General features: G+C 42.6%; 2 protein-coding genes across 3 annotated transcripts in view; both read left to right on the top strand.

Annotated features, from left to right (window-relative positions):
* The window catches only part of LOC143036870 (uncharacterized), a 16,418-nt gene extending 8,129 nt beyond the window's left edge, over positions 1 to 8,289 (top strand). Inside the window, exons 2-5 of one of the 2 annotated variants that reach the window (XM_076204773.1) lie at positions 1 to 2,444; positions 2,671 to 2,856; positions 3,057 to 3,261; positions 7,411 to 8,289. The exon at positions 1 to 2,444 is cut by the window's left edge and continues 2,421 nt beyond it. In XM_076204773.1, coding sequence (XP_076060888.1) covers positions 1 to 2,444; positions 2,671 to 2,856; positions 3,057 to 3,261; positions 7,411 to 7,778 — 3,203 coding nt within the window. In that variant the 3' untranslated portion in view covers positions 7,779 to 8,289. Of the gene's footprint in view, positions 2,445 to 2,670; positions 2,869 to 3,056; positions 3,262 to 7,410 lie in introns of both variants that reach the window. The other variant, XM_076204771.1, reaches the window with a different exon arrangement.
* Positions 8,290 to 29,429: 21,140 nt separating this feature from the next.
* Positions 29,430 to 77,201, top strand: LOC143036869 (uncharacterized). The gene is made up of 30 exons (XM_076204770.1): positions 29,430 to 29,451; positions 38,993 to 39,160; positions 39,757 to 39,923; positions 42,845 to 42,916; positions 43,001 to 43,153; positions 43,654 to 43,796; positions 47,521 to 47,672; positions 47,819 to 48,016; positions 49,459 to 49,579; positions 50,212 to 50,308; positions 53,521 to 54,816; positions 54,948 to 55,072; positions 55,229 to 55,462; positions 58,056 to 58,187; positions 58,310 to 58,481; positions 58,583 to 58,677; positions 58,868 to 59,121; positions 59,234 to 59,402; positions 59,506 to 59,673; positions 60,049 to 60,210; positions 61,986 to 62,154; positions 62,690 to 62,885; positions 63,299 to 63,464; positions 63,576 to 63,691; positions 64,064 to 64,232; positions 64,664 to 64,795; positions 70,923 to 71,086; positions 71,204 to 71,268; positions 73,593 to 73,702; positions 74,937 to 77,201. The coding sequence occupies exons 2-30, from the start codon at positions 39,039 to 39,041 to the stop codon at positions 75,126 to 75,128; spliced, it is 5,511 nt and encodes a 1,836-aa protein (XP_076060885.1). The 5' UTR covers positions 29,430 to 29,451; positions 38,993 to 39,038; the 3' UTR covers positions 75,129 to 77,201.
* Positions 77,202 to 144,179: the final 66,978 nt, after the last annotated feature.

Genomic DNA, 144,179 nt, shown 5'->3' with positions numbered 1-144,179 from the left:
AGCCTGAAAAGAATATAGATAAAAGAATGAAGAAAAAGAGTCGCGGCCATAAAGCAAAAGATGAATTTGAGAAGAAAAGGAAGAATTTGAAGAGAAGGAAAAGAGCTTCGTCAACCTCCTCTTCCTCCTCATCTTCATCTTCCTCTTCCTCATCCTCCTCATCTTCCTCATCCTCCTCTTCATCATCATCATCATCATCTTCATCAACTTCAAGTGCTGAAGAGGAATTTGACACAAAAAAGAGGAAGTATAGTGATGATGATGATGTTGCAGAAGAAGAACTGCTTGGAAAGAAGAGGCGTCTTGAAGAGGAACTGAGGATGGAGGAGGAAATAGAAAGAAGAACCACTCTGCTACAGCAAGAAAAGGAGGCTTATGAGAAAAAGAAACAGAGTAGAGCTAACAAAGAGGGATCTGAAAGTAAGAGTTCAAGTCAATCTAGATCTGGAAAGGATAAGAGTCCTAGTAGTCAAAGTTCACACAACAACGACAAGGAAAAGACAAAGTCATTAACAAGAGATGCAGAGGTGTTAGAGAACTCCCCTCGGGAGTCCTCCTCCAAGAAGAACAAAAGAGAGAAGTCGTGGTCACCAAAATCATCTAAGAGGAGCCAACATTACAGTGGTAGCAATGAGAGAGAAGAACAAGGGAGGGAAAAGCCCGTGGTTGGTTCAAGGTACTGGGGAGATGATAGGGAAGAAGAGCCTCAAAAATCCAAGAAGGGCAGCCATCACAAGACAAGTGATACTTACTGGAATAAGTATGCAGATAAATTAGGAATTCACATTGAGGATTCACATGATCGAGATGGATCCAGGAAGGACAGAAACTCGAGACCTGACAGAGAGCGTAGGCATGACTCAGGGGAAAGTCAGAAAAGCAAGGCCAATGGTGATGATAGGAGAAGAAGATCAAGGTCAAGGTCAAGAGAGGAAGCACCAAAGAACCAGGCTAATGCTTCCCAACAAGGAAATGATAATGAGCCCAAAGCAGAGTTGATCAAAAAGCCTGTAGTGGATCCCTTGACTTCAAAGACAGGTGGAGCATATATTCCCCCTGCAAAACTGAAAATGATGCAAGCAGAGATTACAGACAAATCAAGTTCAGTGTTCCAGAGGTTAGCATGGGAAGCATTAAAGAAGTCCATAAATGGTCTTGTGAACAAAGTAAACGTTTCCAACATTGCCATCATTGTGCGAGAACTTTTTAAGGAAAATATTGTGAGAGGCAGAGGTCTGCTTTGTCGTGCTCTTATTCAAGCTCAAGCTTTTTCGCCGACGTTTACTCATGTGTATGCTGCAATAGTCGCTATTATGAATTCAAAGTTTCCCCAGATAGGAGAGTTACTCTTAAAGAGGCTAGTAATACAGTTCAGAAGAGGTGTGAGACGGAACGATAAGGGCATTTGCCTTTCGTCATGTAGATTTATTGCTCATTTGGTGAACCAACAGGTTGCACATGAAGTTGTAGCTCTGGAGATATTAACCCTTCTACTGGAAAAGGCTCGTGACATTTCAGATGATTCAGAAACAGGAGAGAAATCGAGGAGTGATGCCTTGGAACTTGCCATAGGCTTCCTTAAAGAGTGTGGTATGAAACTGAGTGAGGTGGCACCTAAAGGGATGCTCATCATATTTGAAACTTTACGTCATGTCTCGCAGGAAGGTAAACTTGATCAGCGGGTGAAATATATGAGTGATGGTATTTTTGCCATTTGGAAAGATGGATTTAAGGATTTTGAATCTGTTCCGGAAGAACTTGATTTGGTCGAAGAAGAAGATCAATTTACTCACATTGTAGAGCTGGATGGCAAGCTGGAGGGCCAAGAGATTCTTAATGTTTTCAAACATGATCCAAATTATGAGGAAAATGAAGAAAAATTTAAGAAGATCAAAAGTAGCATTGTCGGAGAAACCAGTGATGAAGAGGATAGTGAAGGCAGTTCAGAAAGTGGGTCTGAAAGTGGTGAGGAAGAAGAGGAAGAAGGAGAACTGGCAGAACAGCAGCAGATTATTGACAAGACTGAAACTAACTTGGTGGCATTCCGAAGAACTGTATACCTAACCATCCAGTCTTCACTTGATGTTGATGAAATGGCCCATAAACTCCTGAAAGCTGAAATTAAACCTGGCTGGGAGACTGAATTGTGTCATATGATTCTAGACTGTTGTGCAATGCAGAGGACATACAACAAAATGTATGGGCTTCTTGCTCAACGTTTTTGTATGATTAATCGAGTTTACCAGGAGCCCTTTGAGCAAATATTCAGAGATGCATATGATACATGTCATCGCTTCGAGTCAAACAAGTTGCGTAATGTGGCTTGCCTCTTTGCACACTTGTTCCTTACTGATTCCATTTCATGGGAAGCTTTAAGTCACATACATCTCAATTTAGATGAAACTACCAGTTCCTCAAGGGTCTTCATCAAGATTCTGTTTCAGGTAAGCTCAAGAACTATCTATCTGTATACCAAGGGCTTCTTTCCCCTTTTAAGGGAGGAAGTCAAGTCAAGGCACACACATGTTCCCACTCATTCCACCACCACCACCCTTATTTCCCTCTCATCATATCTCCCCTATCATGTTGAAATAAGCTCTTTAAGTTGATAATTAATTTTATGCCTTGGGTCATTATAATTTCATTGATGTGATATTTTGTGTATGACAGGAACTTGCACAGTTTATGAGCCTTCCGAAACTTAATGAAAGATTTCGTGATCCAACCATGGCCCAAGCATTTGAGGGCCTTCTACCAAGAGATTATCCAACAAACACCAGATTTGCCATCAACTTTTTTACTTCGTGCGGTCTTGGTGGTCTCACTGATGACTTGAGAGAATTCTTGCGAACACAGGTAAGAGAACAGGTATTGTATCTAATGAGGTGATGTGTATAAAACATGAGGCAGTGGAAAACTGCCTTATGTTTCTCTGTTTGTTTTGGATATTGAATGAATATATATGATTATATTTTGGTATATAAGTCTAGTTTAATAGAATGACAAAATTTCATGTTAGGTACTTTTGGAGTAATTCAAACTAATTTCATCATCAGCCGAAACCTACGGCTGTAGTAGCACCAGTTCAGCAGAAGAATGAGGGTGAGGACAGTAGCAGTAGTTCTAGCAGCTCCAGTAGTACAGATAGTAATTCCAGCAGCTCGGATAGCAGTTCTGACAGCAGCAGTAGTAGCAGCTCTGACAGTTCCAGCTCTGATTCTTCAGATTCAGAGAGTGATTCTTCAGATTCATCAGATGAAGGTACAGTGGTAAAACTGTTGTGCCATTTTTTAAGTAACTTTCAGAATACTGTAATGATACATAATCTACTAAATATAACCCACTGTTAATGTAGGTATAGTTGTCTCAGATGAAAAACTGTTATAAGTGGAAATTTGATTTGTGGTATGAAGACATGAATAGTTGGGATGGCAGATACATATCCACATATATATATATATATACATACATACATACATATACCAAGGCTTTTTCCCCCTTATAAGGGAGGTAGCCAAAAAGGAAAAGGCATAAAATCATTCCCACCTATTCCATCCCTGAATACACTACACACCCCTCCACCCTCCCTCTTATCTTAGCACCTCCTGGATAACGGGTCATCCCTGCACCTTGTCCACTGCCCTGGGTCAGAAGCAGTGTTGCAAGACATAGCACATCCACAGCAAGGCTGCTTCATTGAATCGGCGACCCCCCCCCCCTCTCCATCCCCCCATGAATAAAAGGAGAAGACGGAGAGAAATCCCTTTCGGCTGCGTCAAATTTTGCTCACACATACTACCTCACCCCCATTCCACCTCATGCATCACAACATCATCCATATACAACCATTCTCCATTCACCCCTGTCTTCTGTCCTCTCCTGTCCTTCCTCAACAGACATTCCCCTCTTCCCCAAAGCCCCCTTCACCCCATCCATCCACCTCATTCTAGGACATCCCCTTATGTTCACTCCCTCCACATCTGCCTTCCATACCTCTTTTACTAGTCTTTCACTCATTCTTTCCATGTGTCCAAACCATCCTAATACTCTTTCATCAACCCTATCTCCCAACTCCCTTTCCACCCCTGTTCTCCTCCTCACCTCCTCATTTCTCACTCTATCTAGCCTAGTAACCCCCATCATACTTCTCAGACACCTCATCTCAAACACATTCAAACTCCTCTCTTATGTTCCATGTTTCTGCCCCATACAGTGCTGTTGGCACAATCACTCCTTCATACAGTCTCCTCTTAGCATCCATTCCCAAATGTCTATTCCTCATTACACTCTTCAATCCACCAAGGCATTTACTTGCTTCTCTCAATCTACATTCTACCTCCACCTTCACTCCACCTTTTCCTGCCACATTTGCACCCAAGTATCTAAAACTATCCACTTCCTCCAGTCGCTCTCCCTTAATGCTCACTTCCAGTCTACTGCCACTTTCACCCCTTGTACATCTCATCACCTTACTTTTACCCACATTTATCTTTAGCTTTCTTCTATCTCATACTCTCCCAAACTCTGTCACCAACTTCCTCAGTCCCTCCTCCAATCCTGCCACAAGCGCAGTATCGTCAGCAAACAACAGCTGGCTTACCTCCCACGTTTCTCCATTTTCTTTAACCATCTCCAATCCCTGACCCACTACCCTTGCATTTACCTCTCGCACTACCCCATCCATGTATAAGTTGAACAGCCAGGGCGACATAATGCATCCTTGACGAAGTCCCACCTTTACCTCGAACCACTCACTCTCTCCATTTCTAATCCTGACACAAGCTCTACTACTCTCATTAAAACTCGACAGCTCCTAGAAGCTTTCCTCCTATCCCATATATCTGCATAACCTCCCACAGTGCCTTTCTGTCTACCCTATCATAAGCCTTTTCCAGATCCATAAAAACCCAAAAAACCTCCTTCCCCTTTCCTATAGCTTTCTCACATATTTGTCTTACCACAAAGATCTGATCTACACAACCTCCACCCGTCCTAAATCCACACTGTTCCTCACCAATTACTCCCGCTGTTCCTCTTCTAATCCTCTCAATCAAGATCCTCCCATAAGCCTTCCCAACTACACTTAACAAGCTAATCCCTCTGAAACTACTACATTCACACTTGTCCCCTTTTCCCTTGTAAAGTGGAACTATACAGGCACTCCTCCAGTCCTCCGGCACTCTACCCTCTCTCCAACAAACATTAAATAACCTCACCAACCAGTCCACCATCACTGTACCTCCTTTTTTTAGACATTCTGCATGGCATCCATCCAGACCAGGTGCCTTACCTGCTTTCATCATCTTAACAACTGCCTTCACTTCATCCTTCCTTATTTCTCCTCCATTTTCCTCACTCATCACTCATTTTCTTAGCATTTCCCACTGCAACAATCTTTCCCTCCCTATCCTCCTTCACATTTAGCAACTCCCTAAAATATTCTGCCCATCTTCCCCTTACTGCCTTCTCTTCCATTATCATTTCTCCATCTGCACCTTTTACCTTTTCTTCTCTATTTGATTCACCTCCTCTTCCTCTCTTAATTTCTTTCCAAAACATCTTTTTATTACTTTCAAAATTTTCTGTCATACTCTTACCCCATTTCACATCTGCTCCCCTCTTTGCCTCCTTTACCTTTTGCTTTACTTCTCTTTTCTTTTCTTTGTACCTCTCATATGACTCCCTCGTCCTATTTTGTAACCAATTTGTGAAAGCTCGCTTCTTCTCTTCTACAACCTTCTTTGTTTCCTCATCCCACCATTCACTACCCTTCCTTCTATTTCCTCCTGTCCTTCTTGTTCCACACACCATCCTTGCACACTTTGTGACTCCCTCCTTGAACCATCCCCATTCCTCCTCCACACCTAGCTCTACTCTATCCTTAACTCCCTCCCACTCCTCCTTCAGCTTCTTCTTGTACTCCTCCTTTTCCTTTTCATTTAAAGAGTTCACTGTAAGCACCTCCCTACCTTTTGTCCCTTTCCTCTTTCTCCATCTATCCTCCACTCTCAACTTACCTTCCACCAAAAAATGATCTGATATTCCCCCACCCTCTCCCCTTAGCACATGTACATCCTTAACTCTTCCTATCATAGTCCTATTTACCACTACATAATCCATCAACGCTCTATCTACCACCCTTCTATCCACCACCCTCTCCCATGTGTACTTATGCTTGACTTTCTTCCGAAACACTGTATTTGCTATCAACTCTCTTTCTAGACACATTTCCACCATCAACTCTCCACTACTATTCTTCCCTGGAACTCCACATTTCCCAACCACTCCATCAATTGGATCCTTTACTACCCTAGCATTAACCACTTCACTACGGGACTTAAATCTCGCGGGCAGTAGCCAATGCCAGCCGTACGATGTGTCGTAATAATACTCGCATCATAAAATATAGTCACGGCTTATATCGATCGTTCTCTCTTTCACCCGTGAATTTTGAAAACCACAGAGAATGGGATTAAGAGCGGATTAGGGAGATAAATATAATCAAGACGCCGATATGGCAGCGTCGCGAATCCACTTGCTCCTCATGACGCCTACGTGTGCGGCACCGTATGGAAGGGGTTAAGGTTTCCCAGTACTATTACTTTGACATTTCTCCCTAAATCCTCTATGCACTCATTTAAATCTATCCAAAAGGCCCTTTCTTCTACACTCTTCTCACTGCCAGGCCCATATGCACTTACAAAGACCCACATCTCCTTTCCCAGTTTCACCTTCATCCACATTATCCTTGAGGAAACTTCCCTCCACTCCACTACACGTCTACCTATCTCTTCACTTACTAGAATAGCCACCCCTTCCCTCCCTCGCCCTCTCTTCACTCCTGATAACCTCCCACTTACACTCCCAAACTTACACTCACCCTTCCCTTTCAACTTAGTTTCACTCAAAGCCAACACATCCATCTTTCTTCTCACAAACATACTACCTATCTCTTCCCTTTTACTCTCATCTGTACCACATCCACGCACATTAAAAGACCCAAACCTTAGGGTGCTGGTCGGAAAACTCCCAGACCCTCTTATGCCTTTACTTTTTCGTTTAGGAATGTCCCCTGTGGGGCTACAAGGAGAAGGATGCCTAGTCCCACTCCCCATCCCTTTCTTCAAGCCTCTTACGATCCAAGTGGAAATACTTGGTGGCAGTATTCTTTTCCCCCACCACAGGGAATGTATATATGTATGTATATATATATATATACATACATACATACATACATACATATACCAAGGCTACATACTATACATAAATACATACACACATACACACATACCAGAGGGCCTTTTCCTCCTTGGAATGGAGGAGGCCAAGTCTCATATATCCACCCCACATTCATCTAATTAGTAAGTATTGATATTATGTAAAGTAAATTTTCTTTTTGAAAATGAATAGATACTAAAAAAGGAAAGAAGAAGAAGAAGCAGAAACACACAAGTTCATCTCGTGAGAAAGAGAGGGAAAAAGGAGGAAGAAGCCATCATGTTGACGATGGACACAGGAGTAGAAGAAGGCGTGATCAATCAGAAGAGAATGAAAGGTCCTCCGGACTTAATGCAGGAGGAAGAGATTCCAGATACAGAGGTCATCATGAGGAGAGGAGGAGGGAAACCAAAGGGGAACAAAATGGGGATAGTAGTTATCGCAGCAGTGATGGAAGAGACAAGTGTGATGATCGAAATGAGAAAAGTAGTAGGCATGGGCGACATTCACGACATTCGGAACACAAAGTTCATAGCAGAGAAAGAGACCACAGACATTAAAGTATTACAATTAAACTGTAGGTAAGTGCTGAAAGGTCAGAATGTATTATTTAGTGACATTCCTCCCTTTGGGATAGTTTGGTATATGCCCAGAAAGTGGAAAGTACGTTATTGACAGTTGTCATAAATGAATTAATTGTTTATAGAAATCTAAGCCAAGTGCAAGACAAGGGGCTTATGATCCACCATGAGTTAGTAGCCATAAAAGATACAACATGAAATGAGGTAAGAGGTTATATTTAATTTCTGTCAACTGTTTGTGTCAGTTTAGATTTTTTCCCATTCGTATTATGATTATCAGGAATTACATTGCAGGGAAAAGTATACTTTCATGAATATATAAATTCATAGTCCAGATAATTGTTTTGTATTCAGTGTTTTGAGTGGTGACGGAAGCATTGTATTTAGTTTGGTAATGTATGGCCTAAAATTTAATCTTCTATCATTCTCCCTTTTCTTCATTTGTGATTACTATTAAACTGTACTTGTGAATAAAAGGCTTTTCAATGTATTTTTGTGTTTTTTGTTTTGTTTTAACTACTATTGTGAATGGCAGTTTCTTGTCTGGCACACTAGTAACTACCAGGGGCTATGGAGAGATTAGCTCACAAATAACTCCTTAACCCCCAACACGACACACAAATGCACAAGAACCAATTAATCAATCCTTGCCCTAGGTCTCATGCAAGAGACCCACAGTCTACAAGTAACTGACAAGAGCCACTGGATTGGCCCATAAATTACTAAAGGAAAGGGAGTAACACAGTTTGGCAGTAGCCTTCATGACTGAGCACCCTTACATGGATTTTCTCAGCTCACTCCACGTGGGGAAGGGCTTGCAAAGGTGCCATAAACATACATACATATACCAAGGGCTTTTTCCCCCTTACAAGGGAGGCAGCCAAAGTCAAAGGCATAACTCCACTCCCATCCATTTCATCTCGACATTCCCACACTACTATTCACCACCCCTCCCTACCTCTTTTCTTGGCTCTCCCTGGATGACTGGTCATCCCTACATCTTGCCCACTGCTCTGGGTCAGAAGCAATGTAGCACGACATAAGCAAGGCTGCTTCATTTAATTGGCAACCCTCATCTCCATCCCCTCATGCAGAAAAAGAGAAGACAATGAGAAATCCCTTCAGGCTGTGGCAAAATATCGTTCACACATATTCCTTCACATCCCCCACCCACTCCCTTCCATGCATCACAGCATCATCCATACACAACCGTTCTCCACTCATGCCCAAAACATAGCCTTCCTAAATCTAATCTATTTGAGGAGCCACCCCATAGTACTTAATGTCACCCATAATATCTATATATCGAGGGTCCACCCATTCTACTCCCATCCAATTAATCTATTTGTTTCCCTCTCATCTACATTTATATTTATCCCCTTTTCCTTTGTAAAGCTGCCCTCTCCACAGAGGGTAATAACCACCACCATTGCCATTATAACAGACCCAAGCACCACGATCAATAATTACAACCCTTATCTCATTAAGAGATATTGCACTCCCAAGCCTATCCCGTCATGCGAACCATCAACTTGATTGATACTAAGATGAAAATTACCTTGACTTGGACTATTTAAGATTCTTGGTCCTGAAATCTACTAACATTGAATCAAGAACAAAGAAATGCCCCATGAACGTATATAATGAATCAAAAGACAAATTGGGAACTCCTCATGAAATATGGCCACAAGATGAAACTGTAGCAAGAGTTCAATGTGACACAATCATAGATTTAACAACTCTGGCAGGCATTTCATCTCAATCATAGAAAATGTAGTACCAGTGTGGAAATAGTCCACATGCTACCTCCATGATACTACACTGGACAAATACTGGAAAGGATAGTAAGATGATCAAAAGTAATTAGAGTATACCAGGTTAAGAAAATTGCAAATGGTATAAAAATCATTACTACACATATCAAAGGCTATTTCCCTCTTACAGGTGAGGTAGTCAAAGGCATAAATCCACTCCCACCCATTCCATCCCCACATCATGTCTATACAAAAAAAGAATGAGTACTACCACATTAATATTGACCATCAATCAATCACAACTTCCAACCTATCTAATCATGAGTTGCTTAAGGTACAAAGTAGATACTCTCCATATCCATCCCACTGCTTTGACTGCCAGTGCTCTGTACACACAAGACAATGATGTCACTACCTAGAAGGTACCTCTGCACATGGTACCCCTTGCTCAAATCCAGCCAAATATATAAACTTCAACCAAAATCACCCTTTATCATCCTCAAACTGCCCAGTATACCAATGAAGTCCTATGTCTCAGACTCTGAATGCATTAATTTCAGGGAAGCTCAAAGGTGAGTATGAACCAGGATGATCAAAAGTCATATAAGTGGAAACACTACAGCTCATTAGATGAATCCTTGCCTAGTAGTTCCACCCATGCCAGGAGAGATCATGCACATGATACAAGAGCCCCCTACACAAACTCCTACATCATTCTCATCCTGTCACTGGAATCGACAGTGCAACCCCTCACCCCCAACCTTAAATACAAGAACCTCCTGTACAATCCCCAACCCCCTACAATCCGCTAAAACCTTCTCTCACATACCTGTTCATCACTGCCCCTCACTCACCCCAACACCAACCTTTCCAACCTGAAGGAGTTGTCACACTGGCCTTCCACAGGCTTCACAATAAAGAACAAAATTATAATGTAATGCATCATGTTGAAATACAAAACATGTCAAAAAGAAATAATCACTAGTTTCTTAATACCATGCTCGTAGTATTAGGAATAAATTTCAAGAAATACAGGCATATGTCAAAAGTGAAAATCTCGATATGATAGGAATAACCAAGACATAGTTAAATGGTAAATAGTTTGAAGCTGAATTTAATATTGCGGGATTTAAACACTTTCATCAGGATAGAAACCACAGGAAAGGTGGGGGTGTTCTGTTATGCACTAAAAGCAATGTCCAGCCTGTGTTTTAGGGAAAGTAAAAGAGGATGCATATGATAGATTGTGGGTAGAATTAACCCAAACAAGTGGACAAAAATGAATGTAGGTGTAATATATAGGCCAAAAATATTATCATTAGCAGACAACAAAGTGTTGTTTCAAGATCTGTTTGGTTTTTGCAACCGGGACTTATTGATAATAATGGGTGATTTCAATTTTACTGACATTGATTGGATGACCCTTGAGCATAGCCATATAGGTAGTCACCTGGTATTTTCTCGGTGACAATTACTTAGTTCAGCACGTAAAAGAACCAACAAGACATGGAAACTTACTCGATCTATTGATCACTAGCCGTGAAAACATGATAGCCGATGTGGAGGTTGGTGAAACTATTGCAAATAGCGACCACAGCTTAGATTCAAACTGCTAAAAAAAATTAGAATAGATACATGTGTATCTAAAATATCTGATTTTAGTGGAGCTCAGTTCATAGGACTACGTCAGGAGCTTCAGCATACAGATTGGGAGGCAATTTTAAGCGAGGACCTGTAGATCAGATTTGGGAAATGTTTCAAAATATGTTTATTAAGATGATTCATACTTACATCCCGTTTAAGAACAGATACCCCTCAAATCAGGCTCACCCAAAATGGCTTGACAAAGAAACTGAAAAAAGTATCGCTAAAAAGAGACCGGCCTATAAGAAATACAAGTGCTTGGGTGCAGCTAACGACTATCAAAGTTATGTAATAATACAGATTTAAAAAAGACAAGAAACGAAAATGACAATATGAAATGAATATCGCTGAGAAATCCAAAGAGCATCCCAAAGAATTCTAGTTACATTAGAGATAAAAAGGTTTTTAGGAATCACATTGGCCCACTATTATGCTGATGATCAACTTGAGTATTCAAATGAAGGAATGTGTAATATTATAAGCAACTATTTTAGCTCAGTATTCAGAAACGAAACACCTCAAAGTGAACTCCAAACAAACCTGTGAAAAATCTAGGGTAAACTTACAACAGTAAATATAACAAAAGAAAAAATTAAAAGGTGTATAGAGAAACTCAAAATTAATAAAACACCAGGGTCTGATCGTTGGCATCCAAGAATCTTAAAGGAAATGAAAAATGAGATTGTTCTTCCATTAGAAATTATTTTTAAAAAATCCATCATATCCAAAGATGTCCCAAGAGAATGGAAGCTAACGTCACTCCCATATTCAAAAAAAGGTGACAAAAAGAAACCAAATAACTACAGGCCTATAAGCTTGACTTAAGTCATAGGAAAAATGATGGAAACTATCATCAGAGATGCTATCGAACATCATTTAGAAAGTAACTGTTTGATAAATGATATTCAGATGGAAATGTTCTTGTGTGACTAATTTACTCAAATTCTACAACACAGCCATCTCGAGTTATGACAAAAGAAACAATATAGATTTAATATATTTAGACTTTGTAAAAGCTTTTGATACTATCCCCACGAAAGACTACTTACTAAATTAGCTTCACATGAGTAAGTGGCAGCCTATTAAGTTGGACTAAAAATTGGTTGAATGATCAAAAACAGTTGTTTTAAATGGCAAAACTTCTAGATGAAAAAATGTTACAAGTGGAGTTCCTCAGGGTTCTGATCTTGGGCCACTTCTATTCATAGTATATATAAATGATATAGACCACGGACTAAAATCTATTATCTCCAGATTTACTGATACAAAATTGTGCAGGATGGCAAATTATCACTTCAATCAATTAGATATTCAAGATTTAGATAAATTACAGCAATGGTCTGAAAAATGGCTAATGAAATTTAACACAAATGCAATGTTATGCACATAGGTAAAAATAACAGTAAGTACAATTACAAGTTATTTGGAAATTCGTTAACAAAAGTGGATAGTGAGAAGGATCTAGGGGTAATTATCAGTAATGATCTCAAATCATGTAAGCAGTGTATTTCAGCCTCTGAGAAAGCAAATAAGATTCTAGCACTGATTGCATGATCTTTTGACTTCAAAAGCTCATTTCTCATTAACAAGTTATATAAATCGTTAGTTCGTCCACATTTGGAATATGCTGTTTCTGTATGGTCACTGAATCTCATTAAAGACATTAGCAGATTAGAAAAAGTACAAAGGAGAGCCACAAAACTGATTCTAAATATAAAAAATAAATCATACAAAAATCGACTAAAACATATGAATCTGTTTTCCCAAAAAAAGCATAAACTCAGAGGTGACTTGATACAGGTATTTAAGATTCTAAAGGGAAAAAGACGAGAAAAGAACAGAGTCAGAAAAAGATAAATTCTATTGGAGAGTAGTGGATATGAAATGGTTCATAGCAGAGAAAAACGGAAAGGAAACAGAAAACATGATAGAAGTAGCAGAAAATTAAGTGTTTTACACAAATATAGATGGCTTAACAGGTTTGAACAAACTGAATGATTACCTGAAGGAAAAAGAACCAGACATAATGGGAATTGTAGAGACTAAATTGAAAGGTCTACTACCACCCAACAGTGTAGGACATGGTGCATATAATTATTGGATTAGAAACAGAGGTAAAACAAGGGGGTGGAGTTATGTTCCTGACTAAGAAGGATATAAATGTGAGCAATGTCACATATGGAAAGAATAGAGTAGAGATGATTATGATGGAAGTGGAGGACAGGGATGGGAAGAGCAGGAAGTTTGTAGCAAATTATGTGCCCCCTTATATGGCTTTGTGGGAAGAGAGAGAAAATATGTTAGAAGACACAAGGATAACACTAAAGATAATGGAAGATGGAGGAAGAATAGTTATAATGGGTGACTTTAATTGTAAAGAAATCTGCTGGGAAGAGATGACAGTGAAGGTTGGAGATGACCTATGGGGAAATGTACTACTTGACATGATTATAGAACATAGAATGACGCAATGGATACAAGAGAATACTAGGTATAGAAATGAGGAAGAACCATCAAGACTGGACCTAATAATCACATCAGAACCTGAAATAGTGGACAAGATTGAATATAAGACACTAATAAGTAAAAGTGACCACATATTGGTTGAACTGGAACTAAATGAGGAATAATACATGGAAAAAATGATCAATATAGAAAGGGAAGATTGATGTATGAAAAAACAAATTTGATAAAATAAGAGAATTCTTTAAAAAAGCAGAATGGGAAAGGATACATAGAGGAAACAACAGTAGAAGAGAAATGGAATATTTTGACAAAAATTTATAAAGGAGTGGAAAAGTATGTTCCAAGACAAAAACAAGAAAAAGGATATGTAAAATGTTGGTACAACAAAAGATGTAGGGAGTTAAAAGACAAAAGGGATAAAGCTTGGATAAAATGGAAAAAAGACAAAAGACCTGAACAATGGAAAATATATACTAGTTATAGAAATGAATATGTACAAGTGTGCAGAGAAGGAAAGAGAAAATATGAAAAAGATGTCATAGAAAAATGTGAAGATCAACCAAAACTATTTCACATATTTGTAAACAAACTGAAAAACAAACAAGAATTAGGGAAAGTACATGGAGGAGTTGAATACACAGAGGAAATGGAAATGGCAGAAATTATGAACAAGCATTTTAAATCGGTGTTTACAAGGGAGAACATACAACCTAGAGATATCGAGTGGGAGGAGAAAGTCCCCCCTATGAAAGAGAGAAGTATCAAGGAATGAAATAATGAATCACTTGGGTAATCTCATACATACATATACCAAGACTTTTTCCCCCTTACAAGGGAGGTAGTCAAAAAGGAAAAGGCATAAAATCATTCCCACCCATTCCATCCCTGAATACACTCCACACCCCTCCACCCTCCCTCTCATCTTAGCACCTCCTAGATGATGGGTCATCCCTGCACCTTGTCCACTGCCCAGGGTCAGAAGCAGTGTCGCAAGACACAGCACATCCACAGCAAGGCCGCTTCAATAAATCGGTGACCCCCCCTCTCCATCCCCCCATGCATAAAAGGAGAAGACGGGGAGAAATCCCTTCGGGCTGCGTCAAAATTTGCTCACACATACTACCTCACCCCCCCCATCCCCCCGCCCGTTCCACCTCATGCATCACAACATCATCCATATACAACCATTCTCCATTCACCCGTCTTCTGTCCTCTCCCGTCCTTCCTCAACAGACATTCCCCTCTTCCCCAAAGCCCCCTTCACCCCATCCATCCACCTCATCGTAGGACGTCCCCTCATGCTCACTCCCTCCACATCTGCCTTCCATACCTCTTTTACTAGTCTTTCTTCACTCATTCTTTCCATGTGTCCAAACCATCCTAATACTCTTTCATCAACCCTATCTCCCAACCCCCTTTCCACCCCTGTTCTCCTCACCACCTCCTCATTTCTCACTCTATCCAGCCTAGTAACCCCCATCATACTTCTCAGACACCTCATCTCAAACACATTCAAACTCCTTCTCTCTTCCTCTCTTATGTTCCATGTTTCTGCCCCATACAGTGCTGTTGGCACAATCACTCCTTCATATAGTCTCCTCTTAGCATCCATTCCCAAATGTCTATTCCTCATTACACTTTTTAATCCACCAAGGTATTTACTCTCTCTCAATCTACATTCTACCTCCACCTTCACTCCACCTTTTCCTGCCACATTTGCACCCAAGTATCTAAAACTATCCACTTCCTCCAGTGGCTATCCCTTAATGCTCACTTCCAGACTACTGCCACTTTCACCCCTTGTACATCTCATCACCTTACTTTTACCCACATTTATCTTCAGCTTTCTTCTATCACACACTCTCCCAAACTCTGTCACCAACTTCCTCAATCCCTCACTCACTCTTTCCATTTCTAATCCTGACACAAGCTCTACTACTCTCATAAAAACTCTTGAGAGCTCCTAGAAGCTTTCCTCCTATCCCGTATATCTGCAAAACCTCCCACAGTGCCTTTCTGTCTACCCTGTCATAAGCCTTTTCCAGGTCCATAAAGGCCCAAAAAACATCCTTCCCCTTTCCTATAGGTTTCTCACATATCTGTCTTACAACAAAAATCTGATCTACGCAACCTCTACCCGTCAGAAAATCACATGGACCAAATGAAATGGCAAACTGGATTTTGAGAGAATGCAGGAATGAACTAACAAACAAAATACATAGTCTAATAAGCAGTTCATTGAAAGAAGGAAAAGTTCCAGAAGATTGGAAAAGAGCAAATATAGTGCCAATATATAAAGGGGGAAACAAGGAAGACCCTACTAACTATAGACTGGTCTCTCTTACAAGTATGATAGCTAAAATTTGTGAAAGAATTATCAAAATTAGATGGGTAAGGCATTTGGAAAAAAAACAACGTACTAAATCCAAGGCAATTTGGATTTAGACAAGGACGATCATGCGTCACAAATATAATGTGTTTCTATTCCAGGCTAATAGATGTAATACAAGAAAGAGATGGATGGGCTGATTGTGCATTTCTAGACCTGAAAAAAAGCTTTTGATAGGGTGCCACATAAGAAATTGCTAAAGAAATTAAAAACTGCAGGAGGAAAACGGGCAAACTGCTGAAGTGGATGGAAGACTTCTTGCATGAAAGAAAGATGAGAGTGGTGATAAGAGACAAACACTAATTGGGATGAAGTGATTAGTGGAGTTCCACAAGGAATAGTTCTGGCCCCAATAATGTTTGCTATATATATTAATGATATGGATAAAGGAATTGAAAGTTGTATGAGCTTCTTTGTGGATGATGCAAAATTGTTGAAAAAAGTAAACACTATAGAAAATAGTTGCTACAGAGTGATCTCAATAAAGTATGGGAATGGAGTAGGAAGTGGGAGATGGAATTCAATATTAAGAAGTGTAGTATAATGGAATTTGGAAAAGCAAAAAAAGAATAGTGGGATCATATAAATTGGGAGAGAAAGAAATTAAGAAAGTAGAAAATGAGAAGGACCTGGGAGTCATTATTATGAATAATATGTCCCCTGAGAAACATAAAAAAAAAAATTGGAGAAACTTATAATTTAATATGAACAATCAAAGTGGTATTTACATACCTGGATGAAGAAATGGTGAAGAAAATACTAGTCACTTTGATAAGACCAAGATTGGAGTATGCAGTGATGACGTGGTCACCAAGTACAAAAAATGTATAACAAAACTTGAAAGTATACAAAGAGCAATTCATAAATTGACCCCAACACTCTCAGAACTATCATATGAAGAGAGACTAGCAAAACTTGAGCTACAGACATTAGAGCAAAGAAGAGAGAGAGATTTGATAACTATTTACAGAATCATGAAAGTCACAGAAACTATTGATAGAGAGGATCTAATAAAATGGGACAGTAGAAATACAAGAGGACACGGATAGTATATAAAGAAAAACAGCTATAGAAGAGATCTGAAAAAGAACAGCTTTTCCCACAGGGTAATAGATGTTTGGAACAAGTAAGATGAGAATGTTGTGTGTGCAAAAAGATACACAAATTTAAAAACCGTCTAGATAAAACGAGATATGAAGACGGAACACCACAAGCATAGCTCACCATCCCGTAAAACACAACAAGGTAAATACACCTTTCCATTGTATCACAAATTGCCCCACAATCACTCACCATCCTCCATTCATGGATCATCTAAATCACCCAGCTTAGATTTGTATCCCTCTGCTGGGTGCATCCCCATTTATGCATCCCCAGTAATGTTGAACCCAAAAAGGTGGCTTGAAAAGTGACCTCCTTGATTTCGATGCCTCCATGCCAATGCTAGTAAGCTGGGTCCACATTGTGCCTCATGCAGATCTCCATGTAACAAGTGATACTGAATACTGAGCTGTGTGTCCATATGTCCTCATTAAGTGGACATGAGGAAAGAATGCCAGTCTTACAGATGTAATTCTTATCTATATCATTGGATAGCTCCTGTCATTCTGAGTATTTTGAACCCCATTAATAAGTATCACAAATTAATAATAACATCAGTGCCAATTTTTAGATATTTTTATTTATATAATTTTGTTTTATGGGGGGCTTATAGTGGAGAATAGTGTTGCCAGTGCTGGTTGCAGGGAAAGCATCAAAATATGTTGTTTGCAGGTGGCCTTAATCTATTGTACTGGTATATTTTGATTAAAGAAAAATTGGTAAATGTAAAATTGTTTGCCAGTCTCACAGGTGCAATTCTTATCAAAATCATTGGATAGCTCTTATCATTCTGAGTATTTTGAACCTCATAAATAAGTACTGCAAGTTAATAGTAACAGTAGTAGTGATTTTTTTTATTTTCATCATCATCATTATCATCATCATCATTATCATTATTATTATTTTTCAGGGGATGTGGTTGAGAATAGCACAACTGCACCTAACCTAAAAAGTCTCATTAGTAAATCCCCAGAAGTGCACACCTAAGCAATATATCAATAGAGAATTTTTTTTTTGTAAATTGTAATACATGAACGTAATATACAAAAACGTGACAGGAATCAGTAACAAAAAATAGTTGCTAAAGGTGATACACTTGTGACAACTTGGACATTTATGAGCTTTGAGATGTTATGTTTGTTTTTATTGTGGAAGATGAACTAATGGAAGTCTAATAAATTGGTCTAACCTAACCTAACCTCCAATGGGTTATGCATTTAGCATCCTTAGAGGTCATCAGACTAGTTGTGGGTAATCTAAGCTTGTGCATTTTTGGGTTAAAAGCATGAAACTTGGTATGCTTATAGAGTAACCCTAGGTGAACATTTTTGGTTATGGAGACAAACTGTCTGAGGCCCCTGGTGGCCACAGCAGGAACTAACATCTTACATGTGGCAGACATCACAGAAATTAACTAGTCTTAAATATTTTATTTTTTTAAGTTAGGAATTTGAAACTTAGCAAGTTTCTAAAATATTCAATAAGAACTATCTCTTGATAACACAAAAATTTAATCAGAGTCCCCTAGTGACCAAAACTGATGAGACTGCTGACCTCTGGACCACCAATCATCTAATGTCTTAATGCTGCAGGATTGTTTATCAAGTCTATAGCCCCACCTTCTTTGATCAGAGCATTTTCTTGTTCATGTGCCAGATCTAGTGCCATTGCAGAGAACCTGTGACCTGTTTTCTGGACTACAAATGCACCTTCAGAGAACTCCAGAAACACAGCATGATGAGACTGCTGCAGACCTGACATGTCATGGATGTGAATTGGCAACCACCTGGCATAGTTGCTGTGATCTGTAGAATGCTCAAGGTGTCAATCTAACTAGTGACTCAATATACTGTTTGAAGTCACCCTCCCAAAGTGATTGTACATACTGAAGAATATCCATTTCCAACTCCAGCACTTAAGTTCTAAACTGGAACTCTGGATGCTCTGCACGTGTCTTCTTGACCCGACTTACTCATGGAAGTCAAGAGTATCTTTGTCAGAAGAAATGCTTTGCTTATAATTTTCATAGGCTTGGCACTGTAGGAGGTTGAGAGTAGCTGGAGTGACAGTGTGGGCATAACATGTCCTAGTCAGGTGTGCTGCTTTGAGATGTGAGTCAGCAACACCATCAGTTGCAACACCAGCAGTTGATATGACTGTGGTCCATCCACTGTCTGTCAGCAGGTCTCCTAGGATCTTGAAGAAGGTCATCTCAAGTGTGCATTGCACCCAGCATCAGCACAATCTTGCTTCACTGTGACTGTCTGGAAATGCCCACTGAATCATTTTGCCAAGGGCAAAGAGAGGTTGGTCCATCGCCAACACGGGATGATTATTTGGATTTCTAATCCTGCAGCATCCAACATAGAGCTGACTGTGAGGAAAGCGGCGTTGTAGACTGTGCAGTCCAACTAATTCCAACGAATCCTTGATCTTTGTTGATAGACACTGCAAAACTAACTTAGGGGTCGAGGTTCCTTAGGAGTCGGGTTCCTTAGGAGCTGGGTTTTCTTAGGAGACGGGGTTCATTAGGAGCCGGGTTTTTTTAGGAGCCGGATTTTCTTAGGAGCCGGGTTTTCTTAGGAGCCGGGGTTCCTTAGGAGCCGGGGTTTTCATGGGAGCCGGGGTTCCTAAGGAGCCGGGTTTTCTTAGGAGACGAGTTTTCTTAGGAGACGGGGTTCATTAGGAGCCGGGTTTTCTTAGGAGCCGGGGTTCCTTAGGAGCCGGGTTTTCATAGGAGCCGGGGTTCCTTAGGAGCCGGGGTTCTTAAGGATCCTCTTGCAAAGTTATATTATGTGCATTCATGATTCCTATTCAGTTAATTCAGTATTGTCAAAATTATTGCTAAAATATCGTTTTTGAGCCGTTAGCATCACTCTGATTCCAAAATGGTATAACATGTCCACGTAGGTGCATTGTCTGCAGAGGTAAAAAAAAGGTGGAAGCACATACAGACGTACACTAGGTTTTATTAATAAGTAGAAGATAAATAGTCGGCCCGCCCACCTAAGCCAACCATTTTCCCGCCTTCCTCCTGATAAAAAAAAAGAAAGAAAAAAATCTCTTGACCACCGGAAAAAAAAAAAAAAAATATGTCGGCCCGCCCACTAAAACCGACACTTTTCCCGCCCTCCGCGGGATAAAAAGATGATAAAAAATAATAAAATAACTAAATTAAAATAAATTTGCATTGGTCGACCCGCCCACCAAAGCCGACCACTTTTCCTGCCCTCCGCCGGAAAAAAAAAAAAAAACTAATAATAATAATAATAATAAAAAATATAGGAGCGAATTAATTTCAATCGGTCGGCCTGCCCACCATAGCCGACCACGTTTCCCGCCCTCCGCTGAAAAATACAAAACAAAACAAAAAACGGTGGAACGAATTTGCTTCGGTCGGCCCGCCCTCCACCGCGCGTAGTTCCTCGAGGAGCTGTGCGGACTTGTTCTATGCCGAAGGAGGCTCTCCGCCTTCCTCCAGGACCAGAAAGGCTCGGTCGCCTTAGTATGCCCTGTATTTCGTCCGTAGCTCCAGAGAGTCTTTTATCAATTGTATTCCATTGCCGTTCTTCTAAATTTCTCTCTTATGTTATATATTATTCTCGTTGTCCGCTCTCCTCTGCGACTGAGTCTGGCCGAGCACGCCCAGTAGATTCCCCTTGTCGCAGAAGTCCCCCAAATGGTCTCGAGGTTCTCCGGGAAGATGACAGACCCACGACTGACAAACAGACGTCTCGGATGAAGGATGTCTGGGTATATTGCTTGCGTGTATGTATGTATGTATGTATGTACGTACGCATGTATGTATATACGTACGCATGTCTTTATATACGTATTTATGTATGAAGGCATACACATAAATATAACTATGGATATGTGTACAAATACACGTGCATATATGAATGTATGTAGTAAGTCCTTGGGTGTATCGTTTTCGCCATCTGCGTGTACTTATTTCCTTCCCCACAGGTGTAGTTAATGAATGGAATAAACATCCTGCAGAGGCAGTGCAGTGTAGTTCAGCAAGATGCTGTAATGACTATTTGTTTATTATTTAACTATCCCTATGCATTTATTTTATTATTGTTTATATTATAATTTTTATTTCTTTTTAGTTATTGATCATTATTATAATTTTCCGCATCCGACCTAGTTATGGACCAAAAGGTCTTCTGTCGGCATGCTCCGCCTTTGTAATCCTTTGTATGTATGCATGCATGTATTTATGTATGTGTACATGTATGTTCGTATGTATGTAGGCATACATATGCATATGTATGCATATATGTGAATACGTATACATGCATATACAAATATATGCATATACACTTGTATGCATGCATATATGTGTGTATGTACGTATAAGTGTAAGCATATATTTGTACATGCATATATGGGTGTAAGCATGTATGAATTTATGCAAATATGAATGTATACTGTATAGGCATTCGCAAGTGTATGTTTACAAGTATGACTATATACATACGTATTATTGTATACACGCGTGTATACTGTATAGGCATTCGCATGTGTATGTATACAAGTATAACTATGTACATACGTATTATTGTATGCACGCATGTATATTGTATAGGCATTCGCATGTGTATGTATACAAGTATGTAACTATGTCCATATATATTATTGTATGCACGCATGTACACATGGATGCATATATGAATGTATGTATACACACACATGCATATATATATATATATATATATATATATATATATATATACATGTATGTACGCAGTTTGAATGTATGTAGCCATACACATGTCTGTGTATCCATATACAGTATGTAAATACGAATATATGAATGCATATATACACGCATGTATGTATGCAAGATCTAAGAATATAAGGTCTAACCACTTCCGACCGAATTTCGAGGGAGTTGGCGCAGCGAGCCCGTGAACGTCACCTGGCTGTTCAAAGTGGGGTTAGCGGGTCCTATAGCTGTCAGTTGAAGTTGGTCCGTCGTACGAAAATGACGTCGCCTTCGCTCGCACCGCTCCAATCAATTAGTTATATTCTGACAAATATTATATAAAATATATATATAAATATATATAAAATATTATAGTTCCTGTCTATATATATGAATATATATGATATATAATATATATATAATATATAAAATATTATAGTTCCTGTCTTCCTTGGCGTTTCACAGTTTTCTTCAGTGTATCACAAAGAGAAAATGGACGCATCCAAACTACGTCAGAAGCTGCGCAGAACTGATACAGCGGTTAGACCTGTTTACTTAGACCTTGTATGTATGTATGCATATATACACGCATGTATGTATGTATGCATGAATGTCTGTATAAATTTAAGAAAATAAAATGGATGCGGAAAGATACAACTGCGGGTTACAACGAGCACATCTCTTCTCCCGCAAAATACAACTATAGGTAAATACATACATGCCTGCATGCCTTCATATATATATATATATATATATATATATATATATATATATATATATATATATATATATATATATATATATGCAGTTATGTATGTATGTAGCTATGCACGTCTATGCATCCATATATGTAAATATGAATATATGCATGCATATATGCACGCATGTATATATATATATATATATATATATATATATATATATATAAATGCATATATGTATGTATGTATTTATGTATGTATATATGCATGAGTGTATATATGTATTAATGTGGGTATGTGAGTCTGGGTATGTATATATGGATGTATGTATGCATGCATGTATATATGTATGTATAATCCAGTATGCATGTATGTATTTATGCATGCATGTATGTGTGCATGCATGTATACATGCATTTATTCGTATAGGTTATACTATTGATAATAATGATAATAATTTTTGTTAAATTGGTTAACTGCTAACGTTCTCACGATCTGTGTAGCTGATCGCTCAAAATTGCGGAAGACTTTTTTTTTTCTTGTTGTTCAATTCGAACAGAAGTTTCCAGTATTTATATGGGTATCAATATCTGCAGATTTCGAGTTTTAATACCTTTCCTAGACGTCCTCGTTAACATTAACAACACTAAAGTTAAAACCTCCGTATTGACAAGGCAACTACAACGGGACTGTTAAGAACGACAGGGGCGAGTGTAGCAGCTAGTGCTGGGCAAATACCGCTAATCTCAGTACCGGAATTACCGGTAAACAACAATGCCGTTACCGGAATTACCGGTATTTTACCGGTAAAAGACTCGTGAGGTAGTAGTCGCCTTTATGACTTAAATCTTTAAACAAATTTCATCCTACTATGGTGTGTAGTCACAACCCCATTGCATATTCTGTATATTGAAATAAAGTAAAATTTTCGATAGCCAGTTCTATTTTGTTTACGATATTGTGTTTATGGAGATATCTGGCAACTCCTCCCACCAATCGGAAGCAAGCTATGATTCTCAACAGTAAACACATGATTTTGAATTTTATAGTTATCAGTGCGTTATCAAAGTTAGAGGTAGAAGCATGCCGCCTATCTACAGTATCCAGCCTCCCAGTTTAACTGTCTCTCCTGAAAAATCAATGTTTTTGTCCTTTAATAAGCTATATGTCTGGTTCTATTTTACATATTATTTTGATTGTTATGTCATTGTAAAGGGAAAAAGTCATACTTTAATTGGTGCTACTTTAGTATGCTATCTACCGCGCAAGTGAGTGAAAGGAGGGTGTCTGAGGGTGGGTGTGGTGTATAAACTTTTGTCCGCCTCTGCATGCATGGGTCTATGTTTGGAGGGTGCATGTGGGAGTGGGAGTTTTGTTAATACACACACATACACATATAAAGCTTTGACTAAATTGTAATAAATGTTTTCTTAAAAACTAACCTAAACTGACTAATTTGTAATAGATGTTTTCCTAAAAACTGCTTTTAATGTTCCCTTGTTTTAATACTTATTTCATACAAATTAGCCCAGCACGTGATCCAAAGACCAAGGTGAATACTCAAGGATATATTAGATTTCATTGTTAGCATATTTTTTTTATTTATTTCCTCAATTATCTTTTCATACAAATTAGTTCATATTCTTATTTAGAAACAGAAGCATATTGGCATTTTCATCACTAGCATATATATATATATATATATATATATATATATATATATATACATATATATATATACATATATGAGTCTTCATTTGGCGACACGCGGAATTTTTCGATGAAACTTTCACAATTAATATAATTTCGTATGCTGATCACAGAAATAACATTAATTATATTGAGAAATTGACAAAAATGCAAAAAAAAAAAAAAAAAAAACCGGTTTTAATGGTAAAATAATTACCCAGACCTTAGCGGTACATACTTGCTTAATGGTAAAAGTTTAACCAGTAAAATTAGCGGTACAGTGGGCCGTCAGTATTGTCACTCAGTACCATCAAGCCGAGACGTGCTTACCGCTCTCTGAGTGTTATGGTATAGCTTATCGGTTAACGGAGCCTTAACGGTAGCAGAATTTTTGCTGGTAAGCTACCGTCAAGGTTGTTACCGATAAAACCCGTAACTATCGGTAGCTGCCCACCACTACCGTCAGTACCGTCACTCAGTACCACCAAGCCGAGACGTGCTTACCGCTCTCCGAGTGTTATGGTATAGCTTATCGGTTAACGGAACATTAACGGTAGCAGAATTTTTGCCGGTAAGCTACCGTTAAGGTTGTTACCGATAAAACCGGTAACTTTACCGGTAGCTGCCCACCACTAGTAGCAGCAATTACGAAAAAAGTGTTGTTGCTGCTTTTGCCAAACGAGCCATTACATACTGAAGCACCTGGCAAGACACTCACGATGAATTTGAACGCACCAGGCAACTCTTAACCAACAATGGGTTTCCTGGTGCAATTATTATTATAGAGCATGGTACTCGCCGTACAGTGGAGATTCCTTGAAGATTCGTCAAAACAAAACGACAATCTTGAAATTGTCGACGTTTTTTGCAAGATGTTTCACAATGAACATAGCAAAGAGGGGGAGAAGGGTATTCGTAGAAGAATTAATAACGTAGTTATCCACAGCACACAATATTAAAGTAAACTTAGACTGCTTTTACAAATAAAACCGCGTCACTCATTTGAGGAACAACGTGGCTAATATCAGAGAACATAGTTAAAACAACAATGTAGTGCAGGGGTTCTCATTAGGGGTGAAATTCATCCCCAGGGGGGAATTTTGGGATTTCTGGGGGTGATTTGTGACCACAGTCAGCTTACGGGGTGAGGAAAGCAATTATAGGTTTTGGCCTATCTGGCCTGTCACCTGGGCTGGATTTATACTAATTTGGGAAAAATATATACTAATTTGGAAAAAATAAAAGGGTTCTTAGTAATATTTGCATATTATTTAGAATGCACATTTTGAAACAGACAGTCTTGGAAAGGAGGGGGGGAATGACAAGCGCATTGAAAGGGGTGAATGGGCCAAGTAAGGCTGAGAACCCCTGATGTAGTGCATAAACACATACATCAGATGGGAAAGTGTGCATCCCTTTAAAATACTTACATTATTCAGCAGAACTTCTCTAGAAAAATAGACTCTATCGCCATTTTTGAATATACCGCAGAAGCAATTATTGCCTCCCTCAAAAAAAAAAAAAAAAATCAATAGTAACAGATCGGTCACATCAGTGACGGGCGCCATAGTCGGTGAGGTCACTAATCTTGAGAACACATAAACTCGGATTATTAGAAGATGTACTACTCCCACCCAGCTGAAGAAGAGGTTAGAGATCTCGAAATTTGCAGATACTGGTACCCATATGAATATTGGAAATTTCTGTTCCAATTGAACAGTGAGAAAAAAAGTCCCGTAATTTTGAGCGATCAGCCACACAGAACGTCACAGATGGCTGTGATGAGAATTTCATTTGCCACAAAAGACCAACCAAGCTGTATATTGGAGAGTTGTCTGATTTCGGATCATCTTTAGCTCTTTTGTTTTGCCTTGGCGGCCTACAAAAGGACTTATTGAGTCGCAATACGTCTAAGAGAAGATCCAACGTTGATGAGACTGGCATGTCGTTCCCGTTGCTTTGTGCCAGTCTTGAACAACATAATGGTTGGGATATCATGATTCTTGCCAATTTACAAAAATGCGACACCAATTTCACAAAATTTCAAAATCACTTTAGACACACCATTCTGGGCAGCATGTGATGCAAGCAAAATTATCCGATTATCAGCCTCTTTATGGCTGTAGCAAAGATCTTGGACCTAAGTCGAGGTGAACTTATTTCGTGCTCCTGCAAACAGTTTGAGATGAAAACACTGTTCTCCACGACTCTACTTGTGACGCACAGTGGTCTACGATTCAGTTCTTCTCCATAGGCTGGTTGCCGCCACATCTTCAGAAGAAAGGTGGTCAATTCTTTCTTCAATTGTCTACTACGAAGAGTTTTCTTGAAGTGGTGGTCAATATGACAAACTAAACAATAAAATGTACAAAACATAAATCTCCATTTTTTATTTACAGATTATGTACAACTTTTACTTGGTGAATTACTGGGGTTGCGTTCTGAATATCCATCATACAAACATGCAAGAGATGCCAAACTTCAATCCACTAATAAAGTCCCTGAACCAGTCTGTTCCAAGTATAAAATAAAAAAAAACAAGAGAAATCTGACATCACCCAGAAACAAAGGTCCAGGTTTAATCGTCCAACACAGTGTTTTTTTTTCATATACCAAGGACAAATAGTACTCCAAATATAATTCCAAGATTCTGAACCAGTCATTGGTGAAGGGTATTTAAATCTTGTGTAATGTCCATCTGGCACAGACCATTTTTTTCCCTAATTTGGTCACTGGCACACACTGAAAGGGGCAGGCAATTTCTTTTGCCCAGTCGTTGCCAACACCAAGGTAAAACGAATACTACAAGGTACGTTAGCGGGGGTGGGGGGTTGAGGGAGAGCCAGAAAACCTCTCCACCGCGCAGGTAGATGATGACGTCAACGTAAATATCGAGACCAGGGTTTCACGGGTCGAGAGTTGTCAGTCACTCAGACACCAGTGTGTGGAGCGAAGCTCCATCTTCTGATTAAGGGAGTAGCTAAGGCAGACAAATAACATATAAAAATGCCAACAGTTTGTATAGTGCAGAAGCGCAATGTCGTTAGACTGAAAGGTGATAAAAATATACATTTCTTTTCACTACCCAAAGATAAAGAACTTAGAAAGAAATGGATTGAATTATGTGTCACACACAATACTCGGTCATCTGGGTATGCATGCAGACGTCATTTTGAAAGTAACTATTTATTAGCAACATTTCCTGAAATTTTCATTCAGTTGCAAATAAACAGACTAAAGAATCCGGTTTAAATATAACTGAGCTTGGTGGAGATAAAGGTCTACATATAAAATCTACGCAAATCCAAAATGTAATATAATAAAAACCATATGATGCTTTTGTGTGTCATTACTACTGGGTTCATATTCAGCTAGTTGGTGTGTATCAACAGTATAATATCTTCCTCATCTAGGCTACCTGATCAACATATAAATTGACATGTCATCCTATCTAATAACTCGTCATATTAATATAACCCACCTAATGTGAAAGTATGGAAAACATTTTTATAAATTTTCTGGCGGTCATAGCTCAGATACTGATAATTTGAGGATAAGAAAGTGATACTGAGTAAGTTCAGTATTATGTGAACATCATTGTGTAATTTCAAAGTTTACCATACATACAGATGGTTTTCTTTAAAATTTACATTTTCTTCCACCTCTCACTCTCTCCCCCTCTGAATTTCTTATGACGTCACGGTGGAGGGGCGCGGAGGGAGGGGTGCTCAACGTACCTTATAGTATTCGTTTTACCTTGGCCAACACCACCCCACTAAATTACGATAGGCAAGATACCTGTACAGCCTGAAAGAAATAAAAGTATCAAGTCATGATTATTCATTTTGCTGTAAATCCATAAAAATATGAATTTTTACATAGTCTATTGTATTCGCACACACCGAATGGTCCCCAGTGCAGATCTTAATCTTTTTTCAACCACATTAACTTTTTACTTTTAATTCCATGTCATCACGAACGAGACTGACAATGCACTCGTCGGAGACATATACGGAAATTGATACGAAGTGAAGCCAAGGGCTCGAACCTCAGCTCATACGTATCAATGTAACAGTGACTGTTACTTTGATATGTCTGAGCGATACGAAGTGAAGCCATGTGATCACGAACGAGACTGACAATGCGCTCGTCGGAGACATACGGAAACTGATACGAAGTGAAGCCAAGGGCTCGAACCTCAGCTCAGACGTATCAAAATAACAGTGACTGTTACTTTGATACGTCTGAGCTGAGGTTTGAGCCCTTGGCTTCACTTCGTATCAGTTTCCGTATAAGTCTCCGACGAGCGCATTGTCAGTCTCGTTCGTGATGACATGGAATTAAAAATAAAAAGTTAATGTGGTTGAAAAAAAAATCCTTTGTATTGTTGTATTGTTGTTTTTCATACACAAAAGAATAAATATAATTTTGTAAAATATTAATAGTAATTTATTTCAAAACACGACTGCTACCACAATTTCAGCAATATTATTCAAATTAAAAGACCTGAACTTATATGCAAGCGACTCAAGAATGGACAGTATGGATGTAACTAAAGTACTGCAATGCTACTTGCACATGTATAGGCCTACTCATTTGAGCGGAGGTTGGTCATTTCCAATCGACCCCTCATCATTGATAAATCTATACATTGTCAATTCAAGAGCATATGGATTCAGGCTGAGCACTGGAAATCCTGGGTGGTAGGTGATGCACTGGGATCCATTTGGCTCAAGGCTTTCCTTATTTTCTTGGATTGCGCCATCAATAGCTATATCTCTCTTGATGGCGTAATCGGATAAGTCACTAATACTTGTGACGTGCTAGTGCAGGCTCAAGTTCTTGGCTGTACCACGTTTCAATTTCTACATGTTGGGGTCCTGGAGTCTCTCGATGTTGATGGCTTAGAATTAAAGTGCATTGTGGTTGATAAAAATGTATATCTGTTCACTGGGGCCCAATCAGTGTTGTACATGTATGTATGTATATCCATTTATGTTGTTTGTGTCTATTTTACAATTGTAAATGAATTAATTTTAACGAGGAGTTTAATTATCCTGCTTGAACTCTGTCACTCGTGCGAGCTGAGCACGGTCTTACTTTTTTTGCCTGGTCCATAAGTGAGTCGTGACAGTAGGGCTGGGGCATCAGCGGAATGCGGCATTACTTGATGTGTGGGCAGGAAGCCCATCAGGTGAGAGAACAACAACCTAGGCTTATAACTGCAGGAAATGCCAACTAGATTATTTTGACTTAAAAGTCAAGGTGCGATTATTGCCCGTTTCTCTTATTTCTTATTCAGTTTTTATTTATATCAAAGGACGTATCTCAACATGAATTTTAATCTGTTTGCATATTATTGTAGTATAGCTTCTTAATAACTTGTATGATGTTTATTAAATAAAAACGAAAGTTAATGTTTATAAAATCGCTTTCCGATAGTCATTTGTTTGTAATCATCTGGGAACCCAATGTATATATCTAAAGGTTTGAAAGTGCTCAGACAGACCCGCCGAAGTTTAAAAGGTGTACGTGTTGAAAGGCAGTGTTACTTGCCGTAAATAGGCAAGAAGTAACCAGTTAGATTGTTTATATTACATGTGATAAGTTCGTTAATAATCAAGAAGAAAGAGCCTTTGTAAGCGTCTTGTAGCGATGTATATGAAGACTTCTCAGGTAAAATTACATATACAAAAGATCGGATGATCTTGCGGAACTGATGTAGATACTGATATGCATCAGTATTCAGTACAATATTTTCATTCTATTTTTAAAATTTCATAATGTAAAACCAGTGCTTCATGGTGGTGACATTGATAAGTTGACAAGAATTTTTGTTTGTTAGAAATTTCAGTAGGGTTTTAATATTTTGTTGTTCTTGTTTATATTTACCATTGGCATTGACAAGCATTGGGATAAACAAGATTATGAAGATATTAAATTTGATTACGAAGCAACTCTCAATGTCACCAGAAAAATGATCAAGGAGGATCTGGATATAGAGGCCCAACGGCCTGCGTCCAGTAACATCAATCATAAGTGAACATAAGTAAGGGTTGTTATGTACCCGTTGAGGGTAATTAGACGCTGTACTTGGTATGGTGTCCTCTGTTAGTTGAGAACACCGCATCTTCTCTTAATGTGTTGCGCCGAACTTAGGTGGAGGTATTGATTCAGAACTGATAATAGTACAGGTCCGGGTGTTCCTTCCATTCCTTCCCCAGGCAAGATTTAAAACTGTTCACTGTTGGGGCACTGACTGTTTCCTGACCCAAACTGTTCCATGTCTGTGTTGCTCTAGCAGCAAAGAATGACTTTCTGGCTCCTGTCATACTTAACTATATCTTGGTGGTTCAGGATCTTGAATGTTTGTATGATGTCGGCCCTCTGTTGGCAGTACTACAATGTCGGCAGCTTTAGGGTTTCCAGTCTTTCAGGGTAAGACGTGTGATAGTCCTTGCACCATTCTGGTTGCCTTCTTCTGGACCTGCTCCAGAGCATCTCTCTTCAGTTTTGGGCTCCACATCACTGAAGCATACTCCATTTATGGCCTCACCAGATTCTTGTAGAGGAGGCAGAAGGTTTCCTTGTCCAGAGAAGCAAAGGTATGTCTTGCTGCTCCTAGGACCTTGTTTGCCTTATTGACCTGGGCATGCACATGACTTGAGAAAGACAACTTGCAGTCAATAATTACTCCAAGGTCTTTCTCCTCATCTGCTTCCTCCAGCATATGCTGTGTGCTATCCAGCATTGTCATAGTGCATCAGCATGTGGGCTTGTTGTTGCCAAAGTCCATCCCTTTGTATTTCTTTGGGTGGAACAACATCTGCATCCTAAATGCCCAGACCTGCAGCTGATCTGCATGTCCAGTTCCTGTATGACCTCGAAGATCTTAGTGTCATCTGCAAACATGAAGATCAGTTTGTTGAGGAGTTGTGGGATATTGTATACAAACTTGGAGAATAGGAGGGGGCCCAGAACCAATTCTTGTGGGACACCGCTGCTCGCCTCTGACCATTCTGAGTACTCCCCCTCCACCGTCACTCGTTACCTCCTACCTGTGAGGAAGCTCCTCATCCAGATAACATTATCCCTAATCCCAAGGGACTGGATCTGGGAAAGCAGTTGCTCATGTGGTACGGTATCAAATGCCTTAGCATAGTCCAGGAACAGGACATCGACAGGCAGGTTATGACTCACTGCTTCTGTCCATATGTTGAGAGCCTCCAATAGGTTGGTTACTGTCAACCTCTCTCCTATGAATCCTTGCTGCTGGTTGCACAACAGATAGTCGGATCTGAGATGCTCCAGTATGTCCTCTGAGATTATCTTTTCCATGATCTTGCAGAAGATGGAAGTCAGCAATACAGGTCTGTAGTTGGCTGACAATGACTTGTTATACATACCTATACCAAAGGCTTTTTCCCCCTTACACGGGGGGTAGCCCAAAAGAAAAAGGCATAGAAATCACTCCCACCCATTTCATTTCCCATATATTCCACTTCCCTCCACCCTCCTCCCTCCCTCCTATCTTGGCGCCTCCTGGATGATGAATCATCCCTGCATCCTGTCCACTGCCCTGGGTCAGAATCAGTGTTGCAAGACGCAGCACATCCACAGCAAGGCTGCTTCATAAATTCGGTGACCCCCCTCTCCGTCCCCTCATGCAGGAAAGGCGAAGATGGGGAGAAATCCCTTCGGGCTGCATCAAATTTTTTCTCTTGCATACTTTCTCACCCCCCATTCCCCACCCACTCCCCCTTATGCATCACTGCCTCATCTATACACAACCCTTCTCCATTCACCCCTATCTTCTGTCCTCTCCCGTCCTTCCTCTACAGACATTTCTCTCTTTTGTAAAGCCCCTTTCACCCCATCCATCCATCTCATCCTAGGACGCCCCCTCATATTCACTCCTTCCACCTCCGCCTTCCACACTTCTTTTACTAATCTTTCCTTGTTCATTCTTTCCATGTGTCCCAACCATCCTAATACTCTTTCATCAACCCTATTTCCCAGCTCCCTTTCCACCCCTGTTCTCCTCCTCACCTCCTCATTTCTCACTCTATCTAGCCTAGCAACCCCTATCATACTTCGCAGACATTTCATCTCAAAGACATTCAAACTCCTTCTCTTCCTCTCTCATGTTCCATGTTTCTGCCCCGTACATTGCTGTTGGCACAATCACTCCTTCATATAACCTCCTCTTAGCATCCATTCCCTTGTTACCTTTCTTAGATATCAGGATGACTGTAGCTGTTTTCTATTGTTGTGGGACTTCTGCATTTTCCCCTTCCTGGATGGATGTTAGTATCTCTTCATAGTGTATTAGGAGCTTGGAGAGGTATGAGCAGTTCTGTCTGAAGCCGTGTTGTCCTTCATTGAAAAGATTGTTGGCCTCGAGGAAGTTCACCATCTGTTTCTTGACCACTCTCACATATCTTGAAATGAGAGGGTAGTACCACAGGTCTGTATTTATTAGGCTGTCCCCTGCTTCCTCCTTTGTATTTTGGAGTAATTATGCCTGTTTTGTGTACTGTACTGGTAGCCAGTGACTTGGTCCATAGCTCCTTCAGAGGCCTCATGAGTTCCATTTTGCACCTTTTTAGTAGTTGTGGGTGGAAACTGTCTGGCCAGCTGCTGTGCCTGGTGCCATGTTATCTATTGCTGTTAATATGTCTTGTTCATTGATAGTGAAGGTCAATTTTTGTCTTGTGTTTGGTGCCTCTTCAAAGAAATTCTGTAGATTTGTCACCACCTTTTCTTGCTTTGGCTTGTTAAAGATGCTTTCATATAGGCTTTTCAAGATTTCTGCCATTTTTGGGGGGATTCTCCTGTTAAAGTGCCTTCCTCATCAGTAAGAGGACCTACTGCTGATATGGTTTTCAGTTTTTTGTTAGCATATGAGAAGAAATACCTGGGGCAATGTTTTGATGGTCTCTATGGCCTGCCTTTCCTATCTTTTATGTTGTTCCTTGTGTGATATTTAGTTTTTCTTCTATTCAGTTTCAATGTTCTATCTCTGGTCAGTTGTTGTTGTCGTTCCCTAGACTGTCTGTCCGAGCAGTCCCATCTCCCCAAGGAATGCCATAGCCGAAACTGGGTTTTCCCACATCCTTTATAGAGCTTATGTTGTGTTGTTTGCGTGCATGATTGCGTATAATGCAGTCTTCCATTATGTGTTGTATGGTATGGGGTGAAGTGTTACATCCTGGGCAGCTGTTCACAACGCGGTCATCCAGCCTCTTCTGGTAGCTTAGAAGTGCTGGGTGGTGACCGCACCACAGTCTGGCCAAGTGGACTCTGTCCTTTCGTGGGAGAGAGGATTCAGAAGGGTGGATATCAGGGGGTCTGGCATGCAGCAGTGTGTTGTCTTTCAGTGTGTTAATGGAGCGGTGAGTGATATGATTATGAATATGTTTCCGGAGGCTGGTATTTGGTGGTTGTGGAGGAAGAGAAGAGAGTATCTGTGCGTGATAAAGGTCTTTGGGTGTTGTTTTAATGTTTATTGGTGTGTGTGGGTGTTCTGCTATGTAGTGTAGCGGGTGTAATGTGTTTGTGGTGGCTGCGGCAAGTGTTTGTGTGCCTCTCATGTCGAGGTGGTCCTTGACTTTGAGGACTTTTGTTTCATGGTGTAAATGGTCTGTAGGTGTTGTATTTGTGCAGCCTGTAATTGTTTTTAGGGCTTTGTTTTGTATGATTTGAAGGGTGTTGTGGTGTGCCTCACTGAGATTAGGAGCCCATGCAGGACTCGCATAATTCAACACTGAGCGTATGCATTGTTTGTATATTGTTATATTAGTTTCTTTGTTTTGTCCAAATGTTGTTCCAGTGATTGACTTAAGTGCGTTAAGTCTGGGTGTGCATTTGTTTTTTATGTTTGTGATGTGTTGTTTGAAAGACATGGATGTATCGTATGTTACACCAAGAATTTTCAGTGTGTTTGTGTGTGGTATTAGAGTGTTGTTGATGTAGAGATGAGGTATGTATTTGTGTTCTTTTGTCCAGTTGGTGAGAAGTGTTGCTGTAGATTTGGTTGGAGCTATTTTGAGTCTGTGATGAACCATGTGTTGAGTGTGTCAAGGTATAGCTGGATTATTTCTGCAGCTTTGTCTGTGTTACGATGTGTGCTTGTGATTGTTATGTCGTCTGCGTAGGAAGAGATTTGTATTTCTGAGGTGTCTGGCGTGGGTAAGTCATGCATGTATAGATTAAATAGTGTGGGGGATAGAACCGAGCCCTGTGGTACTCCGTTCTTAATGTTTCTGATGTGCGATGATTGGCCATTATATGACACGTAAGCATTCCCACCTGCCAGATAATTGGCCAGCCATCTTTTGGTGTTATTGTGCATGTCTGTGTTATATATTTTATTTGTTAGGTTGTGGCGGGGGATAGCATCAAAAGCTTTACTAATGTCTAATGTTATAAGAAGTGTTCTTTGGTGGGGCCTATCTGAATTGATGCCATCTAAAATTCTTTGTGTGAGGTTTGTCAGAAGAGTGTTTGTGGAGTGTAGTGGCCTAAAACCGTGTTGTGAGTCAGCAAGGGGAATATGTGGTGTGACAAGTTTAAGTATTAGGCGTTCAATGACTTTAGAGGGGGTGCAGAGAAGTGTGATTGGACGGTGCGATGTTGGGATTGTTCGGTTTTGGAATGGTGATTTTTTTACCTTGCTTCCAGATGTTGTTTATAGTGTTGTGTGAATAGCTGTAGTTTGCAATGTTTGTGAGTGCGTGTATACCTTGTGGTCCAATGTGTTGTAGGTGGATGTTGCTTATGTTATCAGGGCCACAGGCAGATGAGTGCTTGAGACTATGTATTATGAGTTTTGTCTGACTGTCTATGAAGGGTATATAGTCTGAGTCTGTGGGAAAGTCTTTCTTACGTCGAATGGTGCGTCGGTCGTCAGGGTGAGAAGTGAGATGGCTTGTCTGTGCAAAATGACGTATGAGTGCGTTTGCTTGTTGTCTGTTTGAGGGTAGATTATCTGTTGTTGTGATTATTGCTGCGTGAGAGCGTGTAGTGTTACTGTTGGATAGTGTAATGCTGTTGAGTGTTTTGTACAATTTGCTGGTGTTTGTTTTGTGATCAAGTGCATTGATAAAGTTTTGCCAATTTTGTGTTTTTTGTTCATGTATTTTATTGGCAATCACAGTGTTTAGTGTTTGTATTTGGTCTGCTATGTTTTGAGGGATAGGTGTGGGGGTACCGTGTTTAAGTGTGTCACGTTGTCTGATGAGGCTTTGGATTTCTGGTGTGAAGTTGGGGTTGTGTGATTTTCTGTTGCCTCTAGGGATGTATCTCTTGTCTGCATTTTGTATGATTGTATTAAAAGTGTGCACAGCATTGTTTATGTTTGTGATTGGTGTACTGTTAAGTGTTTCAAAATGTTGTTCTGTCTCTTTAGTAAAAGCTTCCCAGTTAGCTCTCTTGTAATTGGTGTAAGTGTGTCTGTGGCCGACTGGGGTGCATCTTGTTTTGGTGGTGATGATGATTGGAAGGTGGTCAGAGCCAAGGGTTCCGACCACTCTCCATGATGTTGTTGGGGTTAGGCAGGGGGAGCAAAAGGTGATATCAGGAGAGGAGGGAGTGTAGAGGGCTTGGTATGGGATATGTGTATGATTATGTATGTTGTTCATGATAGTCAATGAGTCAAACTGAGTCTGTATATCAAGCCCTCTGTCTGTGTCAGGGTTGTCGACATACCAGGCAGACGACTTGGCGTTGAAGTCTCCACCCATGATCAGGTTGGGGATTGAGGCTAGTTGGCTAAAATGAGGCCTGAAGGTGTCTGGAACTGTGGGGGATGATTGGGGGGGAATGTACATGTTAACTATTGTCAGTGTTGATTTGTTGCCTGTGCGGATTTGAATGGATTGGATTTCTGTTGTGTTATCTGTGGTAGGGAGGAGAATTTTGGTTGTGGCACTTGTGTCCACAAAACAGATGGAGTGGTGGATCAGGGTGATGAGTCCACCGCCATAGCCGTCAGTCCGGTCTTGTCTGATGGTGGTGTAATTATGAAATGATGGTGTTTTGTGTGAGTGTCTTAGTTTTGTTTCTTGTAAAATCGCAATGTGTATGTTGTGTTGTTTAAGAAAGTGTTCAAGTTCATGTTTTTTCGTGTTAATACCGTCAATGTTGTGTTGTAATATGTTGATGTTGTGTGTTTTGTATGTGTTGTATGTTGCCGTTTGGGGTTGAGGTTGGGGTGGTAGTGGGGAAGGTGTAGGATCTGGGTCAGAGGGGGGGAAAGGAGAGATTGGGGACAAAGGAAGGGGAGTACTAATCGGGGGTAAGGGCAGAGGGAAATTGGGAGTGGGTGAGGGTGCTGGCTGTGGTTGGGGAGGTGGGAGTGGAGTTACTGGAGGGCAGGTAGAACATGTCCAAGTGTTTGTGTATTGGTTTGTGTCAGCAAGTGTTGTACAAGTGAGGTGGGCCCAGTTTTTGCACATATTGCACTGAACTGAGCCCTTTGTCTGTCTGCTCGAAGTAATGGGTTTAGAGCATGTTGGGCATGTGTATTTTGTGGTGGGCCCAGGATTGCTCTCTACATCTCCAGCTAAAAGTAGAAGAAGAGGGGTGATCGCCGGAAAATCACCCCTTGGTGCAGAAAAAACGTAATATTGCATGTTGGGAAAAAGGATTGTGGTACTCCCCAAGGTAGGCGTAGCTCCTCTTGGGGATTGGTGCCACCTGCGTAGAGCCGGTGGCCGGGGGTAGTTGCTGCCGTTTGGCCCCCAACTCTTGGGGTTGGGGGGTGGTCCCACGACGTAGATGCTGCAGCTCCAGGACTCTCTGGTCAGTTGTAGATGGTGCCTTTTCCTCATCAAGATCTTTCGGTCCTGAGGCATTGTGCTTCTTTTGTGTTTGGCCTTTTTCTTTGGTATGTGTTTGCTGCAGATATTTTGGCATTGGGTGATGTTGGTTTTCAGGATTTCATTTACATCCTCTTGATTGTGCAGCAGATTTTGCCAGTCAATTTCCTGCAGTTCATATTTTATTTGGTTCCAGTCATCATCTTTACTGTAGAAGTTAAGGTCACCAAGGGTATCTTGTAGAATATTTTGCCTGGGAGTGTTGTTGTTCACTGCCTGGCTGTTTGTTTGCTCTTACAGTGATGATGTGATCTGATTATGGTGTTGCTCATTTCCTGTGAATGTATTAGACTGAAGCTTTTGGTAATGGTGAGATCCATGATGTTGCCTCTGGTTGGATTTCTTATGCACTGTGTTAGATAGTAGGTTTCTAATAGTCTTAAAGAAAATTAATGCATGCTGTTTCTCAGCCATATTACCTCCTTTTGTTTTCATGGTAGCCCAGTCTATGAATGGGAAGTTTAAATCTCCTATCAGTATGATTTCTGTGGTTGGTGTGGGAAGATTTTTTAGAATGGCTTCCAATTTTGTTAATATTTCTTGGAATTGATCCTGGGTGGTGTTTGGAGACCTGTATACTACTATGAGTACTAAATTTTGTGGTCTCGGTAAAAGCCCTATGGTAGTACTTCAGTTGTTCCGTTTGAGAAACACAGTATTTCCTCTGTTGTTGCTGCTGCTTTTTCCTTGATATATATTGCTACCCCACCATGGCTTTTGCTTATTCTGCCCCTTCTAAATATAGTATATTCTTTTATGTTCACTTCTGCATTCAGGTGATCACTGTTTAGATGGGTTTCTCTCAGAGCAAGGAAAAGTAGATCATTCTTATGGGTCATTTCTAGCATTGAAATCTTTGATTACTTGTAGGATAGAGGCCTCTGATGTTTGCACAAGTGAAGGTTGTTAGTGGTAGAGGCACTTGTATCCCCAGTCTCTTGCCTCCAGTCTTTCCATTCTGTCCATTAATAGGTCTTGTTTTCTGTTACTTCTGGTTCATATCTGTTATTCTCTGGATGAATGTTTCTAAAAAAAAACCCACCTGGTTTGAGTGTTGTACATTTTTTTTTTCTTTTTTACAGTAGGCCATTGTTTGATAAATTGTTGTTGGGTTGCTGTGTTGTCCTGTATTTGTGGGTTTCTGTATTGCTGGGTAATTAGATTTGTCCCATTGTTTGGGTTGTGCATGTTGGGGGCAGTTCGCTTGTTTCCTTCCTCCTTTGTACCATTCCCTTGATGTGTGGGAACCTGCAACTCTCATTGAAGCATGAACAAGCACTGGGCATTGGGAAAGATGGGAATGTCTGTTGAGGAAGGACAGAAGAAGACGTGGGTAAATGGAGAATGGTTGTGTATGGATGATGCTGTGATGCATGAAATGGAGTGGATAGGGGGTGAGGGAGTATATGTGAAAAATAAATTGACGCAGCCTGAAGGGATTTCTCCCTGTCTTCCCTATTTCTGCATGAGAGGACAGAGAAGGGGGTTGCCGATTAAATGAAGCAGGCTTGTTGTGGATGTACTGTGTTTTGTGACACTGCTTCTGACCCAGGGCAGTGGGTGAGATGCAGGGATGATTCGTCATTAAGGTCTCTTAAATAGTTGTTAAATGCTTGATACCTTCATTCCTAAGTGTTTTATTCAGTTGTGTGGCCCTTTGGTTGAGTTGTTAAAAGTCAGATGCATTTTGATCAGTCCCCTCAGTACTATGTACTAGAATTTTGTTCTAGTTACAATTTAGCAATTGTATCCATATCTGCATCATGATGGAAAAGTTTAAGGAATATTTTCATGTATGGTACAAGAACGTTCATTTGAAGTATGTTTTTTAGTATGTTTTTTATTTTTTAACAGATGTGAACCTGTAACAGCAGCCTGTACACACTTAGAAGAGTCTAACATGGAGTGTGACCAATCCATATTAGCAAAACCTGGGATGGGGCCGTGTAATGATACTGAATGGGGGGAAGTTCTTGAGATGTCACCTCAGGCTACATCTACAGCAGTTATCAAGAAAACTAGGTTGGTTTTAATATTCTACAATATTCCATGCCATATCTTCTAATAGGTGAATGAGACCCAATAGTGTCATGTTTTAACCAGTTGTTATTTGTACAGTGATTGCCTAATATTAGTGAGTGGTACAAAAAAGTTGGGTAAATTTGAACAAGAATTAAAAGCAACACTCTCGAAGTAGCATTATACACCATCTATCTGAAGCAGTCGTTTATAACAAACTAGCTCGCCTTTCATCCCCCCCCCACACACACCCACCCATCAACTTTATATTGCTTCTTAGCACTTAGTTATCTCCCTTACTGCCCTATCCACATATACAATGGAAAACTGTGGCAACATCACACCATCCTGATTGAGTCTTACATAATTTGTGAGCTAAATTCATAGCCTGTGACACAAAATGAGCATTATACAGTAATTGAGTTGATTGGAGATGTCAGAAACCACTTATATGCACGTGTAGTCTGTTCACATTTCATTGAATTTCAGATTGTATGAATTTCATTTTTTTCGGAGAACACTTTAATTTGTGTAGTGAACTGTTTGTATATGGAGACTCCCTCCCATGATATACATGCACTTGTTTGTATATATTTCAGGCAGGACTTGGTTGATGATATTGTCAGAAATGGAAATGAAGTAGCTCGTGCCCTAACAGACGAAGAAAGTAAAAGAACAGAAGGCACGAGGCCAAAACCTACAAAGTCGAGCAAAAGTTACCATGATCTCTCCTCTGTACCATCTCTTAATATTGAAAACATGAAAGGTTGGTAGAATCCCCATACAATGGGGGTGGCTTGGTTGAAAATAATGTGATTTTTATTTATTAATTTTTATTTAAAGATTGGTGTTAAGTCAGGGTTGTGTGGTGTCATGTGCATGAACAAGGTGGTCAGGGTAGTTATCACGAGTGCTAGGCAGTAGAGGTTTTGAGGTGGTGGTTGAGGGTGGAGGACCATGGGAAGTGAATTTGTTATTTGCTTGTGGCTGATTAAAGCCTGCAGCAGTTATAAGTCAAGTTTGGGAGGATTTGTGAGGAAATAGTGAATGTGGGCAGAGATAAGGTGATGGGATGTACAAAGGATGATGATCACAGGTTGGATGTGAATGTGAAGGAAATGCTGCAGGAAATGGAGAGTTGGAGTTGCATGTGTCCGAATTGAGGAGTGGATATGGAGGGGAATTGTAGAGAAAAGAAAACTAGTTAAATGCACATGGATGTATGGATGAGAGTAAAGGGAAAGAGATCACCAATATATTTCCGAGAAGATAGATTTGTTAGTACTAAGTAAAATGAAACTGAAAGAAAAGTTACTTGGAGTTTGGGAGAGCAGGACTTCAGGATGGATGAGGGAGTGGCACTGTTGATAAGTGAAGAGATAGGTAAGTGCAAGGTAGAATGGAGATAAGTGTCTTCAAGGATAATATAGCTGAATGTGAAATTAGGATGGGAAATGTGGGCTTTTGTGTGTACATAGGCTCTGGTAGGGAGAAAAGTGAAGGGGAGAGGGTACTGAGTAAAGTGAAGGGGAGTGTTTTGGATTGATTTAAATGTGTGTAAAATGTTTAGGGAGAAATGTAAAAGTAGTAGTGTTAGGGGATCTCAACGCTATAGTAGGAGATGAGCCGATAGATGGAGTAATAGGGAGTTACAGGGTGGATGGAGTGAGAAACGAGGAGTTGACAAGAGTGGGGGTGGAAAGGGAGTTGGGAGATAGGGTTGATGAAAGAGAATTGGGATGGTTTAGACACATGGAAAGAATGAGTGAAGAAAGGCTAGTAAAAGAGGTGTAGAAGGCAGAGGTGGAGGGAGTGAACATGAGGGGGTGACCAAGGATGAGATGGATGGATGGGGTAAAAGGGGCATTGAGAAGGAGGGTGTCTGTTGAGGAAGGAAGGAAGGGAGAAAACAGAATATAGGAGTGAGTGGAGAATGGTTGTGTATGGATGATGCTATGATGCATGAAAAGGAGTGGGTGGGGGATGGGGCGATGAGGGAGTATGTGTGAATGATATTTTGATGTAACCTGAAGGGATTTCTCCCCATCTCTTTCTGCATGAGGGGATGGAAGAGGGGGTTGCTGATTAAATGAAGTGGCCTTGCTGTGGATGTGCTGTGTCTAGTTACATTGCTTGTGACCCAGGGCAATGGGTTAGATGCAGGTATTACATCATCTGGGAGGAGTCTAGAAAAGAGAGAGGGAGGGGTGGTGGATGGGAGTGGAGTATGTGGAGATGAAATGGGTGGGAGTGGATATATGCTTTTGATCACTTCCCTTGTAAGGGGGAAAAAGCCGTTGGTATATGTGTATGTACTAGGTGGCAGCTAGGAACTATAGTGGAGAGATTTGAGAGATGAGTAATGAAAGGGAATAATAGATATCTCTATACCAAAGGCTTTTTCTCCCTTATAAGGGAGGTAGCTAAGTCAAAAGGCACATATACTCTGTGCTGCTCCCTTTCCCTTGCCCCTCCCTTGCATCACAATATCATCCTTACACAGCCAATCTCCACTCCCCTCCTGCCTATTCTTCCCTCATTTTTCAACAGACAATCCCCTCTTGCTCAATACCCCTTTCACCCCATCCATTCATATCCTCCTCAGTCATCCCTTCAAGTTCACTCCATCCACCTATGCCTTCCACACCTCTTTTACTCTTCCTTCATACATTCTTTCTGTGTCCATACCATCTCAATACTCTTCATCAGCCCTGTCTGGCATCTCCTTTTTCACCCCCACTCTCCTAATCTCCTTGTTTCTCCCAGGGCAGTGGACAAGGTGCAGGGATGACCCGTCATCCAGGAGTTGCTAAGATGAGAGGGAGGGTGGAGGGGTGTGGAGTGTATTCAGGGATGGAATGGGTGGGAATGATGTTATGCCTTTTCCTTTTTGGCTACCTCCCTTGTAAGGGGGAAAAAGCCTTGGTCTATGTATGTATGTACCACATTTCTCAGACATTTCATCTCAAACATGTTTAAACTTCTCCCAGCCTCTTTTAAATTCCAAGTCTACCTCATACAGAGCCATTGGCACATTACCCCTTCATATAATCTCCTCTTTACATTCATTCCCAGATGCATATTTTTCTTGACACTTTAATCCCACAAGGCATTTAATTGCTTCTCTCAGTCTACAACTTACCTCCACTTCTACTCCTCCCTTTCCTGCCCCATGTGACCTCAAATACCTAAAGCTATTCACTTTGTCCAGCTTCTCTCCTTTAAGACTTACTTCCAGCTGTCATTCTCTCCCCCTTGTACATCTCGGCACCTTGCGTTCACCCACATTTACCTTTAACTTTCTCCTATCACATACCTGCCCCTACTCCTTCACTAAGTCCCCCCCCCCCTTAATCCCTTAAATAATAGCAGACTCAGTATTACTTGGGCCAAAGTGGTGGATGGAAGGGTAGTCAAGAGGGTATTAATGGACTAGTACTGTGGACAAGCACCACCATACAAACCCAGTAGAGAAAATGCTTCAGACTTGCAAATCACACAAACCTAACTTTGATGAGGTTGTTGTCTAGTACTAGTACTGAAAATATCAACAGAGAATTGATTCAGTATCGGACACCATCTGCTAGAGATGGTACACACCAGAGAGATGACACAGAAAAGCAAACACAATGAGCAATACAAAATTTATTCTGGTATATGTCACTTGAAAATTATTTTTCTTTTCAGGACTTTCATCAAGTTTCATTCTTGTTGATTCAGATGGAAAGATACCTTCAATCAAAATTTCATCACACAGTGGTATGTTGGACCCAAGTTATTGTGAAAGAATGTGTATCATGACAGTATTGCAAGATGTTAAGCATGCTGGAAAATTTCTTTCAGAATCTGAAAGTGGGTGTGAGACTGATATGGAAGTAGAGGCTCCTCCCTCGATGCTTGCCCCAGAGGACCTTGCTACTTCGGAGTTTTCAGATTATGAATGCTCAAGTGATAATGGAGGATGGGGCAAGGCAGGGACCAGTGAAGAAGAACAAGGTATGTAAGTTAGGGGTAAAGCCATTTTGGACTCCTGTCATCTGAACTTTCTGTTCCAAGATGTGCTGTTTGCTCTTTTGTGTGAATCCTTTTTATGACACTTAAGTACTTTGTATTTACCTAGTTGTATTTTACGGGATGAGAGCTATGCTCATAGTGACCGCTTTTGTATCTCTCCACATCCAGTTTGTTCTTAAAATCTTGTATAGTTTTGGTACTTGCATCATCTACAAGTCTTCCTCAGTATACATTAATATGAGTCTTGAAAACCCAATTGTATAGTGATCAAACGCATAGCAAGTTTATTGAAAGAATAGGGGAGAAAGTTGCCAGAAACTAGGTATATCAGAGCACTTAATACTTGTATTTTGCTCTGAGAAAAATTGAATGGACAAAATGTGTTTGCATGTTGTAGGTTATTGTGACATTTTGAAGTTTTGTATGCATGTTCTTGTGACAGCATAATAGTGTGTTACATATAACATTCATTTTTCTTTAAGGGGGCCTACCTTCTTGCCTTCTTGAGCCAAAACATACAGAGCTGACTGGCTGTACAAGTACACAAGAGTATGTATGGGGTAATTTAACAAACCCAATGGAGAATACTTGGGAACATCAATCTGAAATTGTGGATGACAAAAAGGTAAGGTTCCTTTTCCTCCAGTTTTCAGTTTCAGATGTGCAATTCAAACAAACTCATCCATTCTTGGTGGACCCTAACCAGAGTATTGCCCCTCCACTGAAATAATGACTGCTTAAGTTACATGCAGTCAGTGAGCCGTATTCATAAAAATGAAGGATATCCTTGCAAGTATAAGGTAGAAGTATAAGGTAATGCTCTCAAGCAAAAGGTAGAAGTATAAGCATATCCTTCTTTCCATATTCATAATGATTACCTTATACTTGGGAGGATATCCTCCAAGCAGAAGTAAAAGAATGACTCGTGTTTCGGGAGCGCCGGGTTACATAGTTACATGTTTGAACGTGTCGTAACTCGTAAGATTTCTGATGTGATGTTCCTGTTTCCCGTACACGAGTTTACTATTGCGTTGGTGGTTGCTGAGTGGAGGTGTGTGGTGATTGCTCTCCTACATTATTTCAGGTAACATTATAAGCATGGCAAAATTACTAAATACAATATAAATAAGAAAAAAAAAAACTTTATCCATTCATTCGCATGAGCAATTATGCTATCAACTACTGCATTCACAGTCCGTGATACCGTAGCTTCATTCTATGGACAGATGACAAGGCGCCTCCCCGAGTTTCTTCATTGGTGCCTAAAAATCTGTCCGCAAGCCACTGTACATTTTGTTCTTCAAAACGGAATAACATCTTAAAATCACGATCAGGTGTAGGTAAACGGGGCATGTAATGTTTAACATGCCTCACATCCACAAAATCTGCCATCGTGCTGAGAGTTGGACAAAACAACCTTTCACTTCTAACTGTAGTCTGCTACTGACCAGACTCAGCCTTCTTGAAGCATATGCTCTTTATTTGAAGTAAAGGGTCTTGTTTATGTATAACCATTTACTTTTATGCGATTATAAGGTTATGCTTTTGCTCGACAAGTTGTTGTTGTTGTTGTTGTCGTTCCCTAGACTGTCTGTCCGAGCAGTCCCGTCTCCCCAAGGAATGCCATAGCCGAAACTGGGTTTTCCCACAAATCCTTTATAGAGCGTATGTTGTGTTGTTTGCGTGCATGATTGTGTATAATGCAGTCTTCCATTATGTGTTGTATGGTATGGGGTGAAGTGTTACATCCTGGGCCAAATGGCAGCAACCACCCCTGGCCACCAGCTCTACGCAGGTGGCACCGATCCCCAAGAGGAGCTACGCCTACCTTGGGGAGTACCACAATCCTTTTTCCCAACTTGCTCGACAAGTAAAAGGTTTTGCTTGAATTTTTTATGAATACCAGTAGAAGGATTTCCTTTATATTTTGCAAGTATAAGCATATCCTTTTCTTTATGAATATGGCCCAGTATGTGGGGGACTTCATGGCACCAATACCAGTCATATAATTTTTATTTATTAAGCTATTTTATTAAGTTTTATTATATTTATATTTTTATTTTAGTTACTATAGTTTTATCTTGTTCAGTTCATTTGTTATCAGATAATTTTTTGGTGGAAAGCAAGTTGAGAGTGGAGGATAGGTGGAGAAAGTGGAAAAGGACAGAAGGTAGGGAGGTGCTTAAGGTACATACATATACCAAAGGCTTTTTCCTCCTTACAAGGGAGGTAGCCAAACAACAAAGACATTAAAACCACTCCCACCCATTTCATCCCCAACATATTCCACTCCCCTCCACCCTCCTCCCTCTCTCTTATCTTGGCATCTCCTGGATGATGGGTCATCTCTGCATCTTGCCCACTGTTCTGGGTCAGAAGCAGTGTTGCAAGAGCACATCCACAGCAAGGCTGCTTCATTAGATTGGTGCTACAGGGAGAAGGATGCTTAGTCCTATCCCTGTCCTGTTTTTGTTGCCTTTTATGACTTGAGTGGGAAAGCTTGGTGGCAGTATTCTTTTCCCCCACCACAGGGTTTGGTGAAATGGGAAATGAATATTCAGAGCAGTGCTACAGGCCAGCAACAAGAGGGGGGGGGGACAGGATAACGGTGGGACAGTAGCAGTATAATAAAGTATCGTCATTTCTCTATGAATAGAGATTTCCTCTACCACAGATGAAATGATGTGTGGCTCTGGTTCATAGGGGTGCCCCATGTAGACCCTACAGTATCAGCTGTATGCTACTTAGTAGCTTTCAACTCCACAATAACATTCAGCCAGTACCCCAGACAGGGAAAAAGGAGGCAAAAAGGAAAGCAAATGTAAAATGTGGGATGATTATGACAAAATAATGAAAGTAATAAAAAGATGTTTTGGAAGGAAATCAAGATAGGAATGGGAGGTGAATCAAGTAGAGAAGAAAAGGTAAAAGGTGTAGATGGAGAGAAGATAATGGAAAAGGTGGTGGGAAGAGGAAGAAGGACAGATTTTAGGGATTGCCAAGTGTAGTTATGTGTGAATGATATTTTGCTGTGGATGTGCTGTGTCTTGCTGCATTACTTCTGACTTGGGTCAGTGGGTGAGATGCAGGAGCTAAGAAAAGAGGTAGGAAGGAATGATGAATGGGAGTGGATTTATGACATTTGACCTTGGCTACCTCCCTTGTAAGGGGGGAAAAGCCTTTGTTGTATATATGTATATACGGTATTAAGTTATTTTTCATTTGGAGTATTGGTTGGTTTGGACACACGGAAAGAATGGGTGAAGAAAGATTAGTAAAAGGTGTGTGGAAGGCAGAGGTGGATGGAGTGAATTTGAGGGGATGATTGAGAATGAGATGGATGGATGGATGGATGGGGAGGGGTTTAAGCGGGAGGGGAATGTCTGTTGGGCAAGGGAGGAAGAAGGCAGGAGATAGGGGTGAGTGGAGAATGGCTGTGTATAGATGATACTGTGATCCAAGGAAGGGGGATGAGAGTAGGGAGTGGTTGTGTGTGGATGATATTTTGGCACAGCTTGAAGGGATTTCTCCCGGTTTTCTCAATTTTTTGCATTAGGGGACAGAGGTGGGATGGATGTTAATTGAATGAAGTGGCTTTGCTGTGGATGTTCCGTGTCTTGCTACATTGCTTCTGACCCAGGGTAGTGGGCGGGATACAGAGATGACTCGTCGTCCACAAGGAACTAAGATGAGAGGGATGAAAGGGTGAGGAGTGGGAGTGAGTACCTTTTGACTTGACTACCTCCTTGTAAGGGGGAAAAACCCTTGTTATATAGATTTTTTTTATTATATTCATGCAAACATTTGTTTATAATACTTTAGAGAGAGTTCTCAACTTGGAGACTGTGCTACTTTTTAACATGTATCCTCCCTCTTCTCTGTCCTTCTTAAGTCTCCCTTTGACCACCCCTAGTGCCTTGTCTCTTTATTTTGCCCATTATCCTGTGGTAGGAAAAAAAGTAGTGCCAGTATTGCCTTGCATGTCGTAAAAGGCACCTAAATGGGGCAGCGAGGGTGGTGGGACATGGCATTTCATGTTATTGTCCCATGAAGAGTTGAGGTAAAGGGTGGTCTGGGAGGACTGTAGAAACCATACATACATGCATGTGTAGCCCCAACTTTGCCTCAAACCATTCACTTTCTTCACATTGAACCCTTATTCATGCTCAAGTAGTCATAAAATCTATATACCAAGGGGTTTGATTCTCATGTATGGGAGGTAGCTAAGTCAAAAGGCACATACCCACTCCCATCCACCATCCTCTCCTCCATCTCATTTTAGGTCTTCATGGATGAAGGGCCTTTCCTGTCTCCTACCCAAATTTACTAATACAAATTTGATGTTGTAGGTGGATTTCCAGCCAGAACAGATATCGGCGCAATTTCCTATTTTTCAAAAAGGTTTAACTGTATCAGATTTACAAAGTAACTGTCACAGATCTCTTAATGGATTTGATGAATCGGTTGAAGAACGTGAAGGAAGATTTTCTATTGGTTCTCAGTAAGTACCCAACCATACTTGTTTAGTTGAATGTTGTTTGGAATTGTTGCATTATTTTGTTATCCTCTCTCTGCCAAGACTAACTTGGGATTGTTGTTGATTTATTTATGAATATGTATATTTTAATTTACTTTTTCTTTTCTTAGGGAGGATGATTTTGAAGGAAATGGCATGTTGGAGGGAGAATCATTTAGAGCAGTTTCAACTGGCTTTTTTGACAAAGAAGAGAAAGAGTGGGAGAAGAAGGGCAATAAAAATAAAGATTTTACTCATTCAATTATTGATAACACCTGGGATCTGTCCAACTGTTCTGGGATTATGGAGAAGAGCAATATTACTGTGAGGTGATTTTTTAAAATTTATTTATTTATTTTTTTTTTTTTTTTCAGTTAAGAAATTTGTTACATACATGCATATACCAAATGCTTTTTCCCCCTTACATGGGGGGTAACCAAAATGTAAAAGGCATAGAAACCACTCTCACCCATTCCATTCCCCACATATTCCACTCCCCTCCACCTTCCTCCCTCCCTCTTATCTTGGCACCTCGTATTAATCTTTATAATTGTTTTCTGAACCCAAAGTACTGGTGATGTCCTTTATGGGAAAGATGCCCCCCCAAATCCCATTTATCATTTGAATATTGCAGTACTTCAGTCAGTCAGCACCCAAGTATCTAAAAACTATCCACTTCCTCCAGTCTCTCTCCCTTAATACTCAATTCCAGTCTGCTGCCACTTTCCCCCCTTGTATATATCATCACCTTAATTTTACTCACATTGATCTCCAATTTTTTTCTTTCGCACACCTTCCCAAACTGTCACTAACTTCCTCAGTCCCTCCTCTGATCCTGGTAGAAGCAGTGTCATCAGCAAACAACAACTGGCTAATCTCCCACTTTTCTCCATTTTCTTTAACCATCTCCAATCCCTGACTCATTACCCTTGCATTAACTTCTTGTGCCACCCCATCCATGTATAAATTGAACAGCCAAGCCAACATAACACATCCCTGATGAAGTCTACCTTTACCTCAAACCACTCGCTCTCTCCATTTATGATTCTGCTACTCTTGTTAAAATTCTTGACTGCTCTTAAAAACTTTCCTCCTATCCCATATATCTGCAGTACCTCTCAAATTGCCTTCCTGTCTACCCTGTTATAAGTCTTTTCCAAATCCATAAAAGCCCAATAACATCCTTACCTTTTTGTAAAGCTTTCTCACATATATCTTACCACAAAAATCTGATCCATACAACCCCTACCTGTCCTAAACCCACACTCTTCCTCACCAATTACTCCTTCTGTTCCTCTCCTAATCCTTTCAATCAAGACCCTCCCATAAGCCTTCCCAATTACACTTAACAAACTGATCCCTCCAAAACTACTACACTCACACTTGTCCCCCTTTTCCCTTGTAAAGTGGAACTATACAGGCACTCTTACAGTCCTCCAGCACTCTACCCTCTCTCAAACAAATATTAAATAATCTCACCAGCTAGTCCACCATGACTGTACCTCCTTTTTTTAGACATTCTGCATGACACCCCCCATCCAAGCCAGGTGCCTTACATGCTCTCATCATCTTAACAACTGCCTGCACCTCATTTTTCCTTTTCTCCTCCATTTTCCTCACTCATTACTGTCATTTTCTTAGCACTTACCACTGCAACTTCCTTTCTCTGGTAATGGGTAACATATTTAATTTATTTGATACAATGTAATGTAGTCGAGGGATGATGTTCACCTGTTGTAGAAACTGGTCTGAATTTGAACATCAATTTCAGGCCTTCATGGATTAGTCCTGAGAAGGGTCTAATCAAACCTGGAACCAAAGTCCCATTTGAAGAATTTATGAAGTTGCGCAGTGAACCTTTTGGCAGCCTTGACAATAAAAGCGAAGAAAGGGTGAGTAATGATGGTTTGGGCATGTAGAAAGATTGAGGGAAGAAAAATGAGGAAGAATAGTGTGGAAAGCAGAAGAGGTAGTGACCATGAGGGGAAGGCTGGAAATTGAATGGATGGATGGGTTGAAGGGGGCCCTGGGTAAGAGGGAAATGTCTTTTGACCAGGGAAAGGAGAGGGCAAGAGAGAGGTGTGAGTGAAGAGTGGTTATGAATGGATGGAAAATTTATGCAGCCTTAAGGGATTTCTTTTGGCCTGCACAATACATTTTCAAGTGGATGAGAGAGGAGAGTTGCCATGCAGTGAAGCAGACATAACCCAACTGTTTGGGTCCTGCACTGGAGGTGCTGTGTCTTGCTGCATTGCCTCTCACCAGAGCAGTGGGCAGAGACAGAGATGGCCCTTCATCTACAAGGAGCTAAGAGAAATGGGTGTGGGATGGATCAAGTAGTGGGCATGCCTTGGCTAAGCCGCCACCTCACAAGGGAGAAAGGGCATTTTGGCATATGTATATACATACAAGGGCTGCATCCCAGCTTGAAGCAAGTAGCCATGTAGCCTGATCTTTTACTTTGAATTGATATTTGTGATATTGTATGCCTAGTTTGTTTTTCCACCTTTCCTTTTTATTTCAGCCTCACTTTGGCTTTCCAGCTGACTCCCCTCCCAACATCCAGGCTCCCAAACCCCTGATTGAGCTGTCATACACAGTGTCACCTCCATTGCCTCAAGGTATTTGGTTGTTGCAATTTTTAGATTATGTAAAGGCAATGTAGTTATCTTACAGTTGACGTGGTTTTTGTTAGGAATATGAACCAAGTACAATGGGACATGTTTATCTATAATGAATAATAGGTTTAGATAGTCTTGGAAATATTTTATTAATTTTTTGTATTGTACCCCATCTGGGGTATTGGATGCATGTTAGTATGCAGTAAAATTTTGTTCAGTAGCATGCAACTGATAGTTTAAGTTCTATATGGGGCACCCTCTACAGACCAGAGCCACATAACATTTTGTCTGTCCCAGAGGAAATGTCTACTTTATTGTACTGCAACTTTAACTTTATTATGCTGTCCCCCCCTCTCCTCTTCAATACAAGTCAAATTCTTGTGCACAGCATCAGTGCCTGAGGTACAATGACTGATGCATCACAATACTCATGTTATAAAATATAAAGTCACTGCTGTATTACTCATTACCTTTCACTGAGTAATAATAAACACAGAAAACATGACCAATCTTGTTCACAGAATTCTGGGGTTACTCAGCTACAACTACAAAATAAATATAATCAAGACACTGACACCTGCATCCTTGTATACCCAATTGTGCCTACGTAGGCATCATCATATGGAAGAAGTTAATACTGTTCTGTACCACTTCTCTGAATATATACAGTTTCCATTTTTGTCTCTGTCCCCCGTGGTTGGGAGAAGAAAGAATACTGCCACTTATTTGGATCGTAAAAGGTGGCTATAACAGGATGGATTGATAGAACTAGGCAAACACATTCAAACTCCTCTCTTCCTCTCTTATGTTCCAATTTTCTGCACCATACAGTGCTGTCGGCACAATCACTCTTAGTATCCGTTCCCAAATGTCCATTTCCCATTACACCTTTTAATCTCCCACTTCTCAATTTACATTCAGGTTCCACCTCCACTCCTCTCTTTCCATCGTAATACTCACTTCCAATTTGCTCCCATCCTCTCCCCTTGTACATCTTGTCACCTTACTTTTACCCACATTTATCTTCAAAATCATTTTTTCACACTCCTTCCAGACTCTGTCACTAACTTCCTTAATCCCTCCTCTAATCCTGCCACAAGTGCAGTGTCATCAGCAAACAACAACTGGTTTATCTCCCATTTTTCTCCATTCACTTTAACTATCTCCAATACCTTGCCCATTACCCTTACATTTACCTCTCGCACCACCCCATCCGTGTACACATTGAACAGCCATGGCGACATGGCACAGCCCTGACACAGTCCCACCTTTCCCTCAAACCATTCGCTTTCTCCATTTCAAATTCTAAAACAGGCTGTACTACTCTCGTAAAACCTCTTGACTGCTCTTAACAGCAAATGGTTCAAGGTGAAGGTGGGGTTGCATCAGGGATGTCATGTCGCCATGGCTGTTCAATGTGTACATGGATGGGGTGGTGCAGTATGTACATGTGAGGGTAATGTGCAGGGGACTGAAGAGGGAAGTGAGCCAGTTGTTGTTTGCTGATGACACTGTGCTTGTGGCAGGGTCGGGGATTAACCTCTTCACTCTGGGGCACATCGCACATCTGGCAGCATTAGCTGCCCGACGTGCGATATTGCGTCATAATAATCGCATTATAAAAAATAGTCAGTGCTCAATCGTTCGTTCTCTTTCACCCGTGAATTTTGATAACCATAGAAAATATGATGAAGCCAGTTTAGAGAGAATGGAGGTTACGTAGGTACAACTACAATAAATATAATCAAGACACCGACGTCGGCATCATCGCGTACCCACTTGCTCCTCATGACGCCTACGTAGGCATCACCGTATGGAAGTGGTTAAGGGAGTTATAGTGATGGAGTTTGGGAAGGTATGTAATAGGAAAAAGTAGAAGGTAAATGTGGGTAAAAGTAAGGTGATGAGATGCACAAGGGGAGAAGATGGCAGAGTTGGAAGTAAATCTTAAAGGAGAGGCTGGAGGAAGTGGATAGCTTTAGGTATTTGGAGTCGCATGTGCCAGGAAAGGAATGGAGGTGGAGATAAATTGTAGACTGAGAGAAGCAAGTAAGTGCCTTGGGGGATTGCAAAAAGTCATGAGAAATGGGCATCTGAGAATGATGCATAGAGGAGAATATATGAAGGGATGATTGTACTTGTGGCACTGTATGGGGCAGATGGTTGAAATGTAAGAGGCAGAGAGGAAAAGTAACGTGTTTGAAATGAAATGTCTGGGAAGTATGGTTGGGATTACAAGGTTGGATAGAGTGAGATATGAGGAGGTGAAGAGGGGAACTGGGGTGGAAAATGAGATTACAGATAAAGGCTGATGAAAAAGTATTGTGATGATTTGGACACGTGGAAAGAGGGAGTGAAGAAAGATTGGTAAGAGGTGTAGAAGGCATAGGTGGATGGAGTGAACTTGAGGGGACTACTGAGGATAAAATGAATGGATGGGGTGAGAGGAATTGAGCAAGAGGGGAATGTCTGTTGAGGAAGGGATAAGACAGGAGATAGGGGTGAATGGAGTGGCTGTGTATAGATGATCCTGTGATGCAAGGAAGGGAGGAGGATGGGTATGGGGTGGTAGGGAGTGGTTATGTATGAATGGTATTTTGACACAGCCCAACAAGATTTCTCCCCATCTTCTATTTTTCTGCATGAAGGGATAGAGAAGGGGGGTCGCAGATTAAGTTAAGTGGTCTTGCTGTGGATATACAGTGTCTTGCTCCATTGCATCTGACAAAGGGCAATGGGTAGGACAAGGAATGACCCATCATCCATGAGGAGCTAAGATGAGAGGGAGGAAAGGGTGGTAGTTGGGAGTGGGTATATCTCTTTTGACTTAGTTACCTCCCTTGTAATGGAGAAAAAGCCCTTGAAGTATATAGATAAAATTTTGTATTAAACCATCTTTGGCTGTCAGGGCCCTTATTGTGTAGGTGCTATTTCTTACTGCATTGGTTTTCATCCAGGCAGTAGGCAGGGATGGACCTTCATCCATAGAAAACTAAGATAAAATGGAGGACGTGGATTTTGGATGGGTATGGGATGGGTGAAGGGTGGGTGCATGCCATAGCTGTGTATTTCTCATATAGACAGCTATGGTATTTCTACTTTTCAGACAGTCTAGGGAATGACAACAACAAGCTAAGGGGAAAAAAGCCCTTCTATATATAGATAGGTAAATACATTAAATGTGTGTAATTTATAATTCTTTCCATTTACAGTTAATTTGGAGGAGTCTGATTCAAAGGATGAGAAATCATTGTATACTTCAGACTGCACAAATTCAACAGAGTCCAGCAGTAGAAATTTGGGTGAATCAACTTTTAAGAACTCTAAGTTGAGTAATCCGAAATCATCTCCATCTTCTGGTGAGGGAGCAGTGACTACCTCCACAGTGTCTTGTAAATCAAATGAGAGTTTTTATCGTGATGTGAATGGAAGACAGAAAGAACAAGGCATAATGTCGGCAAAGGACTTTCCCGGACAACCAGCTGGAGAAACTGTGAAAGTGCAGAAAACTAAGGAGTTGGAAAAGATTTTGAAAGAAATTAAGGGGGATATAAGTGCTGAAAACTGGCTCCCAATTTGGCATATGGCATTCCAGTGTAACAACCCAAAGCTAATGGTTGAGAAAATTTCTCAACTCTTAAAACAAACATCAGTGCAGGAAAGTACTTTTGATGTAACAGACATGGATATGAGCACTGCTTTTAAAGAAATGCATTCACAGAGACTAGCACTACAGTCTGAGTCGCAGGCCAGAGATGATGAAAGTGGTTTTGTCAAGCCACACGAGATTGTGAAATCACGGCCCGTGAACCTGAGGGATGGTAGTTCTCAGTCCATGGAAAATGTTAGAAATCCTGATATGATGAGAATTGCAGAGAATCCTTCAAAAAAAAGGTTGCATCTTTACAAGACTGAGTCGTTACCTCTTGCTAAAGGAGATATTGGTAATAAAGAATGCAATTCTAGAAACCTCTGCATGCCTGCAGGAGCACAGAAAGGAACCTTCTTATTACTTCCTGGTATTGAGAATTCCAGTCAATCTGGGTTTGAATCTTCATTGTTTTTGCCAAGACAACAAATTGTTTTGCAAATGGATCAGGAGCCTAAGCAAAAAGTAGAAGAAATGATGAAGAATTTGCAGGTTTCCCAGTTGAACTCTCAAATGCAAAAAGAAGCAACAGCAATGAATGCAAGGTCACAGCCGTCCATGGGGCTCTCACATGTAGACAAGACTTCCTCTGATGCTGCAGCCTTCTCAGATTACAATTCTTCTCAAGATCTGGCTAAAGGTTTGAGAGTAGCAAATGGAACAAAACTTGGAGGGCTTGGTAGAACAGAAAGAGAGGAGTTGGATGGTTCTGCATACAACAGCCGATCCATTAGTGTGCCATTGGGTCTACAGGACTTGGGGACTGAAAGTCAGTTGCACTCCATGGGTTACCTCCAGTCCCACATACGGCAACACTCTTTGGAAGATGTTGCTGGGCGTAACCCCCTAGCTCACACAGGTAGGGAAGGTGATAGCTTATTTAGATTGTGTGTGTAAATAAATCGTTGAATTAATTCTTATTGCCTGATTTGTTGCTTTTTTTTTTTATCTCGTTTCCATTTATTTACTTTTTATTGTTATTCTTCACAGGATTGCTTATTCCATCAGAAATCCAATTCCCCACATCCTGTTTGTTAAACTTTGCTTCCTCAGCTGGCTTCACTTTCTGCAATCCAATGCGTCACTGGCTCAAGCTGTCTCTGACAGTCACAAGGGTTAGTTTTTTCCCTTTTTTTTTTTTTTTTTTTTTTTTTTTTTTTTTTTTTTCCTATGGGAGAGAGAGAGAGAGAGAGATGTTCTTTGTAATTCAAAGTTTGAAAGTATTATTCATGAGAAATAACACAACAACACTGACCATTCTTTTGCCATAGGAAACCATCAATGGACAACCATGTAGTTCTTTGGTCTCCTTCAAGCCATCACAATGCATTGAACCTCAACAAACCTGTGATGTGAGTTTCATGGTGTGCAGCCCTGTAACTGGGAATTATGTAGCACACGTAGAGGTGTCCATCTTCAACATAGGGGACTTGGCAAAGGACCCCAGCTGTAAGCCACTCTTGAGGAAGATGATGAAGGTGTCAGCAGATGTGGAAATCCCAAAAGTAAGTTCCACATCTACAGCTTGTCAATCACAAAACTCGTGTATAATCTCCTCTATTCCTCACAAGTTTTCTTGCAGAGCTGTCTTGAATGAATGTCTGTACTCAATTACCCTTCCTTTAAGAAAACTATAATGTTCCTTTCCTGTCTTATCTGTGTCTTGTTATCTTCAAGGATTTCCTCAGCCCTACATGTAAAGTTTGCTTTGTCAATATTGTGTCTACCTTGTTTGTATGACTCATCGGTTTCACATTTCCTACTGTTATGTGGAGTTCAAGGACTTCATTTCTTATCACTTTCACTGCTTTATTATATTTTAATCCACTCCCCTCACTTTCTCATCTGTTAAAAGACATTATGGAACAGGCAAGAAGAGTATCCCATCAGGCTGCAACATTACTTCATTCACTCTGTTTCTCTGCATTTACTTGTATCTTATTCACTATCTGCCTGCTTGACAGACATCCCTCTTGCATCCTATGCTCCTCCCTTGCTTCCCCATCCATATACACACTGAACAACCATTGTGACATTACACAACCCTAGCACAGACCCACTTTCACCTTAAACCATTCACTCTATTCTCAACACTGATATGGGCTCTGCTAATGATGCTAAAACTTTTGACTCCCCTCAACTCAACAGATATCCCACATCCTAAACATCTTCAACACGTTCCTCACCACCTTGAAATTTTACTACATTTTCCATGTACATACATCCATACATATACCAAGGCTTTTTCCCCCTTACAAGGGAGGTAGCCAAAAAGGAAAAGGCATAACATCATTCCCACCCATTCCATCCCTGAATACACTCCACACCCCTCCACCCTCCCTCTTATCTTAGCACCTCCTGGATGACGGGTCATCCCTGCACCTTGTCCATTGCCCTGGGTCAGAAGCAGTGTCGCAAGACACAGCACATCCACAGCAAGGCTGCTTCATTAAATCGGCGACCCCCCTCTCCGTCCCCCTATGCATAAAAGGAGAAGACAGGGAGAAATCCCTTCAGGCTGCATCAAATTTTGCTCACACATACTACCTCACCCCCATCCCCTGCCCATTCCACCTCATGCATCACATCATCATCCATATACAACCATTCTCCATTCACCCGTCTTCTGTCCTCTCCAATCCTTCCTCAACAGACATTCCCCTCTTCCCCAAAGCCCCCTTCACCCCATCCATCCACCTCATCCTAGGACGTCCCCTCATGTTCACTCCCTCCACATCTGCCTTCCATACCTCTTTTACTAGTCTTTCTTTACTCATTCTTTCCATGTGTCCAAACCATCCTAATATTCTTTCATCAACCCTATCTCCCAACTCCCTTTCCACCCCTGTTCTCCTCCTCACCTCCTCATTTCTCATTCTATCCAGCCTAGTAACCCCCATCATACTTCTCAGACACCTCATCTCAAACACATTCAAACTCTTTCTCTCTTCCTCTCTTATGTTCCATGTTTCTGCCCCATACAGTGCTGTTGGCACAATCACTCCTTCATACACTCTCCTTAGCACCCATTCCCTAATGTCTATTCCTCATTACACTTTTTAATCCACCAAGGCATTTACTCGCTTCTCTCAATCTACATTCTACCTCCACCTTCACTCCACCTTTCCTGCCACATTTGCACCCAAGTATCTAAAACTATCCACTTCCTCCAGTCGCTCTCCCTTAATGCTCACTTCCAGTCTGCTGCCACTTTCACCCCTTGTACATCTCATCACCTTACTTTTACCCACATTTATCTTTAGCTTTCTTCTATCACATACTCTCCCAAACTCTGTCACCAACTTCCTCAATCCCTCTGAAACTACTACATTCACACTTGTCCCCTTTTCCCTTGTAAAGTGGAACTATACAGGCACTCCTCCAGTCCCCCGGCACTCTACCCTCTCTCCAGCAAACATTAAATAACCTCACCAGCCAGTCCACCATCACTGTACCTCCTTTTTTTAGACATTCTGCATGGCATCCATCCAGACCAGGTGCCTTACCTGCTTTCATCATCTTAACAACTGCCTTCACTTCATCCTTCCTTATTTCTCCTCCATTTTCCTCACTCATCACGGTCATTTTCTTAGCATTTCCCACTGCAACTATTTTGTCTATGATAGAGGAAAACTCTGTTCATAGAGAAATGATGACACTTTTATAGTACGACTGTCCCTCCATTATGTTCTCCCCCAACCCCTTGCTGCTGTCCTGTACCGTTTCTCTGAGTATTCATTTTCTGCCACCAAATATTTCCACTTGGATCTTAAGAGGCAAGAAGAAAGGGATGGGGATTCAGACTAGGCATCCTTCTCCTTGTAGCCCCACAGGGGACATTCCTAAAAGAAAAAGTAAAGGCATTTTCCATGTAGCCATCAAAATAATTTAAATGAAGATGTTTGAAATTGGCAGTGCATATTTGTGTGATGGGGTTCATCCTATTAGGATTGCATCTTTTATTGGCTATTGAGTCCCCAGTAGGCAAATTCTTTGGGGGTGGGGAAAAATCCCCCATTATTTGTGTACCTTTTGGATGTGTGGTATATGTATAGTGGTGTTTTGAAAGGCTGGAGAAACCGTGTGTTGATTTTCCAGGTTGAAGTGTCCACCGCAAGTGGTGGCACTCTGGATTTTGGTATTTTGGCCGAGGGATGCAGTACCACCAGAGAGGTGACTTTGATCAACAAGTCAAATGTCCCCATTCCAGTTTTTCTTAAAATAAATCAGGTAAAGTTGCTCTTGGTCAAGTTTCACTTGAAGAAGAAAAATGAAAATATCTTGATCTCTTTCGGTTTTTGTCTGGATACTTTATTTTGGATATGCTAGTATGGCTGATATTTTGTATTTAGGGACCAGTGAAGGAACCCCTTTTCTACTGGGAGAATGAGGCAAACACAAAGTTGAAGATCTCCACTCCAGAAGCAGCTTTCTGTGAACTGCAGCCAATTGGTCATACAACCGGGTCTTCTCCCTTCACAGCAAAAGTTACTCTTAAAGCTCCAAGTTTGGCAGAAATGAAAGGTTTAGTATGGTATTTGAAACCTGAAGCATGAATGGAACCATTTCATTAATAAGTTTGTTGATGATGCAAGTGTTTGTTAACTAAATTGATTTTGTTGCAGTGAAAGAAGATGTCATCAGTATAAAAGGTGTATTACAAGTGTGTGTAGATTCACCCAGAGGAACCCAAGTTATGATTGCTTCTGTACCCATGCAGGTGAGACAAATGAATTTCTGGCATATTATTTACTGAAGAAATTAGTTTGTACCCTGAGGTGTGTAAATTTACTCGTGGCAAACCAAATTATAATGATATTGATGCCCATGCAGGAAACATGAATGAGATGTATTATTTTCTAAAGAAATTGGTTTGTGCCCTGATGGTATTAGCATGGCTTGTTCAACAGGCTGAGGTGGCAGTTGTGAGGCTGAGTTCCTTGAAAACAGAAGAACCACTTGAACTTGAAGCAAATCTTGGGGAATCCTCTGTGGCAGAGATTCCTCTTGTCAATGCTTCAAGCATACCTTTGGTCGTGTCGCTTGATGTCTGCCACCAGGAGAAAGGCTTCCATGTAGTGCCAAACCTCATGAAAATAAAGGCTCGTACTCGGGTTACATTTAGCCTTATTTTCAAGCCTCAAACCTTGGGGAGGTTGGAAAGGTGGGAAAAATCTTTGTATGTGTGTGTGAAGAAATTAGTAATGCACCGTTTGATATTGACATTTTCAGTTTCATAATAAACCTGGGTGTTTCCTTCCCATTTCAAATTCTAGTAAAGTGACAGTGTGTGTTGAGCCGAAGGGAATAGAATATGAAATTAAGATTGCTGGAGTCTGCCGAGAAGGGAGTCGTGCTGAAGTCGTTCAGCAGAATAGTATCCACTTTGGGTCTGAGAAGCATAGAACTGTGTCAAAATGCATGAGTAATCCAACTGCACTGGAGGTAAGTCTTGTAATTGCATTTAGTTCAGAAAACTTGTATTTGTGCATAAAGTATAGTTGACTTTGAACCTGTTGACTCGGTTGTACCATGCGTGGCATTTCAGCAGAGAAAAGAGGAGGATGAACCTGCACTGGAAAGCAACAAGGCCAGCTTTGTGTGGGGAACTGTTTCTTTGAACAGCACTTCAACCCAGAAGTGTATTTTGAAGAATGTGCGAAGTACATTGTATCTGACCCTACACGTTGAAATCCGGGGAGACCAATGTTTTCAGGTGAGTACTGGGATATTGACTGCATTGCCACATATTTTACTCAGTGGAACAAGGCAGGAAAATGACAATGATGGAATAGAAGAATGATGGGGCCATAGTATGAGATACAATGAGCATTTAAAGCAAAGAAAACTGGTAAAGTATCTGGGTTCATTGGTTGTCCCATGGAGTGTAGAGATGAAGGAACAGTTATATTGGATTGGCTAAAGAGTTCTGAGTCTGACACAGGAGACTTCATTTTCATAATGGCCTACTATGCATCTGTGTATGTATTTATGTATATATGCGTGTGTCAGAAATTTTTGTATACTTTGAGATGTCAAGTTTGGACATGTTCATGTAGATGGATAGAAACAAGTTTGTTGTATTTTTCAGATTGTCAATGACAAAGGCAAGAATGTTCGTGAATTACAAGATGTTCTGAAGCCTTTTGAAGAAATATCAATAAAGGTTGCTTACACACCTACCTCTGTTAGTCCTCACAAAGGCATCATTGTTTGTAAACCACAAGGGTTTTCAAAGCGGATTGTCTTCCAGGTAAGACCTGATTTAGTTTTGATTGGCAATAAGTGCAAATGATTGTGTAGTTTGGACAATTCAGTTGGGTCATTCAGAAGGTTTCCAGGGATCAGGCCATAGTGGCAAGGTTGGGCCATTGTTCATTCAGTGTACATACATACATATACCAACAGCCTTTTCCACCTTAGAAGGGAGGTAGCCAAATTCAAAGGCATAAATCCACTCACTCCCATTCATTTCATCCCCACATACTCCGCATCCGACTTAGATATGGACCAAAAGGTCTTCTGATGGCATGCTTTGCCTTTGTAATCTTTTGTTACTTCATTTCCATTCACCACCCCTCCCTCCCTGTTTCCTTGGCTCCTTCTGGATGATGGGTCATCCCTGCATCATGCCCATTGCCCTAGGTCAGAAGCAGTGTAGCAAGACACACCACATCCACAGCAAGGCTGCTTCATTTAATTGGTGACCCCCCTCTCCTTCCCTTCATGCAGAAAGAAGACTGGGAGAAATCCCTTTGGGCTCTGTCAAAATGTTCATGTATACTCCCTCACCCCCCCACTCCCCACACACTTCCTTCCATGCATCACAGCATCATCCATACACAACCATTCTCCACTCACACCTATTTTCTGTCATTTCCCTTCCTTCCACAACAGACATTTCCCTCTTTCTCAATGCCCTTTTTACCCCATCCATCCATCTCGTCCTTGGTGGCCCCCTCATGTTCACTCCTTCCACTTCTGCCTTCCAGACCTCTATTACTAATCTTTCTTCACTCATTCTTTCCATGTGTTGAAACTATCCCAATACTTTTTCATCATCCCTATCTCCCAACTCCCTTTCTACCCCTGCTCTCCTCCTCACCTCCTTGTTTCTCACTCTATCCAGCCTAGTAATCCCTACCATGGTTTTGAGGCATTTTATCTCAAACACGTTTAAACTTTTTCTCTGATATGTTCCATGTTTCTGCCCCATACAGTGCTGTGGGCAGTCACTCCTTCATACAATCTCCTCATAGCATCCATTCCCAGATGTCTATTTCTCATTACACTTTTCAATCCCCCAAGGCATTTACTTGCTTCTCTCAATCTTCATTCTACCTCCACCCCTCCCTTTCCTGCCACATTTGCACCCAAGTATGTACACCTATCCACTTCCTCCAGTTTCACTTTGCCCCTCTCCTAATCCACTTGATCAAAACCCTCTCATAAGCCTTCCTTCCCAACTACACTCATCAAACTGATCCCTCTAGAGTCTAAAGCTACTACACTCACACTTGTCCCCTTTTCCTTTGTAAAGTAGAACTATACAGGCACTCCTCCAGTGTTCTAGCACTCTACTATCTTTCTATCTTTAAGACAGTAAGAATGGCAAAAAAGAGTAGAACAGGCCGGTCTGTAGTGGTATGGTCATGTTATAAGAATGAATGATAATAGATACCCTTAGAAGATGCATAAACCCTGGTTTTCAGGAGGGAGAGGAAGGGGATGAAGGAAGTCAAAAGAGGTTGTGGTCAAGATGTTTGACAAGTGAGTGTTGGAGATGACTAGGGTGAGGAGCTTTTCAAAGAGGGAGGGGTGCACAGTGGATGAAGTGGCATTATTGCTAGGAAAGGGATGAGGTGCCACCTTTGTATTGTTTAAGGGGGAAGGTGTGAAAGATGTGTGTGTGGTGAAAGTGAAGTGGGGGTGAAGATATTCCTGTCCCATGCCTAGCCACCTTGCTTTTTGAGTAACTATTGACTGGAAGAAAAATAAGTCTTCCGTCTCTTACTATTTTTGTTCTAGATTCCAGTAGCTGGATATGGAGGAAGCAGTAGTTTGGCTTTCCCAGATGTGAACTGGGAGGGGAACTTCACGATCCCAAACCTGATTGTCACTGAACCTGCACTGCTCAATACCTTCATTCACAACAAAGGAAGCAGGGCAGCTTTTGTAAAGCTTCAACTCTTTAAAGGTAATTTTTTTTTTTATTTATTTATTTATTTATTATTATTATTTTTTTTTATGCATTTCCTGTCTTTCCCTCCCTTCTTCCCCCTATCTGTCCCATTTAGTCCCCTTTTACGACATGCATAAGGACTTCTTTTCCCCTCTACCACAGGGGTCAAACAGTTTTTATTATTGCATGGAGTGGATGAGCTGGGGAGGGTTGCCATGTAATGAAACAGTGGGGGTAAACCAGCTTTGGCTTCTGGGCCGATCTGTGTTTCTGACTTAGGCAGTGGGATATGGCCCTTCATCAACAAGGAGTTAAGATTAAAGAGAAAACAAATTGTTGTTGGGTGGGTAAAGGGTGGGAGCATGCCTCAGCTAGCCACCTCTCGTATAAAGGGGGAAAGGCCTTTTGGTATTTTCATGTACGTGTATAGTTAAGAAAATCAACATGTATGTATGTATGTAAGAAATTTATTGGATTGGAAGTCAGTTTCTCGATCTTCATAATATTTACAACCTGGAATTGAGATGTTGTTTATTAACACGTTTTCCAGACCAACACTGCAAGGAACCCTTACCACTTGAACAAGCCAGTGTGCAGCCCATGGAATTGGTGGTCGGTGCTATGGACAAGAGGGCTTTGGTGATTGTAATTGCAACTAACGTATTCAACTATAAAGCTACTCCTGGATGTATTGGGTATTTACAAGTTACGTCCGGAGATGAGATATTACGGAAGGGTTTTAGAAGGTACCTTTTCCTTTTTCTTTCTTTGTTCCTGGTTCATTCTTAATTTGAGAACTAGATTGATGTAGTTACAAACAGAAGAGGTCTGTATACAAGTACCAATGCTCTTTTCCACCTTGGTAAAGGTGGAAGGTCAAGTTACTGTATGCATATACTCATGGGAGGAAAATACCAGTACACTTAGAGGAATCTCCCAGGCTGCTTCATTTAGAGGAATCTCCCAGGCTGCTTCATTTAGAGGAATCTCCCAGGCTGCTTCATTTAGGAAGATTATACAATATATATGGGAGAAATGTGACAGCATTCTTAGGGGTGGTACATACATAAAATCAAACGTGCATAGATATGGTAACCACCGAGAACGTTTGCTTCACTTTTGAGGTTGCACCTCTTCATGATGTCCCATGGTCTTTCAGGCAGCAGTCAAAGAAGGCAGTGGCACCAAAAGGAGTCAGTGACCCAAGCTTGCTCAGCATTGACTGGGATGTTCATTACAGTGGCGAAGAATTGGTACTGGAAGACTTGATCTCTCCACATGTAGAGGACAGGAAGGTTTTCTACAAGGGAATAACAAGGAAAAAGGTTAAAAGTGCCCTTTAGTATTATGAAATTGTAATAAGTGATTTTATTCATAAGATAGAACTTGTAAATTATTTTTATAGTTATTTTTTTGTCTGGTTCTTTACACAATAGATTGGTATACATGCTAAAGAAAAGAGTGGGCTTGATAACTCCAGCACAGTGTTTGTACAACTTGCTGCTGAAGATACTGTGGTGTCTGATGTTGGTGGCATGAGCATCTGTGACAGGTAGGTGCTGGGTGAAGTGGAAAGGTCTCAAAAAGATCTTCAGATGGACCATACTTGTTGTGGGATAGGTGGGGGTGTGCCTTGGCTGGCTGCCTCCCTTATAAGGGGAAAGAATAATTTTGGTATATAGGTAAATATTCATTATTTCTGAAACATGGAAGTCAGTCCTATGATAAATGATTTTCTATTATAAAAGATGAGAGGGAGGGGTGGTGAATGGGTGGGAGTGGAATTATGCATTTTGACTTTGGCTACCTCCCTTGTAAGGGGGAAAAAGCCCTTGGAATATGTATGTATATGTTTTTTAGTTGAATCTAATGAAGATGAACCTTTCAAGTTGTTTTCTTTGATGTAGGGTGATTTTATTTTCAGAAATATAGTTCACTCCCCTCCAGAGAAACAACAGTCTTCTGCAGACAAGAGTGATACATCAGAGAGCTCTTGGAGTGTGGAGCCCTCTAGTCTTGTCATAGATTCAAATGACAAAAACAGCCATGCTGTCCTCATGATCAATCACACAACCCAACCCCAAGCACTGGAGGTATGTCTTTCTCTTCTCTCTTGTATGAAAGCTGATTTGATTTGATTTTTTTCTGTTCTTGTAGCACCAATGACAGGCATGCACCCACCTATCCACCTATCCCTCTCACTCAAACTCACCATGTCAGTTGTGGCATGTTGCTGGGTTTTTTAGGTTGATGTTAAGTCACCTCCCTGCCTGGTCAGGGCTGTGTATCCCACACTCATCCAAACCCTTTTGTTTTCTCTTTTGTGGATGAAGGGCCATCCATGCCTGGGTCAGAAACAATGCAGCAAGAAGCAAGACCCAGCACAACAACACAACAGATCCTGACAGCTGACCCACACCTCTTCATTACATGGCACTCCTTCCCTCCTCACTCATTCACAAATAATTAGAAAAGACAAGGAGAAATGTCTTCAGGCCTAACAGTCATCTTTGATTTGTTTCAGGTTGTTTCTAAAACTTCTTGGTTAAATGTCATACCTCGGGAACTGATTCTTCCAAGCATGGGCTCTGCCAGCCTGAAGATATCTCTCAACCAGATAAATGTTAAGACATCACAGACTACAGCCACTGTCCAGGTGAGGTGTAATGAAATTGTGTAACCACTGTGTATTTAACTAGTTGTATTATACGGGAAGGAGAGCTATGCTTATTGTGACCCATCTTTGTATCTCCCAGCATCTAGTTTGTTCTTAAATTCTTGTATGGTGTCTGCACATACTATTGTTTTGTCTAATTTGTTCCAGATAACTACCACTATGTGGAAAAACTGTTTTTTTTTTTTAATCTCTTCTATAACTATCCTTTTTTAGTTTCTTTTCATGTCCTCTTGTTTTTCTTTTATCCCACTTTAATAAGTCTTCTCTGTCAAGGACTTCCATGCCTTTCATGATTCTGTAAATGGCCAATAGATCTCCTCTTTCTCTTCTTTGTTCCAGGGTTGGTAATTCCAGTTTAGACAATCTTTGTTTGTATGTGAATTTTGAAAGTGTTGGGGCCATCTTTGTTATTGCCCTTTGGATTCTTTCTAATTTCTTTATATTCTTTTTTGTACTGGGCGTCCATAGTGTTGCAGCATACTCCAGCCTTGGTTTTATCAGTGCGACTAATATATTTTTTTTTTTTTACCAGTACTTCATCCAAGTAATAAAAAAACACCTTTATTGATCTTAGTAAATTGTAGGTTTCTCTGACTATTTTATTTATATGCTTTTCTGGGGACATGTCTTTGGTGATAATTACTCCTAGGACCTTTTCGGAGCTAACTTTTTTTACTCCCTTTGTACCAATTTTATATTGTCTTGATATTCTTTTTTGCTTTTCCAAACTCTATTATACTACATTTCTTGATTTCGAAGTTTACTTCCCACTTTTGGCTCCATTCCCAGACTTTGTCCAGGTCTCTAGCAATTCAGTCTTTTTCTGTACTTACTTTTAGTAATTTTGCATTGTCTGCAAAGAAGTTCATATAACATTCTACAACTTCATCCATGTCCTTTGTATATATAGCAAACACTATTGGAGCTAATACTGGTATTGGAGATGGTTAAGGAAAATGGAGAAAAGTGGGAGGTGAGCCAGCTGTTGTTTGCGGATGACACTGCGCTTGTGGCAGGATCGGAGGAGGGATTGAGGTAGTTGGTGACAGAGTTTGGGAGAGTGTGTGATAGAAGAAAGCTGAAGATAAATGTGGGTAAAAGTAAGGTGATAAGATGTTCAAGGGGTGAAAGTGGCAGTAGACTGGAAGTGAGCATTAAGGGAGAGCGACTGGAGGAAGTGGATAGTTTTAGATACTCGGGTGCAAATGTGGCAGGAAAAGGCAGAGTGGAGGTGGAGGTAGAATGTAGATTGAGAGAAGCGAGTAAATGCCTTGGTGGATTAAAAAGTGTAATGAGGAATAGACATTTGGGAATGGATGCTAAGAGGAGACTGTATGAAGGAGTGATTGTGCCAACAGCACTGTATGGGGCAGAAACATGGAACATAAGAGAGGAGTTTGAATGTGTTTGAGATGAGGTGCCTGAGAAGTATGATGGGGGTTACTAGGCTAGATAGTGAGAAATGAGGAGGTGAGGAGGAGAACAGGGGTGGAAAGGGAGTTGGGAGATAGGGTTGATGAAAGAGTATTAGGATGGTTTGGACACATGGAAAGAATGAGTAAAGAAAGACTAGTAAATGAAGTATGGAAGGCAGATGTGGAGGGAGTGAACATGAGGGGATGACCTAGTATGAGGTGGATGGATGGGGTGAAGGGGGCTTTGGGGAAGAGGGGAATGTCTGTTGAGGAAGGACGGGAGAGGACAGAAGACGGGTGAATGGAGAATGGTTGTATATGGATGATGATGTGATGCATGAGGTGGAATGGGTGGGGAGATGGTTGGTGAGGTAGTATGTGTGAGCAAAATTTGATACAGCCTGAAAGGATTTCTCCCCGTTTCTCCATTTATGCATGAAGGGACGGAGAGGGGGGGTCGCCGATTTAATGAAACGGCCTTGCTGTGGATGTGCTGTGTCTTGCGACACTGCTTCTGACCCAGGGCAATGGACAAGGTGCAGGGATGACCCGTCATCCAGGAGGTGCTAAGATGAGAGGGAGGGTGGAGGGGTGTGGAGTGTATTCAGGGATGGAATGGGTGGGAATGATGTTATGCCTTTTCCTTTTTGGCTACCTCCCTTGTAAGGGGGAAAAATGCCTTGGTATATGTATGTATGTAATACTGAACCTTGTGGGACTCCTCTTATCATTTCTTCCCAGGTTGAGTTTTTATCTCTGAGTACCACCCTCATTTTTCTCCCATGCAAGAAATCTTCCATCCATTTGAATAATTTTCCTTGTACATCTGTTGTTTCGAGTTCTTAATAGCTTTTTGTGTGGTACTTTATCAAATGCCTTTTGTAAGTCCAGGAAAGCACAAGCTACTCATCCATCCCTTTCTTGCATTATATCTATTAATCTTGAATAAAAACAAATCAAGTTTGTGGCAAATGATCTTCCTTGTCTAGAACCAAATTGTTTTGGATTCAGTATATTGTTCTCTTCCAGATGTTTATTCCATCTATTTTTGATAACTTTTTTTACATATTTTAGCTATTGTGCTTGTAAGGGAGACTGGTCTATAGTTTGTTAGGTCCTACTTATCTCCCCCTTTATATATTGGCACAGTATTGGTATTTTTCCAGGCTCGCAGTACCTTTCCTTCTTTGAGAGAGCAATCTATTATCTTGCATATTTTGTCCGTTAGGTCATATATACATTCTTTTAGTATCCAGTTTGCAATTCCATCTGGTCTGTGTGATTTTCTGATATCAAGATTTATTTGATCCCTTGTTTCTTTCTGTGTCACAATTATTTCTTTCATTGGGGGGATTTTTCTCTTTCCTTCATCCCAATTGTGCATATTTTCATTTGTGAATACAGATCTGAAATGCCTGTGTGGAAAAGTGAGTGTGTGTGTGTGTGTGTATTTACTTGTATTATACGGGAAGGGAGCTATGCTCGTGGTGACCCGTCTTTGTCTCTTTCAGCATCAAGTTTTTTCTTAAAATCTTGAATAGTGTTTGCACACACTGTTTCTTTGTCTGATTTGTTCCAGGTATCTATCACTCTGTGTGGGAAGCTTTTTTTTTCAGATCTCTTCTGTAATTATGAGTTTCTTTTCATGTCCTCTTGTTTTTCCATTGTCCCATTTCAATAAATCATTCTTATCTAAGATTTCCATTCCTTTCATAATTCTATAGATAGTAGGTCTCCTCTTTCCCTTCTTTGTTCCAGAGTTGGTAATTCTAATTTGGACAGTCTTTGTTCATATGTCATTTTGGAAAGAGTTGGTGCCAGTTTTGTTGTTGCTCTTTGTATTCTTTCTAATTTTTTATATTATTTTTGGTACTGGGTGTCCATAGTGTTGCTGCATGCTCGAGGAGACAAATGCCACTTTTATTGACCTCTAAATTGTAGGTTTCTCCGACTATTTTATTGTGTTTGTCCAGTGTCATGTCTTTGCTGATCATCACTCCAAGGTCTTTTTCTGAGTTTATTTTTTTTACCTGGTGAGGAACAGTGTGGGTTTAGGACAGGTAGAGGTTGTGTAGATCAGATTTTTGTGGTAAGACAGATATGTGAGAAAGCTATAGGAAAGGGGAAGGATGTTTTCTGGGCCTTTATGGATCTGGAAAAGGCTTACGACAGGGTAGACAGAAAGGCACTGTGGGAGGTTATGCGGATATACGGGATTGGAGGAAAGCTTCTGGGAGCTGTCAAGAGTTTTTATGAGAGTAGTAGAGCTTGTCAGGATTAGAAATGGAGAGAGTGAGTGGTTTGAGGTAAAGGTGGGACTTCGTCAGGGATGCGTTATGTCACCCTGGCTGTTCAACTTATACATGGATGGGGTGGTGCGAGAGGTGAATGCAAGGGTAGTGGGTCAGGGATTGGAGATGGTTAAGGAAAATGGAGAAAAGTGGGAGGTGAGCCAGCTGTTGTTTGCAGACGACACTGCGCTTGTGGCAGGATCGGAGGAGGGATTGAGGAAGCTGGTGACAGATTTTGGGAGAGTGTGTGATAGAAGAAAGCTGAAGATAGATGTGGGTAAAAGTAAGGTGATGAGATGTACAAGGGGTGAAAGTGGCAGTAATCTGGAAATGAGCATTAAGGGAGAGCAACTGGAGGAAGTGGATAGTTTTAGATATTTGGGTGCAAATGTGGCAGGAAAGGGTGGAGTGAAGGTGGAGGTAGAATGTAGATTGAGAGAAGTGAGTAAATGCCTTGGTGGTTTAAAAAGTGTAATGAGGAATAGGAATCTGGGAATGGATGCTAAGAGGAGACTGTATGAAGGAGTGGTTGTGCCAACAGCACTGTATGGAGCAGAAACATGGAACATGAGAGAGGAAGAGAGAAGGAACTTGAATGTGTTTGAGATGAAGTGTCTGAGAAGTATGATGGGGGTTACTAGGCTAGATAGAGTGAGAAATGAGGAAGTGAGGAGGAGAACAGGGGTGGAAAGGGAGCGGGGAGATAGGGTGGATGAAAGAGTATTAGGATGGTTTGGACACATGGAAAGAATGAGTGAAGAAAGACTAGTAAAGGAGGTATGGAAGGCTGATGTGGAGGGAGTGAACATGAGGGGACGTCCTAGGATGAGATGGATGGATGGGGTGAAGGGGGCTTTGGGGAAGAGGGGAATGTCGGTTGAGGAAGGACGGGAGAGGACAGAAGACAGGGGTGAATGGAGAATGGTTGTATATGGAAAATGTTGTGATGCATGAGGTGGATTGGACGGGGGAATGGGGGTGAGGTAGTGTGTTTGAGCAAAAATTTTGACGCAGCCCGAAGGGATTTCTCCCCGTCCTCTCCTTTATATGGGGGGACGGAGAGGGGGGGGGATCGCCGATTTAATGAAGCGGCCTTACTGTGGATGTGCTGTGTCCTGCGTCACTGCTTCTGACCCAGGGCAGTGGACAGGGTGCAGGGATGACCCGTCATCTAGGAGGTGCGAAGATGAGAGGGAGGGTGGAGGGGTGTGGAGTGTTTTCGGGGATGAAATGGGTGGGAATGTTTTTGTGCCTTGTCCTTTTTGGCTACCTCCCTGGTAAGGGGGGAAAAAGCCATGGTATATGTATGTATGTATGTACCTCCTCTTCATCAATTTTATAATCTCTCGATATTCTGTTTTTATTTTTCCAAATTCCATTATACTACATTTCTTGATATTGAATTTCACTTCCCACTTTTGAGTCCATTTCCAGATTTGTTGTAATAAGTTGCAATCCTCCTCTGTTCTTACTTTCTTAAGTATTTTTGTGTCATCTGCAAAGAAATTCATGTAACACTCTACTCCTTCATCCATGTCATTTATGTATATGGCAAACATGATTGGGGCCAGTACTGATCCATGAGGGACACCACTTATCATTTCTTCCCAATTTGAGATTTTATCTCTAATTACTACTCTCATTTTCCTCCCAGTCAGGAAGTCTTTCATCCATTCCAATAATTTTCCTCTGATGCCACCTATTGACTATTTTCCTAATTAGTTTCTTGTGTGGTACCTTTTCAAATGCTTTTTGTAGGTCCAGATAGGCACAGTCTGCCCAACTGTCTCACTCTTGTATTATATCTATTAATCTAGAGTAGAAGCAAATCAAGTTTGTTGTACATGATCTTCCTTGTCTGAATCCAAATTGATTTGGATTTAGTATAGTTTTTTTTTTTTCCCCATCTATTTTTGATGACCTTTTCACAAATTTTTGCTACTGTGCTTGTCAGGGAGACTGGTCTATAATTTGATGGATCTTCCTTGTTTCCTCCCTTATAAATTGGTACAATGTTTGCATTCTTCCAGTCCTGTGGCACCTTTCCTTCTTGAAGTGAGAATTTTATTATATTGTATATTTTATCTGTTAATTCCTCCATGCATTCTTTCAGTATCCAATTTGCAAATCCGTCTGGACCATGTGATTTTCCGACATCAATGGTTTTGATTTGGTTGCTGATTTCCTTGTTACAATTATTTCTTTCATCGTGTGTGTGCATGTAAAAGTGAGTGTGTGTGTGTGTAAATATGCTTTTTTTCCAGCTAATTGTAGCATACAGGAAAAAAGCCATGCTCATTGGGTCCTCTTTTTTTGTGAGTGATAGTAATTAACGTGGAATGTTGGAGTATAAGGGTTTTTTAAGAAAAGAGGCAGATTTGAAATGGTTTCCTTTGTCAGATATGTTCAGAAAATGGTGATCGAAGCTTTCAAGTTCATCTGAGGCTTGTACCCATTTCAAGCAAAACGAACAATAAAGAGAATCCTGTTGCACCAAAAGCTTTTTTAAGCCGTGAATCAAAAAGGAATGTAAGCAAAATTACAGACCACAACCAGGATAAAAGGTACAAGTTTTACTTTTTGCTGTTTGATTGAATGCTGGTCAAGTTAATGACTTAATATATTAGAGGCTTCTCTTAAGACAAAATGAAAAATATTGATTGGAATCCCCTTTCTTGTAGCAGAGTCATGAGGCAAAGTAATGAAGCTGAAAATTCTAACAAAATTTTATCATCCAAACTGAGGTAAGTTATAATATTTTCTGTGGTTATTAATATTCAGAGTAAAAGAATGACTTTATAACATGACTATTGCGGTGTATCATTGTACATCAGGCAGCTGATGCTGCCTGAGAGAATTTGACTTATATTGAAGAGGTTAAAATGATGAGAGCAGGCAAGGCAGCTGGGTTAGATGGGTGTTGTGTGGAGTGTATTAAAAAAAGGGAGGTACAGTGATGATGACTGGCTGTTGAGGTTGTTTAATGTTTGTCTAAAAGAGGGTAGTGCTGGAGGACAGGAGTGCCTGTATAGGACCACTTTACAAGGGAAAAGGGGACAAATATGAGTGTAGTAGTTTCAGAGGGATCAGATTGATGAGTGTAGTTGGGAAGGCTTCTGGGAGGGTTTTGATTGAGAGGATTAGGAGAGCAACAGTAATTGGTGAGGAACAGTGTGGATTTAGGGTAAGGGTTGCATGGATCAGATTTTTTGTGGTAAGACAGATATGTGAGAAAGCTTTAGCAAAGGGTGAGGATGTTTTTTTTGGGGCCTTTATGGATTTGGAAAAGGCTTATGACAGGGTAGACAGGAAGGCATTGTGGTAGGTTTTGCAAATGTATGGGATGGGAGAAAAGTTTTTAACAGCAGCCAAGAGTTTTTATGAGAGTAGTAGAGCCTGTGTTAGAATTGGAAATGGAGAGAGTTGTATGTGGTAAAGCTGGGACTTAACCAGAGATGTCATGTCACCATGACTGTTCAGTATGTACATAGGGGATTGGAGATGGTTAAAGAGAATGAAAATAAATAAGAGATAAGCCAGTTGTTTGCTGACAACACTGAGCTTGTAGCAGGATCAACGTAGGGATTAAGGAAGTTAGTGACAGACTTTGGGAGGGTGTGTGAAAGGAGGAAGTTAAAGGTAAATGTGGGTAAGAGTAAGGTGATGAGATGTACAAGGGGAAAGGATGGCAGCAAATTGGAAGTGAGTATTAAGGGAGAGAGACTGAGGAAGGGGATAGCTGTAGATACTTGGGGGCACATGTGGGAAAGGGAGGAGTGGAGATGGAGGTAGAATATTGATTGAGAGAAGCAAGTAAATGCCTTGTGGGATTAAAAAATGTAATGAGATAGACTTTTGGGAATGGACACTAAGAGGAGATTGTATGAAGGGGTGATTGTACTGACAGCACTGTATGGGGCAGATACATGGAACAAAAGAGAGGAATTTAAATGTGTATGAGATGAAGTGTTTGAGAAGTACGGTAGGGGTTACTAGGTTGGATAGTGAGAAATGACGAAAATGAGGAGGACAGTGGTGGTGGAAAAGGAGTTGGGAGAAGGGTTGATGGAAGAGTTTTGGAAAGAATATGTGAAGAAAAATTAGTAAAAGAAATGTGGAAAGCAGAGGTGGATGGAGTAAACAGGAGGGTGCAACCGAGGATGAGATGGATGGATGGGGTAAAAGAGGTATTGAGTGAGAGGGGAATGTCTGTTGAGGAAAGAAGTGAAAAGACAGATAGAGGTGAGTGGAGAATGGTTGTATATGGATGATGCTGTGATGCATGGAAGGGAGTGGGTGGGGGATGGGGGCTTAGGGAGTGGTGTGTGAATGATGATATGATGCAGCCCAAAGACACCTCTCCTGTCTTCCCTTTTTCTGCATGAGGGGATGGAGGGGGTTCGCTGATTAAATGAAGCAGCCTTACTGTGGATGTGGTGTGTCTTGCCGCATTGCTTCTGACCCAGGGCAATGGGTGAGAGGTGGAGCCCAGAAAAGAGGGAGGGATGGTGAATACGAGTGGAGTGGATGGGGATGAAATGGGTGGGAGTGGAATTATGCCATTTGACTTTGGCTACCTCCCTGGTATGGGGGAAAAAGCACTTGGTATATGTATGCATTTTTTGGCTAAATACTTGTCACAGCTATCATGTCACAAAAACATCCTTGTACCAATTGTTCTCACTAAAACTCCTAGTGTAACTTCTCCAATCACTCGTTCTGTTTGTTTTATAGTGTAAATGAAAATAATTTATTGAGAACTTACACAATACAGATGCATCATTATTTCTTTGACTTAATTTTCATCCTTCTGTATAAGAGTAACGGGAATGCTATTTCCTCAGTAATGTGTAAAAAAAAAATTGAATTGGAAATGTATTCAAGAATAGATTAAGCTGAATTATATATTGTATTTCATGTCAAGGGTGTTGGGTATGTTGAAGAGGTACATAAGGGGAAAATTCTTAGAACCATGGCTTTAGTTACTTGCGAGGTTGCTATTATTTAAATTGTAAGTAATATTAGTTTGTAAAGACTTCCTGTAGCTCATTTGCTCTTAATCTTACTGGTCCAGCAAAGTTGAAGTGGCCTCCACCAGTCTTGCTTTCCCTGCTACTAGAGTGATGAAGGACAACCACATGAAGATCACCTTGCATAACCGAGGTTCCACAGACCACCAGGTTAGTAGTGATGCTTTGTTGAAATGCTATCTCAGAAGTGGAAGAAGGATTTTATTAGTAAAAAATGAGCCCCATTACAAGGGGGAAAGAACTTTTTGATGTGTGTATGTACAGTACAAAAATGAATAGTGAGAAATGTCATGGAGGAGAGAATGTGGGTGGTAAGAAAACTGTCATACGGGATAGAATAGAACACTGGGGTGATTTGGGGATGTGGAAAGAATGATCGAGCAAAGTAAGAACACCAGTCATCCCCATCCATAAAGTTGCCTAACCTTTTTTTAAAACCTACAGTTTCAGTGCTTACTACATGGTTACTAAGTCTATTCCATTTGTTGACTGCTATTGGTAAACCCATTATTACCTTTTTCCTCCTTAAATCTACATTTGTCCAATTTAAATCCATTGCTGCAAATCCTGTCGTGTTGTCTTAACATGACCTTGTTTGCATCACCCTTGTTAAAGCATTTGATCCACTTGAACACCTCTATTAGATCACCCTGCACTCTGCGTCTTTCCAGAGAGTGCAAGTGTGCCTAAGCCTGTCCTTGTAAAGTAAGTTTCTGAGCCCATGCATCATTTTGGTCATTCTCCTCTGTACTGATTTTAGTTAACTGATATCCATTCTATAGGATGTAGACCAAAACTGTACTGCATAATCTTATAATTATTTCAGCACATTTAGCAGTGTGTGTGCAAAGTTGCAGTAGATGGAGTGAGCTTTAGAAGATAGGGTGAAAGGGGGCTTTGGATGCATGTAGAATATCTATTGAGCTGGAAAGAGAGAATACAAAAGATAGGAAAGATTGGAAGGAGATTGTGAATGTATGAAGGGATGTCCTTTGTCAACTCGAAAATAAGTTATGAAGTAATACAAAGAAGTGGGGTTGCCACATAGTGAAGTGGTGGGGATAATCCAGCTTTATCTCTCAGGTTCTGCTGAAGAAGAGCTGTGTCTTGCTGCTTTGATTTTGACCCAAGCAGTATGAATGGTGACAGGGTAATCCTTTGTCCTGAGGATGCTGAGGTGGGAGGGGAAGACAAATGGTTTGATTTGTTTATGATGTGCACGTGTGCTTTGACTAAACCCCTTTATAATGAGAAAAGGGCCAGTGGTATATGTATCCCCTCCCTTCCACCCATCCATTCTTTCTCCTTCTCCCCTCATATATATTGAGTCAGCAATATATTAGGTTAAACAATACAGTGCATTAAGATATTTTTTTTTTCCCAGGTGACAGCACGAGTAAGCAGTGCACCATTCTTCATACGCCACCCTCAGTTCCAAATTAAGGGTGGACATTTCGTCAGTATTCCTGTGTACTTCAAGCCCCAGAAACAGGGAAAATACACTGCCAAGCTGCATTTTGTTGTGGTTGAAGACCATAAGCAGATGAATGTTATGCTCTTGGGGGAAGCTGTATAATACTACATATGATTCCTTTCATGCTGTGATACTAGGCTGCTATTAGATTTAGCACTCAGCCAGAGAGGGGCTTGGATGCCAACACCCAGGCATCAGTTAAGGGGGTACGCGACACCTGGAGGTCATTTTCTAAAATATTTAGAGTAAAGAGCTGAAACTTCTCAGGTAAATAGGTATCCATATTGCCTACATTTTAGGTGAAGCAGAATGATGTATGTACACATGTACACATGTACGTATACCAGTAGCGACATTTAAAAGTGCACAGCACCATAATACGTGGACCAATTTGTTTTATATTTTGGCTATGATTAGTCAGTAGGCACACCTAGGGCCGGTCATTGAGTAATTGAACAATTTCCTTTATACTTTTGCATACAGGCATTTCAATTTTAATGTCTGGCAAAAATCGTGAAAAATACAATTTTTTTGCTCGTTTCCATTATTACTCCAAACTCTTTCATCCTATTCAAAATATTCGAACGATCGGCCCTAGCAGTTACTAAAAGTAATATTCCCTGTAAGTTTCATCTAAATCTGATGTATATTAGATTTTTTATGATTAAAAAAAAGTAGAAAAATATCGAACGGAGATATGGCAACTTGAAATATGAATATATCTGTAACTTGCTTATAGTTTCACCAATTTGACTGATTTTTTCATGGCTTAATTCTTATTATATAATAAGTAAGTACAGTAAAAATTATCAACATATTTTAATTATAAGTACTTTAAATACTGAAAAACTAAAGTATAAGTATGTCACAGTAGTGACGACGCACAGACGACAACATCATATAATTTGCTTTTTTGCACCTTTGGCAGTTTCTTCATATGAAACCTCTCTGCTGGGGGTCTTCAGGGTATCTAAATCATTGGAAAGAGGTTTATTTTCCAGTAGTGGGCGCCTTCTCTTTCCTCATCAGATTCCCCTCGCCAATCTATGTTGGTAGGGCACCCCCTCCAGCATCATATGATGTCCCTTCTTCTTTCTTCTTCCTGTATAGCCTTGATCTTTTTCCTCTTGCTTTCTTCTTTGGATTTAATCTTCCTCTTTGAATTGTTTAGTCTAATGTTGTCCTTTACCTCTGTCACCGTCACAGAGGTGCAGGTGAGGGCGGTGGTGGAGTGAGAGGTGGTGAGATCTTTAGTCGTCTTTGACTGCTTGCCATCTTTAACTGCTGTTTTTTGTCATTGTGATGTTCTTTTGTTCTTTTTGCTACCCATGATGACTGTACTAAAGAGTAATATGTACTAGCTAAAGTAATAGATTGCAATGACAGCTCATGAGACATGCGTACTTCCCTTTTCAGAGCTAGCCGGGAACTAACGCTTAGTTTCGCACAAAGTTGGCGAAATATTCTCCCTCCACCTTCCTCCCTTCCCCTCCACAATCGTATTGGCCGTTGATACACTGGGCGAGTGTAAATTCAATCAAATTTCAACGTTATTCGCTGCGCCTGAAGGTCCTAAGTGGCACGCCTCCCTCTAGTGTGGGTTGCACCTTTAAATCTGTTCCTTTAAACCTCACCCAGGACCTTTAAATTGCGCGCGGCTGGAAAATTATTTGTCGGGATTTATTTCTAAGTGGTATACGAACATTTTGAACACAGTTTTGAAAAATGCCATCTCTTGACCAAATTCACCCCCCCAGGTGTCGCGTACCCCCTTAATTGAAGGTTGGAGTTGAACTGAACAAGTGGGAATGATGTTGAAATGGATTTATGATTATATCATTCTCATGGTCAATATTTTTTAGTCTTTTAATAGTAAGTCCTTTTCCAGTCAATAAAGAAAAATAAATAGCCAATGGTGGTGTTCAAATGCCTCCCTGTTGCTGGGTGCCTTGTTTTGCACACAAAACAATTGTGCAATGCAAATGTACTTTTAATTACGTAAGCTTTTATATAAACTTTTTACAAAGCACAATATAGTTGCTTGGGTTACTATAGTGAATTGGGGTTTTCAAGAGTGACCTAATTTTTTAATAATTGAAAGGGTCTCTTTGATTAGTGAAAGATGTATATTTTCTAGCAAATATTTGAAGTGCCATAATAAAAAAAAATCGCCTCTGGTATGAATATCATTTGCCCTCCAGTAGAAAGATTAGTCGGGAATAAACTCGACCATGATCAGTGTTTTCTTTATCCACCCTCCTCATTGTTATAATGGCTTGGGAGAGTCCTAAATTATTATTAATGCAGTCTTGTGACAATTTTGTACATGCATAAAACCTTATGAAGGGGGTGGCTCAGCCAAGGCATACATCCACCCTTCATTCATCCCACACCTATACAACACCTTTTATTTTAGGTCCTACCCACTGCTCAGGTCAGAGGCAATGCAGCAAAAAACAGTACCTACACAACATTTTTGAATAATAAACATACTTCAAATATCTTTACCTTTACTCTCGTCAGTACCACACCCATGCACGGATATGGATGGATTCAAACTTGGTGTTGTAGATACACTGTATACGTCACCATACCCATGATGACCATTACCACACCACCACACCCGACTCCTTGGCGCCAGTCCTTCCGTTCAATTGCTGAATAGACAGTCTAACAGCTCAGCACTTTCACGTCCGTCCCACCACCACTGGCATGCTACGGACATACAAACACACACACATAGTGGATACCACCAGACATAACACACGGAAATATTACATATTAACGAGCCACCCACCTGGATATATAATTAGTAATTATTGTACAAGAGACCAGTAGGTAATAAATGCAGTTGCCCCACCCATTTGAGACAACGGACTTTCATGAAATTATTGTGAACACCACGACCAAAGGCAACTCGAGAAGTGATGACCTTATCACTTCCGGAGATTAAAACTGGATCGCACCAGCCGACCAGGTCGGTTTTTGAGAGACGTGCCCTGGTGTAACAGTGTAGTAGAAACTCAACAAAAAAGGTGTGATGTAGTCTGGAACTAAAGTTTTGAGAGATGGTCAGAAACTAGGTGAAGTGCTTAGAAGATAAAGTGTACGTGGTGACTTAGAAACTAAATGGTATTTTCTTGTGTATAAAGGAAATTGTGATGAAGTGCAACTTTTAATAAAGAAAAGGAAAAGGTGTGCTTTAGAGTTTATCTTGCCGCACTAAATCCTGCCTAATGTAGCCCAAATCAATAAAGGCTACATTAATGGCGGCAGCGGTGCTCCCACGTCTGAATAGAAACAACCGTCCTCAGCCATACGACCAAGGTTACGCAACCACCCCAACTGACGAGTGGTAGTTTCATTTCATCTCCGAAGCCATTCAAGCCACGCCTACCACTCCGAAAGAACAGATCACGATCAAGGAAGAAGAAATTGTTTTACCTTCGACTTCTCATATCTTCAATCAAGCTCCCAGAAGAAAGGAATCAAGCCACTTGATTCCATTCAGCGCAACGCAAGACCACCCGTACCCGCGGCTCAGGAGACCAAGGTCACTCACTACGAAGACCTCGTCAACCAGACGAAACTTCTATCCACCCCCCTCCACCAACCACTCCCTTCGAGACGACGGTCCCAAGTCCCCTCCGCCTACCGTCCTCACCCGAGAACGACGCAGGCTGACCTCAGCAACTTCTACATTTACACACCACGACTTTAGTCAAGATGCAGTGGACCCAGGCCTACCATTGAGAAGCACGAACCTTGTCTACACTGTACACTATATGGGCATCGTCATCACCGACTCCAACTTCCTACTCACTTCCAGGAAAAAAGACAGGTAACGAACCTTTTCTCCACCCCTCACAATACTTGATAATATTAATAATCCTTATCTACCCCTTAAACCCCCCCCCCCTGATACTCGCCTTTCTATCCCTTTTCCATGCGAACATCATACAACTAGAATTCATACATCTAGATGTTCCAACCACAAGCAGCCTTACCTGGAGGAGACCGACCCGCCTAAACCACCTCCACCCAGACCAGGAGATTCACATCAGTTACGCACAGACCCGCGTAACAACCACCTCGCCCCCAGTCAACACTCCGGCTTACCCACCTCAACCAACCAACCTACCTTACCGATCGCCGCCCTCGGCAGATACAATTGCCACATCAGCAAGATCGTTCCCTGCCAGACATCGGCACACCAGCCGATAAAGCTCACGGCACCGAGGTAACCATTATACCTTCAGATGCCCACGTGCCCAACGCACGTAAACCTTACCCTCACCAGCAACCAACCTTTTATATAATCCAATCGTACCTTTTCAAAACATTCAAATTTCTTTTTTAACTTAAATACATCCACTAGTGAATTAATAACCTATATAACCACCACATACCATCATACTTAAGTTTTTTTAACGTCACTAATATAAACACTCACTTATAATAGCATACTATAAGTTAAAAAAATTCTCTCCTCTTTATTAATTACACATTAATTAATATTTTCCTATTCAACCCATACATACACATATATATTAATTACACATTAATATCTTACTATTAAATTTATACATTGTTTACTATATATATATATATACTATTTTTTTTTATTATAACCTCATCACAAAATAACCAGTAGCTCTTATAAATATATATTTAAACATTTAATATATTTTTTGCCTATCTTTAAATCAACATATATTTGTCTACACAATAACTTTTACTAGATTCAACTATTACCCAGTTTTACGTACATATTATCATGTTCATATGCATTTTCTCAGTTATCCATTTATATTTAATATAACATATATCTTTACCAATGTAACCTATTTGTTATAATTATACCATTGTATAGCCATTGACACCCTATACCCCCCCCTCTTATCTAACCATAACATACTACCCCTTAGATAATGTATACCAAATATTTCTAATTTAACTATTTCAACTTAGACCTCCTATCTCACCTAACTACTTTCTATACCTGTTAAGTCGTACATGCATCTCTAGTTAGACACTAACATGGCTGCAGGTACGAGAGCCAAGGTCAGAAATTTACTTCAAGGATTTCTTTCCGCATCTAAAGAAGATAAACCCTCTCAAGACTCAGACCATGCCACGACTAAGGCAGATTCTCAAATACTTCCTGAGGAATACTATGACCACATACCCCTTCACCATGACCACTCACGGGAAGACCCTTTTAACCCGATCCAACTACAACACTTGCCCAACCCCCTCCCCCACTCCACACCAAAACTTCAAGTTACCCATCAACTAGAACCTCAACAATGACCCCCCCACACCTCACCGCAACCCCAAATTCCCCCTCAACTAGATCCTCAACAACAACCCCCCCACACTCCATCACAACCCCAAATTCCCCCTCACCTAGACCCTCAACAGCGATCCCCCCACACCTCACCGCAACCCAAAATTCCTCCTTATGTGAACCCCCAGCAACAATCCCTGAACCCCACAACCCATGCATACGAAAACTTAGCCTTCCCTTCTCCCAACTTCCCGTCAAGTCAACCTGCCTTCACCTCACATCCCTACCCACCACCTAACCTTGCCCCAACCCCATCGCAACATCCTCAACCACAACTCCAACCTACAGTAATCAATAATTACCAAACCATTACCCCTCTAACCGAAATCCCAACCTTCTCTCAAGCTAGCGGACTCTCCATCACTGACTTCCTAACGGCATGTGACCTTTTCTTTTATAAAAATCCAAATTACTCTGATATGATAAATCTATGCCGCCAGAAAATAGAAGCATCAGATGAGCACCGATCTACCGCTCGGATGCTAGACAATCTGATAGCCACAGGGATCACATATAGCGATTATAAGCAACATCTGTTAAATGTCTTTCAGAGCAAACAAGCAAACAACATAAACTTTCTCCTCACATTTCTAAATAATACTAGAACTCAAAAACAGAATAACATAAAGGATAATGTGGCTAACGCAATTAAGGAAATTAGGGAAAATCTAGAAAATAACAGCCCTTGGATCCATACAACCACTACAGGAAAAAAGGCATTGACATTAGAAAAGTTTTACACTTTCATGGAGATAGGCCTTTATCTTTCCCAACTCCCACCAAAGTGTCAAAGAGAAGCCACAAAAAGGGATTTAAACACTAGAAACCCATTAGCTTACACATACATATTAGACATAACCAACGCTTGCAACATCTCCCTCTCTGACCAGTACCATTTTGCTAGACTAAATAACCTTCAGTCACACCAGCCCCCTAGCTCCAATACAGCGCAACCATCTAACTGGTGTTCCTACCATCTTTCAACAAGTCACAACACCAGAGACTGCATACAGAAACAACAAATGCAAGCACAACACCGCGCTACCCCTTGCTCAGTTCATGGAACTACTTCCTACACGGATTCTCAGTGTAGAGCGCAACAATACCAACACCCACAGGTACAACACCGCGATACCCCTTGCTCAATTCATGGTACTACCTCCCACACAGATTCCCAATGTAGAGCTCAACAGCAAATCAAACAACTTCCACCCACCCCCAGACCCCCCAACATGTCAAAACCAACACGGCCAGGCAAATACTGCAACCTACACAAAACCACAACTCACTCCGAGGAATGTTCCCAACAAAAATCACAACCACAACCTCATCAGAGAACAAACAAACAAGTTACCGCACCTCGACAAACACCCTCCTCCCACACAACACATACAACTCAACACCGATTGGGGGAACGTGCACCAGCCTCACGCACCAGACCACCATAGGAACGTCCGACACACCACACAACTATATCACCCTAAAGGTGAAATTAGATCAAATTACTGTTGACATGATGGTTGATACAGGAACAAACCTGAACCTCATCCCCAGAGCTCTCTACGAAGCACTAAATGACCCACCCCAAATCCAGTATTCAAATACGGAAGGTCTATTGATAGAAGGATCTACCATATCACTTCACGATATGATTGATTTAAACATAGAGGTAAACAATTCCCAAGTAGGTTTCACATCCTTCCACTTAGCTGATGAATGGAGTCTCGACCAACAAGGTATAATAGGTTTAAAGTCCCTACGAGACTGGAAGTCCATCATCAACTTAGATACCAACAAAATCTCCTTCCGAGATGAAAGTAATGAGTCAACACTTCCTGAAACACCCGACCCAGACACGCAACCTCTTTCATATCTATCTAGCTTAAATAAACCCTTTCCAACTAAGAGCTACTCATTCCGTCCACCACCTTATGTCACCTCAAAAGCACTGATGTCTAACACAGTCATCATACCCCCTAGACATTCAATAACAGTTCCACTATACATACCCGGAGCAATAGAACATCAGGATGTCATAATTGACCCAGATACGTCAAGAATAAATAACATAACCTTGGAGTCCTCCTGGGATATAGTATCAGAAAATAAACGCACCCTAGCTATGTTAACAAATCTCTCCGATCAACATCGCAAAATCAGGAAGAACACAAACATTTGTTCAGTCCATCTCCATAATTCCCCAATCCAGGAACCACTCCCACAACACATCAACACTGTAAGACCACCACAAACCCTCACCCCTATCCACCCCAACCAAATCACATCAGCAAACGGAGAGATGAGTGACAAGCTACTGACCCTCCTACAAAGGAATAGATCGGCTATCGCCTTAGAAGGCGAACCCTTAGGCAAATGTGATATAATCAAACATCACATCCAAATTCCCCCCAACACCCCCCCGTCATACACCCCCGCTTACCGCATACCCCACAGTAGGAAAACACAAGTCAACAACAGTGTGCACGAGATGTTACACCAAGGCGTAATTTCTCACTCCCAAAGTCCGTGGAACAGTCCCCTCTTCCTAGTCCCAAAGAAAGACGGAACTTTACGCCCTGTTGTTGACTTTAGGAAAATAAATCACCTAACTCAATCTGACCCACACCCACTCCCTGCCATGCAGGATGTCTTACAAGCCATAGGGAACGGGAATTCTGTTTTTTCAACAATTGACCTTAAATCAGCCTTCTGGCAGGTGGAACTAACAGAGGAATCAAAACCCGTAACTGCATTCTCCACTGATAAGGGACATTTCCACTTTGAGCATATGCCCTTTGGCCTTAAGAATGCCCCCTCAACCCAACAAAGGTTGATGACCCGCATTTTCAGCGACATGATAGGAGTCTCATTATTCGTCTACTTAGACGACCTCATCATCTATAGTCCCACACAAACTGACCACCTTCACACACTAGAGATTGTCCTAAAAAGACTCAAAAACACAGGATTGAAAATCCAACTAGGAAAGTGTAAATTCCTACAGACGGAACTCACCTTCCTAGGCCATAAGGTAGATAGCCAAGGCATCCATACCACCACAGATAAGATAGATACCATAAACAATTTCCCAACCCCCAGAAACGCAGATGAAACTAGAAGTTTCGTAGGACTAGCATCATATTACAGACACTTCATTAGAAATTTTGCAGAAATTGCATCCCATCTAACCAAATTCACAAGGAAAGGCGAAATATTTAAGTGGTCTGAAGCGGAACAGCAAAGTTTTGACACCCTTAAACATGCTCTTACCACAGCCCCTGTCCTAGCCTTCCCTGACATGAAGAAAGAATTCTTTCTTTACACCGACGCCTCCTCTAAAGGAATAGGTGCAGTCCTACAACAGAACGATGAAAATGGCAAAGAGCACCCCATAGCCTACGCAAGTAGAGTACTAAATAAGCCAGGAAGTAACTATTCAACTACACACAAAGAAGGCCTGGCACTGATATGGGGTTTGAAGCATTTCAAATACCTCATATTAGGGTACAGGATCACAATCTATACTGACCACCAACCCCTAGTCTACCTCTTTAATTCTAAAGACTTACATGACAGAATTGCTAGGTGGAAAACCACCTTACTGGACTACGATCCCAAGATCATATATCTAGCTGGAAAAGCTAACACAGTAGCTGACTCATTAAGCAGACAAACTCACATCTCAACACAAACAACATGCATTCCTATGCAAGAAATTAGAGATGAAACTGACAAAGACCCAACATGGTCTCCAATAAAACAACATCTCCTTTCAAGGACCCCCTTACAGTCCCGACCACCTGTCCCTATAGAGGAACTCAAACTGGTCGACGGAATCATAAGGAGAACCATTGCCGACAAGGAAATAACTGTCATTCCCAGAGCCCTAGTCCCCAAGGTCCTACACATATTGCACGACAGTGCAATGGGAGGCCACTCAGGCAGAGATAAGACACTGAACACTGCTAGGCACTCCTTTTACTGGGTCAACATGAAAAAAGATATAACCACACACATAGACTCATGTGTAACTTGCAACCAATTCAGAGGACCTGACCCAAAACAACTCAATATCAAAGACATACCACTCCCTGCTGAGCCATGGGAAACACTTGGCATTGACCTACTAAAAATGCCAACGAGCCATCAAGGTTCCAATTATGTACTCACGGCAGTCGACTATCTGTCAAAGTACACTATACTAGTTCCACTCCAAGACAAAACAGCAGAGACGGTAGCCAAAGCCTTAGTGAACAATATATTCTGCAGATACAACATTCCCAAAAGAATGTTATCTGACAATGGTTCAGAATTCAAGAACCAGGCAATGCGCGAAATAGCACATTTATATAACATAAATCAAACCTTCGCCACTGCCTACCATCCACAAGGGAATGGACTTGTGGAACGAACAAACAGAAAAATGCTTGAAATCCTCAGACCTTTGGTCAACGATCTTACGGACAGTTGGGAAGATTGGCTACCACAGGTACAAGCCAGTATCAACAGCACAGTCAACTCCGCAACAAAGATGTCCCCCCATGAGATCATTTTTGGCCAAAGAATGCGCCTTCCCTACCAAATCTTCAACCAACCACCGCCCCCCTTATACAATCTAGATAATCTCACCCAATGCCTAAAAAGAGGAATGCAAACCATTTATAAGCAAGTCAGAGAAAACCTCAAAGTAGCCCAAGAAAGAACAAAAACAAAACAACACAAACGTTCATCTCCACTTGACATAACACTTGGAGACACAGTCATGGTCAAAGACTCAAATAGAACTAACAAACTCAAACCCAAGTTCTTAGACCACTTCACAGTCACAAACTCACTCCCTAACAATGTTTTCCTACTAACAGATCCTTCCGATCACACAACCGTAACCATACACGGAGAGAAATTGAGAAAAGTTAAACTCAACCTCGACCCAACCCCACCTCCCACCTACAACCCACCTACCGCACTCACACATAACTCACCCAAGCGCAAGTCCCATCCCATGACTGCGTCGACGCAACTAAACATGCACTCTAGCTCTCGCCCCTGAAGATGCAGGATGTCATGCATCCCTCAGTGGAGGTTAAAATGGCCAATTTACAATAAGAAATCCTTTCCGCATATCTATCAAAACTTCTCCACTTCCTTCCGACCAATATAACCTTAGCAAGAGTCAGATAGACATATCCTCATTCACTAAAACATAACCTTCATCCACAGAATGCCTACAATACTCCTACTTCACCTCGTCCACCTCTCCCTCTCCACCCCCATATTGATACCAGGAGCAATCGTCAACAACCACGGCACCACCGCATGCGTAGAGGATTCCATAATGGTAAAACTAAGGATTTCACCTAAACTGTTGATAAGACCCCTCATAAAAATCCAAAAAACCCTATTACAAATAAAGCAACAAATCTCCACCCAAATACCCAACACCACACACCAAAACCATGAAATCTCTATGACACTATACCACAACGTCAACGCCCTACACGAAAAAATGAACACAATTAAATACACAATATACCATCTTCCCAAACCAGAAAACGAAGACCCAAAGAACAGTAGAGTCAAACGTGGCCTGTTCGATTTCATGGGCATCATGTCTAAATCCCTATTCGGGACTGCAACTGAACAGGACGTACAAACAATCCACCCACACATAGGAAAGATAACAAAAGTACTATACCAACAAGGTAAACTCATAAACCTAAACTCTAAAAACATCGATCTCCTCAGCAACTCAATCAATTCGGTCATTGACAAGATCAATCACCTCACAACATTCACAAATTCCCAGTTATCTAAGATTGCCAATTACCAAACAGCCCTCTTCTTCCTTCACCACCTAAATGAACTAGACAAACAACTAGACAGGTTCCAGAGTCACAGTAATCTTATCCAGAGAGATATCTGGAACGCCCACACAGGTATAGTCAACTCTCAAATGATAACCCCAAACCAACTTAGTCAAACAGTACGACAAGCTCAAAATACATTGAATCTCGCCCCCTTCTTCCTCCAGAATGAAATACAACACTACTACCCCATCCTAGCATCAACTATCTTTCAAGAATTTATTCTTATCAACATACCTATGGACCCGATCAAGAGATTCTCCCTTTGGGAAATTTATCCCTTCCCCTACCCTTATCAAAACCGCACAATGACCCTCAACCTACCAACCTCCACCATCCTAAAATCGACAGACGGCCAATGGATTTCACTGACCTCACCGGAAACCATGGCAACTTGCAAGATAGCACGACCCAACTTCCATATCTGTCCAGCTTACCCCTTCCATTTCCAATTAACCAAATCCCAACCTTGCCTCTCAGAACTCACAACACCCAAAGTCAATTTTTCCGAGACGTGTGACTTTCGCTTTTCAGACAACACTCAAATACACCACACCCACGTAGGACATAAACACTTCATATTTCTTCCCCACCCCACATTAGTGTCAGTGATATGCCTACACAAACCACCCTCCCATCATAGGATCAACGGCCCTATCACTCTACCAGACACCTGCCACATCTACATGATGGACTCAATGTTACTCCCCAACAAACTACACTACCAAGGCACTCTCAACATGACCCACGATCTAGGTCCCATAACCCAACTAACACTCCCACCCCTCCCCAAAATCCCCGATACCATCCTCCCAAGTAAGATAGACATGGTACGCCTCCTCAATAAATCAACTACTCTTGACATGGATTCCTTAGACCTACACTACAAAATACTACCCTATGCCTCCACTGCCCTCTCAATCTTAATCATCCTCTTTATATTAGTGATACTAACGAAATTCTTTTGCATGAAATAAGACCTTCAAACAGTTTTAACCCTCCCTTTCCCAAATTATTGTAAACCTAGATTAAGTTGGATCTTGTGTCTCATCCAATATCTTGAATACCATAATAACTCGTGATAAGAATCTTACAGAAAATATATATTGTGAAATACCACATGAACTCTAGCACAATATTTGAAAAAGTGAACCCCGACGGTGATATGTGAAGGGTAGTATAAACTTTCATGTGATAGTTGAAAATATATGAAATGTTGGTGAGACACAACTTTACTTCCTATTCAGAGACACAACATCGCATACCCATCCTTCTAGTTCAAAGTGCCCTCTTGGCTCCTCACAATCACCTCAACATCACCCCCCCCCTTCTCCACATATATCCACCCAAGATTTTGTGTCTCTGACTATATAACTATATAACCATATATATGTATCAATATTTTGTTAACTATGTAACATTAGGTGCCGGGAGCCACCTAACCCCAGGGGGAGGGCGATATGTATACGTCACCATACCCATGATGACCATTACCACACCACCACACCCGACTCCTTGGCGCCAGTCCTTCCGTTCAATTGCTGAATAGACAGTCTAATAACTCAGCACTTTCACGTCCGTCCCACCACCACTGGCACGCTACGGACATACAAACACACACACATAGTGGATACCACCAGACATAACACACGGAAATATTACATATTAACAAGCCACTCCCCTTGATATATAATTAGTAATTATTGTACAAGAGACCAGTAGGTAATAAATGCAGTTGCCCCACCCATTTGAGACAACGGACTTTCATGAAATTATTGTGAACACCACGACCAAAGGCAACTCGAGAAGTGATGACCTTATCACTTCCGGAGATTAAAACTGGATCGCACCAGCCGACCAGGTCGGTTTTTGAGAGACGTGCCCTGGTGTAACAGTGTAGTAGAAACTCAACAAAAAAGGTGTGATGTAGTCTGGAACTAAAGTTTTGAGAGATGGTCAGAAACTAGGTGAAGTGCTTAGAAGATAAAGTGTACGTGGTGACTTAGAAACTAAATGGTATTTTCTTGTGTATAAAGGAAATTGTGATGAAGTGCAACTTTTAATAAAGAAAAGGAAAAGGTGTGCTTTAGAGTTTATCTTGCCGCACTAAATCTTGCCTAATGTAGCCCAAATCAATAAAGGCTACTGTATCCTCAACTGGTGTTAAGTAAATACATAACACAGAACTTAAGGTGGCGATACCAAACTCGTTGTAACTTCTTTTCCTTTATTAAAAAGGTTTATTGGTTCACAATTTCTTCAATGGTTTTACACAATGTCAATCACTTCCTGGTTCTATACCACAATGCACTATTTAATCTCTCTGTACGTATCATCGGACCGACTGGTCCGCTCTCTGGTGCATCTACTTTTTGTTCAACGGAAGTGCTGACACAGCAAAAATAGGAGGCGCCAGCAAACGTATTTATATGGGTTTTACTGGGAATGTTTGGTTTTCCGCAAATAAACTATCATGCTCTTAATTACTAGTTATATGTTGTTTACAGTATAATATTTCCAGGGGGGAAGGGTTCCTTATTATTTGGTTGTGTGTTTTGTGAGTTAGAGGTTGACTGCACTTATGAGTGTGTTCGTGTGTGTGTGTATCGGTTGCTTGTGGTGGTGTTGGTGACACATGCAGGAAGTGCTTGGTCGGCAGCTGCCCAGTCAGCGAGAGTGGTGCCTGACAGTCGGCGGACAGTGAGGGAGTGAGTGAGTGGTGGTGTGAGCGAGTGGTATGAGTGGGCGATATTACTCTTCATGTATATGGGGCGTATACATATCGCTCTCCCCCTGGGGTTAGGTGGCTCCCGGCACCTAATGTTACATGGTTAACAAAATATCTATACATATGGTTATACAGTTATAAAATCAGAGACGCAAAATCTTGGGTGAACATATGTGGAGATGGGGGGGTTGTTGAAGTGATTGCGAGGTCCCAAGAGGGCACCTTGAACTAGAAGTATGGGTATGCGATGTTGTGTCTCTGAAAAGTAATGTTGTGTCTCACCAAGATTACATACATTTTCAACTATCACTTGAGAGTATATATTATATTTCATATATCACCGTCGGGGTTCACTTTTTTTTAAATGTTCTAGTGTTCATGTGTTATTTCACATATCACTGTAGGGAATCTCATTTTCAAACACTGTGCTAAAGGTAGTATGGTATGTCACAGAGCACTGGTTGTAATTCACAGTATATATATGGTTTCTTGTAAAAATTCTTATAACTAGTTTGTATAGTTACGTCTATTATTATGGTATTCAAGATATTGGGTGAGACACAAGAACAAACTTAATCTAGGTTTACAGTAAATCGGGAATGGGGGTTGAAAGGTTTTGGAAGGTCTTATTTCGTGCAAAAGAATTTGGTTAATACCACAACTATAAAGAGGATGATTAAGATTGAGAGGGCTGTGGAAGTATAGGGCAGTATTTTGTAATGAAGGTCGAGGGAGTCCATGTCAAGAGTAGTCGATTTATTCAGGAGGTGTACCATGTCTATCTTACTTGGAAGGATGGTATCGGGGATCTTAGGGGTGGGTAGGGGTAGGGGAAGTGGTAAATTTCCCAAAGGGAGAATCTCTTGATCGGGTCCATAGGTATGTTGCTAAGAATAAATTCTTGAAAGATAGTTGATGTTAAGGTGGGAAAATAATTATGTATTTCATTTTGGAGGATGAAGGTTATGTCTCGGTGAATGAGGATATGTTTATCTGACTCTCGCTAAGGTTATATTGGTCGGAAGGAAGTGGAGAAGTTTCACTAGATATGCGGAAGGGAGTTCTTATTGGAAATGGGCCATTTTAACCTCCATTGAGGGATGCATGACGTCCTGCATCTTCAGGGGCGAGAGCTAGAGTGCATGTTTAGTTGCGTCGACGCAGAGTCATGGGATGGGACTTGCGCTTGGGTGAGTTATGTGTGAGTGCGGTAGGTGGGTTGTAGGTGGGAGGTGGGGTTGGGTCGAGGTTGAGTTTGACCTTTCTCAATTTCTCTCCATGTATGGTTACAGTTGTGTGATCGGAAGGATCTGTTAGTAGAAAAACATTGTTAGGGAGTGAGCTTGTGACTGTGAAGGGACCTAAGAACTTGGGTCTGAGTTTGTTAGTCCTGCTTGAGTCTTTGACCATGACTGTGTCACCAAGCGCTATGTCAAGTGGAGTTGACCGTTTGTGTTGTTTTGTCTTTGTCTTTTCTTGGGCTTCTTTGAGGTTTTCCCTGACTTGTTTGTAAATGGTTTGCATACCTCGTTTGATGCAGTGTGTGAGGTTATCTAGGTTGTATAAGGGGGTGGTGGTTGGTTGAAGATTTGGTAGGGTAGGCGCATTGGCTGGCCAAAAATGATCTCATGTGGGGACATCTTTGTTGCGGAATTGACTCTGCTGTTGATACTGGCTTGTACCTGTGGTAGCCAATCTTCCCAACTGTCCATGAGATCGCTGACCAAAGGTCTGAGGACTTCAAGCACTTTGCGATTGGTGCGCTCTGTAAGTCCATTCCCTTGTGGGTGGTAGGCAGTGGCGAAAGTTTGATCTACATTGTAAAGATGTGCTATTTCGCCCATTACCTGGTTTTTGAACTCTGATTCGTTGTCAGATAACATTCGTGTAGGAATGTTGTATCTGCAGAATATATTGTTAACTAAGGCTTTGGCTACCGTCTCTGCTGTTTTGTCTTGTAATGGGACTAGGATGGTGTATTTGGACAGATAATCGACTGCCGTGAGTACGTAATTGGAACCTTGATGGCTCGTTGGCATTTTCAGTAAGTCGATGCCAAGTGTTTCCCATGGTTCAGCAGGGAGTGGGATGTTCTTGATATGAAGTTGTTTTGGGTCAGGTCCTCTGAATTGGTTGCAAGTAACACATGAATCTATGTGTGTGGTTATATCTTTTTTCATATTTATCCAGTAATAGGAGTGCCTAGCAGTGTTTAGTGTCTAATCTCTGCCTGAGTGGCCTCCCATTGCACTGTCGTGCAATATGTGTAGGACCTTGGGGACTAGGCTCTGGGAACGACAGTTACCACTTTGTCGTTAGTGGTTCTCCTTATGACTCCGTCGACCAGCTTGAGTTCCTCTATAGGGACAGGTGGTCGGGACTGTAAGGGGGTTCTTGAAAGGAGGTGCTGTTTTATTTGAGACCATGTCGGGTCATTATCTGTCTCATCTCTGAGTTCTTGCATAGGAATGCATGTTGTTTGGGTTATAGGTGAGATGTGAGTTTGCTCAAGCAGTCAGCTACTATATTAGCTTTCCCAGCTAAGTATACGATCTTGGGATCGTAATCAAGGAGAGTTGCTTTCCATCTAGCAACTCTTCCATGTAAGTCTTTTGAGTTAAAGAGATAGACTAGGGGTTAGTGATCAGTGAATATGGTTATCTTGTAACCTAGGATAAGAAACTTAAAATGTTTCAGACCCCATATGAGGGCCAGGCCTTCTTTGTGTGTAGTTGAATAGTTACTTTCAGGCTTATTAAGTACTCTACTTGCGTAGGCTATGGGGTGCTCTTTGCCATTTGCATCCTTCTGTTGTAGGACTGCGCCTATTCCTTTAGAGGAGGCGTCGGTGTAAAGAAGGAATTCTTTCTTCATGTCAGGAAAGGTAAGGACAGGGGCTGTTGTAAGAGCATGTTTAAGGTTATTGAAACTTGTCTGTTCTTCAGACCATTTGATAGGCTCGCCTTTTCTTGTGAATTTGGTGAGAGGGGATGCAATTTCTGCAAATTTGTTTATAAAATGTCTGTAATAGGATGCTAGTCCTACGAAACTTCTAGTTTCATTTGCGTTTCTGGGGGTTGGGAAATTGTTTATTGTATCTATTTTATCTGTGGTGGTATGGATGCCTTGGCTATCTACCTTATGGCCTAGGAAGGTGAGTTCCGTCTGTAGGAATTTACACTTTCCTAGTTGGACTTTCAATCCTGTGTTTTTGAGTCTTTTTAGGACAATCTCTAGTGTGTGAAGGTGGTCAGTTTGTGTGGGACTATAGATGATGAGGTCGTCTAAGTAGACGAATAATGAGACTCCTATCATGTCGCTGAAAATGCGATTCATGAGTCTTTGCTGAGTGGAGGGGGCATTCTTAAGGCCAAAGGGCATACGTTCAAAATGAAAATGTCCCTTATCAGTGGAGAATGCAGTTACGGGTTTAGATTCATCAGATAATTCCACTTGCCAGAAGGCAGACTTAAGGTCAATAGTGGAAAATATCGTGTTCCCGTTACCGATGGTTTGTAAGACATCTTGCATGGCAGGGAGTGGGTGTGGGTCTGATTGAGTTAGGTTGTTGACTTTCCTAAAGTCCACAACAGGGCGCAAGGTTCCGTCTTTCTTAGGGATCAGGAAGAGAGGACTGTTCCAGGGACTGTCGGAATGAGAAATTACGCCTTGGTGTAACATCTCTTGTACACTGTTGTTGACTTGGGTTTTCCTACTGTGAGGTATGCGGTAAGCGGGGGTGTATGAGGGGGGGTGTTGGGGGGGATTTGGATGTGATGTTTGATTATATCACATTTGCCTAGGGGTTCACCTTCTAAGGCGATAGCTGATCTATTCCTTTGTAGGAGGTTCAGTAGCTTGTCATTCATCTCTCCGTTTGCTGATGTTGTGATTTGGTTGGGGTGGATAGGGGTGAGAGTTTGTGGTGGTCTTACAGTGTTGATGTGTTGTGGGAGTGGTTCCTGGATTGGGGAATTATGGAGATGGACTGAACAAATGTTTGTGTTCTTCCTGATTTTGCGATGTTGATCGGAGAGATTTGTTAACATAGCTAGGGTGTGTTTATTTTCTGATATTATATTCCAGGAGGACTCCAAGGTTATGGTATTTATTCTTGACGTATCTGGGTCAATTATGACATCCTGATGTTCTATTGCTCCGGGTATGTATAGTGGAGCTATTATGGAATGTCTAGGGGGTATGATGACTGTGTTAGACATCAGTGCCTTTGAAGTGACATAAGGGGGTGGTCGGAAGGAATAGCTGTTAGTGGGATTTGGAGTATTTAAGGAAGGTAGACATGAGATAGGTTGTGTGTCTGAGTCGGGTGTCTCAGGAACTGTTGACTCATTATTTACATCTCGGAAGGAGATTTTGTTGGTCTCAAAGTCTATCTTAGTTTTCCAGTCCCGCAAGGACTTTAATCCCATGATACCTTGTTGGTCGAGACTCCACTCATCAGCTATGTGGAAGGATGTGAAACATACTTGGGAATTGTTCACTTCTATGTTTAGATCAATCATGTCGTGAAGTGAAATGGTGCTCCCTTCTATTAGGAGTCCTTCCATATTTGAAAATTGAATTTGGGGTGGGTCATTTAATGCTTCATAGTGCTCTGGGGATGATGTTCAGGTTTGTTCCTGTATCAACCATCATGTCAACTGTGAGTTGATCTAAGGTCACCTTTAGGGTGATATAGTTGTGTTGTGTGGGAGATGTTCCTATGGTGGTTTGGTGCGTGAGGCTGGTACACGTTCCCCCAATCGGTGTTGAGTTGTGCGTGTTGTGTGGGAGGAAGCTGTTTGTTGAGGGGCGGTGAGTTGTGTGTTGGTTCTCTGATGAGGTTGTGGTTGTGATTTTTGTTGAGAACACTTCGTTTGAGTGAGTTGTGGTTTTGTGTAGGTTGCAGTATTTGCCTGGGTGTGTCGGTTTAGATATGTTGGGAGGTCTGGAGGGGGGTGGAACTTGTTTGGTTTGATGTTGCACTTTGCATTGCGCATCCGTATGGGAGGTAGTACCATGAACTGAGCAAGGGATGGCGCGGTGTTGTACCTGCGGGTATTGTTGTTGCTGTGTTCGACACTGGGCATCGGTGTGGGAAGTGGTTCCATGAACTGAGCAAGGGATAGGGTGGTGTGGTGCCTGTGTTTGCATTTGTTGTTTCTGTATGCAGTCTCTAGTGTTGTGACTTGTTGACAAATGGTAGGAACACCAGTTAGAAGGTTGTGCTGGATTGGTGGGAGGGGGCTGCTGTGACTGAAGGCTATTTAGCCTAGGAAGATAGTGGTGGGTGGAGAGGGGGACATTGCAAGCGTTGGTGATATCTAGGATGTAGGTATAAGCTAATGGATTTCAAGTGTTTAATTCCCTTTTTGAGGCCGCTTTTAAACACTGGTGGGAGTTGAGAAAGATAAAAACCTATCTCAAAGAATGTGATTAGGTTTTCTAAGGTCATTACCTTTCGTCCAGTATAGTCAGTGTATACCCAAGGGCTATTATTTTCTAGGTCCTCCCTAACTTCTTTAATTTTGTTAGCAACAAAATCTTTTATATTTGTATGTGTTTGAACTCTAGTGTTATTTAGGAAGGTGAGTAGGAAACTAATATTGTTCTCTTGTTTGTTCTGAAAGACATTTAACAGGTGATATTTATAATCATGATATGTGATTCCACTCGTGACTAAGCTGTCTAGCATTCGTGCTGTCGATCGGTGATCATCCGATGCTTCTATTTTCTGACGGCATAGGTTTATTTTGTCTACGTCAGAGTAATGTTGGTTCTTTGAAAAGAAAAGGTCACATGCTGTCAGAAAGTCAGTAATGGATAGGCCGCTAGCTTGGGAGAAGGTTGGAATTTCGGTTAGAGGGGTAATGGTTTGGTAGTTGTTAATTATTGTAGGTTGAGGGTGTGGGTATGGATAATGTGATGGGTTTGGGGCAAGGTTAGGTGGTGGTTGGTGGTATGGTGTGGAGGTGGGTTGACCAGATGGGAAGTTGGGAGAATGAAAGGGAAGGTTTTGGTAGGCATGGGTTGTGTGATTGAGGGGTTTGTGTTGTGGGTGAACGTGAAGGGGGTTTAGGGGTGTCGGGATATGGGGGTTGGATTGTTGATGGTTTAGTTGAGGAATAGCTTGAGCATTTGGTGTGGAGGGAGGAATGGGGTTGGAGGGGTGTTGTAGTTGGGAGGGGTTAAAGGGGTCTTCCTGTGAGGGCTCATTGTAAAAGGGTAAGATATCCTGATAATCCTCGTGAAATGTTGGATTATCTGCCTTAGGCGCGGCGTGGTCAGAGTGATGTGAGCGGTCATGGTGTAAGGATGGTTTGTCATTGTCATCCTGTGAAATTATTTGTTGTGGATCTGGTTCACTTTTGTTATGGTCAGAGTCATGTGAGGGCTTTTCTTCTCGTGATTTAGAGAGAATGCCATCTACCAATTTTTTTACTTTGGCTCTCGTTCCTGTAGCCATGTTAGTGGTTAACTAGAGGTGCATGTATGACTTAACAGATATAGAAAGCAGTTAGGTGAGATAGGAGGTCTAAGTTGAGATAGTTAAATTAGAAATATTTGGTATACATTACTTAAGGGGTGTATGTTAAGGTTAGATAAGAGAAGGGGGGGTATAGGGTTTCAATGGGTATACAATGGTATAATTGCAAAAAAAAATGTAATATATATAGTTAAAAAATATATAAGTTATTGTAAAAGGTAAAAAGATATACAATATAAATGGGCATATATGATATTGGGAAGAAAAAGGTAATATTTGATATTGGCAAGAAAAAAATAATGTGATTATACAGGTTATTGTAAAAGTTGAAAATATATTATTCTAAATAATAAATTGGAAGGTACAAGATAGAAGTATGCAAAAATGTTTTTAACTTGTAACTTAATTATGTAACTTAGTTTTGTAAAATGATATTTTTGTTTGAATTATTAAATCACTAGAGACTGAATTATTAATCAAAGAAGGAAAAAATGGAGTTTAGCTATCGTTAATTATTGGTGATATGAAGGTTAAAGTGAATCTTACACGATTGTCTATATAATGAACATTAGAGTACCTTGATAGGTATGATTGGGTTTAGGTATATATATCGACGTATGGGCAGGTCCGTCAGGTGTGGCTGTGACGGCCCGTAGACTTGTTTGTCCTTACGTACTAAGATCTTGGGAAGGACTCCTTGGTAGTAGGGTAGTGGGTAGTTATAAGAGATCAGCGGTGTGTGCAATTACCTCTATGTGAGGAAGCTTGCGGGGGGGTGCCTCATTGACGTTCTCGTAAAAAGGGAGAGAAGGCAGTATCAGGGGGGTTGGTTTTGATTGGTTATTGGTGGATTATCAATATTATCAAGTATTGTGAGGGGTTGATATATTATTTACCTTGTTTAGAAGTGGTTAGATAATTTGGAGTCGGTGATGATGACGTACGTATAGTGCACTGTAGAGAGAGGAGGCTCTTGGAGGGCAGTCAGAACTTGTTATTGTTGATAGGGGATATCTTGTTGGTAGCTCACTGCCACCAGGTGGTTTGAAATCTAAATTTCACCACCGAATCGAAGACTGTGATGGTTTGAGTTGGTATCGACGTCTCGAAGGGAGCGGTTGGTGGAGGATGGTGTAGAGGGGTGCGTGTGTGTGACGAGATCTTTGCGGTGAGGAGGTCTTGATATCCTTTCTTCTTCTGGTGTGGCGTGAATGGCTGACGATTTTATTCGGTTTTCTTCTCTTGAGACGTGGGAGCGAACAACGCTGCCGCCATTTAATGTATCCTTAACTGGTGTTGAGTAAATACATAACACAGAACGTAAGGCGGCTATACCAAACTCGTTGTAACTTCTTTTCCTTTATTAAAAAGGTTTATTGGTTCACAATTTCTTCTATGGTTTTACACAATGTCAATCACTTCCTGGTTCTATACCACAATGCACTATTTAATCTCTGTACGTATCATCGGACCGACTGGTCCGCTCTCTGGTGCATCTACTTTTTGTTCAACGGAAGTGCTGACACAGCAAAAATAGGAGGCGCCAGCAAACGTATTTATATGGGTTTTACTGGGAATGTTTGGTTTTCCGCAAATAAACTATCATGTTCTTAATTACTAGTTATATGTTGTTTACAGTATATAATATTTCCAGGGGGGAAGGGTTCCTTATTATTTGGTTGTGTGTTTTGTGAGTTAGAGGTTGACTGCACTTATGAGTGTGTTCGTGTGTGTGTGTATCGGTTGCTTGTGGTGGTGTTGGTGACACATGCAGGAAGTGCTTGGTCGGCAGCTGCCCAGTCAGCGAGAGTGGTGCCTGACAGTCGGCGAACAGTGAGGGAGTGAGTGAGTGGTGGTGTGAGCGAGTGGTATGAGTGGGCGATATTACTCTTCATGTATATGGGGCGTATACACTACAACACTACAGATGCATAATTTTAGCAAGTTTCATGGGCTCTAGGCCATTAACGCTGAAACTGTTTGCATTGAATGGACAGGTTTGTAGCACTAAGCAATCTACAAGCAGTCATCTTTGCTTTGATTCCTGGACCACATGACTAAAGATTGTAGCCTAACCTAATTCAATCTAACCAATCCTGACCAAACCTAACCTATCCAACCTATCCTAACCTTGCTTACTGTATCCAAACCTAACTTTATTTAACTTATAGTCCACTTTGAAAATTAAAGGAATTTAAATTTACTGAAATACATTTTTAGTACTTCCCAAAGTCAGTAAAAGCTAAATAAATAAACTTTGATTTTATACTTATTGTAATTTGAAATTACTGATCCTGTCCCTGAAATGTCGTCTACTTTCACCATTCTTGTAAAACCTAATTGTGGTGCCATCTACTCTGTAATAAAAAGATGTTTTGGAAAGAAATTAAGAGAAGAAGAGGAGGGGAATCAAGTAGAGAAGAAAAGGTAAAAGGTGCAGATGGAGAGATGATAATGGAAGAGATGGCAGTGAGGGGAAGATGGGCAGAATATTTTAGGGAGTTGCTAAATGTGGAGGAGGATAGGGAGGGAAAGATAGTTGCAGTGGGAAATGCTAAGAAAATGACTGTGATGAGAGGAAAATGGAGGAGAAACAATGAAGGATGAAGTGAAGACAGTTAAGATGAAAGCAGGTAAGGCACCTGGTCTGGATGGATGCCATACAGAATGTCTAAAAAAAAAAAGGAGGTACAGTGATGGTGGACTGGCTGGTGAGGTTATTCAATGTTTGCTGGAGAGAGGGTAGAGTGCCGGAGGACTGGAGGAGTGCCTGTATAGTTCCACTTTACAAGGGAAAAGGGGACAAGTGTGAGTAGTAGTTTCAGAGGGATTAGCTTGTTAAGTGTAGTTGGGAAGGCTTATGGGAGGATCTTGATTGAGAGGATTAGGAGAGGAAGAGGGAGTAATTGGTGAGGAACAGTGTGGATTTAGGACGGGTAGAGGTTGTGTAGATCAGATTTTTGTGGCAAGACATGTGAGAAAGCTATAGGAAAGAGGAAGGATGTTTTTTGGGCTTTTATGGAAAAGGCTTATGACAGGGTAGAGAGGAAGGCACTGTGGGAGGTTTTGCGGATATACGGGATAGGAGGAAAACTTCTAGGAGCTGTCAAGAGTTTTTACAAGAGTAGTAGAGCATGTGTCAGGATTAGAAATGGAGAGAGTGAGTGGTTCGAGGTAAAGGTGGGACTTCGTCAGGGATGTGTTACGTCACCCTGGCTATTCAACTTATACATGGATGGGGTGGTGCGAGAGGTAAATGCAAGGGTGGTGGGTCAGGGATTGGAGATAGTTAAAGAAAATGGAGAAAAGTGGGAGGTGAGCCAGTTGTTGTTTGCGGACGACACTGTGCTTGTGGCAGGATTGGAGGAGGTATTGAGGAAGTTGGTGACAGAGTTTGGGAGTGTGTGTGAGAGAAGAAAGCTGAAGATAAATGTGGGTAAAAGTGGGGGTCACCGATTTAATGAAGCGGCCTTGCTGTGGATGTGCTGTACCTTGTGACACTGCCTCTGACCCAGGGCAGTGGACAAGGTGCAGGGATGACCTGTCATCCAGGAGGTGCTAAGATGGGAGGGAGGGTGGAAGGGAGTGGTGTATTCAGGGATGGAATGGGTGGGAATGATTTTATGCATTTTTCTTTTTGGCTACCTCCCTTGTAAGGGGGAAAAAGCCTTGGTATATGTATGTATGTATCTATTCTGCAATGATATGAAATGTATTTATTCTATATGCATTGTCATTGTGTTTGAATGGTGATTGTGTCGAGTGCCACAGGCTATTCAGTATTAAGTTTAAGGAATTATGATAAAGAACTACTGAGGAAAATACATGATTGGGAAGGAAAGGATAGAAGAACCAGAGAATAATAATGTATTGATGGCATATACAATTTGGAGAGAATGGTAGAAGAAAACTTACAATAACTGCCAGCAATAATGATGTTATGCACATACAGACATACACATGTTTTCGTTAATTTGTTACACTCTGTGAGTGGTAGTTTTGGTACATGAGGTAGCTTTGTACACATTATTTGTGACTTGCAGGGCATACTATTTGAGGTGGAATATCATAGAAAAGATGAATTTTTATAGGCAGGGGTATGGCAATTGTGTGGCATTCAAGGCAGTAATGTTGAAGGTTACATTGAGGAAATCACACAGTTTACAAGATGAATATTGTGGTACTCCTGTCCTGTGACCTAATATTAGTTGGGTAGGGGTCTGAGTTAGAGGACTAGAGTGCTCATGCTAGGCAGGGAGACTAGGTTGGAGTACTAGGGTGATGATGCTTTGCTGTGGGGCTATGCTAAGGGGCTACGCAAGGGAGCTAGGCTGGGGGAATAGGTTTGGGGGGGTTATGCTTATGGAGCTAGGCTTAGCTGCCTAGGCTTGGGGTGGGGGGTAGACTGGAAGGCCTATTATGGGTGCTAGTCTGGTAAGCTTTACTTGGGGGACTAGGGTTGGCAAAAGTATAGTCAACAATATTCAGCACTGCTAAAATGACCTTAATATACAAGAAATTAAGTTACAAACAACACCATGCAGTTATAGACAATGATATAGCAAAATGAAAGATAATTACAGTGATATATTGTACTTTTAATATAGCAATAATACATCAAGTGTAAGTTACAGATGGCAAAACTCAAATCTAGGTGTCTGTCAAATATTATGTCATTTATTGTTACCATCAGCACCCACCAAAGTGCAGATGACATAAAAGTGCATCTAAATGGTCATTCAAGGTAGTAATGTTGAAGGTTTATTATGATTGGGCAAATCACACAATTGCAAGTTGAATATTGTGGCACACGCCTTGCCTTGTTCACCTACCACACTGGCCTGTAACCCGATATTAGTCAGGTGGGGAACTAGGTTAAGGGACGAGGGAGTTTGAGCTAGGCTAAGGGGCTGGGCAGGAAGACTAGTCTGGGGGCTTGGTTAGAGACCTAGGGTGGGGGAATAGGTTGGATAACTAGGATGATGGTGCTAGGCTGGTTATGTTGGGAACTATGCAAGGGGGATGGGGTAGGATTTTAGGGGGCTAGGCTTGAGGAACAGGTTAAACTTAGGGGGCTAGGCTTGAGGTGGGTATTAGGATGGAGGGCTGAGATTGGGGTGTTAAGCTTCAGGTACTAGGCTGGCAGACTATGTTGGCAAGCTAGACTGGCTGGATAGGCCCAGAGGACTAGTCTGGTTTTTTTTTGTTGGGGAGTTAGGTTGTGAAGCTAGTCTGGAGGGCTAGGCACAGGGTTGGCTGGGCTGGGAGACTAAACTGAGGATCTAGTCTAGGGGGCTATGATATTGACTAAGGGGCTAGGCAGGGAGACTAGTCTTGGGAACTAGGGTGGTGGGTTAGCATGGGAGGCTACACAAAGGAGCTAGGCCATGGGGATGGGCTAGATTGGGGGCTTGGCTTCTGGCACTAAGTTTGGGGGCTAGGCACTGGGTTGGATGGGCAGTGGGATTAGTCTAGGGATCTAGACTAGCCCCTTCCATACGGTGCCGCACACGTAGGCGTCATGAGGAGCAAGATCTAAGAATATAAGGTCTAACCACTTCCGACCGAATTTCGAGGGAGTTGGCGCAGCGGGCCCGTGAACGTCACCTGGCTGTTCAAAGTGGGGTTAGCGGGTCCTATAGCTGTCAGTTGAAGCTGGTCCGTCGTTCGAAAATGACGTCGCCTTCGCTCGCATCGCTCCACGCAATTAGTTATATTCTGACAAATATATATATAAATATATATAAAATATTATAGTTCCTGTCTATATATATGAATATATAATATATATGATATATAATATATATGATATATAATATATATGATATAATATATAATATATATATATATAATATATATGATATATAATATATATATATATATATATAATATAAAATATTATAGTTCCTGTCTTGGCGTTTCACAGTTTTCTTCAGTGTATCACAAAGAGAAAATGGACTCAGCCAAATGACGTCAGAAGCTGCGCAGAAGAATATAAACGGTCTGACCTGTATATTTAGACCTTGATGAGGAGCAAGTGGATTCGCGACGCTGCCATATCGGCGTCTTGATTATATTTATTGTAGTCGCCCCTGTGTTTTTACATTCTCCCAAATGCGCCCTGAATCCCATTCTCTGTGGTTTTCAAAATTCGCGGGTGAAAGAGAGAACGATCGATATAAGCGGCGACTATATTTTATGATGCGAATATTATTACGTTACGTCATACGGCTGGCATTGGCTGCTGCCCGCGAGATTTAAGTCCCGTACTGAAGTGGCTAGGGGGCTATAATACTGGCTAAGAGGAAAGGCAAGGAGACTAGTCTAGGGGGATGGGGTGGGGGCTAGGTCGAGGGAATGGGCTGATGTAGCGGTCGGCAACCTGTGGCTCTTTCAGTAGCATGTGTGGCTCCTAAAGCTTCTTACAAAATAATTATTCCACCAAAACAAAGACGTCAAACTGTATACTGTAAGCTTTTGAAACATTCTAGACAAAATCATATATATATATATACACACATATACATTCATGTTGTAGTGGTAGAGTTTCTGGCTGCCACTATGGCGGTCAGGGTTCGAATCCCGTGCAGGGTTGAAATAATTTTAGTATTGCTGCGCTGCGGATCGTTGCTCGAGCTCTCGTGGGCGGGGAGTTGGGTGTGTACGCGTGTAAGGTCACAGCATTACTCATAGATCGGTCATATATGAGTGAGCTCTCTTCCGGGAGGGAAATAACGGTCGATCCCGAGTCCAACACGTGATCCAAGACCAGATGCGACCTAATTGGGGTGACCCATCCTAGCCCTCGAGCGCTGAGTCAGGTCAGACTGTCACACAACTCTTCATGCATCGATTTGCACCTACAAGCATACTTATGGGGTACATGTACACCACATTAACCTCCTTCCCCTGCAAAGCGTGGGGAGGCGACACTGGTACAGACGGCGGCGATGACGTCGGAAGTGGTGACATCGGCGGTGACGACGTCAGAAGCGGGGCGGCCGTGAGCGATGTCAATGGAGGCGAGAACCCCCTGGGGGCGGCGCAGACAATGTTGGAAGCAGTGACATCCCCGGCGTAGCGAACGTTGATCGGTGCACCCGTTGATCTGTGTTGAGCCTGACGTCCAGCTACGGCGATCGTGACGTCGATCTGCGATGATCGTGAAGTCGATCTACGGTGCTCGTGACGTCATACTGAAGGCGATCGTAACGTCGATGCAGGGCCGGAGTCACTAAAGCTTGATGATCCAGGGTTGGCTGGGTGCGCTCGCGTCAAAACTCCCAGGGTCACCATTGTAACATACGGGTGTGTGTTACTGGACTAAGTGGCGTAAGTAGAGATTTACACTCGGTTTGGCTTGTACGTTTTATTCTGGTGGATACTTGTGCGTCGGCCTAAGGACTGACATGGCGTAGTTCCCACGTGGGGGACCGACCGCGAAGGTCTAGCGACGAGCTACAGAACAGAGGTCAGACTGACTGACTGGCCTGCCCGCTCGGGGCAGGCGGTATATATACCCAGGCCCGATCTGACGCCTTGACCAGACGCGACCTAATTGGGGTGACCCATCCTAGCCTTCGAGCATTGAGTCAAGTCAGGTTGCCACACAACTCTTCATGCATCGATTTCCACCTACAAGCATACTTGTGGGGTACATGTACACCACACAGGGCCATACGGGACTTCCCCACGCCCACCAACTTGAACGATCTACGTTCCTTTACGACCTCTAATGAGCCCCAAGCGCTCATTCACCTAGACCCCGGATCACGACAAGGCTTTCACCGACGTCAAGCGAGCTCTGTCGTCACCGCCCGTACTGGTTCCCTTCGACTCCGCCCTGCCAGTGGTACTGCAAACTGATGCGTCGCGTCTCTACGGCTTTGGGTACGCCCTCCTCCAGGACCACGGTCAGGAACACTTGCGTCTCGTCTAGTGTGGCACGCGGTTCCTGACGGACACCGAAACTCGATACGCCCCTGTCTCCTGACCTACGCCGGAGGAAGAGACTGACTGCAACAAGGACGCTGCGCACGTCAGGATCGTCGTCGCCGACAACAACGACGCTCGCGGGGAGGGCCCGTCGCCCGATGCCGACAGGACACTCCAGGAACTCCGAGCCGCGGCACGGCTGGACCCCGCCTACAGCAACCTGCTTACCTGCGTGTCCTCCGGGTTCCCGTCCAACCGCCTCGCTCTACTCAGCCCCGTCCTACCGTACTAGAGGCTCCGGGACGCCCTTTCCGCCGACGGGGAGCTGGTGCTATACGGCTAGCGTATCGTCGTCCCAGCCGCCCTACGGAAGCGCACACTGGCCCACCTCCACGACAGCCACCGCGGTGCTGAAGCTACCAAGCGACGGGCTAAACAAACCGTCTTCTGGCTCGGCATCGACTCCGACATCAAGAGCACGGTGGAGGCCTGCCAGCCATGCCAGGTGCTGCGCCCCAGCCAACAGCAAGAACCCCTGATGTGCGACGACCATCCTAACCGGCCCTTCGAGTCCGTGTCAGCCGACTTCTTTCACGTCGCGGGAAAGTCATTCTTGGTTACAGCGGGCAGGCTCTTAGGTTGGCCCGTCATTGTGCCCTGTGGGCAGGACACGACTTGTTACCAGGGTCATCCGGAAATTTTGCTGCTACTTTCGGGAGGTAGGCGCCCCCCTCCGCCTTCGCACCGATGGTGGCCCCCCTTTTACCAATGCTGAGTTCAACCGTTTCACTGAACGCTGGGGCGTCCACCATATGGTCACCTCACCGAACAATTCCCAGTCCAATGGGCACACCGAAGCCGCGGCCAAGGCAGCTAAGCACCTCATCCTGAAGACCGCGCCCACTGGCAACATCGACTGCGAGGAGTTCGACCGCGATCTCCCTGAATTACATAACACCCCGTCCCCAGCCGGCCGCTCCCCCTGCCCAGATCCTATGCGTCCCGGCCCACTCGGACTCCTTTTCGGAGGAATGGCAAGCTCGCTCGGAGTGTGATCGCCTCGCCGGAGCTCAGGCTACTCAGGCGCTACGACGATACAACGAGCACGCCCCGCCGCTCCCCGCATTGACCGTCGGCCAACGCGTGCGGATTCAGGACCGGACATCGGGGTGGTTATGGGCCGTGGCAGGTCCAGGGATTACGAAATTCTCCTTCCGAGCGGGAGACACTGGTGGCGCAATCAGCGACACCTCCACCCGGTGGCCCCGTGCTCCCTCAGCGACGCCGCCCTCGTCACGCCCCATCCCTCAATGGAGGACCTGCGATCCTCGTACGCGAGAGGCATGGCTACCGCGAATAGCCATGCCCCTCGCGATAGTCCATCGAGCACGGTGGCATAGGGTACTAGTATAGTGTATAGTGCAGTAGTGTAATGGTGTGCCCTAACCAGCAGTGACGATCCCCGTACAAAAGCCCTGCCATACGGGCAACAAGGCCCATTCTTATAGTTGTACTAGGCGTGGCAAGGTCTCTTCGTCCTGCGTAGCGAAGGAGGCCCACGTCGTCAGTTACTCGCTAGACCTCTTATACGCACGACCCCCCTCCCCCATTCCCGCTACATCACTGGAAGTCTGCTCTTCAGGACGTTGCCCCTCTTGAATGCTCGTGGCGTCTCCGAATGATACACTACGAGCGGCGTGATCTTACAGTCGCCGCTCGCATCACTGTAAGCCTGTCTTTCATAGGCTTATGTCCCGGCAAAGCTTTCTCCTCAGCAGTAATGTAGGTTCTGTTAGGCATCCTCTTCCAAAAGTGCCCTGTTTCATCACAATTAAATACCTGTTGTGGCAGGTAACCCTCACGACGCACCAGCTCCTCAAACTCCTTGACGAACGCCTAAGCTGCGCCTGTGTCCGCGCTTGCCGCCTCACTATGCCGTGTCACTCTGTGGATGCCCGTGCCGAAACTTCTCAAACAACCCCCTGCTGGCTGTAAAGGGCACTGAAGGTGGTGTAAGCTGGCCACTGGTACCAGCCTGGCGAGCCCTTGACCAGATCATTTCCTCACTCTTACGCTGCTTCTCCTGTATCCACACAAGCAATAACCTTTCCACCTCGTCCAACAATGCTCACATACCTTATACCCTTAGACACATTAGCTGACACAATTTTATCTTTACTTAAAAGAATGGTTTTTATTGTTGACTCAGGCATACCAAATTCTCTCACCAGCTTACACACGCATAAACCTTGAGCAGCTTTGGCAATCACTTCCCTCTTTTTCTCAATCGTGATGCTGGTTTTCTTACGAGCACCAGCTTCAGTAGGACTTCTCACCTGTTTTGGAGGCATTTTAAAAGCATAAACAGTACAATACCAAGGGGTAGGTGCCGAAAGAAGGACCAGTCATGCACACAACAAAGATGGCGGGAGGAGACACAGCACAGCGCGTGAATGGTGACGTCAGCTAGATTGCGGCGTGGGATTTGATTTTCCGCGCAGTAATGGACACCAATGTGCCCGCGTAAATAGCAACAAGATTTTCCCCATAATTTGACCGCGTAAATAAATTTCGCATACATAAGGGCACGCGTAAATAGAGGTACCACTGTATATATATATATATATATATATATATATATGTACATATACCAGGTTTTTTTTTTCCCCTTACAATGGAGGCAACCAAAGTCAAAAGACATAATTCCAAGCCCACCCATTTCATCACCAACTCCACTCCCATTCATTACCCTTCCCTACCTCCGTCTTTTCTTGGCTCCTGGATGACGGGTCATCTCGCCCACCGCCCTGGGTCAGAAGTAATGCAGCGAGATACAGTAGATCCACAATAAGGCCGCTTCATTTAACCGGCGACCCCCACCCTCTCCTTCCCCTCATGAAAAAAAAAAAAAAAAAGGCGGGGAGAAATCCCTTCGGGCTGCGTCAAAACATTCACTCAACCACTCCCGAGCCCCCATCCTCCACCCACCCCCTCCCATACATAACAATATCCATATATAACCATTCTCCACTCACCCATATCTTGTCTTCTCCCTTTCTTCCTCAACAGATATCTCCCTCTTTCTCAACGTCCCTTATACCCCATCTATCCATCTCATCCTCGATCGCCCCCTCCTGTTCACTCCATCCACCTCTACCTTCCACACTTACTTTTATTAACCCATTCAACTCCGATGACAAGATGTCTTGTCATTTGGTCAAATAAAACAAAAAATCATAAAACACCAAAATGTTTGATCAAACACCAGAAAAATATGACGTCAATCCTCGCTTCGCTGTGAGCGAAGCGAGGATTGACGTCATATTTTTCTGGTGTTTGATCAAACATTTTGGTGTTTTATGATTTTTTGTTTTATTTGACCAAATGACAAGACATCTTGTCATCGGAGTTCAATGGGTTAATCTTTCTCCACTCATTCTTTCAATGTGCCCATACCATCCCAATATTCTTTCATCAACCCTATCTCCCAACTCCTTTTCCACCCCTGCTCCCCTCCTCACCTACCATACTATTCAGACATTTCATCTCAAAAACATTTAAATTCCTCCTCTCTTATATTCCATGTCTCTGCCTCGTACAGTGTTTATTTCTCATAACAATTTTTAATCCCCATAGGCATTTACTTATTTCTTTCAATCTGTGCGGGTTTTCGGTGTCTATGGTAGTTTAAGGTATGGGTAGTGTTCTTGCGATGAGTCGCGTGCAGTATAGGAATTAATGAATAAATAAAAAATTAACATGTCTGTTTTTGGCAAAATTATTTAGCTGGTGATTTGGTAACAGTCAACGAGAACCCGATTGGCTGAGTGACGTCACGGCAACAACTGATTGGCCGAGTGGTGACGTCACGGCATGGGGGACTGATTGGCCGAGAACGCTGACGTCACGGCAACGGAGACGATTGATTGGCCGTGCCCCCCGAAGGGCAGGGCGCGAAGCGAGTAGCACCGCAGGCCAAGCGCACATGGCGAACCCGGCACTTGGGAGAAAAAAAAAAAAAAAAAAATTGTTGGAATGGATTGAGAGTTGTAGTGAAGCTTTCGTTTTTATGTGTAAACAATCTAAAATTATGTATCAAACTTGTTTAAAGAATAATTTGTTCTATCTAGTAGTATCAATTCACCACAATTAACCTTTTTACAGGCACACTAAGGCCGAGATGAAAAAATGTCTGTATTACGTTGTAGAAGTCCTTGTTCACAAAACTTGTGGTATCTAGGTGTAGTGTGAACGTGATGCAGTATTTTGTGTAGGATCACACTGCAAAAATATTGAATGAGCCACGCATTTTTTTTTCGTGCCCAAAAAACAGTTGCAAAACCAACATGCAGACAGGTAAGCACCAATATGAAAAAAATCTTTATAGATATTCTTGTTCAAATCAATAGCCCATAACTATGCCCTCTATCCGCAGATTTTGGCTGTTGTCAGAGATATTTAGGGAGTCGAGACTACTCTCAAAATACGGAGTTAGAGCAAACGCCGGACGTAAAGTCTGTGAGTGTGGGCACCTTGGTAGCCCGTGCTAGAATTCTGGCGAATGCAGGAAGAAGTAAGCACTTAGCCGAGATTACGTCTGAACGATCAATAGGATCCCCGTTCCAGCATACAATTACCGTGAGTCACAGAGCAGGAGAAAGGGAGAGCCTCCCGGGTTCAGGGGTGACTACAGCAGATGCGGGTAGGCACCTAAGACGCTCAGATGTTATCAGTGTGGAAGGCTGGGACATATGACAAGGGAATGTGGAGAGATGTTGGGAAAGATACATGTTATCAATGTGGCGAACCAGGACACACATATATTATGAGCAATGAGCACGGGGAGGCTGTTGCGCCGACAATCGACCCAACACTGTAGATGTGGAGAAGGCATTACCTAGTGTTATGCCAATCGTGGAAGTGAGGTTGAGGTGTGTACAGCATGATCCCGAGTTGGGGAGGAGTTACAAGGGGTGCACCACCTAGGTGTTGGGGGGTCGCTGTTCCTGGCCAGGAAAGTTAACCCGAGTCTCTCGAGGGAAGTTCAGTGATTGGTGAGAGCATGTATCCGATGTCAACCAATAGACCCTGCTCTGAAGTCGCATGCAACGAGGGAATACAGCTTAGAGAAGAATTGGCGGGGATTTGCTGTTGATGTAACTGACTATTGATGGGGCATGTACCTGTCGATGGTAGATTGTGGCGCCGGATGATTCACCATCTGGCAGGAGCTGAAGACGTTTATGCCTCTGGCAGGGATACCGTGTGCCTCACTGGTGTGCCATTGCACTGCAGGGCATACCAGGCCGCCCCGGACCTGTGGGTGTCATAGCGGGTAAATCGGTGGAGGTGACCAAAATGACCCAAAATCAATAAATTCTCAAAGGGGGTTCCCCATGGAATTTGGGGGGAAATCCGAAGGTCACCGATTTCCTCCAAACTTGCGCCACAAGTACAGACTGGGATAGGGTGCACATCACCGTAGACAGCGGAATCCTGAGACCAAGGGTGTGGCCGTGAGAGCCCTCCAAAGTTCCGCCTTTTGACGTTTATGCCTCTGGCAGGGATACCGTGTGCCTCACTGGTGTGCCATTGCACTGCAGGGCATACCAGGCCGCCCCGGACCTGTGGGTGTCATAGCGGGTAAATCGGTGGAGGTGACCAAAATGACCCAAAATCAATAAATTCTCAAAGGGGGTTCCCCATGGAATTTGGGGGGAAATCCGAAGGTCAGCGATTTCCTCCAAACTTCCGCCACAAGTACAGACTGGGATAGGGTGCACATCACCGTAGACAGCGGAATCCTGAGAGTAAGGGTGTGGCCGTGAGAGCCCTCCAAAGTTCCGCCTTTTGACGTTTATGCCTCTGGCAGGGATACCGTGTGCCTCACTGGTGTGCCATTGCACTGCAGGGCATACCAGGCCGCCCCGGACCTGTGGGTGTCATAGCGGGTAAATCGGTGGAGGTGACCAAAATGACCCAAAATCAATAAATTCTCAAAGGGGGTTCCCCATGGAATTTGGGGGGAAATCCGAAGGTCACCGATTTCCTCCAAACTTGCGCCACAAGTACAGACTGGGATAGGGTGCACATCACCGTAGACAGCGGAATCCTGAGACCAAGGGTGTGGCCGTGAGAGCCCTCCAAAGTTCCGCCTTTTGACGTTTATGCCTCTGGCAGGGATACCGTGTGCCTCACTGGTGTGCCATTGCACTGCAGGGCATACCAGGCCGCCCCGGACCTGTGGGTGTCATAGCGGGTAAATCGGTGGAGGTGACCGATTTGGTCCAAAATAAAAAAATTCTCAAAGGGGGTACCCCATGGAATTTGGGGGGAAATCCGAAGGTCACCGATTTCCTCCAAACTTGCGCCACAAGTACAGACTGGGATAGGGTGCACATCACCGTAGACAGCGGAATCCTGAGACCAAGGGTGTGGCCGTGAGAGCCCTCCAAAGTTCCGCCTTTTGACGTTTATGCCTCTGGCAGGGATACCGTGTGCCTCACTGGTGTGCCATTGCACTGCAGGGCATACCAGGCCGCCCCGGACCTGTGGGTGTCATAGCGGGTAAATCGGTGGAGGTGACCAAAATGACCCAAAATCAATAAATTCTCAAAGGGGGTTCCCCATGGAATTTGGGGGGAAATCCGAAGGTCACCGATTTCCTCCAAACTTGCGCCACAAGTACAGACTGGGATAGGGTGCACATCACCGTAGACAGCGGAATCCTGAGACCAAGGGTGTGGCCGTGAGAGCCCTCCAAAGTTCCGCCTTTTGACGTTTATGCCTCTGGCAGGGATACCGTGTGCCTCACTGGTGTGCCATTGCACTGCAGGGCATACCAGGCCGCCCCGGACCTGTGGGTGTCATAGCAGGTAAATCGGTGGAGGTGACCATAATGACCCAAAATCAATAAATTCTCAAAGGGGGTACCCCATGGAATTTGGGGGGAAATCCGAAGGTCACCGATGTCCTCCAAACTTGCACTACAAGTACAGACTGGGATAGGGTGCACATCACCGTAGACAGCGGAATCCTAAGACCAAGGGTGTGGCCGTGAGAGCCCTCCAAAGTTCCCCCTTTTGACGTTTATGCCTCTGGCAGGGATACCGTGTGCCTCACTGGTGTGCCATTGGAGATTTTTTGGATTTTGGGCCATTTTGGTGACCTCCACCGATTTACCCGCCATCACACCCACAGGGCCGGCAAGGCCTGGGATGCCCTCCACTGCAATCCCACACCAGTCACCCACACCCTATCCCCGCCAGAGGCATAAACGTCAAAAGGACCAACTTTGGAGGGCTCTCACCGCCACACCCTTGGTCTCACGATTCTGCTGTCTACGCTCATGTGCACCCTATCCCACGCTCTACGCGTGGCGCAAGTTTGGACCAAATCGCTGACCTTCGGATTTCCCCCCCAAAATCCATGGGGTACCCCCTTGGAGATTGTTTGGATTTTGGGCCATTTTGGTCACCTCCACCGATTTACCCGCTATCACACCCACAGGACCGGCAAGGCCTGGGATGCCCTCCACTGCAATCCCACACCAGTCACCCACACCCTATCCCTGCCAGAGGCATAAACGTCAAAAGGACCAACTTTCGAGGGCTCTCACCGCCACACCCTTGGTCTCACGATTCTGCTGTCTACGCTCATGTGCACCCTATCCCACACTCTACGCGTGGCGCAAGTTTGGACCAAATCGCTGACCTTCGGATTCCCCCCCAAAATCCATGGGGTACCCCCTTGGAGATTTTTTGGATTTTGGGCCATTTTGGTCACCTCCACCGATTTACCCGCTATCACACCCACAGGGCCGGCAAGGCCTGGGATGCCCTCCACTGCAATCCCACACCAGTCACCCACACCCTATCCCCGCCAGAGGCATAAACGTCAAAAGGACCAACTTTCGAGGGCTCTCACCGCCACACCCTTGGTCTCACGATTCTGCTGTCTACGCTCATGTGCACCCTATCCCACACTCTACGCGTGGCGCAAGTTTGGACCAAATCGCTGACCTTCGGATTTCCCCCCAAAATCCATGGGGTACCCCCTTGGAGATTTTTTGGATTTTGGGCCATTTTGGTCACCTCCACCGATTTACCCGCTATCACACCCACAGGTCCGGCAAGGCCTGGGATGCCCTCCACTGCAATCCCACACCAGTCACCCACACCCTATCCCTGCCAGAGGCATAAACGTCAAAAGGACCAACTTTCGAGGGCTCTCACCGCCACACCCTTGGTCTCACGATTCTGCTGTCTACGCTCATGTGCACCCTATCCCACACTCTACGCGTGGCGCAAGTTTGGACCAAATCGCTGACCTTCGGATTTCCCCCCAAAATCCATGGGGTACCCCCTTGGAGATTTTTTGGATTTTGGGCCATTTTGGTCACCTCCACCGATTTACCCGCTATCACACCCACAGGGCCGGCAAGGCCTGGGATGCCCTCCACTGCAATCCCACACCAGTCACCCACACCCTATCCCCGCCAGAGGCATAAACGTCAAAAGGACCAACTTTCGAGGGCTCTCACCGCCACACCCTTGGTCTCACGATTCTGCTGTCTACGCTCATGTGCACCCTATCCCACGCTCTACGCGTGGCGCAAGTTTGGACCAAATAGCTGACCTTCGGATTTCCCCCCAAAATCCATGGGGTACCCCCTTGGAGATTTTTTGGATTTTGGGCCATTTTGGTCACCTCCACCGATTTACCCGCTATCACACCCACAGGTCCGGCAAGGCCTGGGATGCCCTCCACTGCAATCCCACACCAGTCACCCACACCCTATCCCCGCCAGAGGCATAAACGTCAAAAGGACCAACTTTCGAGGGCTCTCACCGCCACACCCTTGGTCTCACGATTCTGCTGTCTACGCTCATGTGCACCCTATCCCACACTCTACGCGTGGCGCAAGTTTGGACCAAATCGCTGACCTTCGGATTTCCCCCCAAAATCCATGGGGTACCCCCTTGGAGATTTTTTGGATTTTGGGCCATTTTGGTCACCTCCACCGATTTACCCGCTATCACACCCACAGGGCCGGCAAGGCCTGGGATGCCCTCCACTGCAATCCCACACCAGTCACCCACACCCTATCCCCGCCAGAGGCATAAACGTCAAAAGGACCAACTTTCGAGGGCTCTCACCGCCACACCCTTGGTCTCACGATTCTGCTGTCTACGCTCATGTGCACCCTATCCCACACTCTACGCGTGGCGCAAGTTTGGACCAAATCGCTGACCTTCGGATTTCCCCCCAAAATCCATGGGGTACCCCCTTGGAGATTTTTTGGATTTTGGGCCATTTTGGTCACCTCCACCGATTTACCCGCTATCACACCCACAGGGCCGGCAAGGCCTGGGATGCCCTCCACTGCAATCCCACACCAGTCACCCACACCCTATCCCCGCCAGAGGCATAAACGTCAAAAGGACCAACTTTCGAGGGCTCTCACCGCCACACCCTTGGTCTCACGATTCTGCTGTCTACGCTCATGTGCACCCTATCCCACACTCTACGCGTGGCGCAAGTTTGGACCAAATCGCTGACCTTCGGATTCCCCCCCAAAATCCATGGGGTACCCCCTTGGAGATTTTTTGGATTTTGGGCCATTTTGGTCACCTCCACCGATTTACCCGCTATCACACCCACAGGGCCGGCAAGGCCTGGGATGCCCTCCACTGCAATCCCACACCAGTCACCCACACCCTATCCCCGCCAGAGGCATAAACGTCAAAAGGACCAACTTTCGAGGGCTCTCACCGCCACACCCTTGGTCTCGCGATTCCGCTGTCTACGCTCATGTGCACCCTATCCCACGCTCTACGCGTGGCGCAAGTTTGGACCAAATCGCTGACCTTCGGATTTCCCCCCAAAATCCATGGGGTACCCCCTTGGAGATTTTTTGGATTTTGGGCCATTTTGGTCACCTCCACCGATTTACCCGCTATCACACCCACAGGACCGGCAAGGCCTGGGATGCCCTCCACTGCAATCCCACACCAGTCACCCACACCCTATCCCTGCCAGAGGCATAAACGTCAAAAGGCCCAACTTTGGAGGGCTCTCACCGCCACACCCTTGGTCTCACGATTCTGCTGTCTACGCTCATGTGCACCCTATCCCACGCTCTACGCGTGGCGCAAGTTTGGACCAAATCGCTGACCTTCGGATTTCCCCCCAAAATCCATGGGGTACCCCCTTGGAGATTTTTTGGATTTTGGGCCATTTTGGTCACCTCCACCGATTTACCCGCTATCACACCCACAGGACCGGCAAGGCCTGGGATGCCCTCCACTGCAATCCCACACCAGTCACCCACACCCTATCCCTGCCAGAGGCATAAACGTCAAAAGGACCAACTTTGGAGGGCTCTCACCGCCACACCCTTGGTCTCACGATTCTGTTGTCTACGCTCATGTGCACCCTATCCCACACTCTACGCGTGGCGCAAGTTTGGACCAAATCGCTGACCTTCGGATTTCCCCCCAAAATCCATGGGGTACCCCCTTGGAGATTTTTTGGATTTTGGGCCATTTTGGTCACCTCCACCGATTTACCCGCTATCACACCCACAGGTCCGGCAAGGCCTGGGATGCCCTCCACTGCAATCCCACACCAGTCACCCACACCCTATCCCTGCCAGAGGCATAAACGTCAAAAGGCCCAACTTTCGAGGGCTCTCACCGCCACACCCTTGGTCTCACGATTCTGCTGTCTACGCTCATGTGCACCCTATCCCACACTCTACGCGTGGCGCAAGTTTGGACCAAATCGCTGACCTTCGGATTTCCCCCCAAAATCCATGGGGTACCCCCTTGGAGATTTTTTGGATTTTGGGCCATTTTGGTCACCTCCACCGATTTACCCGCTATCACACCCACAGGGCCGGCAAGGCCTGGGATGCCCTCCACTGCAATCCCACACCAGTCACCCACACCCTATCCCCGCCAGAGGCATAAACGTCAAAAGGACCAACTTTCGAGGGCTCTCACCGCCACACCCTTGGTCTCACGATTCTGCTGTCTACGCTCATGTGCACCCTATCCCACACTCTACGCGTGGCGCAAGTTTGGACCAAATCGCTGACCTTCGGATTTCCCCCCCAAAATCCATGGGGTACCCCCTTGGAGATTTTTTGGATTTTGGGCCATTTTGGTCACCTCCACCGATTTACCCGCTATCACACCCACAGGACCGGCAAGGCCTGGGATGCCCTCCACTGCAATCCCACACCAGTCACCCACACCCTATCCCTGCCAGAGGCATAAACGTCAAAAGGCCCAACTTTGGAGGGCTCTCACCGCCACACCCTTGGTCTCACGATTCTGCTGTCTACGCTCATGTGCACCCTATCCCACGCTCTACGCGTGGCGCAAGTTTGGACCAAATCGCTGACCTTCGGATTTCCCCCCAAAATCCATGGGGATTTTTGGATTTTGGGCCATTTTGGTCACCTCCACCGATTTACCCGCTATCACACCCACAGGACCGGCAAGGCCTGGGATGCCCTCCACTGCAATCCCACACCAGTCACCCACACCCTATCCCTGCCAGAGGCATAAACGTCAAAAGGCCCAACTTTGGAGGGCTCTCACCGCCACACCCTTGGTCTCACGATTCTGCTGTCTACGCTCATGTGCACCCTATCCCACGCTCTACGCGTGGCGCAAGTTTGGACCAAATCGCTGACCTTCGGATTTCCCCCCAAAATCCATGGGGGTACCCCCTTGGAGATTTTTTGGATTTTGGGCCATTTTGGTCACCTCCACCGATTTACCCGCTATCACACCCACAGGACCGGCAAGGCCTGGGATGCCCTCCACTGCAATCCCACACCAGTCACCCACACCCTATCCCCGCCAGAGGCATAAACGTCAAAAGGACCAACTTTCGAGGGCTCTCACCGCCACACCCTTGGTCTCACGATTCTGCTGTCTACGCTCATGTGCACCCTATCCCACACTCTACGCGTGGCGCAAGTTTGGACCAAATCGCTGACCTTCGGATTTCCCCCCAAAATCCATGGGGTACCCCCTTGGAGATTTTTTGGATTTTGGGCCATTTTGGTCACCTCCACCGATTTACCCGCTATCACACCCACAGGGCCGGCAAGGCCTGGGATGCCCTCCACTGCAATCCCACACCAGTCACCCACACCCTATCCCCGCCAGAGGCATAAACGTCAAAAGGACCAACTTTCGAGGGCTCTCACCGCCACACCCTTGGTCTCACGATTCTGCTGTCTACGCTCATGTGCACCCTATCCCACACTCTACGCGTGGCGCAAGTTTGGACCAAATCGCTGACCTTCGGATTTCCCCCCCAAAATCCATGGGGTACCCCCTTGGAGATTTTTTGGATTTTGGGCCATTTTGGTCACCTCCACCGATTTACCCGCTATCACACCCACAGGGCCGGCAAGGCCTGGGATGCCCTCCACTGCAATCCCACACCAGTCACCCACACCCTATCCCCGCCAGAGGCATAAACGTCAAAAGGACCAACTTTCGAGGGCTCTCACCGCCACACCCTAGATCTCACGATTCTGCTGTCTACGCTCATGTGCACTCTATCACACACTCTACGCGTGGCGCAAGTTTGGACCAAATCACTGACCTTCGGATTCCCCCTCAAAATCCATGGGGTACCCCCTTGGAGATTTTTTGGATTTTGGGCCATTTTGGTCACCTCCACCGATTTACCCGCTATCACACCCACAGGGCCGGCAAGGCCTGGGATGCCCTCCACTGCAATCCCACACCAGTCACCCACACCCTATCCCCGCCAGAGGCATAAACGTCAAAAGGACCAACTTTCGAGGGCTCTCACCGCCACACCCTTGGTCTCACGATTCTGCTGTCTACTCTCATGTGCACCCTATCCCACACTCTACGCGTGGCGCAAGTTTGGACCAAATCGCTGACATTCGGATTTCCCCTCAAAATCCATGGGGTACCCCCTTGAAGATTTTTTGGATTTTGGGCCATTTTGGTCACCTCCACCGATTTACCCGCTATCACACCCACAGGGCCGGCAAGGCCTGGGATGCCCTCCACTGCAATCCCACACCAGTCACCCACACCCTATCCCCGCCAGAGGCATAAACGTCAAAAGGACCAACTTTCGAGGGCTCTCACCGCCACACCCTTGGTCTCACGATTCTGCTGTCTACGCCCATGTGCACCCTATCCCACGCTCTACGCGTGGCGCAGGTTTGGACCAAATATCTGACCTTCGGATTCCCCCCCAAAATCCATGGGGTACCCCCTTGGAGATTTTTGGATTTTGGGCCATTTTGGTCACCTCCACCGATTTACCCGCTATCACACCCACAGGGCCGGCAAGGCCTGGGATGCCCTCCACTGCAATCCCACACCAGTCACCCACACCCTATCCCCGCCAGAGGCATAAACGTCAAAAGGACCAACTTTCGAGGGCTCTCACCGCCACACCCTTGGTCTCACGATTCTGCTGTCTACGCTCATGTGCACCCTATCCCACACTCTACGCGTGGCGCAAGTTTGGACCAAATCGCTGACCTTCGGATTCCCCCCCAAAATCCATGGGGTACCCCCTTGGAGATTTTTTGGATTTTGGGCCATTTTGGTCACCTCCACCGATTTACCCGCTATCACACCCACAGGGCCGGCAAGGCCTGGGATGCCCTCCACTGCAATCCCACACCAGTCACCCACACCCTATCCCCGCCAGAGGCATAAACGTCAAAAGGACCAACTTTCGAGGGCTCTCACCGCCACACCCTTGGTCTCACGATTCTGCTGTCTACGCTCATGTGCACCCTATCCCACACTCTACGCGTGGCGCAAGTTTGGACCAAATCGCTGACCTTCGGATTTCCCCCCAAAATCCATGGGGTACCCCCTTGGAGATTTTTTGGATTTTGGGCCATTTTGGTCACCTCCACCGATTTACCCGCTATCACACCCACAGGGCCGGCAAGGCCTGGGATGCCCTCCACTGCAATCCCACACCAGTCACCCACACCCTATCCCCGCCAGAGGCATAAACGTCAAAAGGACCAACTTTCGAGGGCTCTCACCGCCACACCCTTGGTCTCACGATTCTGCTGTCTACGCTCATGTGCACCCTATCCCACACTCTACGCGTGGCGCAAGTTTGGACCAAATCGCTGACCTTCGGATTCCCCCCCAAAATCCATGGGGTACCCCCTTGGAGATTTTTTGGATTTTGGGCCATTTTGGTCACCTCCACCGATTTACCCGCTATCACACCCACAGGACCGGCAAGGCCTGGGATGCCCTCCACTGCAATCCCACACCAGTCACCCACACCCTATCCCAGCCAGAGGCATAAAACACAAAACCCCCAACTATGGAGGGCTCTCACCCCCACACCCTTGGTCTCAGGATTCTGCTGTCTACGCCCATGTGCACCCTATCCCACGCTCTACGCGTGGCGCAGGTTTGGACCAAATCGCTGACCTAAGGATTTTCCCCCAAAATCCATGGGGTACCCCCTTGAAGATTTTCCGGATTTTGGGCCATTTTGGTCACCTCCACCGATTTACCCGCTATCACACCCACAGGACCGGCAAGGCCTGGGATGCCCGCCACTGCAATCCCACACCAGTCACCCACACCCTATCCCTGCCAGAGGCATAAACGTCAAAAGGCACAACTTTGGAGGGCTCTCACCGCCACACCCTTGCTCTCACGATTCTCCTGTCTACGCCCATGTGCACCCTATCCCACGCTCTACGCGTGGCGCAGGTTTGGACCAAATCGCTGACCTAAGGATTTTCCCCCAAAATCCATGGGGGACCCCCTTCGAGATTTTTTCGATTTTGGGCCATTTTGGTCACCACCGATTTACCCGCTATCACACCCACAGGGCCGGCAAGGCCTGGGATGCCCTCCACTGCAATCCCACACCAGTCACCCACACCCTATCCCCGCCAGAGGCATAAACGTCAAAAGGACCAACTTTCGAGGGCTCTCACCGCCACACCCTTGGTCTCACGATTCTGCTGTCTACGCTCATGTGCACCCTATCCCACACTCTACGCGTGGCGCAAGTTTGGACCAAATCGCTGACCTTCGGATTTCCCCCCAAAATCCATGGGGTACCCCCTTGGAGATTTTTTGGATTTTGGGCCATTTTGGTCACCTCCACCGATTTACCCGCTATCACACCCACAGGGCCGGCAAGGCCTGGGATGCCCTCCACTGCAATCCCACACCAGTCACCCACACCCTATCCCCGCCAGAGGCATAAACGTCAAAAGGACCAACTTTCGAGGGCTCTCACCGCCACACCCTTGGTCTCACGATTCTGCTGTCTACGCTCATGTGCACCCTATCCCACACTCTACGCGTGGCGCAAGTTTGGACCAAATCGCTGACCTTCGGATTCCCCCTCAAAATCCATGGGGTACCCCCTTGAAGATTTTTTGGATTTTGGGCCATTTTGGTCACCTCCACCGATTTACCCGCTATCACACCCACAGGGCCGGCAAGGCCTGGGATGCCCTCCACTGCAATCCCACACCAGTCACCCACACCCTATCCCCGCCAGAGGCATAAACGTCAAAAGGACCAACTTTCGAGGGCTCTCACCGCCACACCCTTGGTCTCACGATTCTGCTGTCTACGCTCATGTGCACACTATAACTCACTCTACGCGTGGCGCAAGTTTGGACCAAATCGCTGACCTTCGGATTCCCATCAAAATCCATGGGGTACCCCCTTGAAGATTTTCCGGATTTTCGGCCATTTTGGTCACCTCCACCGATTTACCCGCTATCACACCCACAGGGCCGGCAAGGCCTGGGATGCCCTCCACTGCAATCCCACACCAGTCACCCACACCCTATCCCCGCCAGAGGCATAAACGTCAAAAGGACCAACTTTCGAGGGCTCTCACCGCCACACCCTTGGTCTCACGATTCTGCTGTCTACGCTCATGTGCACCCTATCCCACACTCTACGCGTGGCGCAAGTTTGGACCAAATCGCTGACATTCGGATTTCCCCTCAAAATCCATGGGGTACCCCCTTGGAGATTTTTTGGATTTTGGGCCATTTTGGTCACCTCCACCGATTTACCCGCTATCACACCCACAGGGCCGGCAAGGCCTGGGATGCCCTCCACTGCAATCCCACACCAGTCACCCACACCCTATCCCCGCCAGAGGCATAAACGTCAAAAGGACCAACTTTCGAGGGCTCTCACCGCCACACCCTTGGTCTCACGATTCTGCTGTCTACGCTCATGTGCACCCTATCCCACACTCTACGCGTGGCGCAAGTTTGGACCAAATCGCTGACCTTCGGATTTCCCCCCAAAATCCATGGGGTACCCCCTTGGAGATTTTTTGGATTTTGGGCCATTTTGGTCACCTCCACCGATTTACCCGCTATCACACCCACAGGTCCGGCAAGGCCTGGGATGCCCTCCACTGCAATCCCACACCAGTCACCCACACCCTATCCCTGCCAGAGGCATAAACGTCAAAAGGACCAACTTTCGAGGGCTCTCACCGCCACACCCTTGGTCTCACGATTCTGCTGTCTACGCTCATGTGCACCCTATCCCACACTCTACGCGTGGCGCAAGTTTGGACCAAATCGCTGACCTTCGGATTTCCCCCCAAAATCCATGGGGTACCCCCTTGGAGATTTTTTGGATTTTGGGCCATTTTGGTCACCTCCACCGATTTACCCGCTATCACACCCACAGGGCCGGCAAGGCCTGGGATGCCCTCCACTGCAATCCCACACCAGTCACCCACACCCTATCCCCGCCAGAGTTGGGCCTTTTCACCAAGTAGTATTGAAAGGAGAGTACCAGTGCATTTCACATTTGAACCATTCCTCAACCACCAAAATCTACTTTTAATATATCATCAATCTAAGTTTAACATATCATGGTTAGATTCAACCAGGAAATCTAACTTTAACATATCCTCTTTAAATTCAACCACCAAATCTAACTTGAATCAAAAGGAAAGTAAAAGCGCCCCTTGCCTCCATACTACCCTCTCTAACTGCACATCTTCAAGCCGCTTCCATCTTCAGAAGGGGTCATAGTGCACCTCAATTCGTTATACCCAGCCACCCGACAGTAATCCATAGTCTTGTGCATGGCCTGTCGAACTAGTACTGAATTGGGGGAGAAGGATAGCATGTGGTTGGTATTAATAGTCATCTACGCCTGAACATGATTATATGCAATTGCTTAATGCGCACTCGGCAATTGCCAACCATTTTCAAACATGGATAACCCCTCGAGGGAGCACCTATATGCAGACTCGAACCCGGACCTTTGGGCTTACAAGGTCGAATCGTTGTCCACTTGGCCATGGGTACCCAACCCACTGAAAATCTAGAACTTAATACCATAGTAGAAAATTAACAATAAGTTCCCTGTAATTTCACTCCAGATCAATTTTTGGAACTTTCTCCTTCAATTTATTCATCTCCTCCTTCTGCTCCTCATATTTTTCCCCCTCTACTCATAGATTAATCAAAAACATTCGTACCCAGCATGGGAATCGAACCCAAGTATTATCTCCCTCATTTTCTTTCATTAGTCAATGGGTAATTATATCTTTGACAGGTCACCGAAAAAAAATGAAATTTAGAACCAAAAAATGATTTCAAGAAAATTATATATATAAAAATGGATACAAATATCAACCGAAATACCATGATGAAATCATCAAAACGAGTATGTCTAAAATTCCATTGTCAATTTTGTAACAAGACCATTTTTAACCCTTTAAGACATGAGAAATCAGTCTATCACAAGAAACGGTTAGATCCGAATTACAATAAAGAGAGAAAATATCATTGCGAAATTTGTGATCAAATTATTTTTAATCGTTTAAGACATGACAAATCAGTCTATCACAAGAAACGGTTGAATCCTAATTACAATACAATTACAATAAGGAGGGAAAATTTCATTGTGAAATTTGCGATAGGAATGTTTTCAACCTCGCTCGTCATGAAAAATGTAAGAAACATTAGTATAAGGTTAACCCCCAAGATATTCCTAAAAAATCAAAACCAAAATGTGGGATATGTAACATTGAAGTCTCAAACCTCAAAAAAAACAATGGAAGAAAAAAACATTTTCGGAACCTCAAATCTAAAATGACATGTAAATACGATAATAGTCGGGAAGGTTGTGGAGGTAAATGACGAGTTTATTGTTATTCCGACATTAGTGCAATTGATCCAAAACTCTTTATCATGAGTATGGTGGATGTTATAGTTTGAAAATTTCTCTTTGTCTCAAAGTTCGATTCTACAAAAAGTTAGGAAATGGGAGGAGATCAATTGTAGAACCCTGGTTCAATAGTGGTAAGATGAAGCCGATCACTGATGTTTCAGAAATAAAAAGTGTAGTGCTAGATATGATTGGTAAATTAGAAAATAAGATGGATAAATTCACCAGAGAGGGCTCAGGTTGGATAATTGAGAAGCTTCTCAATTTTGAAATAAAAATAGCAAAATACGAACTATTGAAAGGGACTAGTTATATTGAAGTTCCTAATAAATATCAAAAGGCAAAATATAAACTAGTGAATATTAAAAATGAGGATCAAGAATGTTTGAAATGGTCAGATTGCTTAGAAGAAAACAAACAGAGAATTAGTAAGACAGTAAGGCTGCTGCTCAAAATTACGATTGGAGTGGAATAGAATTGCCAGTCAAATTAGATAAGATGACCATATTTGAAAAGAAGAATCCCATCAGTGTTAATGTCTTTGCCTTTGATGATGAAAATAAAAGTCAAAATAAAAGTTTGTATCCTTTAAGAATTGCAAAAGTGAAAAAAGATAAACATGTAAATCTTCTCTATATATCTGAGGAAGAAAATAACCACTATGTATTAATGCAAGATTTGAGCCCATTTATTAATAAAAGTCATGATGGACGAGTTTTCCCTTGTTCATAATGTCTGCATCCCTTCTCAAAGGAGCTACTTGATAAACATGAACCTGAATGTTCAGTCCATAAACCTGTACGAATGGAGCTTGTAGAGGGACCTATTGTTTTTAGATCATTCTATAAAAAATTAGAACATCCTTTTGTAACATATAGCGATTTTGAAAGTACTCTTGATAGAATAAAAAGAAGACAGCCAAATCCTTAAGGATCTTATACCTTCTATACGCAAAAACATGAGCTTAATTCATTCGCATGTTACACAAAATGCTCGGTGTATAAATATTCATAATATACAGAACAAGTAGCGCCTTCGGGCGCCGGGGCAGCCCACAGTGGTAGAAATGGGTAAAATCGTGGTCAAAAGTCTAAGGATGTGAAACACAAAATTTTAGTATAGGCAGGTGAAAAAAGAAGGTAAAAAGTTTGAAACAGTGCCTTCACCATGGAAGATATCATCATTTCATACAGTTGAAATGGAAAATATTGTCAACAGAAAATCCACCATGAAGTTTTTTTTTTTTACCAAAGTAACAAAATTACTACTAGTGTCATTGCACTGGGGCTATCTTGTCTCGTACAGATTCAAAATTTCGTACCCCTTCGGATTACAGGTACCCCAGGTTAAGAACCACTGTTTTAGAGGGAAATGAAATGTATGAAGGGAGAGGTAGTCTGGCAGAGAAAAGAAGGTCAAGGATGGAGATGGAAAGGTAGGAACACTTGCCGAAGTGCTGTGCGATAATGGCAGCATTTTGTGTGAGTGTTGGTTTACAGCCTTTGTCGCACGTTGGGGCGGTATAGTATTCCTCGAGCGGCAATGGCATCGAAGAACGAAACCGTCGTACAGCAAAGGTAATCGGATTCAGGAAATTGCGTCGTCTATACCTCGCTCCGGCCAAAAACCGAATTGGTAGTCTCTCAGCACATTCTTGACCTTCAAATACTCGCTAAGGCGACGGCAGAGGACATGCTCGAACACATTACCAACGTACTTTAAAAGGGAGATTGGCTAACAGGAAACGGGGTGAAGATATAGGTTTCTGATTGTATGGGAGGCCTTGAAAAAGTGTGGGAAGTACCCGGAGGCAAGGAATCTATTTGACAATATAACGAAAGCGGGAAGTACGCAATATCCGATAACGTTTGGGGTAGAAAGCGTGCTCACTGTACTTCAGTGACGCAGTCTGGAGTTACCACTGGGGTCAACTCTCAGCAGGTAGTGGATGTTGATGACATCCTGAGGCACGTCAAGGATGAGGCACTACAGCAACACTTTACTGGATCAGGGCAGCCAGATGTATATGCACCTGGTGTTGATCCATAAATGTACAAGAGTGTATCAGGTCAACATCGACTTGGTTCTGATCTCGCACATCAGGGTGGCGTGTAGAACTATGTAGCAGTGGCGGATTAACCATAAGGCAAACTAGGCACATGCCTTAGGGCCACAAAAAAATCCAGGCCATTTCTGGCAGTCCAAAAACATTGTGAATATGACAGAGAAAAATGTTACGTGTCAGTTATCGGTAATTAGCCACGTTGTGAAAGGTCTGAAGTTGTTTACTATGTTTGAAGTGCTTTGGCTGTAAAACAATAACATTCTTAAGTTTCGTAATCATCAGAACAACAGACATTTCTTTTGACGTTGTTTACATATTCTACATGTACGTCCTTCTCCGTGTGTACTGTTGGTGGCAGAAACTCTCAGAAAACCGTGAACGGTTATGGCCCATCGTGAGTGACTCAGTGCTGAGAGGTTTATTTCTACTCGAAAAGTTCATTTTTGCTTCGAGTTTTTGTTCGACACATATTTTTGCCAAACGATTCATCGGAAATTCAATTCAGTTCATTCAATTCAATAAGTTTATTGTTGATGTACAACAAAGGAGAGAGTTGGGTCTTGCCAACTAACCCCTATTCATTTTATATTTAGTTTATTTATTACAGTTTTATCAAAATAAATGTTGACATAATTCATCGGAAATTTGTTCTCATATTTTTGTTGCAGTAGTGTTCCTCATTGTATAATTAATATTTTCTCATTTTTCTCGTTATGTTCCATCATATGTAAATCAGTTTAAATTTTCTTTCTACCTAGATCTGATCTAGATAGAAAGAAACTTTTCTCTGAATGAATGATCTAGTAGATCATTCATTCAGGCTTCGAGGTATTACTTGAGACGTTTTTGTCAAGTGATTCAAATTTTTTACAGAATTGTCCCTCGCTGTTCTATTAACATTTTCTCATTTGTTTAGACACAGTATATTTAGTTACATATAAAATAAGAGTTTTAAGGATCTTTTTTTATTTTTAACGACCAAGAACCAGTTTATTAGTTTGTCTGTAGACTATGTACTGTATGTACTATGTATAATGTTAGGTTGACCGAGTTTTAATCATCATTCGCCAGATCTCCTGCTTAGAGGTAAGAACCTGTGTGTTTTATATTACTTCTTGTGTTTAAAAGATCTGATGATAAGAGTAAACTCCTCGAAACGTAACATTTGAAAATCAAAGATGCTAGCTCAAGTACTACTATACAATCAAGGTTTTCAATCTGCTCGATTTGGTGACATTCCCTCGGGACATTAATTTACATTCAATTACTTTGTTGTACATCTTGACACACACTCAGAAACACGCACACGCACGCGCGCGTATGTATGGTTGTTCAGCGGCGGATTTTTTAACACGCTGGCCCCGCGAACTAGAGATCAGGGGTTCGATTCCCCGGTCGGGTAGAGTTAATATTGATTTGTAAAGCGATCCACAATGAGTCAACACCGCCTTGGTGTGTTGACACTTCTGTGTATTGTAAGATATTTGCTATCCGAAATTGACTTAAGTTTGATGAGTTTGCTACTGTCAACGCAAGAAAAGTGAAAATTTGATAATGTATACAAGAACACATGTATGTAATATTACCTTACTTTAACATATGTAAAATTGATAAGGTTTTGTTTAGAAATAAATGTTTACTAATGGATAGTTGTTATTGTACAATGATATAAATGTTAACATTATTTCAGGCCATATTTTACAAAATCTTGAAATTTGCCTTAGGGCCACAAGAGCTTAATCCGCCACTGCTATGTAGTTCTATGCGCCCGTGTTCTCTATACATTTGTCAATGTCGTGTAGGTGTGTGGAGGTATCTATGTGCGTGCGTGTGTGTGTGCATGTGACTTAACAAAGTTGTTAACCAGCTAGTTCATGCATCTGTGATGTCAGAAGTTGAGATAGTACCGTTCGAGGAAAGTGAGGAGGGATTGTCAAGGAGGTTTAGAATCAGTCGACCTCAAACAGGTCAGATACGAATATGAATAGTACAAATTAAATAGAGTAGCACAAACGGGTGTGAGGCTGACAAAAACACTGGTTGTGTTGGCTCACTTTATTGTGCAAACTGCGATTATGTCTCGAAGTCAGACGGGGAAGAGAGGTGGCAATTACTCTTTGTGGAGCAGCAACGCCTTGCTCTTTGTGGAGCAAAAGACGCCGTGACCGGCCTCATTACCTGCATAGATCTTAATCGGCAGAAATAAAGAAACGACGGGAATACAAAGTGTGGGTGTCCACTACACCACTCCACATAGCAACCATCTAACACAAGTGTTATAACAATACCCACCTTAATCAATATTCCTTTGTGGCCCATTATTTTCCTCTCCCAAAAAAGTCCTTTTCCTGGCATCTCCTACTGCCTCTCTTTACCCATCTCTTTATTAAACAAATCTCTTAAATACTTTCTCCATATTTCCCGTACCGCCTTCCCTTTCATTTGTACCTTTCCATCTCCACCCTTGACCTTTTCTCTGCCAGACAACCTCTCCCTTCATACATTTCATTTCCCTCTAAAACAGTGGTTCTTAACCTGGGGTACCTGTACCCCGAAGGGGTATGAGACAAGATAGCCCCAGTGCAATGACACTGTATATTTACAATGAGAAAGCAAAGCAAGGTTTGTATCACTAATCCTTTTCATATGTTTGCATTGTATTTAAATTGGATGGGGGTACGGGAATTTTTTCAGAGATGCCAAGGGGTACTAAGGGCAGTGAAAAAGGTTAAGAACCACTGCTCTAAAACATCTATTCATTCTTTTTAAACTTCGTCAAACGACTGTCCTACATTATACCTCTTTCCTCCCTCACATCACGTTTTGCTTCTACTCTATTTATGTTGTACTTCTCATATGCTTCCTCATTTCTTCTTCACAACCTATCACCAACGCCATTTTGTGGGAATTTTCCACACATTTGTGTCTGAGAAATTTGCTCACATGGGATGTTTTGTGAGCAAATTATATGTTACAATGAACTTATTTGCGTCTGTATAATCATTACTTTTTGTGGGAAAAAAGTGGAATTCCAGATTTCCTTGTGGGAATTTTGTGGAAAAAATCTCGCTCATTTGTGGGAACTGGCACAGATCACAGTGGCAACACTGCAACCTATATCTATGTGCTTCTTTCTTTATCAACACTGCCATCACCTTTTCATTCCTCAATTCATTGCCTCTACCCTCTCCTTCTATTCCCTCACCTCCTCCTCATTCCACGTACCGTCTTTGCGAGCTTTAGCACTTCCTCCTTACAGCATACCCACTGTTCTTCTACTCCTGTTCTTTCTTGATCTTTCACTAAATACTGTATTTTTCTCAGCTTTGCTTGGAAATAGGCAAGAATTGGTTTACTAATAGGGTGGTCGATGAATGGAATAAACTTAGTAACCATGTAGTAAGCGCTGAAACTATCAGTTGTTTAAAAAAAAACGATTAGACAACTTTATGGATGGGGATGACAGGTGGTGATGGATACGGAGCTGCGTATTGTAGGCCTTATGGTCTCTTGCAGTCTCCTTTATTCTTATGTTCTATTTTTTTTTTCTCCTCTCGTTTCCTCCCTTATCTAGTTTGTTTACCTTTCCCACTTCTCTGCCCACCTAACTTTTCTGACCCTTCTACATAACCTCTACTTCCAATTTCCCTTCTAACAATCCGATGCACTCTCCTTTGAATACGTTAATCCAGAATTCTTCCAATCCTCATTTTGGGCACCGTTTTATAGTTCATTAATGCCTCCTCAACTCATACCTACCACTCTGCCCCACGTATACTTATTCTAGTAGCTCTTTTTCATTACTGCGTTCATTGTCACAATTTTCCTTTCATTGCACATTTTAACAAATCTCCGCTATAAACGTAAATATCCACTCCCCCCCAAAAAAAAAAAAAAAAAAAAAATCAGGCTTGCCACAACTGACAGGGCTTTGACCTCCCAGGGGTTTTTCACTTCCCATTTCGTGGAAGTGGGATGGTGAGTTTATATATATATATATATATATATATATATATATATATATATATATATATATATTGTGTGTGTACGCATGTATATGTACTCGTATATATTTATGTATGTATATGCGTTGGTATGTGTGCAATGTAGGATTTTAGGTAATCTTTAGTAAACATGATGAGATCATTTACTATCATGCTACTCATGTAACTTACATTAGCCCGTTTCCTAACTGTACCTTTTGCTCTGTTAGGATTTAACATTCAGTCTTTCACGTTCTATTTATACCTTATCTCGTGTGTGAAATCTGTGTTATTTTCTTTCCTGTAGCCTCTGGAAATATGTTTCTTACAATGATGTTTATGTGAATTTATTTATTTTAAAATATCCAAAATAATTTTCTTTTTCTTCTGTGTATCCTGACCATATGGAGATATTCAGGTTAACTGCTCACATACACAGCTCAGAACTTTTATTTTAACTTTGTATTTAAATAGTGAATTACCTTTGGGCTTGAAATAACCTGATTGTCTTTTCATATAATCACATTAACCTTTAGGTTCATGTACCAATCTTTTCATTTACAAATTGGTTATATGTGCAATATTACAAATAATTGTTTCCATTCCTTTGCTTGTAGGAGTGTAATCTATATTCATTGCAGATAGACATTGCATATTTTCTTATACAAATGATGAATTTCATCATTTGTATAAGAATATATGCAATGTCTATCTGCAATGTCTTTTTTAAGGTACGATATCAAACATATCCAATATGAAGTACGCATTGGGTTGAATATATTCACTAAATGTTTGACATGTAATATTACTTTTAAGGAATATTGAAAGAATCGCCTGTAGAAGTATCTCTTTTAGGGCCCCTAAACCCATTATTTGGTGGTGAAATTTAAAAAAAAAATGAAAACCGAGTTCTTCGAACGATTTTGTGGTAGTTCAGTGTGTTTGCGCATGCGCAAGTACCACGGGCAGGTAAATGCCATGATCACCCATTTTACCCATGTGGGGTGGGTGGACCGTAAAAACTGTACAGTATTCTAATGATGGCGCTAAAAAAAAGTGTTAAAGTTTTTATTACCATCGACAAATAGAATATTTCATTAGTAGTTAAAACAGTTTCATTGTGTCATATGATTTCTCTTATTTTTTCAATCGCAGAGAATGCAGATGTGACTACTAGTTCTGTGGTGTGTGGTGTCAGCTGCTGGAGTGTTACATTATGACATCACTAAAAATCACGTCGTCTCTTCCCAGTTCATCGCCACTAACATGAATGCTCTCCCTCTCGGAGATCAGCAGGTTAGACACATATCAATCAACAGGTAAATAGTTGTTACATAATCATTGGAAAAGGAAAATAACATGGCAGCAACTGATATATGAGTGTTGTCAAAAAATTAAAAAAGAAAAAATAGCTTGTATTATGCTGTTTGGGAATATGACCAAATATTTCTTTGAAAGCATGCATTATTGGTGTAAATGCAAAAGATTTGTTTAATTTTTTTGTGTGAATATATAACAGGAAGCTTAAGTTCTCAGTGAAATATGTGACTTGGTGATTTTATTTTAATTTTTAGCCTGTTGGCATTGTTATACTTGATATAAATGAATGATAGCAATTAGCAAAATAATAGTGATTTTGTTCAGTGTCTTTTATTTAATTCTACTGAAATCACATTTAAACATCTGAACTTCTTTTGGTGAATTGGATTTTCATTATCCTTGGTCTTAAGTTGTACACTGTACATGGTATTACACCTATCCAGAACTCTGCAATGGTGGGCTAGAACTCTGTTGAGGAGGGATAAGATGAAGTATGTCAAATGAATTGTTGAAGACCTTGGATGAGATATCATTGTGAATTACCTCAGACCTACTTAATACTGAGACCTGGAGAAATTCTGCTCCAAATATGAGATCCAAGTGATCAAAGTCTGAACAATTGATGGGTAACGATGGGCCAAGTACTTTTAGCAGTTGCATGTGGTTGACCATACAAGAGGCCAGTATCCTCTGGCTGGTGTATGGGTGATGGTTGCTGATCCACCGATAAATAAGCCTCTACTCTCTGCAAATAAAGTTGAAGGGTAGAAATGTGGCTGACACTTGCCATGTAAGCAATGAGCTGCTGGAAGCCAAAAACGATGTTATATTTCGTAGGTTGGATGTAGTGCTGTCTGGCATTTTGGTAGTCTGGTAACATTTCCTCTGCATAAAGGGGAAAATAATGAGTGTGGCATTTAATAAATATTTTATCACAGTATTTACATAGGTCTTCTATCATCTCTACAATGCAAAAGATAACTAAATGTTAGGCCCAATTAAAGCCGATAAAGATGTTTTGATAGATTCAGGGAAAATAACGAGTGTGGCATTTAATAAATATTTTATCACAGTATTTACATAGTTTTTTTTTTTGCAGACATATAGGTTAGGAGGAAAGCTGTTAAGAGCAGTCAAGAGTTTTAATGATAGTAGAAGAGCCTGTATTAGAATTAGAAGTGGAAAGATTGAGTGGTTTGAGGTTAAGGTGGGACCATGACACCCACAAGTCCGGGGCGGCCTGGTATGCTCTGCAGTGCAATGGCACACCAGTGAGGCACACGGTATCCCTGCCAGAGGCATAAACGTCAAAAGGCCGAAATTTGGATGGCTCTGACGGCCACACCCTTGGTCTGAGGATTCCGCTGTGTACGGTGATGTGCACCCTATCCCAGTGTGTACTTGTGGCGCAAGTTTGGAGGAAATCGCTGACCTTCGGATTTCCCCCCAAATTCCATGGGGTTGTTTTGATTTTGGGTCATTTTGGTCACCTCCAGCGATTTAGCCGCTATGACACCCACAGGCCCGGGGTGGCCTGGTATACCCTGCAGTGCAATGGCACACCAGTGAGGCACACGGTATCCCTGCCAGAGGCATAAACGTCAAAAGGCGGAATTTTGGATGGCTCTGACGGCCACACCCTTGGTCTGAGGATTCCGCTGTGTACGGTGATGTGCACCCTATCCCAGTGTGTACTTGTGGCGCAAGTTTGGAGGAAATCGCTGACCTTCGGATTTCCCCCCAAATTCCATGGGGTATCCCTTTGAGATTGTTTTGATTTTGGGTCATTTTGGTCACCTCCAGCGATTTAGCCGCTATGACACCCTCAGGTCCGGGGCGGCCTGGTATGCCCTGCAGTGCAATGGCACACCAGTGAGGCACACGGTATCCCTGCCAGAGGCATAAACGTCAAAAGGCGGAAGTTTTGATGGCTCTGACGGCCACACCCTTGGTCTGAGGATTCCGCTGTGTACGGTGATGTGCACCCTATCCCAGTGTGTACTTGTGGCGCAAGTTTGGAGGAAATCGCTGACCTTCGGATTTCCCCCCAAATTCCATGGGGTACCCCCTTTGAGATTTTTTTGATTTTGGGTCATTTTGGTCACACCAAGAAAAGGTTGTGCAAAGGAGCTTGCTGCAATTGCTCTTCTTTAGATGAAGATGAGGTGCACAATTGCCGAAGAAAAAGAAAGTCAGAGGGTGAATTTTGGACTTGACAAGCTCCTCATAGCCAGTGACCAGTTCTACGATATTGACTTTTCGTTGCTCATGACTATTTCTTCAGTGTGCAAATACAAAAGTTTTCAGACTGAGGGTAAGTCACAGCCTTCCCCCTGTTACCACCAAGTGACTGATACATAACGATGCTCACACTTATGGCTAGGATGCAGAACATTTCCATTATGTATACATTTCATCCTTTGGAATTTCTTACAATTCCAAACATATCCAGTATGTACAAATGAAGGCTGTACAAAAGATGAACAATAGACAGAACATATAATGCAAAGAGCCTAATTGACTTCAATGCAAAAAATGTATGAAAGCCAAACAAAGATGAATCATATAATGTGAATCGGCCCTTATATGGTGCACGCAGAGCGTATTGCAGCAAGTGGGCGGGCTCTATTATAGACTTGGGGTTATAAAAAGACACTTACGGGTCTGGTAGAGACAATAGATATACTTATAAGGTGGATGAATTACGAAAGTATCTACAGTTTTCTCTTGAGTGAGAGATCATTTTTTTAGGCATTATGAAAACATTGGAACTGCCTCGTCACACAACATCAAGGACACCCATAACTTAACGAGTGATTAGTGTGATTGATATACAGTATCAGAAAGTTTGACAGTTTGGACAATGATTGTTCACTGTCTCTAAAACTATAGTCTAAGACAACACAGGTGCTTATGTGTGGTTTGAAAAAACTTCCCAATGGAACAGTAGACAGACAAGAAAAATGCTCTAGAGGTTGTACCTCTCATTAATGGTTGTGTTTTTCAGTGGAAAGTTTCACTTCTGTGTCCATTTGTAAAGACAGTTTTTGTGCTCGTGCATGTCCGTGCAACAGAGGAAGGTATCCGGACTGACGTAACAGTGCAGAAATACAGAAACCTAGCTGCACATACATTATGCATATAGTGTATACATTATGAAAATGTGTGTGTCTGTGCATGCATGTAAATACCAGTAACATGTTTGCGTGTCTGTGTGTATGCCTCTTGTATTTACCTAGTTGTATTTTACGGGAAGGGGAGCTATGCTTGTGGTGTCCCGTCTTCATATCTCATTTTATCTAAACTATTTTTAAATTCATGTATTGTTTTTGCACACACCACTTTCTCATCTAACTTGTTCCAACTGTCTATTACTCTGTGAGGAAAGCTGTTCTTTTTCAGATCTCTTCTTTAGCTGTCTTTTTTTATTTTCTTTCTGTGTCCTCTTGTATTTCTATCATCCCATTTTATCAGATTCTCTCTATCAGTAATTTCTATGCCTTTCATGATTCTGTAAATAGCTATCAAATCTCCTCTCTCTCTTCTTTGATCTAGTGTCTGTAGTTCAAGTTTTGCTAGTCTCTCTTCATATGATAGTTTTGAGAGTGTTGGTGCCAATTTTGTTATTGCTCTTTGTATTCTTTCAAGTTTTTTATACATTTTTTTGTACTTGGTGACCATATAGTTACTGCATATTGTGTGCATATGTGTATGCATATGTATACATATCTGTAAATATATATATGTATGTGTGAGGGTAAGCATGTTTGCATAAACTGTACATAATTATTACATGTACATATCACAGAAGTTAAAATGTCCTTGTTTAACTACACGTTACTATAGCTTACAACATGTACTCGTACGATTTATGTGTCTGCCATCTGTGTTTAAAACTTGTTACTTTACCTCCCTCCATGTGGGGGGGGGGGGACCTCACGGGCTGACATTCAGTCTGTGAACAAAGCCTAAGCTCTCTAGTAACTTTTAGTGTCATCCCCCCACTTCACACAGGGAGAGCTGATAATAGGCAATTACTACTACCCTCATCCTCCTCCCCTTTTATTTCCTCCTCTTTCTCCTATTACCTAGCAACAGAAACAGACTCACCCATGGATGCAGAAGCACGGACACCAACCCAGAATATCTATCTGGAGGGACCTACGGGTCATTACTGTGGTGCTACAGGTTTCTGACCACTATCTTGAGACAAGAAGCGATATTATTGAGTTTAGGAAGGGATGCTTTCAGTTTGAATGAAATCTTGTGTAAGAAAATAGTTTGGCACAGACTGCAACAAAATGTGTAAAGGTTGCTACAGTATTGAGATTGTATGCTGGGAAATGTTAAGTGTGCACAATGCACATGAATGTATAACTTTAGTACAAAAAGTGTTAATGTATGATGAGATTTTTGTGTTGCTCTTGTTCACCATGGGTTTCATGGACTGCATGTGTAGCCAGCTCATGCCATGGTTCACATTGAAGAGATAATGTTCCTCGTGATTTATCTGATATATTATGCATGCGATGCCTTGTGTAGCACACATGTCTCACCCCAGGTTGTATGATATATCATGTGAGTCAAGCAAGGTATCTCTTGTTGTGCACAAAAGTGTTTAGGAAGAAATGTATGAGAAACTACATGACAGATGTGAATAGCCAGGTGAACCAAAGTGTGATTTTAGGTCCTAAGGACATTTCAGAGCTCACCTAGAAACGCATGGTTTGAGTGGGGATGGATACATTTTTTGCATGTTGGAATTCGATGGTGCACATCTGCATATGTGACACATGACCTTATCACATGCAAAGTGTGTTGTGGGATGAGTTAATTGGTGCAGGTTGGATACATTTTTTGCATGTTGGAATTTGATGGTGTACATGTGACAAATGACCTTATCACATGCAATGTGTGTTGTGGGATGAGTTAATTGGTGCAGGACATTTTGCCAATTATGTGCACAGATATACCATATCGTGCAATGCAAAACTGCATGTGAATAGAACCATGTGATGCAATGTATAAAAAGGTGCAGGTCTTCATGTATTGTATTGCTTGGGGTAACTGTACTAGTACTCTTGGAATGTGTGAGTTGTACACAAACACTGGGTACTGTGTTGCCTCTGGGAAGTGTCATTGATCAAGGAACTTACACTTGATTCTTTGATCATTGGTTGGAGTTATGCTCAAAATGTGTAAAAATCTTGTTATCTATTTATTTATTATACTGGACTGAATTTAGGTTACCCTTGTTAAAGAGAAGCAAATCAACTGCCAGTGTTAATTGTACATGCAAGTAGGTATGTTTGCAGATTTATCTACTTGAAAACATACACATACATACACACACAGGAGGGCTTTAAGAGGTCATGGAAGTAAATTAAGAAAGACCACATCTTGAGAGGATGTGAAGAAATACAGTTTTCTATATAGATGTGTAAATATGTGGAATAGGTTAGGTGATATAGCCCAAGCTCCAACAATACACGAGTTCAAATCTACATATGATGATTGGAAATCAGAGATATAAATTAAGTCAGAACCTTACATGAATTTGAGTTTACGTATGTTAGAAAATTAGAGAATAGGAGACGGAACCCAATGAGAGTTGCTCCTTTCCTGTATACTACAATTAGATAAATACACACACACTTCAACGAACGGACGGCTTAGAAGACGTCCTGAAGAAAATTGAAGTTTCGTGGATACCAACACAAAGAGAAGTGCCTATTGTATTTACAGGGTGGGGGGGAAATTGCTCGTGGGGTAGTGGGAAAGTAGGGAAAGAGGAGAAGGGGAGGGATTGCTGAGGGAAATGGAAGGAAATGAGGAAGGAGAGGACTTGGCCCAGGCAGACAGGTGAAAGGTAAACAAACGGCCCCCCGACCAGCTGAGCGACGATGAAATGTCTAATAAAAATGTAAAGATTAGAAGTATAGATAAGAGAAATACAGTAGAAAGTGATGAGAATATTTTCCAGGGATTTAAAGAGGGTGGGGGGGACACAAACCCCCCCCGACTGACAAGACTAGAAGAGAAGGTCGATAAGATGATCGAGGACTTGGGGCGTAGGTTCGGTCATGTTAACAACATTGTACAGAGAGTTGAAAAATTGGAAGAACTAGAGAAGGCGAACAAAAACTTAACTAAGGAAATTGAAGAATTAAAAAAACAGTTAAAAGAAGTAAAAGAAGAGAATAAAGTCTTAAAGGAGAATAATAAGGAGAACAAGGAGGGTTGGAAAAAAATCCAAGAAAATAGCAAAGTTGCATTCACTGACATAATCAGACAGCAAATGAATGAACAAACTGAAAACTCAGTTATTAAAGTGATGAGACAGAAGGAGAATATAGTAAGAGACTTAGCAGACAGAAAGAAATGTATAATTATATTAGGAATGGAAGAGAAACATAACCCAGATAGAACCACAAGAATCAAAGAGGAAAATGAAAAAGTAAGAAATTTACTAGAATTAGTTCAGGAAGATGAACCAGAAATAATGAAACAAATCGAAGAGAAATTCAGGCTCGGGAAATATAGTACAGACAAGACCAGACCAATTAAGATTAAATTCAGGTCACAAACTACGGCTGAGAATATCTTATCCAAAACAGGGAAACTAGCAACAAGTGAACAAAACTTGAAAGTAAGGAAAAAAACGAGATAAGAACGGAGTCAGAAAAAGAGAGATTCTATTGGAGAGTAGTGAATATGAAACTAAAGAAAGTCGACATACAAGAGAAAAACAAAAGGGAAACAGAGAACACAATGGAAGTGGCAGAAAACTAAGAGTGTCTTACACAAATATAGATGGATTAATAACAGGATTGAATGAGCTGAATGATTATTTGAAAGAAAAAGAACCAGACATAATGGGAATTGTAGAAACAAAATTAAAAGGTCCACTACCACCCAACAGTGTAGGACATGATGCATATAATTATTGGATTAGAAACAGAGTGAAAAAGGAAGGGGGGTGGAGTTATGTTCCTGACTAAGAAGGATATAAACGTGAAGTGTGTCACATATGGAAAGAATACAGTAGAGATGATAATGATGGAAGTAGAAGACAGAGATAAGAAGAGCAGAAAGTTTGTGATAAATTATGTGCCCCCGAAAACAGCCTCATGGGAAGAGAGTGAACATAAAAGTATGTTAGAGGACACAAAGATAACATTAAACAAGATAATGGAAAAGGGAGGGAAAATAGTTATGATGGGCGACTTTAATTGCAAAGAAATCTGCTGGGAAGAAATGACAGTAAAGGGTGGAGACGGCTCATGGGGAAACGCTCTACTTGAGATGGTTACTGACCATACAATGACACAATGGATACAGGAGAACACTAGGTATAGAAATGAAGAAGAGCCATCGAGACTAGACCTAATAATTACATCTGAACCTAGAATAGTGGACAAAATTGAATATAAAACACCAATAAGTAAAAGTGACCACATATTGATTGAACTGGAACTTAATGAAGAAAAATATATGAAAAGAAATGAACAATATAGAAAAGGAAGAATGATGTATGAAAAAACAAACTTTGATAAAATAAGAGAATTATTTCAAAAGGAAAACTGGGAAGAAATATACAAAGAAGAAACAACAGTAGAAGAGAAATGGAATATTTTGACAAAAATTTACAAAAAAGGAGTGGAAAAGTATGTCCCAAGACAAAAACAAGAAAAAGAATATGTAAAATGCTGGTACAACAAAAGTTGTAGGGAGTTAAAAGACAAAAGAGACAAAGCCTGGACCAGATGGAAAAAAGACAGAAGACCTGAAAAATGGAAAATATATACCTGTTATAGAAATGAATATGTACAAACGTGCAGAGAGGAAAAGAGAAAATATGAAAAAGATATCATAGAAAAGTGTAAAGATCAACCAAAACTATTCTACAGATTTGTAAACAATAAACTGAAAAACAAACAAGACTTGGAGAAATTAAGACAAGAGGGAGTTGAATACACTGAGGAAATGGAAATGGCGGAAATTATGAACAAACATTTTAAATCGGTGTTTACAAGGGAGAACATACAACCTGAAGAGAACGAATGGAAAGAGAAAGTCCCCCCTATGGAAGAAATAGAAGTAACAAAGAATGAAATATTAACACACTTGAGTAATCTTGTCAGAAAATCGCATGGACCAGATGAAATAGCAAACTGGATACTGAAAGAATGCAGGAATGAACTGGCAGACAAAATACATAGCATACTAAATAGTTCCTTGAAAGAAGGAAAAGTTCCAGAAGATTGGAAAAAAGCAAATATAGTACCTATATATAAAGGAGGAAATAAAGAACCTACCAACTATAGACCAGTCTCTCTAACAAGTACAATAGCAAAAATTTGTGAAAGAATTATCAATGCAGCACACAGTAATTGGGAGGAAGAGTAGAAGTAGTAGGAGTAGGAGGAGGAGTAGGAGTAGGAGATGAAAAACGAGTAGGCCGCGAAGGGAGCGAGGTATACAACTGAAGGCGTTTCAAACCACACTGGCTGGAGGCGCGACGTAACATCGCACCACCGCAACAGGTTCTTACACACCTTCTTAAGTCTAATTCTTAAAGTGAACATTGTACAAATAATGAGATGCTATCTTGCAGCACAGCTTGCAGACAACTTACAACGATAGTATTCTTAAGCAGACGAAGCTTCTGCTCGCAGCATACTTAAATTAAACATTACGAAAAACAAACTTGGAAACCTCTTCCGAGGGGAAACGAGCCTTACGACAAAAAGATATGTAAACATGGGGATACACGGACATATAAAAAAGCCCCGTTACCTCTCGTAACGGCACACTCCCTTCCTAATTTTCTAGGGGGAAAAATTACCAAAACTATTGACCTAGCAACACAAGCTCAGAAATGGGTCTTACATATTCATGGGCTTTGTTGTTTACCACAACTCTTACTTGGACCTTCCTGACTAAATCATCCTTACCAGGGAATACTTTGTTTACAATACCCAAGGGCCACTGTCCTTGGGGACACTCTTGATTTTTTACCAACACTACATCATCCATCTTTACATTTGGAGAGGAATTGACCCACTTTCTTCTGGGTTGTAAAGAGGAAAGATACTCTTTCTTCCATCTCTTCCAGAATTCCTCAGCAAGGTGATGGACATGCTTCCATTGAGATTTGTATACTGCCTTAATATCTATCTCTTCAGGAAGAGTTACAGGAATATCAGTTTTCTGAGTGAGAAGGATGGACGGAGACAAAATGAAAGGACTACTAGGGTCCGAGGAAACAGGAACTAAAGGTCTGGAATTCACGATCTTACATACTTCTGCAAAGAAGGTTACTAACACCTCATGTGTTAATGCCTTGGGGTGATGGTTAGTCAGTATCACATTCATGATGTTGCGGACTATCCCCACCATACGCTCCCATGCTCCACCCATGTGAGAAGCATGAGGAGGGTTAAACAACCAAGTGCAACCTTGACTTGACAAGAAACTATTGACATCACCACCTTCATCGGTAATGGCAAGCAAGTTCAGTGCTTTGACAGCACCTACAAAGTTCGTGCCTCTGTCAGAACGCATCATCTTAACTGGGCCACGAATACAAATGAATCTCTTTAAGGCATTAATGAAGGAAGAAGTACTCAATTCTTCTACAGTCTCTATGTGGATAGCTCTGGAAACAAGACAGGTGAACAGAACGCCCCATCTTTTACTTTCGAGGAAGGAACTTCTAGTGCGCCGAGTTTTTATATGCCAGGGGCCAAAAAGGTCAACTCCTACATAGGAAAATGGCGGATTGGGAGTAAGTCTATCGACGGGTAAGTCTCCCATCTTCTGAACACACACCTTACCTCTTACCCTTTTACAGGTGACGCATTTGGAAATGACCTTAGAAATGGTACGTTTCCCTCCCAAAATCCAGAAACCACCTGTACGGACGGCTCCTTCTGTAATCACTCTCCCTTGGTGGTGCACTGTCTCATGGTAGTGACGGATCAACAACAAGCCTAAGTGGGATTCCTTTGGAATAATAATAGGCCTTGCAAGCATACCAAGTACATCACTGCCTTGACTCAACCTGCCTCCTACACGAAGTAGGCCCTTCTGGTCTAAATAAGGAGACAGAGATGCAATGGGACTGGAAGGAGGTAAACAAACTTCACCTTGCAATTTAGTCATGGCAGACGAGAAATAATCCTTTTGGTATGTCTGAACAATGAAATCAGCTGCATCTTCTAGTTGATCGGGTGACTTATGTTTGTTGCATATATGCCAACCTGAACAACACTTGTTACCTTGTTTGAAAGAACGGGCTATATGCTTAAGGAGAGCTACCGCTCTTACAAGTCTCCTCCAACAGGAGAAATTAGAGAACCTCTGAGCTAATGACGCAATTGCAGGCTCTACATTGCTTTTGTTTGCACTAACAAGGGGTTCAGACTCAATTGTGTAGTCTGATACCTTTACTTCTTTATCTGTCTCAGGGCTTACAAGAGGAAAACTTCCACTGGTGGATACAACATCCTCAAATAAGCTTGAGGGACCTGACAACCAATCACTCTGATTTAGGTCGGTTATTTCAAGACCACGGGTAGCCAGGTCTGCTGGATTACAATCTGTAGGTACATAATGCCATTGGTTAGGTTCGGTGGACGACCTAATGTGGTCTACTCTGTTACTCACGTAGACATGAAATCTACGCCTTTCATTATGAATATAGCCCAAGACAATCATGCTATCAGAATAGAAATGTCTTGCGTCTAAGGGTTTGTCCAAGCAATCCGAGATGGAATTGCTGAGATTAACTGCCATCACTGCAGCACACAACTCTAACCTGGGAATAGTATGACCATGGTTGGGAGCTACTTTAGCTTGTCCCCTCACAAAACACACCTGGTAGCTTTTGGTATCACTGAAAACCTTAAGATATGATACAGCTCCTACTGCTACTCTGGAAGCATCTGAAAAGGTATGAAGCTCTATCCTGTGAGCTTGAGACAAAGAAATACTAGCAAACTGACGATTGATGCTTATATCCTTGAGGTCCCTTAAGGACGTTAGCCATCTGGACCATTTGGTATGGATCTTAGCTGGTATGGGTTCATCCCAACCACACTTTAGATTGGTTATCTCTCTTAGGAGTAGTTTTCCCACTATTATTACTGGAGCTAAGAATCCCATGGGGTCAAACAGACTATTTACAACAGACAGTATCCCTCTTTTTGTCGAAGGCTTGTCTGAATCCATGAACTTATAGACGAAAACGTCTCTTTGGATGTCCCATAAGAGGCCCAGGCTAGACTGCATAGGCATAGAGTCAGAAGTTAGGTTCAGCTCCTGAAGGTTATCAGCCAGCTCACTGGTGGCAAACTTTTCCAGCACTTCCTTACTGTTGGAAGTGATCTTGTGCAAGCGCAGGCGTCCTCCTTCTTGAAGTGCTGACTTAGAGTCTTGGATTAACTTGTAAGCAGTCTCCGCATCTGGCAGAGATGCTAACCCATCATCCACGTAGAAATTGTTCTCTATGAAATAGCGAACTTCAGGAGAGGCATCTTCTACAGACTTACGTAAGCCATAGGTGGCAATGGCGGGAGATGGCGTGTTCCCAAAAACGTGAACAGTCATTCTATACTCAATCAACCTTTCATCAGGGTCATTATTCTTGTACCAGAAGAATCTGAGATAATCTCTTTGCTCAGTCTTCACTTTGAAATTGTAGAACATCTGTTCTACATCAGCTGCCACTGCTACAGCTTCCTGACGGAAACGTAGAAGAATCCCGAGAATACTGTTTGTCATATCAGGACCTGACATCAGCATATCATTTAGGGAGAACTCTCTGGATTTGGCAGAAGAGTCGAACACAACCCTGATCTTGTCAGGTTTCTTAGGGTGGTACACTCCAAACAATGGAAGATACCAGCACTTCTGATCAGACTTCAATGGTGGTGCAACCTCAGCATGCCCACGATCTAACATCTTTTGCATGAAGGCCATCATATGCTGACGTTTTTCCGGCTTTGTGCTGAGGCTACGATGGAGAGACAGTGTGCGGTGCCACACAAAGTCTCTATTATTACTGGTGGCTACAACATTGGGACGGAAAGGCAGTGGCGCGACCCAATGACCACTTTGATCCTTGCGGAACTCTGAGTTCATAACATCCAAGAACTTCCTGTCTTCAATCGACAGGGCGGCCTTGTCATCATCTTTGGTTACCTTGAACAAATCATCCTTTACTTCAGAAACATGAATCTGGTTACCACATGGTGCGACTATAGAGGGACGTCTATCATGTACAAAGGATGTTTTGAAACTGCTAATGACAGGAGGCCTACAAGTGCCATGGAGACACACTTCCCCAATGATTGCCCAACCCAGACTGGTCTGTTGAGCTAGAGGGGCATTGACAGGTCCAATTCTCTGGTCAAAAATGTAATGAGCTGAAGGCACATCTCGACCAATGATGAGTAGAATCTCAGCTTCAGGAACCAGAGGTGGAATACATTCGGCCAGATCGGACAGATGGGGATAACCACGAGCTATGGCGGGGGTGGGTATCTCTTCTCTTACACTGGGAATGCTGTCGCATTCCACTAACTTAGGGATATGCACCTCTTGTGAGTTATGCCAAGACACGATGGTGTAATTTTTGGTGGTGCGCCCAGAAGCGCCCGTTACACCTGCACAGGTAGCTAGACGATATGAAACCCGTTTGCTCAGCTTGTCAAACAAATCGAAAAACTCAGACCTTGCTAAAGAGCAATTGCACTGATCGTCTAGGATGGCATAACACCACACTCCGAGCTCTGGTTTACTTTCAGGATAGACCTTTACCAAGAAGGTCTTGGCGCAGGACTTACTCATGGAGGTGGGGTTACTGCATATCAAGGTACATTTGGAATTGACCGCAGCATCCTCCCCTCCCTGAGTCTTTACTATGGGGGTAAGAACATTTGGAAGCGGCACTTGATTGACTACAGGGGAGCGAGGTGTTTTATCTTGAGCAACCTCCCTTCCATGCTGTGTAACCGCTTGAGTCGAACTCCTCTTCGACCTGGGTTCATCGTGATGTAAGGCAGTCACATGAGTATGGGCCTTACAGAGTTTGCAGAAAGTTCTCTCTTTGCAGCTGGAAGGAGGATGGTTACCTTTGCAACATCTGTTGCACATTCCTTTATCGTTTAGGAAAACCTTCCTCTCGCTCACTGACATGGTGCGAAAAGCCCTGCAGAAATCCAAATGGTGTACGTAGGCATCATGGTAGACGCAAAAATCTCCCTTTTCTGCCTTTCTTTGCTCGGTAGGACTAGCGGCGCCAACAGACCTGTCAGCGCCCATGGTCGACTTACTGCCACTGGACAACATGGTGTCAGTCTTCTTCACACGTACTTGAGGAAACTTAGAGGGAGGTGGCTTCTCTGGTTTCACAAAACCATCGGCTCCAAGGCTTTGATAAGAGAAACATGGATCATTCTCGACCCTTGCCATCTCCTTCACAAACTCAATGAAGAAGGAGAAAGGTGGGTACGGCACACCGTGAGCAGTCTTGTAGTTCATGGCTCTGCCAGTCCACGCTTTCTGTATACAGGGTGGAAGTTTTGCGACAATGGGATTGATGCCTGACGAGGCGTCATAATATGCAAACAGTGTACTGTATACAGGGTTAGCCTTCAAGGCTTCTATCTGGTACAGAATGTCACACAGGTCGTATAACCTTAAGGTGTCTCTAGGTGAAATCCTAGAGAAGTTGGCGAGCTTCTTTTTAATTGAAGTCTCAATGATCGAAGGGGCAGCAAACCTGTCATCCAAGCGCTCCCAAATTCTACTGCACGCCAGGTTTGGATTCTTGGCATTTGAGTTTCTGGTTGTACGGGCCCATTCTTTAGACTCAGGACCTAGGTACTTAACTAACAGGTCTATTTCCTCCTTACATGAGGTGCCTAACTCTTGCACGACTTCCTTGAAACTCTCTTTCCAAACAGCATAGTCTTCCGCAGTATCATCAAACGTAGACAGCCTGCTAAGAAGTAAATCCTTCCGCAAGAAGAACTTGCTCAAATCGGCAGAATTGGAGGTTGTCCCCAACCTAGGAGATGCACTCCGAGGAGGTTTTACTACAGGTGGTGACACATAAGAAACATGGTTAGCAACAGGTTGCTGCGCAGGTTGCACAGACCTCACCTTTACCTTTTCGATACGAGGTTCAAAACTGAATGGAACATTGTTAGCAGGCTGTGAGTTAACTCTGAAATCAGAACAGGGCTTGAAAACAGGGCTTTCAGGATTCAAGCCTACCAGATCCTTCTGACTAGCGGAAACATCGACTATACCACCCTGTTGCTCCACATATAGTTGGGTGCGGGTAGCGACTGTACCTTTTAATTGGTCCCAGTCACTGCATGTTTCCCAATCATCGTCGGGTCCTAAGTGCCTAAGTTCGGCTTCGGCTTCTTCCAACTCCTTTTGCTGTGTCATAACTTTGAACTTGGCCTGCATTTCAGCCTGCTCTTTCATAAGCTGACCCTCCTGTTCGGCAAACTTGACTCTGATACGAGCGGTCTCCACCTTGGCTCGTTGCTTCCTTGCAACACTAACACTGGTGCTACTGGAACGACCTGACCTAACCGACCTTCTTGAACTGCCCTTCATGGAAGGGGGCATACAAAACTCAGAGTGGTCGACGAGGGATAAAGGAACTTGATTGGACTTCGGGTCATCTTGTAAAAACGGTTCAGTGTGGTGTTCCTCTTCCGTGACCTCAACTGAGGAAGAGGAAGCATAGTTACTGATTACCTGACGAAAAGATGCCTGAAAATCCCTGTCTTCGTGCTTCACTGATTCAGCACGAGCCAGACTTTCTGAAGTACGTTCACGCATTAAGAATTCCAGGTACCTTTTTACAGTATCCTGGTACACAGCGTGGGCCTCATACAACCAAGGACCATGATTCGGTTCTTCCAATAAGGCTTGTACTCCTTCTCTACTCGCCTTTACCCTCTCTTCATGCTGATCAGACGCTCTCTGAAAAGCCTCTTGCCCTTCAGCCGTGAGGACTCTGACCCTACCAGAGACGGGTCCTTCATCTATACTGTGGTTGGAAGACATATTGCCAAGCGAGAGAAACAGTGAGAGACAAAACAGTAATATGATAAAGAAGACAAGGAAAACTCGAACTTAATCGAAAACCACGGAGTACGTTACCA

This window comes from Oratosquilla oratoria, chromosome 21, assembly GCF_046742065.1.
Source record: "Oratosquilla oratoria isolate Oo_2021 chromosome 21, ASM4674206v1, whole genome shotgun sequence".
Classification (NCBI taxonomy): domain Eukaryota; kingdom Metazoa; phylum Arthropoda; class Malacostraca; order Stomatopoda; family Squillidae; genus Oratosquilla; species Oratosquilla oratoria.
This window is presented reverse-complemented; position numbering and strand designations above follow the sequence as displayed.

Bases quoted from the DNA above. Each gene is read 5' to 3' on its own strand.
- LOC143036869 (XM_076204770.1), top strand. From the start codon at position 39,039: ATGGAGTGTGACCAATCCATATTAGCAAAACCTGGGATGGGGCCGTGT. The intron at 60,211-61,985 runs GTAAGACCTGAT...TTTTTGTTCTAG, and splicing joins CAAAGCGGATTGTCTTCCAG to ATTCCAGTAGCTGGATATGG. The intron at 71,087-71,203 runs GTACAAGTTTTA...CCTTTCTTGTAG, and splicing joins GACCACAACCAGGATAAAAG to CAGAGTCATGAGGCAAAGTA.